The sequence below is a fragment of the Sylvia atricapilla genome, chromosome 3 (genome assembly GCF_009819655.1).
Source record: "Sylvia atricapilla isolate bSylAtr1 chromosome 3, bSylAtr1.pri, whole genome shotgun sequence".
Lineage (NCBI taxonomy): Eukaryota > Metazoa > Chordata > Aves > Passeriformes > Sylviidae > Sylvia > Sylvia atricapilla.
Genome location: NC_089142.1, coordinates 82,757,548 through 82,879,443, shown reverse-complemented (window position 1 = coordinate 82,879,443; position 121,896 = coordinate 82,757,548). Strand labels below are relative to the sequence as shown.

The 121,896-nt window shown below is 50.8% G+C and overlaps 2 protein-coding genes across 4 annotated transcripts; one reads left to right on the top strand and one right to left on the bottom strand.

Annotated features, from left to right (window-relative positions):
* Positions 1 to 2,092: 2,092 nt before the first annotated feature.
* On the bottom strand, positions 2,093 to 50,455 carry TMEM63B (transmembrane protein 63B). Of its 3 annotated transcripts, XR_010743266.1 has the most exons (25): positions 50,309 to 50,455; positions 20,577 to 20,784; positions 19,876 to 19,955; positions 18,393 to 18,431; positions 14,816 to 14,906; positions 14,000 to 14,037; positions 13,090 to 13,232; positions 12,768 to 12,819; positions 12,389 to 12,497; positions 11,803 to 11,873; positions 10,934 to 11,014; positions 10,686 to 10,809; positions 10,469 to 10,602; positions 10,186 to 10,323; positions 9,753 to 9,906; positions 9,377 to 9,483; positions 8,530 to 8,616; positions 7,073 to 7,138; positions 6,770 to 6,932; positions 6,495 to 6,600; positions 6,214 to 6,381; positions 5,958 to 6,073; positions 5,664 to 5,744; positions 5,379 to 5,548; positions 4,551 to 4,636 (listed from the first exon to the last, which is right to left on the bottom strand). XR_010743266.1 is itself a non-coding variant. In XM_066315995.1 (24 exons), exons 2-24 carry the CDS (start codon positions 20,760 to 20,762, stop codon positions 4,472 to 4,474), a joined length of 2,499 nt encoding a protein of 832 aa, XP_066172092.1. In that variant the 5' UTR covers positions 20,763 to 20,784; positions 50,309 to 50,455; the 3' UTR covers positions 2,093 to 4,471. The 3 variants fall into 3 exon arrangements, 2 of the variants coding, with proteins under 2 accessions (XP_066172092.1, XP_066172094.1); XM_066315995.1 differs by lacking the exon at positions 5,379 to 5,548 and having other exon boundaries at positions 2,093 to 4,636; XM_066315997.1 differs by lacking the exons at positions 5,379 to 5,548; positions 18,393 to 18,431 and having other exon boundaries at positions 2,093 to 4,636.
* A 67-nt stretch (positions 50,456 to 50,522) lies between these two features.
* MRPL14 (mitochondrial ribosomal protein L14) lies at positions 50,523 to 60,998 on the top strand. Its single transcript, XM_066316007.1, has 3 exons — positions 50,523 to 50,583; positions 57,850 to 57,936; positions 60,340 to 60,998. Exons 2-3 carry the CDS (start codon positions 57,863 to 57,865, stop codon positions 60,704 to 60,706), a joined length of 441 nt encoding a protein of 146 aa, XP_066172104.1. The 5' UTR covers positions 50,523 to 50,583; positions 57,850 to 57,862; the 3' UTR covers positions 60,707 to 60,998.
* The last annotated feature ends 60,898 nt before the right edge of the window (positions 60,999 to 121,896 follow it).

Sequence of the window (121,896 nt, the reverse complement as noted above, 5' to 3'; positions counted from 1 at the left end):
CGCCTCAATCGTTAAAGCCCAGGTGGTCACGGTCAACGCCACCACCATCTCGTTGCATGCCCCGGCTGGCAGCCCCCACCCCACCACCACCAGCTGCCCCTCGCTGCTGGGTGCCAGCAGCGCCCTCTCCGGGCAGGTCCCACTGCCCTGGGGTTTTCCAGAGTCACATCGGGGCTGCCCCTGCGTGCCCTCTGTGACTCACGGTGCAGCTATGCTGGGTGGTGCTGTTACCAGCGGGCATGGCAACACAGGGCTTGGCACCCTACCGTGGAGCCAACATGGCTTTGCCTGGCATAGCATGGCTCAGCATGGATTGGCACAGCTTGGCCTGGTGTGGCTTGGCCTGTCTGATGGCCTGGCCTGGCATGAGCAGCCTCAGCCTCAGCTCAGCCCAGCTCCGTCCCAGGAAAAAAGCTCTGCATTGCCATTCTTTTGGTGCCAGGGCTGAACAGGGTGATCCTAACGGGGGTCACCAACCCTGGAGCTCCCTCTCCTTCCCTGGTGCCCGCTTGCAGCTGGGGAGGCTGTGCCCTACCGACATTGCAGCAGCTGGCACTGAGCCTGCGGAAGCCCAGGGCTCACAGGGCACCTGCGTTCTGCCCCACCCCACCTTGCCCCAGGGGGTAAATCCTTTCTAAGCAGGGAGCAGGTTGCACATGGGGCCAGGAGCCATGTCCCTTGCCTGAGGGAAGGGCAACCTAAACATTTAAAACCAGCTGCAGCGTGGTTGTGCTGCTGCACACACAAGGGACCAGTCTGGTCCTGGCCAGCACTCACTAGAGCTGCCCTATCCCTATACAGGGGACTCTGTTACAGGCAGCTTGTTCTGCCCGCCCTAGTGCAGAGGTGGCCCTGGGGTGCCGTGCTCTGGGTTGTTGCAAGAGCTGCTCCATCTTTTTCCCAGCCAGGCTTACCACAGGCTGGAAACATAAGTGGGTCCCTGCTGGGGACATTATTTAGCTCCGCACAAAACTGCAGGCAGCACTGTGCTTTCAAAGAGCAAGAGGCCTGTAGTGCCAGGGCTTGTTCCTGCTTTGGGTTTGTGCCCATCCTTGTGACCCTGTTGTCCTGTTCAGCTCCTGCCTTATTACCCTTCAGTAGCCTCCAAAGCTGCTTTCACAGATTCCTCTCCTGGGGCAGGAGACAGCTCCTCAATAATCCTGTCAAAGGCTGTTCCATGTCCTTTCCCCTATGCTTGGAAGTCGTTTCCCTAAAACACCTGCAAAATCCCTGTGCAATTTCCTTGTTTCCTTCCCTCAAGCTTTCCTTTGCAGTGATGGCTGCAGAGACTTGGCAGCAGACACTGTTCTTTCTGTCTTCAGTTCTTTGTTCTCTGGCTTTGCCTCTTCCCTTGTCCTTTGGCTGTGGGCAGGAGGGTTTTGTCCCCTGCTGGTGCTGCACTGCTGGCACACAAAGCCACGGGGACTGATCACAGTGAGGTGGGGTCATTTGTCCATCTCTCCAGCAGCCCGCGCCTCTCCATTGTGGCATCCTCCAAGCAACGGCCACTGTGCACACCACAAGGAGCACAGCACGCAGCAGGCTCCTGGGAAGCATGCCAGAGTCAGCCTGCGCTGAGAGCAGCACGGAGCGTCCCGGGCGCTGGCTGCTTGCTGTCGGCCCCAGCACTCAGGGGATGGCTCACACATGAGCAGCATCATGTTTCAGGAAAGTACTCCTCTGTGCTCCAGGGGTCTAGCACTCCTCATGCTTTCCCAAAGGCTTTAGCTGGCCATCCAAGCCAGGTGTCCAGGTTTTGAAGGGATATTGCAGGAGTGGCTATGGAACTTGCTATTGGAACAGTACGGGTGGGTTGACATGTGGTGTGAGGCTACCAGTGAAACTCCCTTACCATGTCATTCCTGAACCATCTTCTTCCAACCCAGCCTCAGTGCACACAGCTCCCTTTCTACCTGTTTTCAGCAGCAAAGTCTCTGATGCCTCTGCAAGTCAGAGGGAAAGCCATTCATGCTGCAAGAGTCTGTGAGCCATGGCTGAGTTCCTGGCAGCAGGGCAGGGCTCGTGCCCACACTACTCCCCACTCCTCCTTTTGCAACATGCATTCTCCTGCAGCAGCTGGGGCCCTCCTCCCAGGTTCCAGCCCTCAACCCCCTCCACAAAGAAAAGACTGCACAAACAATAGCTCCTTTTTTTCCTTTTTTTCTTTTGTACACAAATATATACAGGGTATTATACACATCTCTACACAGACAGTGCCACTCAGAACACACAGCTCTCTGTGGGCAGGGCCCCGACAGCCACAGAGGCAGCCCCAGAGCATGGCTGTACCTACAGAGACCATAGCATCCCAGCCCACCTGCTGGACCAGGAGCAAGGGCAGTAGGTGGGTGCAAGAATAGGGAAGCAGGATCAACAACCCCCCTGCCCCAGCCTGCGAGTGGACCGGGAACTCTCAGTTCTCATGCTCGTTTCATTCCTGGCCACTACCTGGAGGGGATGGGCCACTCTCACCATGCCCCTTCACACCCATGTGTGCTCCAGCCCCAGCTGAGCCCTGGAAGCTGGCGTGGCCTGCCCTTTCCATGCACTGAAGACCCACATCTCTTCTGTTCCATCCACCCTTTTCTCCAGGCCTGGAATTCCTATAGAGGTCTTGTACAGGAAAGGCAGCTATGTCCTCCCTGGAGCAGCCCCGCACCTGCTCTCTGTGGGTCTGGCTCCCTTCCTGTAGTTGGAGGCACAGGGGAGAAAAGCCGTGAGATGTGACCATCCTTCCTGGCAGCGGAGGTGGGCAGGGCTGGCACTTCACTTGTTCTGGTTGATTAAAGTGCTTGGAGCTCCAGGGCCAGCACAGGTGATTGAAAAGGTAAATGACTGTCCCCTTTCACCCGGCCCCTCAGGTCCTGGAGGGCACAGCCCCAGGGAGCTGGTGCAGCACCCACAGATGACAGGCAAAGGGAGGGTGATAGTGTCTGCAATGAGCACCAAACAGGATGGCGGCAGGGTTTGAGGGAAATAAATATAGCTAAATAGCAGAGGGATTTATTATTTTCCTTTACATTTTACACAGGGGGAAGGAATTGAGGGCAACTGATAGTGACCAGAAACCTCCTCACAAAGTGTCTTTAAACAGGGTCAGTCCTTCTTCCATGTGCCAGGGGCTCCAGTCTACCTCTCCCACCCATCCTGTTCCCTGCCTGCCTCTGGGACAGCTATCAACAGGGAGGGGGCAAGGGCAAGAGGTAGGAGAGGAACAACCCCCCTTTCAGGCTGGGTGGTGGCAGGGGAGCCTACACCAGTCAGGGCAGGTGAAGAAAGTCAGCATAGCCCCACGAGGCTTTTGTGCTCCTGAAGATGGTGGTCTTGGTTGGAGATGGCTCCTAGGGGCTGCTCTCCCAGGGGTCCCACCCTCTCTGACCACCTCAGTTGGGGGAAGACCCTGCAGCAGCTCAGGGAAGGAAGCCCATGGGGCCTCATTGTAACCAGGCAGTGCTGATCTTGCAGGGTGTTGAGGGCCTGTAGCCTGAGACCCTTTCTCCCCTCTCCCTAGCACCCAGGAGACCCCCACACAGCCCCCCACCCCCAAGCCCAACCCTGCTGTGCAGACACAGGGCAGAAAAGGGGGGGCTGCAGTACCACATGGGGGTCAGGTTGATTTTTTGAAAGGGGAGTAAAATGTGCAAAGAAAAATGCCACTTTAAATGATGCTGCAGACCCCTGCCTGTGCCCCTGGGGGAGGAGGGAACAGGACCTAGGGGAGAGGCTGCCTGCGCCTCCTCCTGCTCATGAGAAATGCCCTCAGCACCCCTGCAAGGGCCTGTCTAGCTCATGCCAACCCAGTACCCCTTCCCCGGCGTGATGCCACCCTTGACCATGAACCAGGCTGTCACCATCACCATCTCTGTGGTGAGGGGGAAGCCTGTCACCACCCCTGGGCCTGGGATGCTGCACACAACTGGATGCTGGAAGCAGTTGAGAAAGGGCACATGCAGGCCCAGGGAGAAGGTGCAACTAAAGCTAACCCCACCCTCGGTGGGGTTTCCAACAGACTGAAGTTTTTCGTTTATCACCTTCCTGTAAATCTAATAAATTATTAGTGTTTCTCATCAGCAAGACAGGGGATACACTTGCCTGCTCAGAAGATCCCAAATATTCCCCTTATGCCCCTTCCCACAAGGCACCCAGCTTTCCTCCTCCCTGCAGGTCCAGGGCAGCACCACGGGGTTATGGTCCCCCTCCTCCCCAGCCTCTGGGAGTCTGGGGTCCAGGGATGCATTGAAGAAGGTAGCTAGTAAAGAGCATGCCTGCCGAGCAGCCGGGCTGGCGCAGGGGTGGAGGGGCAGGGAGATGGAGAGCTTGCAGCAGGGCCTCTGCCCTCACAGAAGGCAGCGGCCCTGGGGGTGGGAGGGCGAGGGCAATAGCCAGCACCCTCAGGTGCCTCTTCCCAGGTCTCTGTGCACACAGCCTGCCCTGCTCCTGGGCCTGCTTCCCCTCCCGCCCTTTGAGGTCCCTACTGGTGGATCTCATTCTCTATCAGACTGTCCTCACACGACTGGAAATCTGTGTCATTCATGCCATCTGCGTTGATGAGCTCCTCATCCTGCGATCCCTGCTCCTCCGACTCTGTTGCTTCGCCCTCCGGCGAGGAGTCCTGCAGCACTTGGGCGATGTACTTCTGTCAGGGCCAGCCATGGGGCAGGGAGAGAGCAGAAACACATGTGAGTCTAGGGAACTCCTCCAGGAAGCAGAGCACAGCACACTAAGCACCATGCATGAGGCTGAGCACGGGAATATGCTGGGAGTGCAAAGAAGCATCCAGACTCCATGAAATATACCAGGAAAGGTGTAAGAGTGGGGCTTGGCCCTGGAACACTGGATGTGTTTCCAACGCCAGCATTCTGGGACAGGGCACCTGGGCTGGGAAAGAATGTGACTTCTCAGGCTCTTTGGAGCCCATGTGAACTGGAAGACACTCCCTTTTTTGCCAGTAGATGTGTCCTTGAAGCTCTGCCTGCCTCTTACAGGGATTCTCCTTTTGGCAAAATGTTGCTGCTCTTAGGTGTCTGGAGACTAGAAAGAAGCCTGGATTACATGTGCACACCCCAGCCCTGCTCTCCCGAGGAAGCAGGAGGCTCTGCTTTACCCCATCTCTGCAGCCCTGCGTAGATCCCTACTACAACAACCTTGTGGAAGGAAGCAGTTGGAGTGAGCTGGTAGAGCAAGGTGAAGTTCTGAAAACCGACTCTGGGAGTCTCAGAATGTTGGACAGGGGAGAGGAGTCCCCAAAGCACTTCCATAGCCTTCAAGGCAATGTCCACAGAGACCCCCTTTGTGTTGGCACTAGGACAAGCCCGGTGGGTGACAGCCTCTGCTGGCGTGCAAGCGTGCAAAGATGCAGAATGAGAAGGGAGACTGACCCGGCTGGATTCACTGTCCCAGCCGAAAGAGAGACGGAAAGTAAATGCACAGCATCTGAGGAGCAGCGGGAAAGAGGTGCGTGTGTGGGGGTTACACTTCATCACCCAGAGCAGGTGGGGGGCGCAGTGCCCAACAGTTGCCTCCCACCCTCACTGGGAGGATCCAGGTGCTGACTCAGAAAAATGAGAAGTGAGGAGTGAGGTACTCATACAGGGAGTTACCTCCCCCTTTTAAAACTCAGATAAGGAGTGTGCCAGGGCACAGAGGTGGGGATAGTGACTCACAGCTGATTTGGGAGCCGGCAGATTTGTGACAGGTCTCCCATTCTGCCTGTTGTCCATGGCATCGACTTCTGTGTGGTCAATCTAGAGAGAAAAGGAGTAATTGAGACTGCCAGGGCAACATACTTGCTGTCCCACTTCAGGCAGCAGAGACAGCCTCAGGACTATCCCCTCTGTGAAATCAGAGTTGACAAGCTCTGCTGAAGAACAGGTTGGGACCTTCCAGAGCCCCTGCTGTCTTGTGGTTGAGCTGTGCTACAAAGGAGAAGAGTCCTGCACCCAGCCATTCTGCCTCACCTTGTAGTTGTGAGCGCTGAGGTATTTGAAGTGCCCAAAGCAGACGTGACACAGGCAGATCACAATGGTGATCACGAGGACCACAAAGGTGAACATGGATGTAGGGGCCAGGAACCCTGGGGCAAAGGAAAACCAAAGTGACAGTGTCAAAAGGACCGTGACCATGCTCTGTGGCTGGAGGCTGCCAGGATCAGAGCCTGGCCAGGGAAGCGGCTCAGCAGGAGCCTAAGGACTGGTGTGCCAGCCCAGCACTCACCTGTGCGCACTGTGGAGAAGAAGAGAAGCCAGAAGAGGCAGAGGATGGGGGCTGCCACCACCTGATTCACAGCTCCTGAATGGATCTTCTTGTCCAGCTTGGCAGGCAGGTAAGCATAATACAGGTTGTATCGGTCCACCAGGTGCTTAAGCAGCATGTACATGAGCCCTGGGAGAAGGGGAAGAAAGCCAGACAAGTAGGGGCATCAGCCTCTTTGCTAGACTGAGAGGGAATATCTCCCCTCCATCTCTGGCACAAGGTGGCAGTGGGATATTGCCTACCAAAAGGGACGATGATGGGGCAGGTGATGCTGTATGTCATGACTACAGTGAAGACGCACATCATCCAGGCATAAGCAGCCCCAAACTGGAACTCGTAGGCCTGGTGCTGCAGGAGGGAATGGAGACCCATCAGCAGGAGTACCGTGAGAGCCGAGTGGGTATGTGCAACACACCCAGCTCTACACACAGCACTGGGCGAGCCCCGCGGGGGGCCCACTGCAGCACTGCCCTCCTTGGGCGCAGGCCACACCCCGTCCCTCAGCCCCGCTACATACTCGTTTGACGTTCCTCCGCTCGGCCGCCGAGCGGGCCAGGCAGAGGCGTATCATGTACATGAGCAAACCAGGGATGCGCAGCAGGTCCATGGCATTCCCGATGAAGGCAGAGGCAATAACATAGTTGACAAAGAAAGCCCCATTGTCTGGCAGGAACACACACCTGGGGAGATGCAGCAAGAGCGAGGCTGCAAAGGGTGCTCCTTCCTTGCAGGGCAGCAGCTGGGAGCCCCCATAACCTTTGGATGCTGACAAGAACCACCCCCCATTGTAAACAAAGCCTTTCTGCTCAACTCCACTTACTCAAATCGCACGGCAGCTTCGGCAAGGAATTTTTTGTCAAACAACCAGCGGAAAAATACATCCAAGCTGTGGGGGAAGAAGGCAAGAAGGAAAGATGAACCATCAGAAGCAGAGACAGACAGAAATGCACATGGCAAATATATAGAAGCTGCTCTAGAAGGATCGAAAGCTCTGACCATAGACTGCTTTACTCCCATAGGCTGATGGAGTGTGTCACCAGAAATTATGTAAACTGGACACTGGAAAAAATAAAACAACAAAATAATGCAACACTCAAAAAGGGATGGAAAGCTTCCCATTCATGTGTGTTCTTATCCCTTTACCCTGAGCCTATCAATATTTTTCCTCTCTCCTCTGTTTGGGAGCAATATCCATGTAAGGAACTGACTGACTCTACAGAAGAAATTGGTTAGGTACAAGGTACCTTCCAACAAGAGATTTAAAAAATCCATTAGAAGAAAAAAATCCCATCTTCCTCAGTTTTGATCTTTTCATCTAAAACCATCCAATCCTCTGGCACTGGTGGAGTACAGAACTCAACACGCAACAGCAGGGGGATCGACTCCTCAGAAGGAAGCACAGCTGGTTTTGTGGTCAAAATGCGAATCTTCTGAGAGCATTCACCTATCCAAGATGCAAGTTTACATGCAACAAGGCTTTTTTTAATCTGTGTTACAGTCCTGTAGTCACCCAGTGGGATGAAGGACTATTCTTCTGCCACTATCAGAGGGTTTGTTTATTCTCAGGAGCTGCCTGACATCACCACTGTGGGGCTGTATCTCAAATATGGAATTTAGTGCGATCTTTAAGATTCCTGACCCCACAATATGTAAAGAATGAACTAGCACAGTTAGAGTTCCCTGTCCCCCACCCACTCCCCAGCTTTTTCTTCCTCACACTATTCCCCTGCTTGGCCCCTGTTCAGCGCTGGAGCCCACACCAATGGCTGGCAGGTGATGTGTCAGGGTTTCCCACAGGGCAATTCTATAAATGCTGCAGAAAGATTTGAGGCATAAACCCAAAGAGATGAACACTTCTGTACCCACACTATCCCACCCAGCCAAGCAGCGCAATCTATTCAGGTTCTGGCTTAAAGGGTGAATTTACTAGTTGTGTGCAAAATGGACTGCACACTGAGCACAGAGGTGGAGAATGCCTTCTTCACCAACAGATGTTGAGCAGACTTTTCACACGTACTCATCTACCATGCCAACTTTTGCTGCATTATTTGTAACAATGTGTCTGCAGATTGAGTCAATAAAGTCCTAAAGACCCAGTCATGTTTGGTCTGGCCTGTTCTCCCTCAACTAAAATTAAACACCAGTCTCTCAAGGGGATGGTGGCCAGGGCACCAGTGCAGTGAGGAAAGGATGTAAAAAGAAGAGAACAATCAGGGTGCACCTCAACTCTTTGTGCTCCACATCTCTGTACTTGCCTTCCTTGCCCACAATCCCTACCTGCTCAGGCCCAGCGATGGCAGCAGCAAGACCATGAAGATGAGGAAGGTGTAACACTTGTGCATGGTTGTCCTATTCTCTCCAGACCTGAGGACAGAGAGGCTGTTAATCTTTCACCCCACCAGCCACACAAGCTGTGCTCCCAATGGCTTTCCATCAGTAAGCACTTCCCAATATCTAATCTAAATCCCACCTTGTCTGTTCCTAGTACATTAATACATCTCCTTTCCCTCCAACATATTTGAAATCCATTATGGAGTCTCCATTCCTTTCCCCTTATCTCATGGGCTCTGCAATCATCTTTCTTGACCTGCAATCCAAGAGCTGGTGACCCCCTCCCCACTAGTCTCTGCAACACAGATCAGAAAACAAAGTTTACATTGCGTGTCCTGTGAGGAATGTGCCTCACAAGCAGCATGCTTCTAGTGCTCTGCACTTCAAGTTCCTTCCCTGTGACCAGAAGCCAGAGCAGCTAAAATAATTTTCCCTTGGAATTGCTGCATCTTACACATGGTACAGGCACACCACCCTTTCCTGCTCACCTGAGCCAAGACTTCCCTCACTACTACCATTTCTCATAGTGACCAGCCCCAACTCCTTCCAGCTTTCTTCTTGTAGGCCTGTCAAGCTCTGCTCAGACAACCATGCTGAACAACAGCTGAAGACTGGCAGAACAGCTGTCCACACTAGTCCGCAGGTGCCCAAGTGGTGCAGCGTAACACCATGCTTGGAGTAGAAGACATAAATTCAAGCAGAAAGATCTAACCCATAGGTTTATGTCAGTGAGAAGTGTCTAGCAGCCAATTAGCTCACTGAGAAGGTAAGAACAGGTGCTGGCTGCCCTTACCTGGTCCAGTGTGCTTCGAAGAAGGCAGAGTAATATACAATGGTGGGCAGAAGAGCAGAGAAGCACCACAGCAGCAGGGTGGGGAAGAACTGGGTGATGATTGGGTTCTGCAACAAGGCAGAGAAGAAATCACATGTTACATGATGCACCAGCTCTTGTACCAGTCACAGGTACAGCTGCTTTTGCTGATAGCAAGGCCCCAGTACTGTGACAGCCACAGCACCCTGCCCAGGCTCAGCACCTCCCTCACAGTCAGGCTGACAGGACCCAGGGAACAATGACAATCTCTCTCCCCATCCCCAGCCTTGCAGGGGGATGTTGTGCCTTGCGGTGGTTCCTATGTTACCCACCCTGCACCTGCCTCCAAAGTCCTTACATTGAGGTACTCCACAGGCTTGGTGACATTGAACTTGTCCATAGTGGTGATGATGATAGCAGGAGTGGTGAGAAAGAAGAGAAGGATGAAGAGGACCACATTAATCACAAAGCAGCGGATCCACCATATAAAGCCCCGGATGGAGAGGTGCTCCCTGGGAGGGAGAAAGAGTGCATCAGGATGGCTGCACAGGCTAGAATACCAGATGTGGGGCTTTGCATGCACACCACAACCCAGCCTGGTGAACAGCACTTGGGGTGCCAGCCCATGGCTTTCCCTCTCCCAGTCAGATCAGACCTCTAGCTCAGTCAGGCTGGGCTTCTTTGGCAAGATCAACTCACTCAAGTTACCAGAGGAGCAGATGAAGAGGGAGAAAGGGGGGGTGCACCCCTTTCCCACTGGCAGGGCCACTGAACCCTACAGAGCTGCTCACCAGTAGATGTTCTGCGGGTCAGGAGCATAACTGACAGTCCAGTTGGAGACATGGAGGGACTCGCTGCAGGAGGAGGCTCTGGGCTCCCCACGGCATGCACAGCCCTGGCACTTACAAGCGTTGAAATCTTTGAGGATTCTGGACAAGAGAAAGAGGGACATGCTGACACAAAAGGCTGGCAGGCACAAGCCGAGGGGATGCCTTAGTGCTGCTGTTCTTCTGATTTAAGGCAAAGGCTGGGACAAGTCACCTTCTTGGGGAGGGCAGGACCGTCTGTACTCACATGGCTGTGATGGTCTCGTTGTGGAAGGTGACAAAGGCCATCCCCAGAGGCTTTTCATTCACCTTCTCCTTCTCCCGCTTGTAGTCATCTTTGAGCTTCTCCTCCAGCTTGGTATAATACTCAATGGCCTCCACCTGAGCAGAAGGACAGAGGTCAGAGGAGAGAACATCTGGGGACCCAAGCTTCGGGACCTCCAACACCTCCAGCTCTCCCCTACCTCCTCACAGCCCCTGATGGCACAGCAGCACAGGTGCCCACAGGGCTTGGGGTTGATCATGGATGGGGTGTTGTCCTTGCTCTGCAGGTTGGTGAAGTAGATTCGTCCACGCTCAGCTTTCTTCCTGAAACATGAGAGTGGAAGAGAAGGAAGAAAGAGGGTGACTCATAAAAGCTCTGTGGCACCAGACTTCAGGGGGTATCAGCAACATCAACCCACCCTGCCTTTTCTCCCAAAATAGAGGTTACCTCTCTGCATCGAGGAACATCAGCCGGGCAACATCATAGCAGGGACGGGCCTCCAGGACAGTGCAATTGGCATAGGCCTCCCTGTGGATGAGAAGCATCAGTTCATCACAACTGGCACCAAAGATACCCCTCACGCAAACTCCAAGTGTTCAGGACTTCTCTCTGGCCCTGAGAAGAGTGTCCTGGGCTGTGATGCAAACCAAGAGTTTGCAGGGGAGCCTGCAGGCTCTGTCCCTTGCAGTGGACACAAAATACAGGGCAAATACTACGTCCTTTAGGCTTTGGCACAAGGACCCTTTCTGGACTTATGCCCTATAGCAGCTAGGAGCCTTTCTGACTCCACACCCCCCTCTGCCTTCATAGACTTGTAATCAGAAAGAGGCAGAAGGATGCCCAAAGGGTATAAAGCATTTATTTTCTACCCATGGTGCTTCTAAACATGGTACTGACAGTGAGGTTCTGACAGAAGAGGAATTTAATTTTCTTGGTAAACAAATATACTTTCTACAAGGACTGTAATCAGGGCAGCAGCACAACATCCCACAGTCACTGCTTGAGCACCTCCTGCCTGTATGTCATCTGTGAACTCAACTACAACTCAAGACATGCCCTGCCCATTGTTTACCACACTGACCCCCTATGGCTTTGCAAGAGATAGGTGGGCATATCCCAAGGCACAAAACAAAGGATACTTCAAATTCAGACAAATAGCAGAAAAATAAGAGTGAGAAGCCCAAAATAAAGGTATTCACCAATTTTGCCTAGCTCTCTGCTGTCAGTGTATTATTGCCATTCCAGATAACACTAGTACTACCCTAATAAAAACATTCCTGTTACGGAGCAGTCTTTAGGGACACAGTGAGACTTACTCAAAATGTTTCTTGATCTTCTCTGGCTCAGCATATTTTGAGATCCCATTGATGAATAGAGTTCGCTTAACCTGGAAAGAAGAGAGAAAGGAGAGGACAGTTAGGTGTGGATGGTGTAAAAGACCTGCTGCAGCAAGACCCCCTCCCAAGACCTGTGAAAATGATGAAAAATGATGGCCCCATCAATTCTAGCTACCATGGCTCTCCTCCTGTGTTTCTGCTACGTGTTGTCATCCTGCACCCAGATGCGCTGCAGACTGATAGGCTAGGGACTTACACCACAGGTGCTTGAACAGAAACACGGCTACCCTTCAGAAATGAAGAAGGCAAAGGCAGCTGGAACAACCCCTAAGGAAGAACGGGGTCCTTCCATATGTTTACCCAGTGCAGGCCTCTCCTGTTTCCCTACAGGCAATCATGGCAGTTGCTCTGGAGGTGATCTGCCTTTGGCCTGGCAGAATAAAAACAGCCAAATCATGACAGCGCTAAATTGCTGTGGAAATTGGGGTGCTCGCCTCCAAGGCTACCTGACTTGACCACAGGGCATGGGAAAATGTGCCTGGGAGAGTGGCCAGATCCTGCTCACCAAGTCATCCTCTTTGTAGCGCATCTTGGAAGTGTGCCGGCGCATGCTGTACACTGTCAGCAGCAGGTACAGGAAAGCAAAGGTGGTGTGCAGCCACAGCAGGTTATTCCTGTCACAAAGGAGGCCACAAAGGTCAGTGCAAGGTTGCTACTACAAGTCTGTGTATGGCTGGTCAGGCCCTGAAGGCACTGGGGCATTAGCATAGCACCCAGATGCCGTACAACTAAATTCCAGGAGCTCAGCCTGGAAATTGGAGCAGGGACAGTAGCCTCACAGCAAGGGCAGAAATACAGCCTAAAGGAGATGAGGCTCTGCAGCAAGTGAACATTTACAAAACACCCCTTGAGGGCCTCAATTACCCACCCCTGCCTACACATACCCAGACTTCAGGTTAGCGATAGTTGTCCTCCCAAAGCTGTAGGCATTGTTTTCTAGAGAGAAAGAGGCAGACACAAACACGTTCAGTTATACTGAGTGGGACAGAGCACCACTAGAGTGAGCTACAGCAAGAGTATCACCTGCTGAATACCTAAAAACCCAAGCTACACAGGATGACCCTGTGGATGCACTACACTCAAAGTGAGACAGCAGTTAGGGTTTGTCTGTGTTCATGCTGTCCTGCCCTCCACTGCTACCCAGTGGTCTGGAACATGGTGTTGAAAGCAGATGCCCCAGCCCAGCCAAAGGCTCCTCGTTCTCACCTAGCAGGTCCCCTGAGAAGTTGACAGGTAACACGATGCCCACGGAAAGCACACCCACAACCACGAGCAGCCCAATGATGTGCCTCTGGAAGGACAGGTAGTGCACTGCATCAACCCCGCACTTGTCCCGGATCTCATCATCCCTGCCAGGGAGAGAAAAGCTGTCAGGCAATTTTCTGCACTTCCTCAAGCGCAGGAGAAAAGTACAGAGCTGCAGCTGCCCTCCTGATCTGAACATACATAGCACCCCTTGTTCTGCCCCACAGAGCTGTAGCCAGACTCTGGATTTGGAAGCCCAGCATTCAGTCCTGAAGCAGCCTGGGCAGAAACCTGCCTGTGCAATGATTACCTGCCTGTGCCCTGCTCTCTGTCCCCCAGGAGAGGCAACTGGACATCTTATACCCTTCAGGTGGGCCTTGCCTTCCCTGCTAAGATACAGATAGTGATGCTTTCCCACAGCATTCTCAACAGAAGTGCTTGGGAGACTGCTCCTGTGCATCATCAAGCTGAGGGTGTCTCCCTGCATCCGCCAGTGCCCTCCTCATAGCCATCCCTGGGACAGCAGAACCCCTAGCAAGAGTGCCAGGGAGATTAGTATCTTTGCAGAGCAGTGGACAGTGTTTCTGAGATGGGACTGTGTGGGGCAGCCAGGGGCCTGGGTTCTCTCTGTCACAGACTCATTTTGTGAGTCACTTATTTTGTCACTTGCTTATTTTGGCTTTAGGACTCCTCATGTAGTCCTGTCTTTGCTTGTTCTCTCCACAGGGCAAATTTCACTTGTGCTTTTCAGAGAGGGGGCTGCAGCAAAGGCAATGACTTCATGAAGCTGTATTGCACTGGGTGTCCCAACAACCCTGTACTGCCCTTCCTTCCCCACGTGGGTCCTCCATGCAGGTCTTGGGGCACTTACTTTATCCTGAAGATGGCTGTCAGCCAGGAGCAGAAACCCTATGCAAAAAGAAAACAGGACAGTTTCACAACACTCTGTGTTCCTTTATCCCAGCTCCCTCTCTCAAAGGTTTCAGGGATTAGGCTGGTATCCTTGCACATCCACATATGTGGCTCAGGGGAGACAGACACAAGCACCAGATGTGCAGAGCCACAAATGGGCCAAGGTGAAGGGGGTGACAATGCTACTCCATGGAGCACAACACAGGTTGGATTCTGCTGTGTGGCTCTCCCCTACCTACTGGCAGCTCAACCTTCCAGGCAACCCATAGGCTCCTGGCTCATATGGAAGCTCTCCAAAGCATGGCAGACCCAGAAAACTCAGCATACAGGTACTTTAGCCATCATGCTGGACAAGAGAATCTCTGTAAGGACCTGAATGTAGGCTGGGCCAAGGCACTGCTCCTCAAAGGACACCTGGGTGAGCTTGACCTCTCCATCCATCACACCCATTATCCTCCCCTTGAGCGAGGAAAAACCCAGTAGAGGTAGACTGCAATGTGAGGAAGAGCTGGCAAGTAAGCATTGTTTGTAACGCTGAGATTATAGGCTGGACAGATGTCTGTTAAGCCACAGTGATGTAGAGCCTATTTATTTAGGCACATGTCTAAGAGCTGCATAGTTCCTTGAGCTCTACACTGCACTCACATGCTACAAGATGTGGGATTTAAGGCCCAGGAATAGGCAAAAGTGTTTCTTCTGCAGAGCCCTTGGTTCAGCCAAGCTGTGGGTTCCTGGCCCCGCAAAGCCAAAGCATTTGACTCCTGTGGCTACTCACATTGTCCCTCTGGTCGAAGTCCACGGAGCTGGAGACGGAGGTGAGGCGCTCGTAGCGGTCATGGTTGTCAGAATGCAGGGCGGAGGCTACGCTAAAATGACAAGTGGGAGGTGAGGGAGAAGGTTAGAAGATGCCAAGAGGCAGCCTGGCCAGGAACCAAGAGCACCCAGGAGACAAGATGTTAATTCAGGTCAGTTTGCATCCGGTGAGGTGAAGAGAGGTAAGATCAGAGGTAGCAGTATAGAGAGAACCCTCTTCCGATGGCATGCTGAGCCTGGCAAAGCCCATGGGCTTAGCCCATGGATGCTACTTGTTTGGCACCTTCTGAAAGGCACCCAATACTATGTGACAGACCCTGCAAGGAGAGGCTGGCAGAGGCTGCCACAGAGGAGAGGTGAGGTCTGTTTAGCACAGGGTTTAGATAGCAGAAAGGAAGAGAGAACTGGAGGCTGCCACAGCCCCTCTGGCTCTGGCATAGTTGGAGAGGCACTGGGAGCGGCTTCTGTCCTCGGGAGGAGGACCTTGCTCGTCTTCAGGAAGAGGAAGGAAGGAGTCTGGTGGGATGCATCCTGCTACACCAGTCCTCCCCACCCTTAATTCTTCAGTGCAGGAGGAAGAATGCCAGGCTCAGTGCAACCTGCTTCTCAGCCTCAGCTGAGCCTCCAGCCTGGAAATCCCTTGAGCAGGAACAGGACAGACAGCTACAAGTGAATGTCTCCATGGTAAAGGACAGGAAAGCAAAAGCGGTGAATATCATGAAACCACTTTACTCCAGTCAGAGGCAGGGACCTAGATGAAGAACCTGCAGCAGAAGCATCCAAGGCTGACAATAGCCCCCACTATAAATAGAGGCAGAGAGCAGCTGGAAAAGGAAGTAAGAAAATGGTCCAGAGACCTAAATTAAATAGCACTTGCAAGATGACAACAGCAGGCTGGGATCTTGTAGGTGCAAAAAGAGATGTGACTGATCTGAAGGCTAGAAACAAAGGGAATAAAACGAATGAAAATATGGTCTGCCTGTAGTCAGTACAGGCTCAAGGAGGGTAAGACAGGCAAGAACACAGAGAAACCACTGCTGAGAGACAAATGCTAGAGAGGAGGTGGATGACACTACGGGAAGGAGAACAAGCAGAGATCCTCATGGGCATTCTGAAGGTAAGTGGATGAGACACATGGCCTCTCTCAGAGCAGAGCAGCACCTGCTGAGTCCTCAGTTCCTAGCTGGAAGTAACAGAGACAGTGGAAAGGAGATTAGCTGAAGGTCAGGGGACTGCAGCAGCGCAGATTAGACAGTGGTGTGCAGCCTTGCCTCTGTGCAGCCCAAAACTCTGGTCTGCTGGAGGGACAGAGACAGCTGTGACCCAGCTCTCAGACCTTCAGCTCTTTATAATCACAGAGGCCTTGCAGCTGGGCACAGGAAGCGAGGGTGAATTTCTGCTGAAGACAAATTTCTGCCCTGAGAAAAGCCCAGCATGATGACACCATGAGCTTTTGGATAACCAGGACAACTCAGCTCTGTGCAGGGGGATGCAGTGATGATAATCAGGATGACCTGAAGTGTTTAGAAGACAGAGGACACAAAACCTTGCCTCAGATGGAAAGCTGAACAGGGAGCTCCATCAGCTCTGGACCTGCACCTGGATGGAGACTTTTAAAAGCAAAGCACTGATACCGCAAGTGGGTGAAAGCAAGATTGCCCCAAATCACAAGATTAAGGTGGGAGCCTGCATGATGCAAGTTTGGTGCAGACCTTGCCAGGGAAGGAAAAGGACAGAGTCTGGGTCACAGCTAGCATCAGGCCGAAGGAATCACAGGCTCCAAGAGGGCAGGCCAGGCATGCCATGGAAAGGGCTTGCTGGGGTGTGAAGCTGGAGGTGACTGCACAGGTGGCAAGCCCCACAGGGCTCTGTGATCACTTCCCTCCTACGCAGAGATGGAAGAGGGTTGCTATGACCTCCCAGTGCAGACTGAGTTGCTAACTGAGACTGCTGATGGCTCCTGCAAGCTCTGACAAGCGGCAGGACAAGGGCACAAGGTTCTCAGGGAAAGGGAACACATCAGAGGAGGATGTCCTCTCCCACAAAGAACAATGTTGTACATTCAGGGGCTGGGAGCACCAGGTAACATATACATGTTCCTAAACCACCACCTGTCATGACACTCCTCGGCAGAGAACGGCTGGGGACGGGAATGTGCCATTAGCCTTGAAGGAGAACATACAGAATGAGACTTCCTCACTGAGTTTGGGAGGGTTTTGGAGGCTTCTGGCTGCTAATACTGTCCCAGCTCATGCAGTAGTTTTAGGGGTGGTATGTGTGGTGTTTGGAACAGATAGCTCCAGCAAGCTCAAATGAAAAACAGGAGCAGGAAGAAGTCTCTGGAGAGAGACAAGCACTTGTGAAAATAGATGAAGTGGCCTCCTAAAAAATCCTCATAGCATGATGGCTCTACTACCTCTGCCTTACTCCCCCCACAAGATGTTAGCAGTGAAAAGTTGCCAGACACACCTGAAGCAGGGCCAACCACTAGTGAAGCAGTCAAGCATGAGTGAGAGGTCCCCTCTGTGCCATGTACCACAGCGACCACCAGTTCTGTTTGAACAACTTCAACTGCTCTGCTCCTGAGGGCAAGGATCAGCTGCAAAACCAGGCACATTCTTGTATCCTCTTTAAGGCAGTAGCAGGCCCCTGCTATGCAAGTGGGAAAAAGAGGCTGCAGCTTGCTGCCTTGGCCTCAGACACAAATCAGTGCAGCTGAAGTGACCATGGCAGGCTGTGCACTGCCAGCTCATCATCCCCTCTGCAGCACATACCACCCAGTCAGCAAGGCTGTTTTTTTCTCAGGCACAAAAGCAGCAAGAAAGAGGTAAGAACAGGGAGGACAGTCCATGGTAGGGCTTAATGGGCACCACAAGTCCAAGGTGATGAGGGATGCTTCCAGCAGCCCTGAGGCAAAAGGTTTCTGCCACAGGAGAAGAGAGAAAAAAATCAAGGGTGTTGCCTTGCTGGGTGTGGGTTTAGGTAGCAAGGGACAAGGGCGAAAGGTTGCCCTGGTCCCAGCAGCCTCATGGGAGAAAAAAGAAAGACAGTACTCTTACCAGATCCTCTGTGCATCTGCCTACCCTTGCAGATGGCAAGACAACAGCTCTTGTGGCAACCTGGCACAAGAAGGACCAGGCAAAGTAGCCTCCCTTGCACCTGAGTGACCTGAGTGTACTGTGGGCTCAGGCAAGCAGGTTTGTTTATTCCATCAGAGGGCAGGATTGCTGGACACAAGCAGATAGAGCAGACCATGTGATACAGCACCCTCTGTCTTGGTCAGGACTGAGAGCTCCCTGGCACTGCTGCTCCCAAGGAACATTTAAGGGCTACTAGGGGAAAATCAGGGTGTGTTCAGCTGTGGTAGTGGATGACACAAAGGGGAGGGAAAGAGCACAAATCCACTGAGAGACAAAAATTCATGCCCAAACTCCCAGCCATTTATATTAGTTCATTAGCAAGATAGCTGCAAGAAAAAAGGAGAGACAGGTTGTGAGCAAGGAAGAGAGAAGAAATGAGACCCTGAAAAAACAACATACTATTCCCGCTCCTCTCTTTCCGTCTCCCAGCGTCGGCGCCTGGGGACACAGAAACAGAAAGGGAGAGGTTACAACCACAGGAGTAGGTGCTGAGTTCTCCTCTTCTGCAGGGAACTATGCATCCAACATGGCTCCCCATCATCCTGAAGAAGAGAAACCTGCCAATGGTCAGGCTGGAGAAGAACCTCCTTCCAAGCCCAGCAACGCCTCAAGTCACAGCAATCTGGCATACCCACTGGTCCAGGGGCAGAATGCTTTGCTGCCAGCTGAAGGCTTCACTGGGAAGGTGACCTGGCTCCACATCATGGATGTTGCAGGGAGCTCCTGAGTGACAGGGTCAGGTAGGAGAGACTGCAGGGACTGCCTCGCTGCCATCTGAGCTCCCCTTCCATGTATCTCCTCCCCACACAGGCAACAAACACACATGCACACCCCTCCTGAAAATCTCATCCTATCCCACAGATAAGCCAAGTAGCATGGACTCCTCCCTGTGACCACATTCCTGTTGATCCACAGCTTGATTCACAGCCACCCTGTCCCTCTCCCTGTGCTTATCAGCTCTCCCTCTCCAAACAGCTGGCACCCATCTATCTTTCTGTCTACAGCCACTGCTTGCACTCCCTTGCACCCAAGGTGCTCAAGCACCTCAGAGAAAATCCAGCCCTCTCTCCTCACAGGAGGCCAGAGCAGTGCAGCCCCCTGTAGCTTCCTGCCAGCACCTGGATCCAGACTGCTTAACCCTGCTGCCCTCTCCCCATTGAGGTCTCCTGTGATTATTCCTTTCTCCTTGTTTCCTTTCCACTACCTCTGTACAGCTGATTTCCCCAGTCAGACCAGGAAAATTCCTGGTTCAATGCTGGATCAAAACAACTCTTTCTACTGTTGTGCAGGGAATGCTCCCTCTGCTGTGGAGCTTCCATCCCCAATGGGCCTCGGCTTTTGCTGACAGACAGAGTAGCCCACAAATGCATTGGGCAGGAAGGATCCACACCCAGACCAACTCACCAACACTTGGGATGAGAGCTAAGCTTGCACCAGCACAGCAGTAGCACACCTGGAGTAGTAGCATACTACTGTCAAGTGCTCTTAACAAGAACTGCATCCAGCAGAGTCACAAAGACACCTTCAGAGGCTTAATAAAGTCTTTACTGTGGCAGCCTTCACCCTTCCTGTGACCTCTTATTCCTCTCCTCCCTCCATCTGCTGTTCCTCTGTAAGGACCTGCACATCTCTGTCACTGGAGGGACCATGAAGTGATATGGAGCCAACAGGGACCAAGCCATGTTTTGGGAGAAGGATGCTGTAACAAAAAAGCCAGTAAGTGGGGATTTCTTCCTATTCCTGGAGCTCAGGGGATGCAATCGGCACATTTGCCTCTTCTCTTCAGCTGCTAAAGCACACAAAATGGGATTTATCCCTTCCGCCTCAAAGCAAAGAAGGGCACTTCTCATATCTTATTCCCTTGCCACTCTCCCGTGCTTACCTGTCAGCATCAGTCACCAGGGCCAGGCGTCCATAGTCCCAAGCAACTTTACGCAAAATTGAAAAGACAAACAACAGTGCCTGAAAGAGACCAAAAGGGAAGCTGTGAGAAAAGACATTGTCCAACTCTGTCCTTGTCCTCTGCATGCAGAGCCACAGGAACAACGAGGGTAGGAGGGGACAGGGTCCTCAGTTAAGAGCACACAGACCACAGGAGAGCACAAGTTCCCCAGGACTGTTAAATCAGACTATCCACGGGAGGCAGAGGTCCAGGATTGCAACACACAGTAGCTAAGGTAATCCCACAGGACCGAATAGCCCTGAGGTTCCTGGAAGTCAAAATTACAACTATATCATTTGTGGTCTCACAGCTTCTAAGGAGGAATGTGCAAAGCCATTGAGTGGATAAAGCTGCAGTGACTTTGCAACGTAAATGGGAGTTTTGGGATGCAGGACTGACGCAACATCACTTCATCCTTATGGCTGCAACACCTTTCCATGGGGCTCAGTGTGGTGGTATTGGAGCTAAGTCAATAGTGGCTAAGCCCACAGCATCTAGGAGACATGATCAGGGCCAGAATGTCAGCCAGCAGCAAAGTCAGGGATAGCACTTGTGGCCCTCAACCCTAATCATCTGATCACAGTCCTCGTTTCATGGTTAATTAGGGGAGCAGGTGTCAAAGCAATAGCCGGTAGACTTACGAGAAAGCACATAAAGTCGAGGGCTAGAACGGTGGGCACCCCACCGAAGGGCAGCCCCTGCAGCACAGTGCTGCGGATGCGGGCACTGTAGCAGTAGTCCTTGGTAGTGCTGTTGTTGTTGTTGCATGTGGGAGTTTTGCAGGGGGACCCTACTGAGCCCAGCGTGGCGATGACGTAGGGAAGCATCTCTACAGCTTCATCGTCTTCCCTGGGGAAAGGAGAGAAAGAGCTGGTTAGACACATGTAGTTTGATGACAACATAGCCCTGTTGGAGCTGGGGGCCAACCTTGCCTGCCAGCTCAGGCTTCTCTGTGCTACAGGGTTCTTCTGGGACCAGTGTCCAGAGAGAAGGTCATCTGAGAAACCTGCTGAATTCAGTGGTGCCAGAGGAACCCATATGCTTCAAGCAGCTATGGTCCCACCATGGAATCCCAGAACTCCCTTCCTTGTCTGTCTGTCTCACAGACTACTTTTCTGCCTGAGAACACGGTTTCTCAGCTCCCCCTCCTCAGCAGGAAAAAGTGAAAGGGTGGAGTGGATGGGGCATGAAGTCACGTCTGGATGACAGAAACAAACTGCTGTAGGACAGTTGCTGCATCATGATCCCACAATTTCCTCTGCCTGGCTGCATAAAGCCATTAGCTTTATTAGGCTGAATCATCACCCTCTCTTCACTGCAGGCCTCAGCCTCCAGCTCCCTGGGCACCCATCAAGGGCTGGTCACACCCCCTGCTTGTTTTCTCCCCTTCCTCTGACTTGGAGGCCATTTAGATACAAGCACACAGGGTAGAAAGGAGGTGTAGGCTCTACTATTTAGCTGGTCAAATATTTTACTTATTTCAGTGCCTTCCCCAAACTGTTCCAAGATCCACAGTGGCATGCAGGTCAGCATCACTCCTTGGATATGGGGAGGTCCTCCTGTGCAGAGCAGCTCCATAAGAAACAGAGATGATTATGGCAGCAATGGATAAATGTGAACTGAATAACTCAGAGAAAGACACGCTGACAGCAGAAACACAGCCACTTTTCAGAACAGGGCTGAGAAAATCCCATCAGTTGTAGAAGGAACAGTGATAACAGGAAGATAACAGGCTTTTGATCCCAAAACCATTCCTCTTAATCCAGCATCCACAAACCACCCCAATCCCTCACTACTACCATGAACCACACAGAAAGGCTGGATAGCACAGTACTACTTCTGGGCAATTCCTGGGTTTATTTTTTCCCCAGAAATGCCATCGCCTGCCCAGAGAATGAGAAAGCTGCCACCACCACTGTCCTTCAAGCTCTGCATTGTTTGGTGACATTAGCAGAGGGGATGCAGGGCTCTGACTTCCTGCCCACGTGTATAATCCTGGCCATCTCCTGCCTGGCTGCAGAGATTTATCAGCATCACAGCACACCAGCTGGATAATGACCACAAAACGATTTGCTGCGGTGACCTAGAGAGCTCTGCTTCAAAGTGATTGCGCTCTGCTCAGCTCCAACGGGTGCATAGCTACAAACCAGATGAAGCACCGATGACAAAGGGCAGCCCGAGAAGCAAAAGCCCAGCTGGGGACAGGCAGTGAGAGGGGGTCAGCCAAATTGGAAAAGCCACAAAGCAGCTTGTTAAGACATAAGTCACAGGTATTAGAGGTGGAGGAGGGCTGCCTAGAGCAGAACAAGGGAGCAAAAAAGCAGGATAAAAACAAGCCAAGACGTGAAATCACAGTTGGGAATAAATTGGGAAGACAAGATAACTCATCCTGGCTATATTAACTAGAGACTCGGAAGCTCTAAGGGAGTGATGGGAAAAAATGATGGGATGAGAGACTCAAAGGAATGGAATATCACACACTTTGGAGCATGAATTGTTACACCCCTCTGTAAGCACAATCTAGATGAATTGAATGAAAAAAGAAGTCTCTCTCAATCCTCTTTTTGGGAACCTTGGAAACTTTTAGCAATGAGTTTCAGATTTTGAAGAAAGACTACTGTAAGACCACAGCCTTGAGCTCTCCTTGTATAGTGAAAAAAAGGAAAAGAAGAAAAGCATTTGCTTTTTCTAGACCTATTCTTAGTTCACTACTAAATGCTGTTCCCTTCCCTGGACACAAGATGTCTTCTAGCTCTACCCACTCACCCACACATCCCCTAACACATTCTCTCTTCTGACCCTATAGAAAGGTGACCACAACCACATACAACATCTGGGTAGGGAAATGACCTTGACTGCCAGAACAGCACCCTGATGCTCTCAGCATCTCTCCTCACAGTACTTCTCACGTGGCTGAGCACAATTTACTTCTCTGACAGCATCTTTGCATGTTGAGGAAAAGCATCTCTCTCATCAGCCTGCAATCCCCCTGCCCTGGGGAGCCAAGGTAAATTAGAAGCCGGCCATGTTCCAGAGCAAATCACTCCTTCCAATACACCTGCTTGCTGCATGCTTCTCATCTCCTAACACCACTTCACTGTACACGGTATCTCACTTTGGAGTCATTTCCTCTTAACAAATCTGAATGACTCCAGGGTATTGGCAGATTTTAGACACACATTACCTTTTCTGGTAATAGCAAAGGATCTCATCCCTCTGCTATTGTCACATTAAAATTGCTAGTTCACTCCTTGACTTTGTGAAACCTCAGCCAATTTTTGAGCCAAAACTCTACATCTCCTCCAGTAAGAAGTTTTCTTAACAGTTTTCTGTCAGAAATTTCAGAGGTTTTCTGAGCATCCAAGCAAGTTACACAAGTTTGCCAGATGCTGTTATTTTACCACAGTATTGAAAGACTTGCAACAGATCAGAAAACTATGACTTTCCTTTGCAGACACCAAACTATTTATCTCATTCTTGCATGTTTTATAGCCCCATTTTTCCAGTTGTCTTTCTTAAAAGAAATGAGGCTCATATGCTCACATTGCCCACAACCCTCTCTAAACATTATACAAACCATTACATGCTGAAGACAAATTCTGCAGGCCTGAACGTAATTTAAGAGAGACAGGTCCCAGAGACACTTTTTCCCTGAAGCCTAGAGGATAGACTGGATATAAACCCTCCTTGCCTCTTCACTAACCCAGCCAGAACACCCAGCAATGGAAAAGATGTGGCATATGCCCAAGGTTTACACTGCCTTTTCATGAGCTGAGTCGGGAAGCACAGAAGCAGTCCACACCATCCTTAGTTATGCAACCTCCCACCCAGCTGGTAAGCACAAAGAGCTCCCCATGGAGACAGAGGTGCTTCAGGTGTGTGGGAAGCTGGGAAAAGCTCACAGGAATGTTCAGAGCACTTGTGCCCTTCTAGTTCTCCCAGCTGCAAGAGTATCTGGCAGCAGGCTAGAGGTGACCTGCCATTGTATCACTTCAGGTCAGACCCACCAGGGTTCTTCTGGGGTTACAAAAACAATTAGGCAACGAATAAATGCTTTGGCAACCAACTCTGAAGTCTCCATCAACAGTGCCTACCTAGTATCCTTCAGCAAAGGCCTTTCCCAGGAGTCTTTCAGTTGAGCAGGAGACTGGCTGGTTTTCCCAGGCACAGTGCAACCCAAGGGCCTGGCAATAGCTCTTTCCTTGCATTTGGTTTGCACCTTGATCTCAGATGCTCACTCCAGGAGACTCTGCCCCCACCCTCAGCTAGACAGGGCACACTCCAGTGTGTCCTGTGCTGCAAGGTGCAGGGCTGCCCCTGGAGGGAGCTGATATTGGGCACAGCGTTTCAGTCAAAGCACAGGCAGGGAGGAAAGGTGGTGCTTGCAGCACACACAGTCTTATGGTACAGAAGCACAGTTCTCAATTATGAAAGGAAATCCCTTCCAGCAGCGTGGGAGGGAGAAGGGGATTTTTCCAGCAACACCTGCTCTCCCCGACTCAAATACACACTGAAGGCAGAGGTGGCTTTGCAAAGCTTTCTGTTATGATCCCAGTGTCTCCCTCTAGGGAAAGACCCTGCATGTTTCCTTACACCTTATGCTGCCACCACCGGTTAAAGGAGCATCCCTGACCACACAAACTGTGCTGCACCGGAACATGGTTAAAGATGCCTTTCCTGGTCCCTCCTTCCCCTTAAAGGCAGTAGGTCAGGGCAAGCTTGGTTCAGCCTGGGCTGAGATGCTAACATCAGCATGCGCTCCTGAGCATCAAGAGACAACGTGCAGGGAGCTGGTGGGAAGTTACTGTAAGGCTGGAGTGGTGGGAAGCAGCTCAAGGTATCCAAGCCCTTTCCTGAGCACATGCATGGCTTGTCACCACAGAATATAGTGGGGCCAAAGACGCAGTAAGAGCAGGACATCAAACCAGGTTCTATACAAGCCCCAGAGGGTTCCCCTCCTGCTCTCTGCATAATTAATGCTGACTTCCTCAAAACAGCAAGGACAGACTTGCCAAAAGGCATTTTTCACTCTTATTCAGCAATACCGGACTCCATCCCCTTCTCTACTAACAGTAGAAAGAGGAAGAGAGGAAGCTTCTCCCATCCACAGCGAAGCCTGTTCCCTGCCCCACAGTATTCCCTACATTCCCCAGCAGGACCAGCATGTCCATAGTGTCCCATGTTTTCACCAACACATGTCAAAGGCAAAGGCATACAGCTTCCTACCGGAAGTCTCTAAAGCACATTTCACCTGGTGCTGCAGCCCCAGGTTCTGCCTGTTAAGCCCTGTGCAAACACAGCCCTGAGAACTGCTGTTCTTGAGAGCTTGGTGGCTTCAGCAGGGCAGGGCAAGACTTCTTCCTCCTTGTCTTTCTCCCTGGCCTGCAGGTGGGCACCCAAATGAGGACCCAAACAGCAGCCAAGGAAGCCTCCACACTCCCATCCATCCATTGCAAAGAGAAAAAAAACAGGCAGAATGAGGCTGGGAAGGCAAAGATTACATGCCTTGGTCCCTCACTGCTATGACTCTGGCTGCAAAGCGTGCATAAGGATACCTAAGGAGTCATCCCACAGTCTAGCAGGGGCTGACATGCAGCAGAGGTTGGAGGGGCTCTTGCAGGCAGGGGATTGGGAGGTGCCTGCTGAGGAGGCAGCCTGTCCTGCACTGAACTCTGCTGCAGCACTGTAAGGCTAGGGCAGACAACAGAAACAGCACTGCAGGTCTTCCCAAACAGAGCATTTCCCATTCTCACCAGCTCACCCTGAAGTCTCTGCCCCTCATACTCAGCACTCACGTCCTCTGCCAAATCCCCAGCACCAAGGGGGGGAAAGAAAAAAGAGGAAGCACTGTGCTGGGACTCAGGCAGGAGTGACGCAGGAGCTGCACAGCCTTGGCTAACCAGGAGACAGATGCACTGACACAGGCAAGTGTCTGTGTTCTTCCAGCCACACCACTGATGTCAGCCAGACATGAGGAGGTGACCTGAGAAACGCTTGCAGAAAAACAGAAATCAATAAAGTGGATGCTTGAGCTCACAGACAGAACGACGTAAGCACACAAGTACATTCACTTGTTTTCTCACCAGTAAATGTTAATAACTCCATCTGTAATTAGAACAGTGAGATTGTGCTCTAGTACAGACACATTTGTTTATGGCAATGTGACAGTCTCACAGCAGGCTGGAGGTGCAGAGACAGGCAACCGGAAACCTGCAGGTCTGGGGCTAGAATACCAAATTTCCAGATTTAAAATAAAGCAACCTTGTTAAATCTCTGGGGAATGGCATTCAAGGAGGTGAGGTGTGCTTTGGTTCTCAGACAGGGAGGGTGCTGTGGACATGGCCCGTACCTTTTAGACCTGCTCCTCTGGGGTCCTCTTGGTGTCCCAGGTACCACAGGTAGCCCACACTGTGACCCCAGGTACCTGAGCCCAGAGGATGTACCACCCTGAGCATCTGCCTGCCGGGGCACTACAGACCTGCCTGCATGGGGCATTTGGAGACTCTCAAGCAGCAGCTGACATCCAAGGTTGAGGGAGCCTTCTCAGCCCCTCAAACTGCCACCTAGGTTACCTGTACCTAAATGGTGAAATACAGCAGAGCTCTGAGCAAACTGCTTGCAGGCGCCATTAGACCACAGGAAGAACAGTCTGACTCTGGTAAGCAAGTACGGAATGACCTTAGGACAGATGGGGAGAAATGGGCTTACAAGTTAGCTCAAAGCCTTTCCCAGAGTACAGCAGTTAAACAGGGAAAATACCACTCTTGGTGCAGACACAGCAGTGGGAAAGGTGTCCTGCACCATGCCTCAGACCTGGCACAGAGCATTCAGGCTGCTGAGGGTTGGAGAAGTGCTGATGTGCTGGGTGCAGTGAGGAGGAACGTGATCTGCAGGCCAAGGGAAAAAAATATCAAGAAACAAATGTGCTACCGGTGCATTTCCAACAAGCCTGGGCAAAGCACTGACAAGCATACAACAGGGACCAGTCCTGTATCAGCAGAAAGGAGGAGAGCCTGCCAAAGTCCTACATCTCTTTGTCTCCTTTCCATCTCCTCCAGTCAATATAAAGCTCCCTGCACACTTCACCTCTATGAACTAGCCAACTAGACAGCAGGCCTACAAAGCTTTGGTCTGGCAGGCTTGTCATCTTCAAAGCAAAAAAAACTAAGTTCACCTTTGCCCTGGGTCCGAAGTCCTCCCAATGGGCTTTGCACCAGCCCTCAAATATGTACCACTAAAGGGCATCGCACCTTCCTTTAGTGCACATCAGCTCCCAGTCCTGCTGTTGGCAGGTACTGCCACTGCAACAGCCAGCCCCAACCCCACACTGCTCGGAGCACCATTTTGTGGTGCCTTGCACACTGCTGACTGTCTACATCCCAATGCTCAGGAATCCTTGGTACCGCTCCCAGCACAATTGTAGGCACTGCGAACCACACAAGTAACCCTGAGCTGGGACAGTGCCTGGCACAGATGGTAGTAGACTGTAACAGTGGGGAGCATCTGGATCCTTGTAAAACCCAAGTTTGAGTTTCATGAAGGTCAGGAACCTGTTCACTTCACAACTATCTTTCAAAATCGCCCAGGAAAATCACAAAAGCCTTGCCTTTGAACATCAGCAAAATACTTCATGCTGCCTTCACCCACTGGAAACTCTCTATCTCGCCAAGTGATACGGAGTTAGCTCCAAACAGCTAGGTCTTTTATATGCCTCCTTTTTACAGGAACCCCCTCCAATCTGATGGTAGTGCTTTTGAGTCATATGGTGCCCTGAACATAATGTACTATGCCAAGAGGGGCTGTACCAGAGCTTGAAACCCAGTATGCTGTGGTTCATGCTCTTCACATCAGAGCTGGCTAATTTGTCCTCAGCATAAGGGCTCTTTGGTCTCTCTGGCTCTGCATTTTGCTCCCATGCTGCACAATCCACACTGCTTGTCTTCCTGTGTCAATTTTTGCATCCCTTTGACTGGGTGCTCCTGGGGAAGGGGTGTCTGTTCCTGCCTGGCCATCAGAAAAGGGCTAATGAGGACCCCTTCCCCTCCAAAGAAGTTTGCTGCAACAGTGACACCCACACAACACCATGATGCAGTTCTGCTGCAAAGGCAGCTCGACTACACCTGGCTATAAAGGAAAACACAGCCATGGTACCTGGCATTTCTGCACCATGAAGGAGAGGTCCACAGTCCCATCTTGTTTGCTTACTGACAAACATGGAGTCTCAATGCTACATGGCCACCCTCAGTGGCGACTCATAGGGACCTATTCATGTGTCCCAGTCCATGGCAAGGGACTCATCCTCTGCCATCAAGAGAAAGCCCAATCTATCAAACAGTTCCCCATATCAATCAGCTCTCTGCATGGCAGAATCACTGACACCCTGATTTACAGTAAATTTTGAGTGTTTCATTAGTTACCAAATCAAACACCTAAGTTACAAATATATCCATCTGTCACTTTCCCTTCAAGTGCCTGGGCTGTAAATCTCAGAAAGACATCAAGTTTATCTGCCAGCTTGTACTTTCTAAAGGAATACTGCCTACTATTTGGCTTTCCTTGTTTCCTGTAGGCATACACAAAGTGATCCAGTAAACACAATAAACTATTAGAGTGGCAAGACTGATGAGGTGCTGGACCTCCTGCGGTATATTCTCAGAGCAGTGGCCATATGGCAACCAAGTCATATGGTTGGGAACAAGTCCCAAATAACAGGGCTTCCTCACCTATCAACACCCCAGCAGTAGCAACTTCACCAATTCCCAGTAGGCTTTTAGCATAGACAAGGATGGAGACTTCACAATCTCACAACCCCAGTAGTTTTCAGCTTCTAGTTTATGGATTCCAGTGGCACAATGGCTGTTCTTCATGGGTTGCCTTCTTGATTATCTCCTGCATGTCTATTATCATCACTTACACTACCTGCATATGGCCTGCACTTCCCTTACAATCTATCCTGTGGGCCTGCCCCAGGCTAGCTCTCCTGTACTTCATTTTTTGTGTGAGAATGACTATTCATACAGGATCTTTACTGCACAAATATCACTTTGGTTTTCAAGCACTGTTAAGGAGAGCTGTTCAGGTGCATGACATCTGGCTTGACATAAACACAAACCAATCTCCCTGGTGATTTCATATTTACTCTGAATTTTTCCATGACTCCCCCATTTCTCAAGTGACTAAATACCATCTTGTCCCTTTTGCACAAGGGCGCATTTTTAGCAGGAGCTCTGCACTCTTGCAGCTCTCATTCCTTTTCCCTTTGTTTATCAGTAATCTCACCTCATCCTAAAGCTTCTGATCTTAATCCCCTCATGTATAGGGAAGTGCCACATATTTAACTTTCCTCAGCCCTCATATCTGTCTCCTGCCAGTGGCAGACTGGGTATTTTCATCTACACCCAGCTTTTCTTCTTGAGTGAAACGTATGTCTCTCATAAAATCAGGTTTTTATCTAGTCTCTCAAGCTCATATTGACTGTTTCCTCCTCCTCACTTCTGCATGACTGAAATCTTTACCTCCTTGGAGCAGAGTATTTAAAGACAGAAGAATTTTGTTCACTGGGCACAATTACAATCACTTGCTTATGAAGTAGGATCAGCACTTCCCACCAAGGAAAGTCCTTGGTGATGCAAGTCACCAAGTAATGGAAAGGAGCATTTCTCTGAGGAGTCCAAGCCAGTCCAAGAGCTTCACAGCTGGTTCCTCACCAGAAGCTGGCAGGACACCCTACTCCATCAGTCCTGAGAGCGTCCCTATCCCTTACTCTGCAGCATGACAGCTGCTTGAGCAGCCAGAGGTTACTAGGGGTAAGCTTCTCTCTTGCCTGGTGCTCCTGCCCTAAGCACTGACACCACCAAACTCGGCATGCACAGGATTGAGGCATTATCTCTCCTGGATGTTACTTCAGGAAAGCTCCTTGCCCCTTTCTACTGGGTGTAGAAGGCCAAGCTTTGGTAGGAAGGGGGGTGGCAGGGCAGTGAACGATTGCTATAGGAGTGGCCTCTGTGAGAAGCTGCCAGAAGCTACCTCCATATCCGGCAGAGTAAAGCTCTGGCATATCCAAAGCTGGTCAAGGCTGGGCCAATTGGAAATGGTGGTAACTCCTCTGTGATAACATTTGGGGGGAAAGGGGGGGGGAAAAGGGGGGGGAAAAGGGGGGGGAAAGGGGGGGGAAATGGGGGGGGATGGGGGGAAATGGAGGGGAAAAGGGGGGGGAAATGGGGGGGAAAGGGGGGGGAAATTGGGGGGAAAAGGGGGGGAAAAAGGGGGGGAAACGGGGGGGAAATGGAGGGGAAAAAGGGGGGGAAATGGGGGGAAAAAGGGGGGGAAAAGGGGGGGAAAAGGGGGGGAAAAGGGGGGGAAAAGGGGGGGAAAAGGGGGTTACATTGCAGTTGTAGTTGCAGCCAGAGAAAAGTGGGGTAAGAATACATGAGAGGAAAAAGTACGCAGACACCAAGGCCAGTGGAAAAGGAGAGAGAGGAGATGCTCCAGGCACCAGGGCTAGGCTTCCTCTGTAGCCTGTGGTGAAGACCATGCTGAAGCAACTGTGACTCTGCAGTCCATGGAGGACCATGGGGATGCAGAGATCCCCTTCCAGTCCATAGAGGTGACCCATGCTGGAGCAGGTGAATGCCTGAGAGGAGGCTATGAACCTGCAGGAGGTCTGTGGAGAAAGGAACCATGCTGGAGCAGCCTATCATTGAAGGATTGTACACCTGTGGAAGAGTGACCCATGCTGCAGCAGCTTGAGGGGGGCTGCTGCCCATAGGATAGACTCACATTGCAGCAGTTGGTGAAGAGCTGATGCTCATGAGATGGATTCATGCTGGAGAAGTTCACAGAGAACTGTCTCCTGTGGGAGGGACCTGACAGTGGATAAACGGAATGGCTCCTCCCTAAGCAGCAGGAGAAATAATAGGTGATGAACTGACCATAAACCCCCATTCCCAGTCTCCCTGCATTACTGGGATAGGAAATAGAGCTGGAGGGAAGGTGTTTTTAAGGTTTTATTTTACTTCTCATTATCCTGCTCCAATTTTGTTAGCAAGAAAATCAAGTAATGTCTCTAACTTGAGAATCTGTTTTGTCTGTGACGGTATTTGATGAGTGCTCTCTCCCACTCCTCAACTCGGGAACCCTTTGTTATAATCTCTCTCCCCTGCTCAGCTGTGGAGGGGAGTGAGAGAGGGGCTTTGGTGGGTTCCTGGCATTCAGCCAGTGTCAACTCACTACACCCTTCTTGAGCAATTGCTCCACAGGGACGTGTGCAAATTGAAACCACACATCAGCTCAAGAACAGTGGCAAAATGGGTCCATGTGCTTAGAGCTGCATCCCTGGAGATGGTGCTTAGTGGCAGACAGAAAAACTCTCCTTCACATACTGGTGAAGAAGCTTGGCACTAGGAGGGAAAGGCCCACCAGCCCGGCTCTCTCATCCAGCAGCAAACACCCCGAATGCAAACCAGGAAGCCTACAGGAAACCCCCTTCCCTCCTGGGCACTGAGGGACAAGCTGCCAGGGTACTTCATGAGCTTCCACAGGAGCAGCCTCAGTGTTACTCCCGAAACAGGAACATCTACTTCAAATCCTGGCACTGGCACCCTTCCTGTAACAGATAAAGGTTGATTCTTTTCCAAGGTCCTTAAGCAGACTGCAGCTTCAAGTGTTTACAATTTGCAGGCTGGGGATGTTCTCACCTTTTCCCACCTTCCTTGAAGCATTCCTAAGATAGTGCTTGCCTTGCAGAGTCAGTCTACAAAGGACCCACAGCACAGCCGAACACCAAAGGTCAAGGTAATCACAGCCCTGCAGCAAGCAAAATTGAGCTCCCTTTACGACTTCATGCTGAGTTGTAAAGAGATTTGGCAGCAACAGCAGGAGGAGGAAAAGTCTTCAACTGCTCCTCAACAACAGCAGATATCAGCACAGAGCTCTCACAGCAAGAGGTCCGGATGTGGCCAGCAAGCCAGGACAGTTATAGGAGACCATCTAGGAATTCACTTTCTGCATCTGCTGGGGAAATCTCGACAGAGTCAGAGTTCCAGCAACAGCAACACAGTCCAACCCATGGTAGCAGCACATTACACACAGATTTGGCATGGCACCCAGTACAACCAAGTGCAGTAGGGCAACCTTGACCACAAACATGTCCAAACTAGGATAACTGTGCCACTGGAAAAACCTTGAGGCCCTACAGCACACGGCTCCCCTTGTGCACTCTGTCCCAGCAGCTACTAAACTCCGGTAAGAGAGATAGATGCTATGAGAGACCAATTTTGAGCTCCTGCTGGGCTCTGAATAAATAACAAAGGTCACAGCAGAGGTATACGGACTTTAAACAGAGCATTGAGACTGTCCTTGCTCCAAAGCCCGAGAGATCTGTTGGCCCATCAGGACCCAGAGATGTCCCAATTCCTCTTCTACATGATATTTGCTCTGATGCTGCCAGAGAGATCTTAATCTGGAGACAGGTGCCCAATAACATTTACCTGATGGGAAAAATGAAGTTTGAACATCTATCTCTTCTTGAGTTTTCAGGGCAGCTCCGCCTGCTTTTGACTGCTGGGGCTGGGGTCTGCAGGCAAGAGCCACTGGCATGCACCAGGCTGGGCTCTCAGCCAGGCACTAGCACTTGAGAGATGCTGATTGGGCTCTTTTTTTCAATGGTTTTGCTCCACCCCATTGGGCTTGGCAACAGGAGCTGGGCCTGGCTTGGGAACACAGGGAACAAAGCGCCAATTAGGCGCTGGGCATTGAGATCCAGCAGAGACCAAGGAACACTGAAGTGGTACTTCAAGGTAAGCAGCCTGGCTCCCAGACCCGCTGATAAAAGTGTGAGAGATAAAAGCTGTTGTTTGGGCTTGGAGGAGGGCACTGAATTTTTGGTAAGACGTGCAGTGTGAGCCTCATGTCACCCAGGCTCTATCTCAATGTTAGGGCAAACAAAGAAACAGTACTTCAACTGGATGAAGCTGCTCTGAGTCACTGTTTATCCTCGGAGCACAGCTCCCCACAAGCAAATATCAAGCCTTTCAGAGTCCACTAAAAACTGCAGTCAAGTAACCTGGGTTCCTCTTGCCTGCAGCCCCAGCTCAAGCCAGGGTGCTCACATCTACTAAGACCATCAAAATCCTAACTTGGTGTGAAGGAAATGGCTTGGAGGTCACCTCAAAAAACAATGTGGAGCACTCCAAACACTGGACTAAGGCATTCCTGCCTTACTTCTCTGCTGGAGGTGAAGGCAGGAATGGTCCTCCAGCCCAGACAGACCAGTATTATACAGAAGGACTAAGACCAGACACCTGACAGCTCCCTCAGGCATACCAGCCAGGTGGTCACAGACTTTCCTGGGCTCTGCTGCTCCAGGCTGTGGTGCAAAAGGAAAACAGACATGGGTGCATTTCATGGGCTTCATTTTGGAGAACACCCAGGAGCAGCTAAGCATCATAGCCTGGAGCTGCTGTAAGGCAGCTTGCACACCTGGAGGCCACTTTCCAAAGAAAGCACTGCCCTAAAAAGAGTGCAAATCAGCGATGAACAGCCTGATGGAAGCTGTAGCAGTTAGCTCTGAAAGAGATGTGCTCAGAAGAGCTGCGCTATTCCCATCCCACCACATCTGCTGCCCTGCTAAGCCCATCCACCTCAATTCTTATTCTGGCCATATTTCCTGAGACCACCTTTCCCTCCTAAAGCCTTTCAATCTCTGTGCTTCCACAGATGACTTCTAATATCAAAACAAAACAGTGTGGTGGGTCCAGGCCCCAAACCTGAGGTGACACGTATCTCTGACCTCGTGTCTCCATCCTTGTGTGAAGTCTTGAAGTTTGATGGTCACCCCATACAACCCTAACCCTCTGCTGGACACAGTTACCAGCACACAGCACAGCAGTGCCAGGCTGCACTAAAACATGTCATGGGCTTCTACCAAGAAATCACATTCCTCCTGACTGTTCACCTTCTATGGAAGAGACATCTGGCTAGCTGGACTGATGTGAAGTGCAGCATCACAGAAGGGGGCAGGAGGATTCAGTGGGTATCTAGAGACAAAAATGGTGTTCTTTGCTGGTTCACAGGGGTGAACACGCTGCTCCATACCTCATTTCTGAATGGGAACAACACACCACATGCATTGCATGAAAAGAAACCATCCAAAGAAGTGGCTGAGGCATTTTCTTTATAGGCATGAAGTTTGCTTGGCCTTCCTAAACACATCATGAGAGCAGGAGGAAAACAACACAAATTAATTAGTAGGGTATGGCATTCTGAGCTAAATTACTAATTAATAACCCAGATGAGATTACCGCTTTGTATTTCTCCTAATGCAAATCTTTGGCAACTGGACAGGATAATGCTCATTAAGGTACTTCTTCAATGATCTTCATGCAAAAGAAATGACCCCTGCTCAGGAAAGCTCCCAAGTACATACTTATCTTGAAACACTTTTACTGAAGTCATCCTAAGTACATGGCTAAATTCAAGTGTTTACCCAAAAAGGGACGGGCTTGAGTGTGCGCTCTGCTTCAAGCACCAGATGTTTTCCAAGATCTTTCTCTGGACTCTGGCTGTGTGCAGCAGTTACCAACCTAGCCCACTTGGGTGCCTCAGGGTAGGGGCAGCAAAGACCAAGAAGCTTAAGTAGAATTTTTCTTTAATGATAACAGGTTCCTGCAGTACACTTCATAGCAACCCGTTAAATAAATGACCCTAGACCAGAAAGCTTTCTTCTCTTCCTGGGGAAATGGTTTTGGCAGGCTTGAAAGGCATGCCATTTCTCCCGATTCTGCTTCCAAATTTCGTTACTTCTGCTTCTCACTGCTTCTTCAAAAATACTGCTCTTCCTTCTCTGCAAAGGGATTGAAGATCCCTTGCTGACAGAAGACATCTCTTACCTGCCTCCACTTTCTCAAGCTAAAGTCTGTACACCTGTCATTTTTCCAAGCACACCTTTTCAATGTGACAGTTTCCACAGCTGATGTCTCTCTGGGTGGTCAGCATCTTTCTAAATGTATTGTGCCAAAACACCCCAGGCACAGATATGGCTAAAGCCAGAGGGAGAGTGGTACCGCAGCCTCCTTGCTCTGCAGCACAACTCCTTTGCACTCTTAGCCTGAGAGGCCAAAGGGTTCTCTTTCAGTCACGCTGTGGCCAAATATGCACATATCCCAGTACTCTGTCATCCTACCTTGTCCTCTCACTTCCCATTTCCTTCCGGCACAGCTGCGTCCCACGGGGCCCAAACTGTCCACATTCAGATGGGAGAGTATGGTTTGTTTTGTTTGTTTTAATATTTTAATTTTTAAAAAAGAAATTTAATAAACACAGTATTTTGATAAGCGTCAACTGTTACAAGGAGAACTTTAGTTTTCCCATTTATATCAACTAACATTAAAACATCCTAATTGTGCCATTTTTACATAGTAGGAAACACCCAAACCTCCTTACCAGACCTGCTGTGGATCATCAGCATCAGGGCTTGCCAGTGGGCTCTTGGCAAACGCAAACACACTATCAACACATCCTTTGTTACCTCGGCTGATGTTACAGGGTATCTGGAAAAGGTCTCCTGCACTGAAGCACTCAAACTCCCCCAGAGTAATCCCAAGCAGCTGTATGATCTAGAATTTCCTGCACCCTTACTGGGGCAGGCAACCTACAGATACCAACGGCAGAGACAAACTCCATTAATGCATAATGGTGCAGAGGCATCCTGACATTTGTTTTTTAGATTATGGCATGGAAAGACATGTGCTACACACTACAGATGAGGCAGGAGCCTCTCACAGCACATTTTGCTTTTTATCCCTGGATAAAGTGTAGCCACATCGCTGCATTTCACATGCCAATCACGCTGTTCTGGGATGCCTCTTTCAACACAGCCCTGTCAACTTTGAGGAGCAAGCCCAGTAAAGCCCTAGGCAGCATTAGGTTTACATGGCTTAAAACACAACCTGGACCAGACAACACTGCTTACCTGAGCAGCAGACCAAGCAAAGCCTCCTCCCCCAAACTGGAGAACTTACAGATTCAGTTTGCACCTTGCAATCCACCACCCTCCCTAGAGCTCCCAGGAAGCCTGCTGCTCCTTCCCCCAGTCACCCTGACATTTAGTATGGGGGAAGGCTGCAAAGTCAGCTGTCCCCTGCCTATGACCATCCAGGCGTGCCAACTTACAGCTCCTTGAATCACGGCCTCCTGAGGAGGGTACATCACATCTCCTCCCTACACTGCTGCTGCTTGGAACATACACCCCATGCCAGCCTCAAGAGGAGACAGTGCCCAGCCGCTCCCAGAACAAACCTGACAGCCACACTTAGTCCTCCAGAGCCTGAAAAAAGAAAGCAAAGGAGAGCAGGAGAGCAGCAACTCCTCCAGCCTCCTGTCCTGGGTGGCTAGCCTTGCTGCTGCTGTCGTTGTCCTGCCCACCTGTTTATACACAAGACTTGCCACAGTAATCCTGCCACAGCTCCATGAGTGAGGAGGCTGGAATTTCACAACTGGCACCCTTGCCCTCTGCTTATGCCACTTGACTGGCATCCCCAGCCAAAGTCTTCAAGGCTCCCCACATACAGAAATCAGGTCTCTCCCGAGGCTGTGGTGCCAGCCACAGCTGCTGGGGGCTGACACCCAGGTCTGGGTGGCACGGACATGTCCTGTCACAGCCAGTGCTGGGAGCTCTGGAATCAGCTCTGCCACGTGCATCTCTGCTGGGCTCCACCTCACGCACTCACACTGGGCGTGTGCATGTGACTCATTTACTGCAGCTCCTCAGAGATCCACAGCCCCAGCAGTGTTTTAGGGTCAACACTTGCTCTCCAAGTGGCACAGGGATGTGTGTGGGTGACTCCTCAGCAAAGAGAGATCCCTTGCTTGTTGCCTTCTACCTGGCAACCCAATGGGCACTGCAACGCATCCCAGGGCAGTTACCTGCTTATCTTAGAGGGTCACCCAAATGCTGGCTATCACCTTCTCCTCAGTCAGAGACCATCTCAACAGAAGGAAGCTGACAGCTACCAAGCTCTAAGTTTTACTCCACTGCTGCCAGCCAGCAATATAATGTAGACCCTACACGAAACATAAGTGTAGCCCAACATAGCCACTTGCATCTCACTCCTTCCTGAATACTATCTGCTTTCAAGTCTCCTATCTAATACCAATCAACACATCACAAATTCACAGAATCATTAATGTTAGGACAGACCTCTAAGATCATCAAGTCCAACTGCTAACCCAGCACTGCTGCGTCCACCACTAAATCATCTACCCAGCTGGCACATCCACATGTTTTTTGAATACTTCCATGGATGGAGATTCCACCATATCTCTGGACATCTCATTTCAATGCCTGAGCACGCTTTCAGTGAAGAAATTCTTCCTAATATCTGACTTAAACTTCCTCTGGTGCAATTTAAAGGCATGGCCCTAAGTCCTATCCCTTGTTAGGAGGGAGAAGACACTGTCCCCCATGTAGCTACAACCTCCTTTCAGACAGTTATATGCATCTCCCCTTTTCTCTAGGTTAAACATCCCCAGCTCCCTCAGCCACTCTTCGTTAGATTTCTGCTCAGGATCCTTCACCAGTTCCACTGCTCTTCTCTGGACATGCTCCAGCAGCTCAGCATCCTTGTAGTGAGAAGCCCAGCAGGGCTGGTAGAGATGGGAGGCTCTGGATAGTTTCTAGGGCCAGGTAAACAAAGCAGGAGCTCAAAAAGTATCCTCTCAGCCACACTCACAGCTGCCCCATGATGAGGGGTCCCCAATGCCCCTGCATGCCTGAGCTGCACTCACAGCTTCCAGGCCCAGGTCCCACTAAGCCTGCGCTCACCACAGAAAACTCCTCCCAATATAGCATCAGTAGCCTATTTATAACAGGATGTTTACTAACACCAAACACACTCTTGTTGGAAGTGGAGGACGAGATGAGTCAAGGGAGCATGAGCAAGGGAACTTTCTTGTCGTGGGAAGACAAGGGGATTGTGGGAGGGTTACTTAGGGATGGGTGCTGCAGCACTGGCTGATCACCTGCAGTTCCCTCACAATGCAAGGAGACTCAAGGGCACACTTATTTTTTCACATCAGACCCTTAAGCTCTGGGAACGTTTTCCTGTGAAAGTGTGAGATCAGATCCAGCACAAAGGAGTGTGCCAGCATCCCCTTGTAGCCTGCTCCAGGCTTGAGAAGCACCAAGTGCCAGCAGGTGTTGAAGCACCAATTTAAAATGAAGGCTCAGAAAACCTCCTGACAGTTCCTGGGATGCTCTTGCAGCAGCTCAATAAAGCACTGCTGGTTGCTACAGTGCTTTGACAGCGCTTCTTAAGGCAGTGCCCATCTCCAGGGGAACCACAACTCCTTCAGCCAGTGGGTGGGGAAGCAGCCCCCACTGCTCACCCTTGCCCAACTTGCTCTGGATGGTAATTGTTATTCCATTTGCTCAGTGCCCCTGGGAAGATTTACAGGGACATCTGACTGCTGAGGCACTAGTGATACCAGCCCTCAGCTATGGGCAGAGATGAGCATGACAAGGTTTGCTGTGGGTCTCAAAGAGGGGTAGCTGAAGGAAAGGGATTGCAACCCCAGCTCCTCAAGGCACCATCTCACACCTGGAACACTGTCCAAGAATACGCTCCTGAGCAAGAGAAGGCATGAAATGAGTGCCTTCTAGGGCTCCTTGAATATTGCAGACTTTCTCCCATGCCAAGCTATATCTTATCTTGGGTGGCTGGAAACAGACCCCATGTGATGTTATTGAACTGCACACCCATATGGTGGCAGATCAGACTCTTGAAGCCCCTCCAGGCAGAACAATCGGTGCCAGTCTCTGACTCTTTCTAGACCCACCACTGCATTTTCCATTTTTCCCTCCCAGCTGCGTCCAGCCACCTCCTGATGTCAGGCTCATTTTCAGAGCCTCACATTTTCCTCTCCATCTTTGAGAAAGTTATTGCTTTCCTGCCCTCAAATAGCCAACACCTCTTATACCCCACCAAACTCATAATGGACCTCCTGGCTCCCTTCCCCAGATTTGCCTTCTGTGCCACTGCACTTACCAGCCCCAAATGGGCTGACTAGAAAGCAGATTTACATTAAAAGGCTGGATCGATTTCTGAGTTTTTAACCCTTCCTAACAGGCAAGGGAGGGTTGGTGTCTGGGGCTCCACCAGAAAGCTTCAGCTGACTTTTGGTCCATGTTCAGCCAAGGCTTGGAGCCCAGAGGCACAACTGGAGTATGGGCCAACTGTCATACATAGAGCTCAGGAACTGCTGAACAACTGCATAACAGGTTTTGGCTGCAAGCCATCCACTCAGCTTACCCTTGTGTAGCATCTCCAGCATGGCTCAAAAGGGGTGCAGACTTCTGCACTCCATGCACTGCCAGAGGTGAAGGCACCAGCAACTTCGTCTATGCTTAAGATGATCCTCTGTCCCTTCATCCTCCTGGTTCACCCCCATATCCACTGCTGGGTCCCCACTCTATGCCAGCTTCCCACATGTAGCAGCTCCCGGCCATCCCCACCCCTGCCCATCTGCTCCACCCAGTACCCGCCCCCAGCACTAACTCACTCCCTGCTGCTCTCAACCACGCATCCAGCCTGCCCCTGGCATCCCCACCACACTGAGACACAGGGTGAGGTGCCAACACTCTGCTTTGGAGAGTATTAGCGAAGCAGCATGGACTCACAGCACAGGAGAACCTGGCTGTGCTCTGCACCCTGAACAGCTGCATAACTACAGGCCTGCTGCTGATGTGCCCCATGCCTCTGTTCAACAGAATCACATACAAGTCCTCCCAGGGAGATAACACAGATAATTTCCAGTCACTGGAAAGACAATCCACTTTCCAGATGATACATACTAGCAGCACACAAATACTTGTTACTGCCTGCACTCTCACCTACAGTCAGCTGAAATTCCTGTTGAGTCACCAGGAGTGAAGTTACAGATCTTGCAGTGATGGACCTCTGCTCTCATTGTTAAGGTCCAGGAGCAGTCACTGCCCTGCTGTCCCTTCTTCTGCTGTGGCTTGTGAATTTACCCCTCTCCTGGATGAGCAACTGTCTTGGAACTAGCCACAGGATTAAAACCAAAGATGTTTTTGGATGGTTTCCCAGCTGCTTGACAAAGTAACTGCAAGAACAAAAGCTTCACACTGCCCCTGCCAGCTTGGTCAGCTCCAAGCAGACAGAGAGATGCCCAGGTGGGCAGCAGTGCACCTTATGAAGATTTGTCACTGCTGGTTTAACTTTCCATCCAAGTTCAGTGCTTTGGCTGTCCAGGACCAGGCGTGCTCCCTGCCTCCCAAGGAGGATGAGGTGGCACCAAGCTGCCAGTTCAACATGAAAAAATGAAAAAGAAGAGAAAACATTTCCCATCCATCTCTAGGCTGAGTCATGGGACCCCATACCAGCCCCTGCACAGCCTCTCCTGTCTGCAGGCAGCATCCACTTTTATGTGGAGTGAGGCTGCTCTGTTCAGTGTCCCATTTGCCACTTCCCATCCACGGGATCTTCATTCTACACATCATGCAGCTATTAAGTGTCTCCTCCTGCTATCTGCCACCTGTCTCCAGTGTCACATTTTCTCCTTTAGTTCTCTCCTATCTGGAGAGGTAGGGTTCAAGTTTATGTTAGAGCAAGGCCAGTCCCCAGGCCTGTGGAAGATGTCAACAGAGATAGCACAAATGCCTGACCATTTTTCTTTTCCCCTGGCATTTACAGTCACCAGATTAGGAGAGAGGAAACCACATCTTGACTATTCTCTCTGGTATTTGCTTTGGTACCACAGTACAGGAAGGAACAAGAGGTTCCTCCCCCAGCACTGCAGACAGCAGCATGTAACCAGCAGGTTTTCCTCCTGGACCTTCTTTTGCCTACTCACTTACCAAGCAATGGGACAGCTGTCCATGTCCCGCCATCTCCAACACACATACTTTAAGAAGAACAGGCAGATAAAAAAACTCAACAAAACAATCCAAGAAACAAAATTCCCAACACCAAACCACCACTCTCCAGCCATATTTGAGTCCCAACCCCTCCTTGATCCTGAAATCCACCTGCCACAACACTCCTGCAGAGAAAGAGGGCATGAAAATGTACACCTATCTAAGTGGGAAGGCAGAGCAGGAATAACAAGGCAGCCAAGCCCTGGCACTGGGATAGGAGAGGGTGTTGGCCCAGAGCTCTGGAGTCTCCAGATCCAGCTCAGAAAGGAGTTGGTAGAAAGGGCAGGTTTCACAATCAGAAATGTTCCTTGCAAATCAAAAGATACTCAGAAATGCTGGAGTGGGCTTCTAGACAATTAGAGGATGATCAGGATGACTTTCAGGATGGAAACAACCAGAGGGAAGAGAGGGGAACAAAGGGAAGACCAGGTGGGCATCTTTGCCCCAGGCCAGACAGGTTCACCACCCTGCAGTAGTTTTTCAGGACTAGGCTGGGAGTTTCCAGCCCACACACCTATTCAGCCACAACACACAGCCCTACCTGTACCACTGCTTGGGAGAGTTAGAGTTTACTTTCACTGAACTTGTTTAAAGATTCCTTTTCTTGCTCCAAGAAATGCAGTGCAAATGACACGAGACAGAATATGTGTGCTGCTGTTCAAATAGCAGAGCCATCTCAGCCTACACCGTCCAAAACCTGCTTCGTTCTCCATTTACCAAAGAGACACTTCCACTCACTCCCATATATTCTGAAAAGAGGCTCAACTGCCCATCTCCTCTACTTAGATTGCCCCATGTCGTCTCTTTGCCAGATTTGCAATCTCCATCTAAAGATTCTATTTGATCTTTCACATCCAGCCACCCCCAGAGACATCTGCAAGCATAGCTGTGTCAGACACAGAGGCAGAGACCCAAGCAATCAACATGTCTCCACAGGCATAAGTCTGCTGATGGAGGTGCAGTTATACTGGCAAAACTGCTTCTCAGTGTTTTAAGGTGGTGGAATCAAAGCACACTTTAGAAGCAGGAACATTTTTTGCTAAAAAAATGTATCAGCACAGCAATCAAAACAGGCAGCCTTACACACTAAGCAGGACAGAAGCTGCAGGTGTTTTGGAGGAGACACCTAACACACCCCAGAGACACATCCCAGACCATGCTCAAATACTGCAACCACACCATGGTTTTAAACCTTTGCAAAGGTGCATCACTCACTCCATATCCACCAGAGGAAAGCTAAGCTATGGCTCCTACTCCACAAGACTCTCCTGGAGCAACTTCAGCTGTTCTGTAGCCCCGTGCCCCAGATGAAAACACAAAGGCTTGCTGGCTTATTCCCTACAAACCAGAGCTCTGCTCTCATCAACTAGAACAAAGCCTTAAAGAAAACAAAATAAAGAAGTGAAATGTAGGGGGTTTTCCCTCCTTTTCGCTTAAATCGCATCAAAGCATTTGCCTTCCTGACTTGAAACCATAGTCAGGAGCTATCTACTAGCTTTGAAATTCCCCTCCTACCCCAGGTGGTAATAAAATATGAAGACAGAGAGCAAGAGATTCCAGGAGCACTATGCAGCAGGGATTTACAAGGGATACATCCTGTCAGGCACACTGGATCATTTTTATTTTTAACAGCATTACAGCGTTAGTGGGTGAAAGGGAAATTGTGGATGTAGCAAGATTTGAGTGAGCCATCTGCTGCGGTATCTCACCTTTCTCCCTTTCGAGGTTTGTTCACTGGACTAAGGAAGAAACATCATCTCACAGACTGAAAACAGGCATAATGACCCTAAATAAAATGGTAGCTCAAAGTGACAAAGTACTGGATTACAGACTGGCAGGAACTAGAGGCAAGGGTGATCTTTGGTTTCATTAATCATTTTCACTGGCTAGGGTGCTGAATTTGGAGAGGTGGTGGGTGCTGGCTGCTCTCAAGTACCTGTTTGGCAAAGCAGCTGAGCACCACAGGAGAATAGATGCTGTAAATCAGTCAGCAGCAGATGACAGGATGGGACGAGGAGAGGCAGGGAACAATTCCAGAGGCGCACGCACAGAGAACGGGTGTAGGTTTGTAAGGACATCACCCTACATAAGCTGGGGCCAGGCGAGTGCTCTGTTTTACTGGAGCTGTCTCCTCATAAGGTAGAGAAGTCTCAACAAAAGGCTTTAAATACTAAGGAGCAACAAGAAAACCCAGAGAACAGAGGTCCACTGAAAAAGTAAGAGGCAGAGACCTCCACTTGTACAAGAGGGGAAGGCAGAGCTGGCTACATGCCTCTGAAGGTGACTGCAGTCCTAGCACCTCACCACAGGTTTTTTGCCACTCTTCATAGCCTGGCATTTCTACTCTGCCAAGCTAACGATGCACAGTTGTAAGATATGTTATGCTTATTCAGGATAATCAAGCCTCACCTTCATCTTTTCCTTGATTAGATAAGCAGATTTATCTCCTTATGTTTCTCACCATAAATCCATCTCTTCAGACCTCAGACTAATACTGTAACTTTTCTGCATTCTCTTCAATTTTTCAGCAGCCTTTTCTGAGCACCAACACTGGATTTAGACTACTATAGTATTTTACTATCAATCTCCTCAGCATCATCCACAGCAGTAGAGTCTCATTCTTAGGGCTCCTCATTGCTGCCTTTCCAGATGTAAAATGTTTCATACAACTGCAAGGCTTGAAGGGGCCTTAACAGTCGTTCTATCAAGATTCTTTACTTGAGGCACAGTCAGTTGCAAGTCACCCAAATCTACAGACTTTTAGCTAATTTCTTCCAAAACTAGCATATACACTCCAACTCTCCAAAAAGCTCTTCAAGATAGCCTCCATTTCTGCTTCACTATCCCAACTGATATTACAGGGAACCATGAAGTCTGAACTCCCTAAATACAGGTAAAGGGACTTCCTGCCCCATCTTCACCACAACTATAGTCCTCTAAAAACATACATTGCTGTACATTCTTAAAGACCATGAAGTTCCCTCCTCCATCTTTTTTTACTCAGGCTACACAGCCCTCCTCACAGTTCTTCTCATCCTTCCACCCACATGATATTTCTAAAGACCTTAATTTCTATTTCTCTGCTGGATAGTCTCTTGTTTGTGCACATTCTTCTCCAAGAGTTGCATCTATATCTGAGCCTGGCCCTTCAGCAACACCTCATTTCTGCTCAGGAGAGCACTAAATTGCTTTCTGCACTTCAGAGATGTCACTCACACAGCCTGGCACAAGGCTTTCCTTGTGTTTTTCTGCTCTCACAGAAGAGCACTAATCCTCAACCCCCAAATTCTGGCAATACCAATATCCTCCCCTGCCTGCCTAGCTAGGGTCTCTTTATCAAATAGAAACGCTTTTGAACACAGCTTTGCCATTAGCTGAGGGTCCACATGGGGCATGCTGCCTGTCTCCTACCCCTTCCTCATTTGTTTACATGGCTTACTCTTGGGTCACCGACACAGGCTGACTTAAGATCTATTATGACAGTTGCCCCCGTTCAGCTAAGAGGCAGGGTGTTGACCAACTTGATGCACCACGTTCCAGACAAATGGATGCCGGTGATTTTTAACTGGTATATGCTCCCACCCCCTAACAGAATAAACACTAGCTGTTTATTCTAGCTTATTAAGATAGGCTAGATGTAGTCCCACTCTTTCCCCCTGTATTTCACTGGACTGTTCCTTCACCAGATGTTTTCTCTGATGGTTGCTCCCTATGCAAAAGTTGCCTTAGTCTGCAAGTACTTTCAGGGAAGTTTTCTAAGGCTTTGCCTGTATGGCCACATCTAATTTACCAAAATAGTCTTGTCACCTGTTCTGATTTGTGCTTGGATTTCCTTTTTAAAATTAACTCATCACCCTGATCTTCTTTGTAAGGTGAAGACAAAGCTCTTACTGTCACATTTTATTTGTTCCTCTTTTCCACGCCTGCAGGAGCGAAGTCCTTCTATCCAAGAGCTGCATCAGCTCCTTCTGCCCTAGCTGGGAGTTCACATCAAGCTCCACATCCACCGCAAACCCAGTCCCTTCCACCCAGATTTATAACTTTATGACTAATGCCAACTCAAGCTGCCTGTTCTGTGTTGTGAGTAATAGCGAGTCCTTGGGCAGCAACCGCAGCTCAGCGGACACACAACAATCATTCATTTCCACGTCTATGCCTCAAGCATGGAGTTAGAGCCCAGGAAAACCAAACCACCCACTTGAGTATGCAGACATCCTCAAGGTATCAGCTTCACCAGCATTACCTGAGAGCCTCCAAAACTCAACGGCTTCACACAAATTGAGTAGGCCATAAGCACAGGGAGATGAAGAATGAATCCCTTTTAAGATCTTCCTCGGGACCCAAAGGCACTAAGTTTTTGCCTGAAGATCACAAGTATCCTGAGGCAATCTTCAGAGACCCTTCCCAGTCCATGTCATTGCCAGGTGCTCTCTGCCCTCCAGCACAAAATATCAGATGTGATAATTACTTCAAGTAGAAGACAAGGCCTGCTGCCCCATGTGAGTTTCGTCTAAGTACAAGATCATGCCAAGATTGTCTCTGACTTTCAAAGTCTACTAAAGGCCACTGTTTATCTGGCAAAAGCAGGGCCAGGCTAGCACACAACTCTCCCACCAAATGTGTTCTTGTGCGAAATTGCACTTGTAAGAACAACACTCTCCCCCTGACCCATGCCAGCAACACATCAGGAGGCAGGTGGATGATTTAAGGGTGCCCATCAGAACAGTTCTTCCATGCAGGTCAACAGGAGAAAGCACACCACCACCCCACAGGCAACACCACATGCGGACAGAGCCAGAGGTCACATCACTGGTGGCAGCTAGCTGTCTGCAGAGTGATACTCTGCACTAAGCAGGGAATAGAAACCTGCACAGAAACCTGAGAGAGCATTGCTTGGGAAGGGGCGTCAAAGCAAGCAACTTATCTGCACAAGAAACTACAGGGGTGTAGAGGCCATAAGCACACCCAGGGAAGGGATATGGGTAGCTCTGGAGACATACAGTCCTTCCAGGGAGTGAGGAACAGGACACACAGGAAAGGTCTGCAGCAGCCACTCTTCCAGACAGAGAAAGGCAAGGAGGTTTTTCAGCTTGCTGCTCAGAGGTAGCATGGCTGTGGTGCTTCAGAAAAGCAGTAGCAGAACACACTGAAAACAGGCAGCATAAATTCCGCCCCTGACTGCAGTCTCCCGTTCTGATACAATGTGTCACCTTTCTAATACACAGTTCTTTATGAGATCCAGCCCTTTCTTTGATGCAACAGCACAAACAGCCAACAGAAAGGAGCATCTTCAAAATCTTGCTTTAAGCCACACCTGTACTACCAACAGCTGATTTTTCTAGGGAAATACAGTGTGCATAAAAGAAGAGCTCTCTCTCTTCCCAGCACAACAACCATGTGGGCAGAGGCTGCTGGCATCAACAGTTAGACCAAAGCACATTAAGAACAGGAGACCTTGCTCAGATGTAGTGGGCCATGCCAGCAGGATGCCTATCTTGCCCGTATAAACTGTGTGGCCACTCCAAGAGTTTGGCCTGACAAGAGCATTGGAATACCAGGAAACTGTTTCCATTCCCCAACCTGTCTTTAAGAAGGAGTAAAGGAAGGGAGGTGAAAGCAGAAGAGGGAGAATGACAGGCAGGCAATTTCAACATGCAAGAGCCAGGGAGAGAACAGAAGCCTTTCCAGAAATGCTTAGCAAGGAATAGGTAGCATGCAACCATAACCTGTAAAAAGGGCAGTGAGCACTGTGCAGAGAAACACGGAGGAAAGGGTTCTGCATCTCTCATAGCAAGCCAGCCTCAGGCTTCCTGCAGCTAATCTGTATTTGGAGCAGAGGGCAGACACCCAGCTCCATGCTGGAAGGACATGAAGTAAGAAGGCAGTGCCAACCACAGGCCTCCAGGCTCAGAGAAAAGCCATTTTATACCACAAGCCTTTGCTCTACAAGCTTGGCAGCGACTTCATGAATCTCACCCTCTCCTGTTGCAGAATGTGTGCATACATATGCAATTCTTTCTCATTCCTTGACTTTAATTTTTCTCCTTTTAACCAACTTTCTAGGCAATGGATCAAGGCCTGTCCCCCAGCTCACTACCCTGGATAAGCTGGAATGCTTCTGACAGATGAAGGCTGCAGGCAGAGAGATGCCTCCTGAAAAGGCCATGCCCAAGGCAGGCCCTGCACACACCAGCTTGCCCTGAGGATAGGAAGGTGAGGAGTCCTTCCCAGCAGGGGTCTGAACTGTACAGGGCACAGGAAAGAGGATGACTGCAGTTCCAGGCAGCAGGCACTCCCACACTGAATACAGAGCTACCTTCAGACAGGGACCTGTCCTACAGTGCAGTCCTTTGGAGCTAGAGCATCAGGACCTGCAAGATCAAAGCGGCAGAGGGACACAGGGACCCCCACCTCTATCTATTCCTGGAAACCTGCATTTCAGTTTCCAGCTCAGCCTGCAAGCAGGGTTGAGGCTCCCCAGGCTCATTTCCAGAAGCCAGGATGAAGAACAGACAGCTGTATTGAGATCAGACATAGCCAAACCTTCCTCTGACTCATTTGGTATCTCAGAGGCCATAGCCCATTCAAGCCTCTGTCACTCCCTGTCCCCCCTCCCCAAAACCTCCTGAGCCATCAGGAAAGACCTGAGACCCTGCAGAGCCAGTTCAGGCAGTAGGAAATCTGCCCCTTTGCTTTGAGGCTCCAAGCAGGGCCTCTGCCTCCTTGTATGAGAGGCAGTGTGGAGAAGAGGCAGCAGGCTGGCACACCGGCCATTTGCTGCAGGAGCTGCCCGATGATGGGGGTGGGGGTGTGCATCTGCAGGGCTTCACACTGTGGGTACCCAGCAAGCTCTCAGCGGCAGGAGAGGAGCAGCCTAAGGGACTGTCACCAAGAATTGCTTGATTCCCACCCTCTGGAAAGCAGCTAGATTAAAAAAAGCCTTTATGGTCCTGTCATTCAAGGACATGGAGGCAAATTCCATTTTCCAAACATTCCCATCATCTTGTCTCATCTGTGCATCACAAAAAGCCCCGGGGAAGATCCAGTCCCAGCCTTCAGCAAGCCTTATCATCCTTGCCCATCCCTACCCACGGCAGAGCTCTCAGATGCTTTGATATGCAAATCAGCCACAGGATCCATAACCAGCGCTGTCTGCAATTAACAGCGCACACGGAGTGTCCTACAGCCAGGGCCTCCTCCCTCCCCAGGCACCACACGGCTGCGCAGGCTTCACGTCAGATGACAAAGGTCCCGACTGTCTTCGGTGGGGGCAGGAGGTGCTGCCTGCAGTCCTTGGATTTTCAGCACACAGTCTTGCCCTGGCCAGCAGGATGGAGACGGGGCACTCAGAGAAGGGATGCAGGCTGGGGCTGCACCGCGGTGTGGATGGGCGGCTGCCGGCAAGATGCTGTGGGGCTCCCAGCAAACTGAGGCTCACTCTAAGTGTCATTAGCAACAGACAAAGAACTGGGCCTGGGCATTGCTCAGGCTTTTATTGCAAACCTCAACCTACCTGGGATTTCCTGAAGTTGTAGTTCCCAGAATGAAGAGATTTTATGAAGATTTTTTTTCCCATGTAAACAATATAAAAGCCCCTCCAAGCAAGTTCCTAGCTCATTTTATTATTGCAGAAAGCCGAAAAATATAACCAAGGATATTTTAAAGCCCAGAAAGAAAAAAAAACAAACAACCAAACAACAAACCCCACACAAACTAGGAGCACAGCACACAAGACTTTTCTTTTCTTGGCTCAACTCATGGCTTCAGAAAAATTCAGGGTAGTTGCACTGCACTCTGGTCAAAGAACAAGAAAATGGAGCATTGCAAAGCCTCGTGGCGATGCCTTCTTGACATGAAAGATGACACTCTCAAAAAATACACTAGCTTCAGTTCCTTCCAAGGTTACCCAAAGCAGGAACAGACAAAAATAGAGTAAACTTAGTGTAACAAAACATACTTATGAATCAAACCAGAGCCTCTTCCCAACCCCCTCAAAGGCATCTTCTTTGATGTTTATTTTGCTCTTATGGTATCCAGGTGAAGATTGCAGAATGGACTTCTCTCCCCATAAAGATAGCGTATTCCTGCTACTAAAATGCTCAAGATGAGAAAGGTCTTCCTGGGTAGATACCAGCTAATTGCAGCCATCATTAGAAGTAATGCTTTGCTATTTCTGGTTGAATGGAGTCCTCCTGGAGTCAGTTACGAGCTGAGTGGTTAGCTCTGCGCTCCCTCAGATGCATTAAGAGTAATAAAAGCTATTAGTGACTGTAGAGTGCGATTGTTTGGAAGGGAGGTGCACTGGTCCCTGCCATGCACTTGCAAAGGCTCTGTCCCACACTCAGGTGCGGCACCGGCAGCACCACCCAAAAGGCACCCGAGCCATGCAACCCTTCAGTAGCTTTGTGACCCCTGCTAATGGGATGCTCCTGCCCCACAGCCCATGGCCTTGCATGTATACTTCCTCCAGGGAATGACACCACAGAGCAGGATGCTTTCACAGTAACAGACAAATCCAGTAGAGAGGGAATGTACTAGGACTAGCTTCTAATATCAAGAGGAGCAAAGGAGGGAGGTGCCCAGAACCTCAAATTCCCAGAACACCTGCTCTCCATCCAGCTGAGATCTACCAAACCTGCTGAGAACACCGGGCTGACTGCAGCCACATTGCAGATTTTTGGCGTGATGCCCCCTCCAGCAGGTAGCTACATGAAGGGTGCACTCTACGGCAGGAGGAAAAAACATGGTTTGCTGATGTGGAGGAGCTGGCGACTGAGACAAGAGCAAAAAGCTTGGCTATCCAGCCACGACATGAGCCATATCCGATAGCCCTTTGTCAAGTATTTCTCAGGGGAGGAGAAACGGTAATATCGGAAACCTGCCCGCTACTCCCACCACCCTTAGAACATCCCTCCTGCCTCCCTGCTGCTCTCCCGCACAGCGCTGCCTGCAGGAGCGGTGGGGGGCGGGCAGGCAGCTCTCCGCGCCCGAACACGCACAAAAGCGTCGACCGCAGAGGAGAGGGGCGCGCCGCGGGCAGGGGCCCCCCGAGATGTACGAGTCCCGTTACCCGGCAGCAGCCGAGGCGAGAGACGACAGAGGACAGCCGCTCTGGGGGACAGAAGGAAACCCCGGGCGGCCTTGAGGCGGCCCGGGCCTCTCCTCGGGCGCCGCTCCGGGCGCGCCCCCCGCCCCGCTCCGCCCCAAGATGGCAGCGGCGCCCCCGGCCCCGGCCGCCCCCACCGCGGGCTCGGCGCAACGGCCGCGCCCGGCCCGACTCGGCCCGGCCCGGCCTGTCCTCAGCGCGGCCTGAGGCACCACCGCGGACCCCCCCGCCCCCATCCCCGCCTGCAAAACCCCTCTGAGTCTAGAGCAGCAGCGGCGGCCGCCGAGCCCCGCCGTGCCCCAGCTCCCGCCCGCTTACCGCCGGCTCCTTACCCCGTGTCAAGCGCGGACGGGCTCCCCCCGGGCCGGGCCGGGCCGGGCCGGGCGCTGCGGTACCGCGCTGCTCTCCGCCGCCCTCGGCAGCGAGCGGCGACCGCTGGGCTCGGCTGAGTTCGGCTCGGTTCGGCTGCGCTCGGCGGGGGGCGGGGCCCGGCTGTGGGCGGGGCGCGCAGCCGCCGGCTCTGCACAGTGGCGGGGGCGGGGCCGCGGCGCCGCGCGTGCGCACGGGGGCTGCGCCGGGCGGTAGGGCGCGCACGCTCCACGCGGAGGTGCGCGGTGGGGCCTGGGGGGCGACGGGACGGGACGGGACGGGACGGGACGGGACGGGACGGGACGGGACGGGACGGGACGGGGGTGGGAGTGCGAGTGCGAGTGCAGCGCAGCGCAGCGCAGCGCAGCGCAGCGCAGTGCAGTGTAGTGTAGCGTAGCGTAGCGCAGCGCAGCTCGGTACCGCAGCGCCCAGCAGGCCCGGTAGAGGGCCTTGCCCCGCCGCCCAGCCAGCCTGCTGCCGGTGTGCTGGCTTTTTCACGGGGCTGGCTGGCTCCAGGCCCTCACACGGCGCTGTGGCCAAGCGGTTCGGGGCGCAGACGGCCCCTCTCAGCCCCCGGGCGTTGGAGTTGTGCGGCTGCCGTGCTCGCCTGTGGCCCCCGGTCCTGGCCGAGCCCTCCTTGCCCCGGGTCCCGGCCCGGCCGCCCGTGCCGTGGAGGGAGCCGCTTGCAGGTGCCCCTGGTGCCCTGTGCGCAGGGCTTGGAACGCGTCAGCCCTGAGCATGGGCTGCTGCTCTGGAGGGACGGAGAAACGCTGTCCCCGAAGATGCGCTCAGGAGTTGGAGTGGCGCTGGAGTGGCACGCAGCGCGGCAGTGGGTGGTGACATCGCACGAAAGCGGCTGGGGCTGGAGCCTGTGTGTGGCTTGCACGCTGTGCTCCCACTGAACTGCAGTCCGTGCCTCCGCAGTGGGGCCTGGGGAAGAGCAAAAACACTCTCCAGAAATTTCTGCATGTTCAGAGAGTTTCTTTGCTTAGAATTCGTGTGGGGCTGCGATGCTGGGGTTAGGCTTTTGTGGGTATGAGTAGTCATGAAGCAAAGTTAGACCGAAATTCCTGTGTCCTGACAAGTGTGGCATTTATTCATGTGTGTCATGGGGACTCGGGAAGTGTGGGCACTAGTCTGTGCTCTCCTGGTAATTCTTCAAAAATCTCTTTTGGAGGTCCAGTGAGTAAGGGCGGGGGGGGGGGGGGCAGTTGGGGGAAAAGACAGTATGACATATTTCTTAAAGGCATGAATAACTTCATCTTTGTAGTAAAAACAGGTGGGCAGGCCAGCCTTTTTAACAGCAGGACACAGATGCTCATCTGAGCTCTGTTGGCTTCTCTGGTTCTAGAGCTCTCCAGGCTTGCCTGAGAGCATTTTGTTTGGAAGGAGAGAGACTGAGTTAAGGGAAGTTTCTGAGCAAGAAATGAGGCTAATACCACCAAAGCTGCAGGTAGCTCTGTGCTGCCCTGTGATGTGAGCATACCTTTGTCTCCAGGTCATGTTTCTCTTAAGCCCAAATTCTGACAGCATTAGGCATCCTTTTCTGGTACAGCTTTATCAAGAAGACCTAGAATGACTATCGTATTTTGTTCTGTGAATAGCTAGCCTAGGTCAGTTGTTCCTGACTTTTTTTCATGCTCGAGACATAGCTATACACCTTCTCTTCCTTCTTGTTTGTACTCTCCTTGCCACAGCTCCCCCGTGGTTACTACTGTCAGGGTTATGATTGCACCTTACTGGTTTGGGGCCTGGCTACCCAGGTCGGGGCTGGGAACCAAATCTGGTCTTGTGGCTTTCCACCATTGTTCTGCTTCAGACCTCAATACTTCTAAAACCAGGAAAGAGACGTTTAAGAGGTGATAGCAGTGTAAAATTTCAGAGAATTGCCCGCATTATTGTATTCACATGTAGTTCCCAAAAGGCAGAGACAGGGGAGGGACCTTTCTTGGCTTCGCCTCAAATGCCACAGGCCCACCAGAGAGAACTTCTGGGGCTAATCCAGTACCTGCTTTACTGCTCATTTCCTTTTACTTCACATAGATAGTTGTCCTCTCTGTAGCTTAATTTCCTGCTGGTACACTGGGAATAACCCCTCCCTATTTTAGTACAGTATTGTGAGTATGAATATATAGAATGATTTTAGATGTTTGGATATTAGAACAATAAGTATTATAAGTACTTTAGAGTTCTGACTTCTGGATACTTAAAATGTCAAAAGTAAGTTTTATTTTAAAGGTATGCAGCTCTTTTGTTATCTGCCATTCCTGATGGTGGTCTGGAAAATGAAGTTAGTGTGTTTTCCTTGAAAATTCTTAACAGATATACCTGTAATGAGTCTCTGTTGGTAACTTGGATCAGTAAATATCCTGATTAATAGCTAATCCTATTCATAAACAGATTTAAAAAAAGACTTAATTCCTCTTTGTGGATGCTGGCCTTTTTGTCTGTCATTAATGTAAAACCAATTATGCCTTGGTAATGAATATCTTGTGTATTTTTAACACATGCAACCCATAATCACATTGTTTCCTTTATGAGGAGGCCTGTGAATGGATTGAGTCCCGTAGTTCACAGCTGGCTCCTGCAGCTCACTGTGGCAGACCTATAAATAGACCTGCAGTGGCAGAGTAGGGATTTAGGCATTTGCGTTGTGTACTGTCTTGGGTTTATTTCCTGTGTTTTAATGACTGATGACAGATGCAGTTCCAATCTTTATGGTGCCTGGAGCATGTCTGGTTTGATCTTTTAAAAGAATAAAGGTGATGTTGGTCCCCACTGTTTGACTGTGCAGATCAGGTCACTGCTATAAAAGTGAAGAGTATTTTTACCTGGTGTTTTTTGCCTTTGACAGCAGGTTTTGGGTAGTTGGCCTCACCATTTGCTTTGCAAGATCCATTGGTTTTCCGTGGGGGCTGTCTGTGTGAATGAGTTAGGAAAGAAGGAAAGGAATAGCTGAATGATTATGGAATTACAGATCTTGGGAATACAGGGAGGAGGGGTTAGTTCCAAAACTTGTGATTGAAAGGAAAGTAGTACTGGATTGCCAGTTAACAGCATTCTTTAAAATTACATTTACTCTAGGATGCACGCAAGGTGCCTTGACTGTTTTTTAGGGTGTACACCACTGGTAAGAACTTGGTCAGAGCTGTTGCACCGGCTTCTGGAGTGTTCAGATGCAGACCTTTTCAGCTTTACAGCTCCCATGGCTGTATTAGTAGAGCAGATTCATGCAGACCATTCTTGGGAAGCACACCAGTGTTTTTGCTGAAATGACAAGAGATTCTTTTCTTGTCAAAATCTCCTGTTGTTTCTTTGAGATACTGTCACCACATAAGTCTGGGTTAGCAGGGGAAGAAGTCCCAGTCTTGTGTTGTGCCACATTCCATTGCAGCAGTGTTCATGCGCCTTCAGGTTGAGCTGGATCAAGAAGCTGAAAACTGTGAGTGATTTACATAAGTGCTAAAGCCAGCATAAGGGAAGTGATGGAAGTGTGTGTTGGGGAGACACAGGGCTTCCTTTCTTGTGCTGTGTGCTCTGATATTCATTCAAAGTGAGTATGTAATCCTGTCTTCCTTGTCTGGCACATGTCTGGCTCTGTATCAGTTCCCTAAGGTAGTCTGCTCATGTTTGCATGCATTTGATGAAAATACTGTACATGTATCTTTTGTGTTTTCCAATTTTATTAGCTGGGATGAAACTCTCCAGAACTTCTCCATTCAAAAGCCACTCAAGATTGCAGTAAATATAAGTTGGTTCTTTAATATCAAGGAAAACCACTGAAGGTGATAGCTAGAGCACTTGAAAATGCTGCAGTGGGTAAATAATTTCCAGACCTTTATAACTGGTGAAGAGTTTCTTTGTTGAGCAGTGTTGGAATTTTATGTCGGTCTTTTGCATTGGATGGAGTAAGGCTGAAGGGCCCTTGAGAAGAGTATTTGCAGTAGCAGGATATTGCATGCTCAAAAGTAATTCAGTGAAGTAGAAATAGGGTCATTTTAGTGAATATTGGATTAAAAATTTCCTCACCCTTTCCTGAATGTTACTTTGAGTTCTTGTCTGAGGTCTGTGATAACTTTTAACAGGTATGTGGAGAGAGGCAAAGTTGTCACTGTGACTGTGATTTTCATGAAATGGAGCCACTATTAAAAATTAGGGACAGCAGGGTAGAAACAGCAAGAGTTTCCTCTGCATGGTTCTTTATTGCTGCTGTGTCAATATTATATCAACAGTTGTCTTTGTGCTAGGTGTCTCATTTTAGGATAGTGTCTGTTTAAATACTGCTCTTGCCTAGCATGAAAAACTTGGAAATTAATCCTGCTTAAGCAGGAGATTGGACTAGATGACCTCCAAAGGTCCCTTCAAAGGTAAATACTTGGTCAGGAGTGTATTAGTGACGAAGTACTAAGCGAGTGGTTGTCTTTCGCTTGTCCAGGGTATTTTGGAGTGCACTCCTGCCTGTATCAGTTGGACAGTACCGATGGCAGACTTCTGGGAATTCCTACAAATTTTCCTGTGCTTGAAGGTTATGGGGTTACTCTTCCCATAAACTTGTGAGCACTGAAACCTGGTGACCTGGAGAGAGCCAGAAGCAAACTTGGATCATATGCATTCCTGTGCCTAAGTGCGGCTTCCACTGAGTCTTTTTAAGTTGGTGTGAGGCAAGTGTGCTGGGAAGGAGAAAAGTGCTGGGGGCACTGGGCTGAGGGCTGTCATCGATTTATAGCAGCTCTTCAATTTTGGCACCAGCTCGGAGTGTTTGTGTGGCAGCACCAAGTGTGGGCAGAGTGAATGGTTTCTGTGCCCTTCAAAGTTTACTTGTTTGGTGATTAGCAACTCCACAGGGGGAAACTGAGGTCAGGAGAAATGAAGTTCACAGCCATAGAGGGATCAAACTGGGGCTGGGGCTGGTTGAGGAGCACCTGGAGACAGACCCAGACTGGAAAGGAAAGGAAACTGGCATGTTACAATAGCTGAAGTTGTGATTCACTCTGAACACACTTGCACCCTTGAATGCTGTTCTTCATGCCATAGATGCATTCTTCCATTCTCCCCACTCTGAACCCTCCTGCTAATGGGAAGCATCCCCCGTTTACTCAGTTGCTAACAGGATGCTTCATACCAAATAATCAATCATGCCAAAATTTCTTAGCTTGTGACACCTCTTAATGTGCTGAGGAATAATTCTTAGCTAAGAAGGGGGTACTGAGTCATCTGGAAAAATAAACAGTCCTTGGACACTTAATGCTGTTGATGCTTCCGCTAGTAGTTTTGTAACTTCAAACCTTCGCTGCTGCCACGGGGTAGAAACAAACAGTGACTTCTCCAAGGAGGGAGGAGTGAGTTCAGAGTTGAGGCAGCACTTTAGCACAGTTTAAATGTGCTTTAAGCACATCTGGCTATGCTGGTCCTGATGCTGCTGTCCCTTTGACAGCAGGCAGGGCCTGCACCTGTGCCTGCCTTGTCATGAGCCTACAGACCTGTTGGTCTTACGTTGTGGTGAGGATGAGCAGACACACCTTCTCCAGCCACCAAGGCTACCATGCCTGCTAGGAAATAGAGGTAGGGGTGACAATGAGGTCCATGAAAGACAACAGTGAGGCCAACTTGCTGCTGCTTGTTTGAGTTTTGTAGAGGGATCCAAAGGCTCCTTGTAATTCTGGAGGAAGTAGGAGCATTATTACCCACCGAGTCTGAATTTCACATGGGGAGACAGCACACTCATGTGCAGAACAGGACACAGGCAGATGATGGGCTTAAAGCAAGTCAGCATAGTTGAACTTGCTTAGAAACCTGAGCAGCAGCAAGGCCAGGTATTGGACCTTGACTGCCAGCAGCACTGTAAATGCAACAGGGCCCTGCTGTCATTAGGATCACAAGCTAGGTAAGGAGGTGGCATAAACACAGCCTTTTTGGAGTCTCATTTCAGAGAGAAGACAGTGTTGGCACACCCTTGACTCACTTGATGATTGTCTACCCCAGAGAAAAGTTTGGTTTTTTTAGTTTGGTTGGTTTTTTATAAACAAATATAGGCTTTGGCTATTGCTGTTCTCTTCCAAACTTGCCCATATGACAGAGTTGTTTTTCCACCTGTGCTTTGCTCAGGTAACACCACTCAAAATTGTTGTATTGCACGTGTCCTGTTGCTCATTGTGCTCTCAGTTAATGCTGTGTAGAACAACTGCAAACCCGAAAACTTACATATGTCCCCAAGTAAGCAAGCACATTGGAGAAAAAAAGTAATAAAAGAGAGAGTGAAGTTTTAGGCTGGACTTGGTTATAATAAGAGCTGTGGCATTGTCTGTTGGAAGGCTCTGTGGGTATTTTTTTCTCCCTAGAGAAGTTAACTCAGCTTTGTTTTAAAAATAAAAGTTTAAAAAATGGCTTTACAATATATTACTATAGTTTGGCCCAAAACTCATCAGAACTGTCAGAGAGATGATGTCAATGGATTTTTAGTGTTTGCTTTAGAAAGGAGAGAAGCAGAGCATGTGTTGGTTACACTGCCAAGGTCACAGCAAGCAGTGTCACATGGTAGTAGCTGCAGTCAGGTGGAAAGTCTTAGCTGTACCTGAGCTGTCCCAAAAGAGGACTGGCTCTAGGTCCATGTTGTTTCCTCCCTTGTCTTGGATCTGCTGGCATAACCACCTGGGTCATCGCTCCCTTAATGATGTTTGGAAAAGTGATCAGCATTCAGATAAGCCTTTGTGACTGCACAGGCAAGCTGGTCCCCATCAGTGTGACAGAATGAGGTTAGGGAGCTGCCATAGATGTAGGCAGGGAAGAGGGTGTGGCTCTCAGTCAGAGGTTACCCTTGTAACCCAGGCTGCTGCAGTCAGGGTGGTGTACAGTGTACAGCAGCATTGAGCCAGCACTGTAAAGTTACAGGGAACTCCTTTCTTTCTCTGGGCAGACTGAACAGGGCAAGACTGGCAGCAGTGTAACTGTGGTCTATAAACAGGCTTCTTAACACACCTTTGTATGCTAAGAGAGTGTGTGCTCTCACCAATGGAGCTCTGGCTTGTTTCTTGTCTGGAAAATTGTTTCCTGAAGCTGTGATACAGCTGCCAGTCTGTAGATTTTTTGGCCTTTTACTTGGTTTTGTAGGTAACCTTGGTAGCTTTTACAAGTGGCCATGATGGCTTTTACTGTGCACCACAGCCTCTAAATCAGTTCACATCTGAAATTCTCAAACCTGCTTCTTGTTACATCATTCACAATGCACGCAGAAGGGCCCTTACCTCTGTGTATGGGAAACTGCAATGCAGTGATACTGAATCCAGCTTTGTAGTATATGTGTCTGAATTACATTGCCTCCTGAGTTCAAGCAGGGGTTATAGATCTGCTTGTAGTGTGCTGCAGATGCTGCTACCACTCTGTGTCCTGTGGATTGCAGCATCTGAATAGTTGCTGAGGCCCTAGTGTGTGACTCACGTAAAGGAAAGAAAGCAAACCAAATCCTGTCCATTTTCCAGAGTTAATAATTCTTTTGTTTCTTATGCAGACTTGGTTACCAAATGGCTCTCTTGAATAGACGACTTGGTTTACCTTTAACCCATCTAACCAGTGCCGTGATCCAACGACAGTTCAGGTAACTTTCAAATTCTGCTTTTGCTTTCTTCAGAATGTTTCATGATTGAATGAGATGCTGTTAAACAGATCAAAAATAAGATACAGCATTTGCAATTCAAAAGGGTAATTAAAGAAGAAATTAAAAAGGAAAAAAGAAAAAAAAAAGGAAAAAAAATTAAAAAAAGAAAAGTTAAAAATGAAACCTCACAGTTGTCCTTTTATAGGTTGAAAAGTGATCCCAGACACTCCATTTACAGGTTCCTGGCAGTCTGAACTCTGCATTTTCATGTGTGTGTAAGGAGGCTTTTAGGCCTTTGAAAGCAATACACGAGTCTGCAAGTAGAAGTTAAAAGTGTCTGTGTTTCTCATGCAAGTGCAAAAAAGCCAACAGTGAGCCCCTGCTGATGCAGAACCAATTACAATGCTTAAAGTTATTCAAGAGTTTAAGTTACTTAGAATAAAAATAATCTGAAAAAATACTTTCTCATATTTTACAGTGTCTATTTAGTTATTTTTCTTTTGTTTCAGGCTCTAGCCATTTCAAGTTTTAGATTTGTGGACTTCACATTTTACAGTGCCTTGCACTGACTTTAGCACTTAATCCCACAGTACACTCTGCCAATTTGGGGAATCTCTATAACTCTTTGAAGAGTCCGGGCTTCAGTTTGAAGGATGAGAATAGTTCATTCTCAGGACTGTCGTCTAAGAGGGGATTAAAACAATGCTCAGGGCTAGGTTTTGTGATAGCCCTGGGAGCTATCCAGAAGAGGCATCCAGGTCTTCCTGCCTTTATCTGTATGTGGGCTGCATGAGAGCTTTGGCCAATATACATTTAAAGCATATGTAATTGACAATGAGAGGGAGGTGAAGTCTAGTCCATAAAGATGAGCAGGACTTCAAAAATCATAATGGGGAGACCTTTTCTTTGTGGGGTGTTGCAAGATTGTGGCAGAAATGAAGGAAAAAAAGGGAAAGAAAAAGTTCTCCCAGTGCAGTTATTCTTGTCTAGTGATTTCTGGACAGTCAAATTTATATCTGTTTGCTACTGCTGTGTTGTACACTTGGTCCCACAGAGTTTCTCCCTGCTTCTTTAAGTGACAACACTTACCTTTTTCAGCCTCCTCCCTTCTGCCTTTCCTGTTGTGTGGCTACAGATGGTGGGCAGAGGAGAGAGTGTGGTGTACTGCAGTTCCTGCCAGAGGATGGGATGGGATGGGAGAGGGTGGCTGCTTGCAGAGATTAGTGGCTTCTAAGAGAAAAAGGAAAACTAAAGTGGGCCTCTACTGTGGGAAACAGATCTTGAAAGGCAGTGCTTGACCTCTGGACCAGTTGGACTAATGCATACTGACTCCACTGGCCTTCCTTCACCATGTATAAAAATATCTGCTTCAGCTGATGTCCATCCATACCACATTTGGTGTGCATGCTCAGTTTTTAGGCAGCTTTGCAAATACGGGCCCTTCCTCTTCTAAAAGGGCTGATGGTCCCTATTTACACACTTCTGAAAAACAAGATGAATGGTTAGATTACTTCCATATGCTGTCACTGAGTAGTTCAGCTGGCAGCAGGCTGGCATTCCAGCTGCTCTGGCCAGAATGTTTCTAGTATCTCACTGCAAGGCAGCTGTATAGGAGCAGAAAGGATCTTCCTGCTTTTCCAGTGGTCTGTGTTTGTGTGTCCTTTGAAGACAAGCAACAAATCACTTGAGCTTAAGCTCACTGAGTAAAAGAATAATGGTTTCTGTAAGGAAGTATGTTCCTGCTGTTCCCAAGTATATTCAGAGTCAGACCTAACAACTTAGTATTGTGCAGTTCATTTATGTTGTTTCTTACTCCTGCAAAGCAAGCATACAGAAGAGATTGTGTCTCTCTGGATTCCTTCCACATGGGGAAGGTGGTGATCTCTTAGATTCTAGTTGGGAATAGCTTAGCACAGTCACAGCAGGACCTCAGAGGTCTTACTGAGAGCAAAAAAACTGTGAGACATAAACTGTGGTCATAAAAATCCTTGGTGCTGGGGACTGTGTACAAGATCGAAACAGTTTGACTTGAGTCTTAGCTTCTGCAGGCTGTTTTAAACAGAAGTGACCACTTTTTTTTTGCTTGTAGATTGAAGCTGGGTCATCTGCAGTTGCTAAAAAGCCCATGATATGCAAGCCACTCTTCAAGCCATCTTTCAGTTGTGTTTTGGAGCCGAAAGGTCATTTTATATTTGACATTTAGTAAAGAGTGTGCAAAGCCCAAAGCAGCATCTGGCTGTCAAAGAGCACATTGAATGCAGTCAATGTGTCACCCATACAGTATATATTTGTTGCTGGCACCTTCTGAGCGGCTTGTGTAACGACAAGATTCTGTGCTGGGTTTGCCTCTGCTCCGCAGGGATTACTGAGATCTGTCTCTCATTCTCTCCTGTCTTTTGGTAGCATCACCGGAGCGTGCCGAGCAATACAGAAACTGACCCGCGTGCGAGTGGTGGACAACAGCACCTTGGGGAACACGCCGTACCACCGGCCACCAAAATGCATCCACGTGTATAACAAGACTGGAGTGGGCAAAGTCGGAGATAAGATCCTTCTGGCTATCAAGGGAGAAAAGAAGAAGGCTTTAATTGTAGGGCACAAGATGCCTGGCCCCAACATGACGCCTAGATTTGATTCCAACAATGTCGTACTCATAGAAGATAATGGAAATCCAGTAGGGACTAGAATAAAAACACCAATACCCTATACACTGCGAAGAAGAGAAGGCGAGTTCTCCAAAGTATTGGCCATTGCCCGCAACTTTGTATGAGTGCTGAGAGAGGTCTTCAGCGATCCTTTTATATCATTTCATACAGTAGCTGTTCCTTGAGCCTATTCCAGAAACTGGTGAAACATGAATAAGCTGATGTTCATCAAGAATCTCTCCTGCCTTTTAAGGATTTCAGGCAATTAATTTAAATATTGAAATAGTTTCTTTTTCTCCAAAAGAAGGCTGGTTTATTTCACGAAACACCTGCAGTATGTTTGGGAAACGGTCCTTCACCCTTACTCCTCCTGTGGTGTTAATCTGGTTTGTCATCATTAAAAAGAGAACATGAAAATCCTTGTCCTGTGTTGCTTATGCTCTCTTTTCCCTATTTCTGCCTTTCCCAGTTCCCCAGGAGCAAGACTCAATCCCTGGCCCAGTGATACTGGGAGTCTACAAAGTGGATTCACAAGTAATAGAGTAGGAGAGATTCATAATGAACTATGGGTGCTTCGGGCTCATTCAATAAAAAGACTACTTTCTGTCTTTGCCTAAGAGCAGTATTTAGGAACAGCTAGAACAAGGAGGACATGGTGCCTGCAGCATCAGTAGTGTGTGTCTGAACAGGGCGTACCAGAGACAGGGAAGCAGAAGTAGGAAAGGGAGCTGAAGGCAGAGTCAAAGGGTGAGCTGAGGTGCAGCCTGTGCTCTCCACCTGACCAACCACTGAAAACTTGTTCTCAGATTAGTGAAAGGGCTGGGTTCAGGTTGAAAGGTCCACAAAAAGAAGCTCCCTTTTGGTCTGCTTTTTGGGGACCATTGTCAGACATCATTTTTGGTAGGCTATTGGTGAGATTGGCTGTTCCCCAGTTTCCTAAGTTTAGGCACAGCAGTGGGCAGATGCTACTCTGTTGCTTCCAGGACTGGTTGAGATCCAGGAGCCAAAGAGCTGCTTATCTATGGAGCTGAGCAGAGAGACATGGTGCTTTATGGCTGGTGAAGGGACATCAGTGCAGAGCATTCCTAGACATAGCAGTGTTGGGGAAGAGGGTGTAGGGGATGCAGTCAGGAGGAGTTAGGCCAGTTTGTCACAGGTCTTGTGACAGTCTGGCCTAACTGATGGCTGGCTGCTCCTTGCCCTTCTGCCTCCTCTTCCTGTTATGCTGGGAAAGCTTCTTACTTTGGCTCTGCATTGCCTCAGTCGAAGATCTAAAGAATGCAGTGCTGAGCTATTGCACACTCCAGTTACTCCTTGCAGATGTATCTGCTCCATTGTCCCTACTGTGAAATCCACATTGTCCCTGGAAAAAGGAAGCCCTGGATCCCCTCAAACTCCATTACTCCAGGTAACACACAAAAGATTATACTATAGGTTTAATTTCAATATTAACCTTTAAGTAATGGCACTGTCCCACTAAGTAAAACTTCCTGTAAACTCAGGTTCTGTGGGAAAGTAGGATCATCTGCTGCTGCCAGCGTGTTCCTTGTTTGCTGTTGTCCATGGGCTGGGGAATGTTGGGTGTGCTGCTCCAAGTCCTCTGCGCCCCATGGGCATTTCCTTTATGCTCTGGGCTTGCCGCCTCCGTAGGTGTCTGCCCAATGGCACAGCAGCAGAGTAGATGCTCGCCTGGTTGCAGTCAGTGTTTCCAGTCAATCTGCAGTCAACTTCCAGGAGGAACTCTGTGTGCTAGGACATGTTTATGCTGTTTTCCTAAGTGGGACAGTGAGCCAAGTCTGCATGGCAGTCACAGTGATAGGTGTGACTGGCCTCCCTCCCTCGGCTGGGGTTTGCCTGAGGTGCCACAAGGGCATGGCTCAGCCTGACATCTCAGACATTGCCAATCGCCCTTTTTTTCATGGTTAGATTTGTTTCTGGATCATATTTGGGGTAAAAAAAAATGCTTTTATGCATTTTTAGGGAAAGAGTTTATGTCATCAGTTGCTCTGTGATCTTGCTTTAGAAAACTTTCTGCAACTTTTGAAACTTCTCCAACCATGATAAACATATAAACAAATACTTTCATAATTTTTAATAGCTCATAAGTGAGTTGAAAGGTCTGTCCCAGCCTTCCTGCAAGACAGAAGGAGCTCAGCCTTCCTTAATGTAAATGCTTTTGAGAACAGAAGAGGATGATGCCTTCCACTGACACAGTGCTGGAGAACAGAATTTGAAATAGCACTTGTATGGGGTATTTTGTTTCTGTGCACAGTCTGTGGGTAGAGCTAAAGTGGGGTTCACCCCAGCTGAATACCTCATTCCTGCCTAGCCTGGTTTATAATTTGTCTGAAGGGACACTTTACTGTGAGATTTTTGCTTGGCAACAACTCCGGCCTCAAAGCGTCAACCAGCAGGACCTGGGCGCCTGCAAACAATCATTGTTTTTCTTGTCCTGACCATAGGGGCTATGAATCTCTCATGGGATGCCAGACCCTGCTGTTTGGATATTAAACATTTCACATAATATTTGCTAATAACTTTCCGGCATTTTGCTGAGGAAGAGGTCATGGGGAGAGGGCACGAGAGGAAGCTGGCAAGACAATGCAGCATACTTGAGATTAAAATGTGAAGTGATGCTTTAGTTCTAAGTAAACTGATACATGTGGAACTAAATCCTTAATCTCAGAGCTTAATAAGCAGACATACAGACAGCTAAGCTAAGCATATCCCATAGTGTGTCTCCTGCAGTTTTTACCTGTCTTCCCTGATGAGGAACATAGTCTCAGCAGAAATCCCTTGCCTTTGTTGACAGCTCTGTGCTTGGCAAATTCCAGGTGCTGCCTGTAGCATTATCTCTCCGAGGGGAAAGGGTCAGGCTTGTGGATGGGCCCATAGCCTCCTGCTGCCTCCCATCCCACTGATGTGGGCCCTGCCATGGCTGCAGGATGGTCAGCCCCTGCTGCTCTGGCTGCAGAGCCTGTGCAGGCAGGGGCAGATGGATGGGGCCTTGCTCAGGCTGATGTGGGTTCTCCAGGCTCTCCATCTTTTCCTTTGAGCAGACCCTACTCAAGGATCCTCATTTGCAGGTTCTCTCTTTTGTTTCTGCACAGGGAATAATACCTCCTTGCTCTCAACTTTCAGGCTGCACTCTGCTCTTTTCCATAGCCTTCTGAGCAGTGAGTCAGTGCTGTCCTGGAGCAGCTACTGGGTTTCCTGGGATCTGGCTTGGGGCATCCTTCTTTGGAGTTCACTGAGGCTTAAGTCTATCAAATGGGAGGTTTTTCCTTTTGCATCCATTCTACTAGGAAAGCAGATGTGATTTCATCTCTGTGTAGCAGTTCTTCCTGCAGGTCATTTTCTTGAAGGATGGCTACAGGCAGGTAGAATGATTCCCTCAGAGGAGGAAAGAAAAACCAAAATGCTTCCTATCTTGGCTGCTGCCAGGTCATTCTCTCCTCTGGTCCCTGTTTATTATTCTGCTATTAACATGATCCTCTATCATAAATGAAAAAAATTCCCAGCATGACACATGCTTAGGAAGAGTTCTCCCATCTCCTGTGCAGCTTCTGGAGGAGCTGTCACCTACTGCAAAGGGAAGGGGAAGCCAAAGGCAGAGTCCTGGGGTCTTCTTCCCTCATTGCAAATGTGCCTCCCCCATTCAGTTCCAGCTGGGTCCTTGGGTTCGTGTACATTCCTGTGCATTTGGATATAGGATTTGCATCAGCTGAAGCTCCCAAGAGAGTGCCCATTTGCTGGTGATGGTGGGGACTTCGTGCCCAGACATTCTTCCAAGGGAGTTGGGGAAGAGGTATCTTTTTTTAGGGCGTTCTTCACGGGTACAGAGGGATGGCCTTTGGGAAGATGCTTGCCCATGAAAGACATGTGATGAGGCTGGGGTCTGGAAAAAGACAGGCAAGCACTGGGGATTTACTGGCCGTGAGAAGAGGTGTCCCTGAAAGGAAACGGGCGAGACAGATTATCGTGGAAGGATGCAGCAGGGAGCTGATGTCTTCCATCTGCTTGGAGACTGAGGCTGGGAGGCAGGCGGCCCCGTCTCGTGGCCCTGTGCCAGCAGGGTGGATGGACCCAGAGCCGGGGGAGGCAGCTGGTGACTTTGGGGGCTGAGAGGAGGGGGAGAGAGCTGAAACCTCGGCCGAACTGAGGGTGATGCAGCCGGAGACGGGACGCCTGGCTCGGCTGGCAGGGCGGTGAGCTGCACATCCCCGAGCGGGAGGCTAGATGGCAATGTGGGCGCGACGGAGTGCCCGGCAGCCTGCCCCTAAGCCTGACCCACCACACAGAATGTCCCTCGGCCAGCACGTCCCCGGCCGCCGGCCCGCAGCAGCGCAGCGCAGCCCCGGCCGGCCGCGGGAAGCTCTGCGGGGACCAGCCTGGGCTGCTCCCTCGGGAAAAGCCCCGGGGAGAGCCAGGGAACTCTGACTGCGTCGGAACCCCGTCTCCACGGAAGGTTGCTGGGCAACCAGGGGCGTCAGGGTCTAGGAGGATCACTGCGAAGATCGGTCTGCAAAGCAGCGTTGTCACTCCCCTGGGGCTGGTAGCTGGTGAAGAAGAGGAGGGACAGCAGCGGGATGCTGCTCGTGGATTGCAGAGGGCTGCAAAACAGGAGTCACGGGTGGGCAGCAGGGAGGCACAGCCTGGCTCTCTTGTGAAGCCCTGAGCTGGGCCACTCTCCTGATGCAAAACAGCCCCTCAGAATGCATTGCCACTCCTTGCCAGGGTCTTTCATCTAAAGGCAGATGCCAAATCCTCTACCCTGAGGGAAAGGCATGCCGAGCCTCAGGTTTGCAGGCTGAGCAGCATTTTCCACCCAGCCGCACACAGAAGCAGTGGCAGGACCCTGCTGAGCCCTTCTGATGAGGCAAGAGAGGGCTGTCATTTTTTTTTAAGTGTCTGCATCTCATCTGAAGGTGGCTGTGCTGTTTAGGATTGACATGACCCAGGAAGAGCAACGAGGACAGGGAAACAGCTGGACGCTGGTTTATGTCCTGCAGCTACTGTTCCAGATAGGCAAGGCCAGGGGAAGCGTGTCCATGAAGGAAACTCAATGGGCTGGACACTTGTACTGGGAAATGCAGAGGAGCTAGAGGGTGCAAAGAGTTGGGAGGGAGGGAAAGGGATGGGGTTGGCACCACTGCCAGGGCAGAGGCCCAAGGTTGAAGCTTGCGTGGTTGCTGCCCAAAGGGCTCTTCCCTGAGCACGTTAGCACTAACTACAGCCTTGCCAACTTATTTTCTGAGTAGCTTCTGCTGTTTAACTGCGTAAGAAGTAGGGTGGTGAATGACACTGAATCTAGTCTGAATGCTGTTGCAGTGGTGGAGCTTCAAGTGAGTACGCCAGGCCGGTCAGCTTATCTCAGAACCTGTCAGGGGTAGGGGATGGAAATTTTCCTAGGCCTGTCACAGATGCACCACTAACAAGAAAATAGAATTGGAAAGCACAGGAGTGTCTAGCCTGGAAAGAAGAAAGATTAATGAGGGCTCGTGACAGAAGGATAAAAAAGAAGGATGTGGAGAAAACACATCAGGCACATCCATTCACCCTCTCTGAGAGTGCAGTAGAGGCTGTATTCAATCAAACAGGCTGTCGGAGGAAATAAAAATATCTTTTCTTCATTTTTCCTTTTACCCAAAACACAAGATACCTCATGAAATTCATTGCTCCAGGGCTTCACTGCTTAACAGAGCTCAAAATGAACCTGGGTTCTCACCCCCATGCTGGCTACAGTGAATGTACTCAGTGTGAATAGTACATACACCCTCCCCAGAAGACTGGGAAGTGATGTGCCCAGTTATTGTGGCATGGACGCCAAAGACAGGCTGTCCCTTGGTCCTTGGAAATACGACCTCGCTTTGCATGTGTCTGAAGGCTGTAAATCCCACGAACCAAAAGCAGTTTCTTAAAAATAAACATGCAAGCCCCAAGGTACAACATGGCCTAAGGCAGAGCCTGTGAAGGACACCCAGGGTCTTTTGGTACAAGGCTGTATCCCACATCCTGCTCACTCTCTAGCTCAAATGAGCTGCTCTTCATAGCTATGGCTACAGGTGTGGAGTGTGAGAGGTACTGGTGAGTATTCCTCAGGGCCAAGGCCAAGACATAGACAAAAGTGTCTTCCTCTGATGATGCTCAGTTGCGATTATGGCACCCCAATGTTGTTTCCCATATTAGATGCATCTCTTGGGATTAAAGGATTTGTTGCTCTAGCTTGTAAGACTGGATGCTGACTCTGGATGAGGTAAATCTTCCTCACATTTCTGGGGCAATATGATGCAGTGATTGGAAGGCATAATGGCCCATTCTTGGCTCCAAAATGAGTAATGTTTTGTGGATTGGGAGAGCAGCAGTCAAGCATGCGGGGTGGCATGTACTGCTGGGGGGCATGTTTCACCCACTGCATTCAGGGGATGGGAAGAGCTCAGGTTTTCCCTGGTGTCCTGGTCCTGCCAAGCCTGGTCCTGCTCACTCCAACAGGCACCACATGTTGGGATGGGGCAGAGAGAGGTACAGTGGGGTGAGCGATGCCCAGTCCACTCTGATGGCCCAGTTGCAGTTCCCTGGCGATACTGACAACAGCAGACTACTCTAGGTTCACCAGGGATGGCAAAACCTGAACAGGCCAGAATGTGCTTTTTACTCTTGTGCTTCAGGCCATCCTGAAGAGAGCCCTGCTGAGCGCCCTCAGGTGCTGTTTTGTCCTGACTTTTCACACTTTGCCCTGAGCATCTACCTGGGATGCACGGGAGGCTTGGGAAGGTGGTACCCATCTCCAGTGCAGGAGGGCCTACTACTTCCGCAGGACAAGCTTTTGGGGTTTTATATTTGTGCTTGACTGGAGCAAAGACAGTGGTTGTGTGCTGCCCAGTCACCTGAGCTTTACTTTTAATCACATTTACTTTCCTCTTCAGAACAAGGCTCAAGATTCCCTGTGTGTGTCTGGAGAAGGGTAGGAAAGGCTCCAGTCCACTGGTGGCAGAAAACTCTTTGCTTGGAGAAGTAGAAAGTGAGGAGAGGAGGTGGTAGGATGGTAGATGTTATCTTTGCCCTTGTTACCTGAGCCTGATGCTTGGCTCTTGGATATTCTTCCAGAGGCTCTAGACATCTCCAGGAAGCCTCCAATTCGTGTTTCACAATGCTCACATCTGTAAAGAGCTGGTTTAACTGGCTTCACAAGTCTGACACTTTGCCTTGGCTCTGCGTTGTGGAGGACAGGAATAGGTTCCCAGCAGTGGGGTGGGCTGAGGACATGGGGACCTCCAGGGCATCAAATGCAGCCCTGCAGAGGCAGTTGCCTCATGAAGGCTTGACAGCTTAGGCAGTGAAACCTGGGGAAGAGGGAAGCTGGAGTGTCCTCCTGCCTGCAGGGGAGGATCTCCAAACACCCATCAGGCTCTGTGGGGCGGGATCCACCCTTCCCCTACTCCCTGTACTCCCTTTGCTGCTGGTGTCTCCACTTTGCCTGCCTGCCTTGCTTGCAGGAAAACTCAAGGGCAAAACACTGCCAATGCAGAGTGATGGCTGGCAGGCAGTACCTCGTGTTTCTATAGGAAGCTGAACAAACCCTAAGACTTTTAAGAATGGAGGAATGCAACATTAATGGGCTGCCCTGTGCAAATTTTGGGCCACCTGAGGCTGAGCTCAACTACTTTCTACAACCTCCAGCTACTCCTTTGTGGGTGGCTGAAGGGTGGGGAAGATCCCTGAGAAATCCTTGGCAGATGGCACCACAGGGCAGAGAGAGGAACTGTAGGGAGAGGGGTTCAAGTTCAGAGCAAAGGGCTGCATAACCTGGGAGGCATATGATGAGGTTTTAGAGCAAGTATTCTATGTTGCTCTGATGCTGTGCAAAGGCTGAATGCTTTTGAGACACAAAGGGACTACCACCCCAAGGGACTCCAGAGTTGGTGCGCCAGCTCTGTGTTTCCTGCACTTCAGCAGCCAGGCTTTTACTTACTGTGGAGACAAAAGCTCCCACATGAATTCTGCTTTTTCCTACATGGACTAAGGGGGGTAGACAGGGGCTGTTTATCATGTCTAGGGATTATAGTTACCTTGTTTATGGTAGGGATGTTATTGTAACCCTTTAAACGACGCTATGCAGAACTAGACCAACAATTTGTGTGGACCTTGGAGTATGTCTGAAGTACAGGAATGCTAAGAGAGGTGCAGACTAAACCCAGGCTGCATTCATGGCTCCAAAATTTGCCATTTTGTTATGGGGTGGTCAGTGGATTTCAGCATGCAAGGGAGACTGGTGTTTGCCTTTCTTTCCCCATCCCACTCCTTACCCTAGTTGCTGTCTTGTGCCCATCCCATTCAAATCAGGCCCACACACTGGTGGTACAAGCCCATATGATTACCCAGTCCTTCCTGTACATGCCTCTTACCTCTGATTTCACCAGGTGGGCCTCAAGCCCACCCTATTCTTTCCCCCTCCAAATCACCTGTATTTAAGGGGCCATTCAGACAATAAGCCAAGTCTGATGGTTCCTACGCCCTCGTCTTGAGATGCACCAGATTTTGAGACAATCTGAGGAAGGGGTTACATCACAGAGCATATACTAATGCATATACTTTAGCCATGGGCTCTCTGGTCCCAGAGAAGGCAGCAGGAGTGCTGTGCTGCTGTTGTGTCCCCACCAGTGTTGCAGACCCACAGCAAGGCTCCCAGGTCGTAGCTGACTCAGTTTCATACACCTGGCACTGAATGTGAGGAGTGGATAACTTAGCTAGGGCGGACAATCTCCTCAGCCTGGAGGCTGTTTATTGACCTGTGAGATCAAGCGCTTACCTGGTGGTGTAATGCAGCAGCACCTCACTGGCAACACAGCCCCCTAGCCCTGCCCAAGTACTGCCCAAGTACAGGCACTGTTCACTGGTCTGTCTTTTTAATTAAGAGAATTCAGGAGTTTGAATGGGCTTTAGGCTGACTTTCTACCGAGTCTCAGCCTGGCTTGGGGCCTCATAGGTGCTGGGATCTGCTGGGGCTGTGGCAGCCTGTGGCTCAGCTGCGTTGAGACATCAAACCTGAGCCGAAAGCCCCTGGTGCCATGCAGAAGGGTTAACAGTCTGCTTGCTCCCTCTGTGCTTCAGAGAGCTTTGTTCATTGGAGTATTAAATTCCACAGCTGTAAATAATCTGCAGCAGGAGAGATTATCAAGGCCTTGGGAAGAAGCAGCTTTTATTAATAAGATCAGTTCTCCCTGCGAAGCATCACGTAGCCGCTCTCCACCCTTTCCTCGCTGTCTCACCAGGCATTGCCAAGGTACAGTGGCATAATTTCCCCACCTCCATCCTATGCCACCCATCCTCCTGCCATGCTCCCTCTGTCTTGCTGTTGTTGATCAGTAAATATGGCTCTTCACAGCAACCAGCAGGGCAGGCTAGAAATGCTCCCCACGTTACTTGAGATGTAATTGTGGTTTGACATGGCCAGGCTGCTGCTAGCTGAGGTGGGAAGGTGGTGGGACACATCCTTGCTGGGACAAGAGTGTGCTGCTTCTCGCCATCATGGCACCTGCCTCTGTGACAAACTGGAAGCTGCTCCACATCTGACTCCTCCAGGGTTATGGCTGTGGGCAGGTGCAGCATGCAGGGCCTGGATGTGATTTTCCATGGCTGTCCCAGGAGCAGAAAACAGACCTAGTGGGTGTTTGAATGGAAAAACATTCCTGGTAATTTAGAATCGTGTGGTTTACTGTCTGGGAGCTTTTCCCAGAGCATCCTTTGTGAAGGCAGGAATATGCCCAGGGTGGACTAGGCTCTAGCTAGAAAGCCAACATAAGAGAGGCATTTCAGGATGGACACCAGGGCTTGGTCCTCTTTCAAGCCTCCCAGTCCCAGGGGATTCCTCACTTCTCTGTGAGAAAGAATCCCCTTGCTTGATTCTTCCTCAAACCCTACTCCCCCTCACAAGTAGTTTCTAGTCTTAACACTCACAGCAGTGATGGATCCTCTCTGCCACCAGAGCTGAGAACACAGCAGCTGAGTTTCCAGCAGGACATCAGGCCTTGTGGTAATTCCCACCTACATGAGGAGTCTTTGGCTGTGGTGGCTCCCCACTACGCTGCACTAATACTCCTGGTGCAGGACCCTGCAGAGCTTTTCGATTTCTAGCACAGCTAGAGAGTGAACATGAGGTCCCTGTACACCTATACATCTGTAAGCAGTGCACAGACATCCTCCTTTTCTGCTGGGAAAGGGATTGGTATTCGGGGAGCAGCAAATGCTTTGCGTTTGGGGGAGGGCATACCCCAGTTTGCACCAGGCCTTCAGGACACTGTTAAGCATTGCCAAGAGCACCAGCCCCATAGTAAGGCGTCTGAGAACTGAGCTCACTCTGCCACTTCCCACTTTCCTGGCGAGGCTGCTGAGTTCAGAGCTAACCCTGACAAGGCACATCTTCCTCCCCACCCCCATCACTCACCCAGCTCACTTCTCCTCCCTATATTCCCAAAGAAGTCCGTATCCCGCTAACCAAAGCATCACTTTTAATTAAAATGGTTCCCCTGCGATGCACCATCTGAATGTCTCCAGTTATTCCTGCTGGGGTCCAGCCAGAGGGATGTGCGGGGGCAGAGGATCAGGTCAAAATCTCTCCAAACTGCAGCCAGAGAAAGTCAGAGCAGAGAAAGCAGCCGATGGCTTCACTGCCCCACTGCCAATGAGCTCTCAGCAAGGGGGAACTCTGCCCGAGAAGGCTTGGGAATGCCTTTCTCCCTGCAGGGGCCTGCGGAACTGTGGATGCCCTGGAGAGGCCAGGAATGGATGCCGTGAGCAGGGATCACCAGCTCCCTGGGCATGGCTGATGTTCCTGCAGGAGAATCAAGCGGGCAGCCATGGGCCATGCTTGGTGGGGTTTGGAGGACTCCCTCCAAGGCCCTGAGAGGAGTAAGGGTGGGACCTCCACTGGGGTTTGTGAAATGGAGAAGGGAGACAGGTCAGTAAGAGTGTACAAAGGATTCCCTCCTAAATGGAGACCAGCTTTTCTATCAAGGTTGCAGAGCTTCATTTGGGTTACCTAGGAGATCATCTGGAGCAAGGGCATCCTGCTCCAAGGTGGCTCAGCTCTCAAAACACCTTTACCTCCCCCTGCCCCCAGTGTACTGGCACCTTTTCCAAGGATGAGAAAAGAGGAGGCAGCTAAGGATCAGTAACTCCCCTGGAGCACCACTTGGAGCCATTCCGCTTCCCTCAGAAGGGTGAGCGTGAGCTCCACCCACAGCTGTTTGTAGGAGTTTCCCTGGGCTGGGGTCCTGCAGTGGCATAGCTGCTGCTGGTGCCTCAGATATGCTGCAGGCTTAGCTCTGAGCAACGGGAATTGCCAGGGTGTGGCACTCTTGCACGAGTGTGTCCCCATCCCGACCTGGGTGGGACACGTGCCACACACGGCCACTGTGACCCTCACACCTCAGATGTGGATACAACAAGCGGGCACCTTTTGGGGTTGGTGGCATGCAAGTAACTATGTTTTACTCCAGCCCCTGCAGAGACCCCAACCCTTGTGCTTTGGAAAGTAGAAATTAATCCTTCTGGCAGGAGGTGAGTAAAGCCAGGGAGGAGCAGGGAAAAGGCCTTGCTGTGCAGTAGGGAGGACTCTCTGAGGGGCTTGAAACCCATATGGATGTTCTTACGAACCTCCCATCTGTTGGGGCGTTATTATAGCAGCCCCTGCGGTCACATGCTGCCACAGAGCAAGAGGTCTTGTGCACTCATATGAACCTGTGGCATCAGCTAGCAGTAAATTGAAATTCTTTTCCTCCTGGGCATGCTGGGCTGAATCCATGGGCACTTACGGGAACTGCTGGTACACGTGTGCGCTGCTTTATTAAAGTATGTAGCATTTCATCCCTGCTTGGCGGGTGGCAGGAGTCAGGCATGTGCCCGGTCTGTGGTTTCTCCCTGCTCCTGTCAGCTTTGCTCTGCTAAGAGACCCAGTGTTCCCCCATCCATACTGCATCTCCATCCCCGTCCCCTCCACGCCGCTCCGCGTCCCTGCAAGGCGGGCGGCGGCCACAGGGTGTCAGGCGGGCGCCGGGCTGCCGCCCCACGGAACCGGGCTGCGGGACCGCTGCCGGCCGCCCGTGGGACCCGCGATCCCGGCGGGCCCGGGGAGCACGCCTCGGAAAACCGCAAACGAGGGGCAGCGTTTGTGTCACCGACACCCCTGAGCGCGCCTCTCTCCAGGGAGAGGATGGCTTCTCCTCCTTTTCCCACGTAGGGAGGGAGATAGGTTTTCCAGGTGCGGTGTGAGTTTTGCCTGGTCTTTCAGAGGAGGGAGAGGAAAGCCGGTGGTCTCCCGTCAGGAGCACCCCAGGTGAGATGAGCTGTGTTGGGCCTCAGCGTCTGGCTGTGGAATGCAAAGGAAGGCTGCCCGATGAAGGAACAAAGGGCCTTGGATAGCAGCACTAGCGAGCAGGGAGTGTTGGCAAACACGGCTGCCATTGCTTAGGGAAGAAAGCGGCTGAGCCAGGGGTGTGGGGAGACACTAAGCTCAAGGGGCCGTGGGTTCCCAGCAGAAAAAGGGGATCAGGAGGTTCGTGGTGCTGAATCTCCTTTGGCAGGCACCTGCTGGACCTTGAATCGAGCTCAGTTGTGCTTCTCCCAGCTCTCTGCTTTGTGGCTGCACTGAGCGTGGTGGGGGGGAACCCATTTTTCACACTGCATTTCGTGGTGGAGGCGGGGGAGCTGGTGCGGAGAGAGAACAGGCTGGGGAGGATGCATCAGTGAGTGACGTGTGATGCTGGAGCGAGCAGTGGCCCAGCCTCGCTCAGGTGCAGTTCTCCGTGCTGCGCCTCACGTACAGAGTCGCTGTCTATCCTCCAGCTATTTACCACCAGCTCATTTTGCAAACTCTGCACTCACAAGATTTTTTTTCCCTCTCTCCCTCCCTACTTCCCTCCCTCTCTCTCTCTGTTCCCTGTAGAGATGCTCAGTGTTCCTCATTCAGCTTCAAGTGCAAGGTCTTCCACCTGCACAGGCATTCCACATGCTGACCTGCATGCAGGTTCTGTTGGGTCTGTCCAAATTCACCCTCTTCCCTTTCTCCCACTCCATCGAGGCTTTAGGCCTGGTGGGGGAACTCTGGTCAAGAAAGCGGGAGGCTGGTGTGAGCTGAAATGCTGCCAGGAGGGACACCTGGCCAGAGAGCCTGCTGCTCCTGTTCACACATCCATGAGCCTGGAGGTCCGGCCCCTGCTGCCGGAAAGGAAAGGAAAGGAAAGGAAAGGAAAGGAAAGGAAAGGAAAGGAAAGGAAAGGAAAGGAAAGGAAAGGAAAGGAAAGGAAAGGAAAGGAAAGGAAAGGAAAGGAAAGGAAAGGAAAGGAAAGGAAAGGAAAGGAAAGGAAAGGAAAGGAAAGGAAAGGAAAGGAAAGGAAAGGAAAGGAAAGGAAAGGAAAGGAAAGGAAAGGAAAGGAAAGGAAAGGAAAGGAAAGGAAAGGAAAGGAAGGAAAGGAAAGGAAAGGAAAGGAAAGGAAAGGAAAGGAAAGGAAAGGAAAGGAAAGGAAAGGAAAGGAAAGGAAAAACCCCTGATGGGGCAAGGCACAGGAGATTATTCCTGTGGGCGCTGGTAAGGGATGTGGAATAAGACCCAACCTGGGATTGCCTCATTGTGTGCTGAGGAGGGAGAATGCTACAAGGAGAGGGCGGTGGGAGTCTCAGCCCTCCCCAGTGGGAATTGGAAAGGGATTGCCGAGGAAAAGGGGCTGCCCCTCAGTGTCTCTTCCTAGAGGGGGTTGCTTGGCCCTGGGAGGGTTTCTTCCCGAGCAGGGACTATGGCTGACAATTTAACTCACCCTTCTCCTGGCGAGTATGTGCTAGTTTAATCTCTTTTTTTGAAACCTAAGGCCCATGACTTGTCTCAGGCTTTTATCTCCTCTATCTCGCCCGTGCTGAGAGAGCGCTTTGTGGTTTTAAGGAGGTGCTTGAAATCACGAGCTGGGGGTTTCCCTAAGGGTGGGAAACCAGACAGCATAGGTAGGAGACTGCTGTCTCCTGATCTCCAGTAGGTTGGCGGCAGTGGGGCTGACCGCTCAGCGCTTGGCGGTGCTCACCCCGACGGTGGCGAGGAGACCACCCCAAACACAGCTGGGGCACACCTGAGGCTGGGCCGAGGGGCTGGACGGAGACACCCCAACTTGGTGTTAAGGGCAAGGAGAGGATTGCCGTTCTGCCCCGTGGGAAGCGTCGTGTTGGCTTTGGGGACGCTGCTGGGGCGGGGGCTGGCGGTGGGGCCGGGACCGGCGGTCGGGGGGGCGGCTGGGAGCCGGGGGGCAGCGGGGCTGGGCCGGGGGCTGCCCGCCGGCAGAGCGGAGCGGCGGGCCGGCCGCCGCACGCTACGGTAGGTGGCAGTGCCGCCCGATTTTATGAATGGAGGAGGAGGAGGGGAGGCAGATGGATGCGGGGAGGTGGTGATGGAGAAGCGGGGAGGGCGGAGAGGAGGGGGAATTTTCTGGCTGCGCTCCGGCCTCCACCTCCGTCCCCCTCGCCCCTGCGCCAGGCACCCTCCCCCCGCTATTAGCATAGGCCTGCCCGGTTTACATGTCGGGCTGCACGTTGCCGCGGCCGGATCCAGCAGCCAGCAGCGCTGGCAGCCGCCCCGAGTCAGCTGCTTCCCCGCGAGGAGCGGCGGGAGCCGAGCGGGGCGGGCGGCGGGAGGCGCCCGCGGGCACCGCCGTTAAGGTGTCCTCAAGGAGATGGGCCCGGCACCGCCGGCCCCCGGTACCGCTGGCCCTCGGTACCGCCACCTCCCGATACCGCCACCTCCCGGTACCGCCGGACCCCGGCACCGCCGCCCCCGCCCCGGCTCCCCGCGCCCCGGCGGCCCCGAGCTGAGCCCGCCTCGGGGCGAGCGGGGCCTCACAGGTTTTACGCCGGACTGCCACCGTGACTGCCAGCGTGGGCCATCGCTGCTCTCCACGAGCCCCCCGGTGCCCTTTTGGCAGTCCCAGGGTGGGGGGGCTGGGAGCAGGCCGGGCTTTGGTGGGCACAGCCTCCTCAACACCTCCTTGCTCCCTGCTGCCCCTTTTCACGCCCGGCCTTACAGGGCAGTGCCGGGGCATCCTCTTCTGCAGCTTCTTTGTGCCCTGGGGCATGTTCACAGCCGTACATCCTGCACTCCAATGACCCCGCTACTTGCATCAGAGATCCCCTTTGGTGGGGAAAGCCGAGAGAAGAAGCTGAGTAAACTCCCTGATATTTGCTGGCAGAGGCAGGAAGTGAGGTCTGCTTGGTGCTTTGATATAAAGAAAGGAAAAGCCCCTTTTTTTGTTTGTTTGTTTCCGGGGCCTCCGAGGCTCACCTGGGACTATATGTGTTGGTCGTTTCCAGCTGGATCTGGGATTTCCCACTATAGGGACTAGGCAATAGCTTCACTGGCACAGCTGTGGGACGGGTGACTGAGCAGAAGAATTGACTGTGCACAGCCCCACAGCTTCCCTCTACCCCCGGGGCGGGTGTGGATGATGCCTGCCATGCGCCACGAACCAGCCCTTGCTTTTCCCAGGAGGTAGTGAGCTGGGGCAATCCCTTTTTCCCTATCCACCCTGCCTGTTCTGCCACATGGGAAATAAATTTTCAGAGGCAGCTTTGTCTGCCTGTGTCGGTGAGGTTTCCTTCTGGGGAGCATTGGAGCTGCAGAACTACTCAGGGGGAGCTCTGGATGAGATCCTGAGAGAGGTGCTTCTCCAGGAGAGAAGGTCTAACATGGCTTTTCCAAACAGCACACTGACCCAGTTCCTGCTGGGGGCACCTACCCATGTGCCACCCCCATGCCATGATGCAGGAGCAGGACTGTCCTGCAGTCTGGGCCAGGGACCCTGCACAGAAAGTGCCAGCACAGTGCTTGCAGCGGCTGGGCCTCATTTTTCAGCAGCACCCACATTACTTAGGGGATGGACAAGGATGCTGCTGCGGCACTGACCCCTTCAACATGGCCAGCTGTGCTCCAGGAGTGGTGTCATGCAGATCTGGTGGTGCCTTTGGAACTGTTTGGGCACCAGTTCAGGCACATTGTTCCTGCTCTAGCCTGGATAATCCTACCTGTCTGACCTAAATCCCAGAGTGGTTTCAGCAGGACATAGGGCTTTTCATCACCCCCTGCCTGAACCAGTTAGGTAGGATTGCTGTGTGCTGGGAGGTGTTTACTCTAAAGAAGTCTGTGCTTCAGTGGCATCCTGGATCCTGTGTGATCCTTCATCCAGAGGGCAGACAAAAGGAGAACTCTCCATCCAGTGGAGTGAAGTGCCCCTGGGGCTGCAAGGGGATGCAGGAGGAGGACAGGAGAGCCTGTAGTGACACAGAGGCTTTCATATTGTGGTGGGCAGGAAGTCCCTGCCTGGTTTTGCACTTTGCATCACCTCCAAGCCACTGGCACCACAGGCCTTGATGGGGCTCAAGCCCAGGGAGGATAAAGGCACACCTTGCCACCCCATGTTGGCCTGGCTCGAGGAAAGAACAGCATCTAAACTCTAGGTGAAGCATGGAACAGAGCCCAGCTGCTCAGCTGGGCCTGCAGTTTCTCACCTCCACCCTGTGACCAGCCTTAGTTCTCACTGCTTGGCTGCCAGGAACTCAAACGGTGCCTTGCTTGGACAAGCTGTCAATCCAGGGATTTTTGTTTTCATATTAAACCAGCTAAGTATTCAGAATCAGTTCCAGCTACCACCACGGGGAAAGCTACTCCAAGATACATAAATCGCTGCCAAACCTGCCTGTGCTACCTCTGAGGCAGCAGTGCCGCTGCTCTGTGGTGTTGCTGGGAGTGGGCGTGTGGCAGGGCTCCGACCCACAGTCCAGCACTCACAGTGTCCTGCTGAGCTCATGGGGAGAGGATCTCTCTGCAGACCTGCCAGCCAGCACACAGGGAGCTTGCCCTGATACCATTTTGCTCAGGGGCATCTAAATGCGTGCCCAGACCTCTGTCCTCAGAGGCGGCTGGAAAGGAGGGGATAATGCCTGCCTGCAGGCTCAGGTGGAGGACAGCAGGATAGGGGAGCTGGTGTGCCACCCACCGTCCTGTGCTCAGGTCCCTGTGGATGTGGCAGAGACCCACTCCGCATCCATGCATGGGGCAGGATGAGACCTTACCCTGCAGGACAGCCACACTCAGGCCATTCCCTATGTGCCTGGCACTTTGTCTCTCTGGGTTTTCCCCATGTGGTTTGCGGGACCTGGAGCTTGTTGGCCTGCTGGGCACACCACACAGCATGTCCCTTTTCCAGGGTGAGCTCGTCTGGCTCTCCCAGTCCTGTTTTGGGAAGCAGGGATCAGGGGAGTACGTCCTGCCGGGCACGTAGGCCATCCTTGGGTAATGACTCTGAGTGTTTTGCCGTCTGATGTAATGAACTAATTAGGAATTTGCTGTCACCACAGCTGGACTCACCTGGCTTGTATGCTACAGCCGGGTGATTCTCACTCCGTGTGACAGTCCTCCAGCCTCTCGGGGCACCAGGAATAGCAGTGAGGGGATCACATGGCCACTCTGGCTGTCCTCCCCTGCACTGTGACAGCCTTCTGGCAGCCACGCGTGCGAGCGTCATGAGGTGGCTTCAGTGGCTGTGGAGGAACGTGCTCCTCCTCACCAGCCCCTGTGGGACAGGCAGGTGACGTGTCTCCTGATGTGCCAGCAGCACTCGTGGCTGGGATGCAGCCCTGGCAGCAGTGGTCATGGCACCCCTCCTCTCGGGGATTCAACAAAGGTAGCCAAGGGCTGTGAGGTGACCAAATGCCTTTGGAAATTTCTCCTTGGTGCTTTGCAAGGATCCTCGTGCCAGGCAAAGAGCTGAGCAGGGCAGACCTGTGCTCCTTGCAGCAGGGAAGCATCCTGCTGCCTGTCCTGGCATGGCACTTTGCTTGTACTGCCCCTGTGGTGCCTGCAGCTGTGAGGTGGGGTAAACAACATACAAGAGCTCCACTTCCCAGGCAACACACAATACAGAGAACCCTTCAATGGTGATGAATGATTTTCATACCTGTCCAGGTGCACAGGTTGCATACTGGGCCTGATGCTAGCTCAGGGCACACCAGCATCACTGGGTTTCCCCCCAGGGAAACGCTGGAGAGAACCCACTCCCAGCATGTTCCAAGGGCCAGTGTTTGTGAGTGGACATGCTGAGAACCACCGTGGTGACCGTGAAGGTGGGGGGTCCTGGGGAAGGCATGCTGGGCATAAGCAGAAATCAGCCACAGCTGCTGGAAGAGCCTCGGAGAGGAAAAGCATTCAGCCCACGGAAAATGAATTAGTGTTGATGTTCACTGAACATTTGTTTAGATTAAGCAATATGGCTCCAAGTTTCTCAGCTGTGGGGAGCCAGTCACCACAGCACTTACTGGATGTTTTTTGGTGTTGCTGTTCATGGCACTGGCCAAGGGACTGAGTGGTGGTGGGGAGAGCAGGCCCCACCCCCGGAAGCCTCCTCCTCTGCACCACACCTTCTCTCCCTGGTTTCTCCTCAGCCAGAGAGCTGAGACAATGGTGGTTTTCTTTTCCAGAAGTGGATGCTCTGGGTGATGCCCTGTCCCAAAAGGCCAATGCGGCACTTGCAAGGAGGCTGTGAGGGGGCTTCTGATGCAAGGACCTCCTGAACTTTCCCGTGGGTGCTGGAGACATGGAGGTGACAGGCAGCCTTGCCCCAGCTTGGTTCCAGCCCTGCTGGGATGGGGACACTGGGGTCCCTGCAGTCATCAGGGCATTGACTGTTCTGCGAACCTCCAAGTGCAGAGTTTAGGAAAGGCTGTGTCTGGGGACTGTGAACTGCTCTCCACTGGCACCAACACCTCATAGCAGTTGTATGTGTGGCTCTGCCAGCTGGGGATGCAAAAATACCTCACAGGCATGGAATAAAATGTATTTATTTCTTAGAAATCTGTATGAATTGGAACCATCTCCCAACAAGAAGTGCTGAGTTTGGTTTCCCGATGTAAAGTGGCAGCTACAATGAAGAAAAAGACAAAAAAAGGCTGGACCACCCACTGTCAGGGGAGAGAGTGCCCTGGGCCCCCGGGGTGTTTGGAGGGGGAGCCATCTGGGCTCTAGGGTCTCTGCAGGTGGGACGCTTGCTGCCTGCAAATGTGGGGAAGCCTTCCTGCAGTCCTCCACAAACCCAAGAGAGCCACCTTAAGAGCTCTCCCTCCATAGGACCAAACGGGATCCGCCAGGCGTTTCATATACCATATTCTATAGCCAAGGAAGCCTTAACAAAGAGCCGTACGCTCTCACGTTTCGCTTCAGGCTTCTCCCTGCTGCAGCTGGAGCTGAGTTTTTAAAAATCTTTGTGTCATTATTTCGTTCCTCTTTTGATTCAGCCATCGAGGGACAAGGAGATGCCAAACGAAAAGAATGGGCATTTAAACAGAACTAGATTGAAGAGGCAGTGTGTGCGCTGAACAACAAGTCTTTTTACATTTCATATGATCTTATACATGGGCTCCATTCAGTATATTTCCCCTCTGTTTCATTTGAATGTACAGAATTAGCCATTCACATCCTCTGGAATTACGGCTCTTTTAACATTTCCATTCTGAGCTGCCTCCATATTTTGGGGGTTGGGAGTGTTATTAGCTCAGCTGAGGAAGCACAAGCTGAGGTCAGAGTTAGTCTTGAGGGCTGGAAATGAGCTTTTTCTTTTTTTGGAATCTGCAAGATTTGGTGCATGATGACTCTGGTGAGAAAAATATATGACTATACACAATAATGTGCATGTGCTAGGACATGCATGGGTCTGGTTTCAGTGGAAGGCGGTCTTTTTCACATTAATCCCAGTGAAGTTACTTCTTTAGACAGAAAAGTGGGCCACAGTTTTCAGATGTGGGGTGAGCTCCTGAGGTCGCACGCGTGGCCGTGTCCTTGTGCGTGGCTGCCGCCTCATTGTCTTTTTGAAAGACAAATATCAAACCCAAATATTTACTGTGCTATTTACTAAAGCTCCCTGGATACTGATACAAATTTAGAAGAGCTGGCCCAGAAAACTCATTCAAACTGAGTTGGAGTCACAAGAGGAAAAGCATGAGGGATGTGTACGTGCAGCTAATACTGCTGGAAAGCTCTGGACCTGGCACTGCTTCCCCAAGTAAGATTGGCACTGTACAGTGGCATTGGTGCATCCTGCAGCCTACGCTGCCTTTCCTGAGAGTCCTGCAGCATTCCTGTGGTGTTACTTACACACATCATCAGAAGGAAGAAGGCCAGCTTGGGAATGTTTCTTTTGTGAATCTACCTATTTTCTAGCTTTACTTGTCTTCTGGCACATCTAAGCCAGTGTCCTCTTTGTGGGCTTTCCCCCTTTCCCCAGCATTTACATACATAGGGTTTATTGCTGGGATGTCAAAGTGAGAACAATCTGCAGAGAAAAGAGAGAGGAACCCACCATCTCTCTGCCGGCTGCTTTGCAATGCCTGCATGTTGCAGAGAGATACTTCTCTTGGGGGACCCATAGGCTGTGGACTGAGTGGTCTGTAAGAACCACATCCTAGAAGGAAGTCTCTGCCTCCTCTGCCACTTTTTCTTTGCTGTATATTTACCTTTATCTATCTGCATCATCTTTTCCTCAGGCCACTTCATCTGGTTGTTGTGGAAATGAGGACAAGGTGGCAAACAACAAACATGGGCCCCCAACAGGGCAAATAAACCCACCAGGGTCGAGTGTGGCTCAGAAGGCAGCCGGGCTCCCATTTTCCCCGTCACCTGGCTTTCTGTAAGAGAAGGTTTAGCTGCTTCTCAAGGGGAGGAGCACAGACTTGGGGGCTGGAACATCATGAGCTGCACGGGGTTGTTGCCAGCTGACTTCACTTTAATACACAGCATCTGCTAGAGAGGGTTCACCTGAGCTAGGCACAAATCCCAAGTCCCCAGTCGACCACCCCTGAACCAGTCAGACACAACCAGGTTGCAGGCTTTCCCGGAGATCCCTTCAATCACAGCCCTCTGCCTTAATTTAACCTGGTTATTTATACCTTTTCCTGTGTGTGTTTAATTATAGCAAAACCTGGCAATACCGCTGTGCTTAACGGTCTGCTGGCATTTCCATTATGAACCCAGACTGGAAGGGATTATATAGCCTGAGTGTTTGAACTGAGCCTCAGACAGAGACTTGGCATAGACTTGCAACCCAAATACAGAGATTTTCAATTGGCTAATGGCAGTTTTAAAAAGAGAACATTTTTCACATGCTTAGGCCCTTCCATTTACTTAAGCTGCCTTCCTCTGTTTTAAACTCAGCAAGCAAGGAGTCTTAATTCAGCCTGTTACAGCAGTGACTCATGTTCATTGCACAGTGATGCCATAACCAGCCAAGGCAAGGCCTTCTGCCTTAAGAGGAATTACACACAGAGAGAGATGACTGGGGAAAGTCAGTTCTTTCACTCACCGGAGTCACACCATCTGTGCATCCTGACTGCAGTTGCCATGGCCAGCATGAGTTGTCTGACCACATCCCAGGCTCTGCACTGGAGATACCTAATGTCACCAAGATGTTCTGGACTCGATGAGCAGCCAGTAGCACTTACAAGGCACCAGTTGTTTAATCCTTAAGTAGACGAATCAAACAGGATAGCTTGATCAAGTCCTAAAAATGCTTTTTCTTCCTATCGGCTCTATGGGGAATCAGGGGTAATAGCCTCAGACGCCAGTGTCAACAGCGGGGGTAGTCTGGTGGGACAAGAGTCACACTTGCTGGGAATCTAGAGGAGCTCCCAGGGTGGGATATGATCCATCCATCTATCTCCTCAAGATTTTTCTCTAACAGCATGGAAGGTAGAGCAAGAGCAGACAAAGAAGCATGTCTTCTTTTAATGCATGGGAGTCATTGACACTGAAGGACCAAATGATTTACCCATAGTCTCCCAGTAGGTCAAAGAGCTTTCCCTGGGAGCAAACCTAGATCCGCACTGCACACTGATGCCTCTGCAGGGCCTCTCCTCCTTCTGTATGCATTAAGTAAGCAAGTTGATATAATGAGCAAGAGAATATCATGTTTTGTGAAGAGTTATAAGTCAAGTTGGCCAGACACCAGCAAAGAAAACTGGCTAGTGAATGAAGAGAAGCTTCTAGCAAAGACCATGCATTACAAACAGCCTTTCTCTCCAGAAAGTTTGCTTTTGACCTTTGTGGAAGGTATTGTGTGCCTGTGTCCAGTGGAGAGATGGTCAGTCCATTGCTGTTTCCAATCTCTTGCCTGTTGGAGCCTGAGTTGAAGGATGTGATTACCAAACCCCGTACTCATCTGGAGGAGAAGCATCAAGGCTACTGCATTTGCCGCTTGTACCTAGAAGGATGCTATGCAAGGTCCCCTGGCTGCTCCTTCCCTGGAGCTGGGGCTGCACTTCGTTCCCCATCTCAGGAGTACTGGTGTTGGGTGAGTTCACCCAGGCTGTGCTAGGCAGCAGCAGCCCCTGACCTGGGAAGGGCTGGTGGAGGCTGGACAGAGGAGACAGCTCTGTTCCCACCAGGGCTGTCACCATGGGAACTTTAGGGACAGAGGCCATTTACGGCTGGTTGTAAACCCTGACTCTGACAGCAAAGCCTTTCTTTGCCTTTTCCTCTGGACTTGGCCCTGACTGTCTCAGAGAAAGTAGGCTCAAATTCTACCTCCGGCTGGCTCTGCACACACATCCCCTGGCAATGAGTGCTGGCCCGCTGCGTGGGAGCTGCTCGAGCTCAGCGAAGTGTCCTGGCTGTCTCTCCCAGAGAAAGTGGAGCAGACGCCTGAGGTTGCTGAGCATCACAGGTCTGACAGGCCTGCAGACACCTGTGGATATGCAGGGGGAGAGAAATGGTGGGTTAGCAGTGCCAGTGTCCCTTGGAGGAGCTCTCAGATCAATTTGTGAGGCAAACGATTTCTGCTAAAGTTTAGCTCCCCTCGGCAGATTCCCAGCTTTGGGGCTGGAAAGGCTAATCTTTTGGCTTGCCCAAAACTGAAAGTGTTGTGGTGAAAAGATGGAGAAACAGCTGGCAGGAGCCAGCCTGTGGAGGAGAAGCTGAAGGCAGAAAGACTTCAGCAGCCAAATCTCATCTGGTTCTTCTTCTGATGCCAAATGAAAGCCACTTGGGTTGTGCAGTTCCTGAGGGCTACCCCAGTTTGGATGACTGCCCAGCCACCTTCTACAGAGACAGGGGTTAAAATACAGACCTGGTATTGATGCTGCTCTTCTCCTGGGAGCTACGGTCCAGGTAGCTCATGATCTCTTGTCCAGGCTCAGCACCCTAGCTGGACCACTGATCCCATTGTGTGCCACAATGCCCTGCTAACAAAATGTGGTGGCATGACCATGGTGCTGGATGGGAGTCTCCATGGCAGGGTAGTGTCTGGCAGGGCAGGACTTGGGGACCAGGAGGCAGCCCTTGTCCTTCCTGGTGAAGGCCTGGGGGAAGGAGGGCACTTTGCCAGGCTGCTTAGCTTTCAGGAGTTCAGTTTTGTGTTAAAAAGTAAAAAATCCCTGCAGAATACAGAACCCACTGTTACAGCAGAATAAAAAACTCAATACTCAATACTTAATTATAATTTGGACTCAATGATCCTTTTGGGTCCCTTCTTACTCAGGATATTCTAATACAAAGAGAAACCCCCAAGAGATACTTTCCAGCCACTCTGTACAGAAAGCCTTTCAGGGGAGAGCTGCCCACAGATGCTCCTGTTCCCAATGGCCCTCGCATGCACAAATACTCTCCACCTCAGGTTTCCCCACAGCCTGAGGTCCAGCTCTGCCCATCGGGCCTGCCAGGACCTGTGACCCCATCTGCATAGGAAGACATCTCCTGGCAAAATGATGCACTTGGAATATCATGGACCACTGCTTTCTCCATTCTTCTGCTTCATGCGCCCTGATTTCCATGGCCAATGAGTCACTGGCTGGCACCCTGGCTGGAAGATGGATGAGCCACCCCCAGGCTGACACAGCCTGAGCACAGATTTTCTGCTCTTATCTAGGTATGAGACCAGGAAGAGGAGATGTGCTTCCTAAGAAAAAGTGACTGGATTTGTTCTGGGCTTCCTGTGGGATTCTGGGGGGGGAAATGAAAAGACTGCTGCTTTATGAGGGTAAGTGCTGCCTTTATTTTTTTTTTTTTAAGTGTGTGGTGCTTCTGCTTTTTTTTTTTTTTTTTTTTTTTTTTTTAAGGAAGTGGTTGGAAATTTTTCCTCCTTAAGGGAAAAACAAAGCAAAAGCAGAGACTGGTAGTGTTGACTGCTCATCCATGGAGAACAGTGGTTCCATGAAAAACTGAAGTCTGTTTGCACTGGTTCCTAGAGCTAATGAAGTATGACTGTGAAGGGGGCTCCTAATGCTAATGCAAAGCAAGGCTCAGAAGCTTCAAATGTTTTCTTGGATGGTCTCCAAACCTTCTGCCCTCCTTTGGGCTACAGCTGAGGTTGGAGACCTCAGAGCTGTGAAGACATCAGTGCAGCTGCTCCCAAGCAAAACCAGAGTGATCACAATGAAAATAAATAAATAGTTCTATTCTGAGTCTTAGACACATTGCAGTGTTTCATTTGCACCACAGCATGCAGGATGTGTCCCTCCCTGTTTGGGGACAGTGTTCTGATTTACAGTCTATTACTTTCTGATGAATTCCCTCCTCTGTCTTCTGAGAGGGGAGCCTGCACACCTCTAGTATACTCTCATGCTTAAAGGTTGGTTTCCACTAGCTGGGCATGATGGTGCAGGACTGATTCACCCCTTACCAGCATGAGCATTCACACTGTATTTCCATGACTTTCAGCTACCTCTTCCATCTCTCGTGTTAAAGAAACCTTTTTGCAGGTGCAGTCTTGTCCTGACATTCCTAAAGTGAGCTCTTATGTTCCCTGCACACCTTTTGGCTGTCACCTCTGCCTGCAATGCTGTCCAAGACCTCTTGGTTTAACTGACTGCTTGCCTCATTTATTGCTGGTAATACTCAGCAGCTGGCTGTCCCCTCCTCCTGCCCTTCTCCTTGTTTTTTCTGGTTCTTGGGATACCCCAGCTTTCTCCAGGGCTTGCAGGATCCTCTGCATAATTGTGCTGTGCTCTCAGCTGGTTGCATTTCTTCATTCTGAGTCCTCACGGAGGTTCACCTTCCTTTTCCCTCTTAGATTCAGTCCAGTTTCCCTTCAGTCAAATTCCCATCCCAAATCCTCCCAGCAGTTCCTGGGTTTGTCTCTTGGTCCAGTTGCCCACCTGCCTGTGCATGCATTGCTCATTCTGCCCAAGCAGGATGGGGTGTGTGAGGTGGCAGGAGCTGCCTAGTCTCAGGGATAGACTGGACTTGTGATTTGGAGTGCAGTGATCCATAGCTTTGCTTATCTAGAAATCCTGCTCAGCCCCTGGCTGGAACGCATCCTGAAAGGGGAAAAGTTTCAGGGAATTCGGCCGGTAAGCTCTATAAGACTGCCTTAAGGGAGCACATGTGAAACGGAATATTTCAAAGACTTGGCTAAGTTTGGCTGCAGCAAAGGGTGCATCTGGACTAAACCAAAGGCCTTCCCTGCTTCTCCTTTTGCCAAACTTCAAGTCTGCATGCCAAAAACATGCAGCTTGAAGAGCTCTTCAAAGAAAAGGTCATCAGATTTCTCTGTAACAAAAGCAAGAGAAACCAAAGCATTTCCCCTTACAATGTTCTTGGAAGTAGATGAATCATTTTGGCTGAAATTATATATTTTATAACTATATTTGCTTAGATAGTTCAGCATTAGGCAGCTAACCAGCAAGACGAAGTTCAACCCAAACATTTTAGCATGTCCTAGTTTAAACCAGCTGAATAACAGTGCTTGGCATGGGAAGAGTGGCTGCAGGTCCACAGTGCTGGGAAGAAAGAGGCTTACCTGCAATGCCTGTCCCTTGTGTCACTGCTTTCACAGATCTGTTGGAATGGTGATAATGTTTGGTCGGGGTGAAGGAAACTAAAACTTTCATCCTTTCTTGCCTTCACTTTCTTTCTCCTCCAAACCAGAATGGCACTGCCCCATCTTCAACTTGTGAGTGGTATGCCCTGGTTTGGAGATGGCACTTGGAGACAGTATGATTTCTTAGGCACAGTAGAGTTAGTCAACTTATACCAGTGCTTTCCAGCTACTTCAAACTTACACCTCATGGCAGCTCTGAATGGTGATGTATCCTGCAACACATCCTGCATCAGCAGGAGGCTGTATGATCCTTAGCCCAGGGCAAGGAGGGGAGGGAAGGATGGAGCCAGGCATCACAGACCAACACGTGCTGGGAAGTGCAGATGTGCAAGAGGAAGTGGCTGAAGATGGGAGCTCCGGGCGCAGGCAGGGCTGGGCAAGGCTGTACCACTGCTCAGGGCTGTACAGTATCCTCTCCCATTTTTCTGCAGCATGATGAAATGGTGCTTTACCAACTTCTCTTCTGGTGGTCTGTGGTGTGCCTGTGTTCTGTCAAGCCGGGGAGTCAGCATCCCAAACAGAAGTGACGCTGCCAAGAACTGAGAGGAACTTGTACTGCAAGGAAACCAGCACTAGGATATACAGCTGGATGTGCCATAGAAAATGGCAGAGGGCTGCACTGCAGCAATGGAGGTGTTGCTGAGGATGGTAGAAGGCTTAAGTCTTTGTTTAGCTGCTGAAACACTGTGCACTGACAGGTGGGCGCACATGCTGCATCAGCTCAGGGCCCTTTTCCCTCCTCTCTCCTGCACCACTGCTGTGCCCTGGCTCAGGCCACTGCTGTCACAGAAGACAAGGAAGGCAAGAAGCTGAGCCTGTTGTGGCAGTGCAGGCAGGGCTGGTATGCCCTTTGCAAAGGTGCTGTGTGTCCTCAGAGGTGCTGGTTTTGCTCTGCTGACAGTTTCCCATGAGCATTCTTTTTCCTCTCTGGGAGACTAAATAGCCTCTGAGCAAGGAGAATCTGGCAGTCATCCCAGCCCTGCTGTGTCACTGGGGTGTTTGGGGAGGGGAGAGAATAGCCCAAGAAGTGGAGAGCAGGAACTAACTCATGGTGCAGCTGCAATTTTCACAACACCCTCCTTAGTCTCACCTCTGCCATGGGAAGGGCTCTCCACGTCTCTTGGGTGCTCACTGAGGAGCAAATAGCACTTTCCTTTCTGCCCATCTGCTGAGTCTGTGGCATCTCTCTCCCATTTAAGTATTTCTTGCCACTGGTGATATGGATGCTTTTGACCAATGAATAAGAAAGAAGGGACATGTCAGGGCCTGGAAAAGGAAATAAATATTTAGACTCAGATCCACAGAAGATAACATGGTGCTTTGCATCTGGCTGCCACCAAGATGTGATGAGCAGCTTCTGAGATCAGGAGAGTTTGCCCATTCTTTGCTTGGGTGGCTTGTGGGTGCTCAGCACTGTGGTATCTCCTGCCAGCCTTGGTCATCTACTGGAGTTTCTCAGTTCGAAGCTGATGGAGGGCAGGGATGTGAGTCATCGGCCTCTGCTGGCCTTCTTCCACGCTCTCCATTTGGTGCTGCTTTGTGTGTGTGAGAGCGTGCTCCCCTCTCCCAGCTGTGCGTGCCTGCCTGCCAGCACGCCACTGATCCAATCTGCAGCTGTGCTGGTTTTCTCCTCTCTTCTAGCTCTGAGAGTCTTGTTCAAGGATTATGGGGAAAGAAGGAGGAGGAAGAAGGGGAGGGAGAGAAAATGAAAAATAAATTAATAAACCAACACCGGGAGAGATGCCTAGTAGCAGTTGGTGTTCTGCCCAAGGGCAGCATGGTGTGGCATCATCCCCACTGTGCCTTCACCACCAGCAAGCAGAAGATGTTGCCTCCCTACACCTTCCTGGAAGATGAGCTGCGGTCCCTGTTGGAAGTCTTTGTGCATTGCTGGGGGCCTGCTAGCTCCTGTGGGCACCATGTTGATTTCCAAGAAAAAAACCAAGCCACTGTCTCATGGCTTTGCACCCAGTTATGCTGGGGCTGCTTCCAAGCTCTGCATGTGGTGAGGGGGGTCACCCATGCTGCAGGGAGACAGACTGGACCTTCCTCAATAAGGCACCATCAGCTCTTGATCATGGTGTACATTCGATAAAGCACAGTGGTGAACTCAGAGTTGGACAGCCCCTCCAGCGGGAGCTGGCTGGCAGCTGCAGAGCTAGGACACACTGCCTCACGACCTGACAGCCTTCTTCACTGCAGAAGGTGCCCAGGAAGTCTTCAGCTGTGACAGTTTGCAGGGGAACCATAAGACATCACAATGGGGAGAGTCCCACATGTCAGGAGGTGTTTGGAGGTAAGTTCTGCTCTTTGCAAAAGGTTGGGGAGAGCTTTGAGGTGGACTGCCCAGGATCCTGATTGCTGTGGTATCCTCTAGACACCATAATTGTCAGTAGGTCTTGGGAGGCAGGAGGTGAACTGAGTGATGTTTTTGAGGACTCCAGTGGCATCCTCCTCTCTCCAGTGGGGTGCTGGAGACTTGTGTGTGTCAATCTGAAGCTTTCCTCCACATATCACAGAAGGCTTGAAGGCTTTGCTAAATGATCTGTACCCCAGTGCATCCCACAAAAATCTGCAATGGGTCTTGGCACTGGTCACATGGGGTCTTCTGAGGATGAGCAGGACTGTGGGAAAAGTGATGGACCAGCCAAAATGGTATGGGTTGTGCTACACACTGTCTTGCTTCCCCGTGTTTTATGGTTGATGAATTTGAAAGACTCCACAGCCATCAAAATATTGTCCTCCCCTCCAGAACCTTCATTGTAGCAGCTTTTTTAAATGGGCCATTTGGATTTCCCAATACTTGTCCATGTTAATCCTGTCTTTTCCCAGGAAACAGCAATGGCCTAAAGGTTGATTCTGCTTTATCTGGCATGGATGCAGATCTGTGGATTATAAGGGTTCCCCACCTGTGCAAATGAGATTAGGCAAGGCCCCTGTGACATGGGTCAAATTGGGACAGAGTAGTGGCTTCCCAGAGAGGGGCTGGGAGGGCTGTAAGTTCCTTAGCAGCTGTGATCCTGCAGATATGAGGGGGGAAGGCACTCAGTGGGGTCTGGGCTGGTGTTCAGGCAGCCTGGAGCAGAACCAGGCTGACTTTACAGATCACATCTGAGGTGTTCACTGCAGGCAGCAGAAGGTATTTTCCCAGCCTTTCTGGCGGTCTCTTTTCACAGCTGGAGAAATGATTTGGACGTGAGTCTCCCAATGTCACGCCCATGTGCTCAGCAGCTTGGACATGAGAGCAGTGAGGCCACAGCAAACACCTCTCTGCTATTCACTGAGGTGCCCAGGGCAGAGTGGGAAGGGCTTCTTGTGCCCTGGTCCCCAAGTAAGGCCCTGCCTTCAACCTGACCTTGTTCATCTTGCACACCATGGACTTTCCCTGGCTTGCAAAGCCCAGGAGTGATTGTGGCAGACCTCTGATCAGGGTCTTTGCCTCCTGATCCAAGTGCATGAGGAAATGTGGTGCCACCCCTCAGCTCAAGGCTCTCCTTGCCCCAGTGAGGCTAGAACAAGGAGTGTGCCCCACTCTGGTGGTGCGGGCAGGCAAGGAGGGGTGGCTTTTGCAGCATGTCTAGCTGTGCTGTGGGACAGGGTGAGGAGCATGGACCTTGTGGCAGCAACCCAGAAACAAGTGTGTGGATGAAGAAGGGGTAGCTGCTGTGTTGGTGGCGATGGTGAAAGTGAGGGAGGAATGGCTGGAGAGAAGGGACCCCCCATCTTCTGAGGTGCTCAGCACCTCACAGCATAAGCCTCAGAATTCCAGGGGGACTTCAGCTGCTTTCAGATGCTGCATCCTCTGCCATCATCCCGCAAGCAGCAATCTGGGTGTGACTCAGATAGGGACCTTGGGCATGAGCATCCTTCCCGCTCTCCTGCCCCAGCAGAAATGGCTGCCAGCTGGGATGAAGCATGGGGACAGCAGCTCCCAGAGGAGGCTGGGCAGGGCAGGAGGCCCAGGGAGGGGACAGAGCACAGCAACAGGCAGCTGCTGTGGCAGGCTGGCAGCGCCCTGGTGGGTGCAGAGGCCAGAGGGACGGTCACGAGAAGTGAGTGGGGGGGACATGGTAGCCTTACTCCCATCCACCACACTGTTCAGAGGGACGCAGGGGGCTTGGGAAATTTGTCCTCACCTCCCCTGGCCCCTGTTTTGAGCGGTGGGAAAATGCACACTGTACCATACGGGGAGAGGGGGTCAGAGCTGGCAGCCCAGCTCAAGCAGCCGGACTGGATGCTGGAAAAGGAGCCGGTGTCCCGCAGCCCCGGCGCTGGGAGTGGGAGCGGGACCTCCGGGCGGCCTTCCCGAGCGGAGCAGCGCTGGAGCGGGGCGGCCGCACCCCGCCTGGGGCAGCGGGGTCCCCGGGAGCCCCGGGCCCTGCCAAGGTGTCCCTGCAGCACGGCCACGGCCGGCATGGCCCCGCCACCCGCGTCCCGCGTGGGTGTGGGAGGCACCTTCCTCCCGGCTGCAGCTCGGCCGGCAGCCCCTCCTCCCCACCTGGGAAACAGGCTCCCTTCTCTTCCCGGCCGCTGTGCAGACACACGGCTCTGCACGTAGCAAATGGAGGCGATTTCCTCCTTAGCGGCACCACATGGAAAGTATTGAGCTGTCTGTGGTTTAGTTTCTTTTTTTCTTCTTTTCTTTCTTTCTTTCTTTTTTTTTTTTTTTTTTTTTTTCTTTTCCCCTTCTCTCTCTTTTTTTTTTTTTTTCTTTTTCTTTTTTTTTTTTTTTTTTTTTTTTTTTTCTTTTTTTTTCCCTTCCCTTGCCTGACATGGTCTCTGTGTGCTGTCGGCTGAGGTATTAGATCTCCCACTCTCCTCTGATTGCTCATATACATCTGCTCCTGGTCACCCTGCACAGTGCTGAATGTCAGGAAATTACTGAATCCCACAGTGAGCACAGCTGTGGGCTGGCCTGGCAGAGGCGGCGAGTAAGGGAGCTGGGAGAAGGGGAGCTGGGGCAGTGGTAGGGATGTTGAGAAGCAGGCGGGGAAGAAGGCTTTTGGGAGCCATGGCATGGCTCAGATCTCTTGTGCCGCTTCTCTCCCAGGGGTAGACCTGCGGGGGTCCCCTGGTGCCTTGCACTCTAGTCTGGTTGGGGTCGGTTTGTTCACAAAGGGGATGCAGGGGTACTTATTCTTTCTCTTTCCCACTGGTTTATTATTTCCCAGCTACCAAGGAGGGTGAAAACACCAGAGAGACCCTGGAGAAGAGCCCTTTGCCCATCCTGCTTGGGACTTGGGGCTGGCAACAAATATGCTGTGTTTTGGTTGTGTGAGATGCCCATCAGCCAGCAGGACTGGGATGGCCAAGGAAACCTTGTACTGACTGGAAATAAGTCTCTTTAAATAACCAAAGCTTGTCATAGACTGCCCTGGCAGTGAAAACAAAATGCTGGGGACGTAGACAGGAGACGTGTTGTAGGTCTGAAACTAAGAGCAGCAACCAGCATCAGTGCTTGTACATACTGCATTATGAGGATTTCTGCTGTCATCATTGCTCCCACAGACTGCCATCCTGTGAATTCTGTGACTGGCTGCAGCACCAGGGAAGGGAGAACTGAGGCAACCACAGCACCAACCATGCTGCCCATCAGTCAAGGCAGGGGGAGGCAGCACAGGGCAGGAATTGTGCAGGACAGCATTGGTGGAAGAGCCCAGGGGCTCTTTTTTGGGCAAGGGATGACTTTTCTCTAGGAAAGGACAGCAGCTAGGCAGGTATAGAATATATATAGACACCTCTGAGCTAGTGATGCCAATAGTTAGTCACCACAAGGACATGGTCCAGGCTCCATGCTGGGGGTAAATGACTCATATTGAAGTCTGTGGGACCAGAGCTTTGTTGCTTTTGGCACTCAAGCCAGCTGGATTTAATGCTAGATTGGGTTCATCCTTCAGGACTGATAGAAAGTCCTTTGCAGCATGCTACACCATTTGCAAGGACAGCACATATGGTCTCTGGGACAAACATTCTATGAGCCCAAGAGCCATCCTCCTCATCAGTACCCTGCTGTGTGTTTGAGGGAGATGCCAGAGGAGTCAAGAAATTTGCAGTAAATTCTTACCGGGAATTTTTGCACCGGGCAGCTCACCAGCTTGCTGCAGTCCCTGTGCTTGTCTCTGTGCCTTGTATTGCAAACCATCAGGGCTGCCTGCTGTGGCTCTGCTGAGTACACAGACAGATGTCACTGGAGGCCCAGGGATGTGTGGTGAGCAGGGTGTTTTAAAACACATTCTCAAGTTGAGTACCTGGGCTGCTGCTGTATTTTATTGGCCAGCGTGTCAAGCAGCTCCCCCATTTCTGTTCATCTGAGCTGGGCAGTTGGAGATAATCCCTTCCCCTGGGAGATTGCTGCTGGTTTCTCTTGCAGAAGCCCCTGGTACGTGAGGGCCAGAGCAGTGTTTCAGGAGAGGAGATGGTGGCCCTTTTCTCCACTTACCTGGCTGGGGTTTATCCTCTACACCATTTCCTTCCTCTTACTTAAGAGGCCACCTGACTCATGTTTGAACCCTTTTCCTGCTGCTGCTTCCAGAGCTCAGGAATTGCTGTGTCTGTGCAGACCTTGTAGCGTGACATACCTTGGAGCACACTCCCTGTCCTACCACAAGCTTCCTTCTCTGGAAGCTGGTTACAAACTTTCTCTCTTCCTTGGATTATTTTACATCCAAACTTGGTCTTTTGTCTCCCCAAATTTTAACACTGTCCAAATTCTCTTTAAAATCAGAGCCCTCCTCTTCTGCAAGCTGCAGTCCCGGTGTGGCCAGTGCTTGCAGAAGTTTGTAGGGCATGCAGAGCAGGAGGGCTTTCAGAAAGCTGTGGGGCTCTTTAGACATTGGGGACACATTACATTCTCCTTGTTTTGGTACCCCTTATTGGAGTGCTAGGAGGGAGAACACAGGGTGCTATCTGCTGAACAAGCTTACAAGCTTGTCTGCATCTTCCTTGCAAGCCAAAGGGATTTTGCTCTTGATGCATATGGGGAATATTTGGGCAGTGGTACAGGGTTTTCTTTGTTGCCAGCTCTTCAGTAACATCCCTGGCTGGATCAGCCTTAGACTGGCTGATGCAAACAACACCAATAGAGTCAGCTCTTGGTGGCCAATGGTGGAGGAGGAGACTGTGGGGTGACAGGAGATGCAGCCCATCAGGAGCCAAGGGAGGGCCCAGGAGATGGGGCTGGAGGAACCCTGCAGTGCAGTAGGACGGGGTTGTCTCACCCCGCACCACTTCCATTTTTGGAGGAGTATAGTTCTGTTAGCTCGGGCAGCCAGTTCTGCTGTGAGCTCAGGGATGTACTGAAGTGGGACTAAAGACTTTGGAAGGAGAAATCTTCCCTCAGTGTGGCCCTGGCAGTCAGGGCAGAGCAAACACATACCTGTTTCCATGCATCCCTGTACCTCAGGGTGCAACTGCAGGCCTTGCCCAATGCCTGACACGTACTGACACATCTTGGTGTTTGGTGTCTCTCCTTGCTTTATTCTTCTTCTGAGAAGAGCTGATCTGGGTCCTCTCTCCCCTGCATCGGCTGCCAAGAGCCCGCTGTCACCCAGGCTCTCCAAAAATACCATCCCTCTTCTGGAAGCTATGCAGCACTGCTCCAGCACCACATTATCCCCCAGTTCTGCTTGTCCCGTTAGTCAGTGACTTGCATCCCAGACGGTCACCTGCAAGGAGCTGGCACCAGGGTGCAGGTGAAAGGCACAAGTGGACTGCTGCCAGCCTCCGGCCTGGCTTGCCCCACAGCTCTGCCCTGGCTGCCAGGCTCAGGAGGGAGCAGCCAGGGTGTGGAGATGGAGCATGCTGCCTGGGATTCTTAGGCAAGCTTTAGCCAGAGCCCTGCTCCTGTATGTGCAGCCTGGCACTGCGACAGCAAGTGAGCCTCCCTGAGAGGCAGGGATAAATGAGAGGTGGTGATAAATGAGCCTGGGTAATTAATTCACACTCCTGATACATGTTTGCTCTCTGAAATGTGTGTGTTGGCATGATCCCGGGCAGGGCTTGGCCTGGCATCCAGTAGACATCCCCCTCTATCTTAGTACATGAAACCTGTTAATTGTATCTATCTCAAGTCCTGAACTCAGGATGGAGATTTCACATCAAACAGCAGCACTCATAAAGTGGATCTGAGCAGGGCACTGAGCTCGGCTCTGAGGTTGTGAGGAGGAATAAGAGACCGCCCAGACTCTGATTGCATCCCAGGCTCTTTGGAAACACCCTCCTCGCCCAGCTGGGGCAAGCAGGGTCTGCAGAAGGTTGTCAAACTCAGCGTTTAGCAGGCTGTGCAGGGAAGGTTTCCCACTCTGATGATCTCAGCTAAAGGATGTCCCACCCCTGCCTGCAGCAGTTGGGAAAAAGTGGCCACCTGAAGCTTGGAAACATGTTACATCTGCAGTGGTTTGAAACTGGGAGCAAGTAATCTCTGTAAAATCCTTATCTGGAAATCAAGCGGGAGGCTCATCCTGAAATATGTATGCTGCTCTGTGTGTAGCATGGACACGAGGGTGTTACATAGGATGTTGCTCCTGTGGGAGCCGGCTGCCCCGCACCAAGAGTGTCCCAAGGCTTCCTGCCTGTCCTGCACATGCGCTGCAGACAACTCGTTAATTTCTATTCCACAGCCCAATCGCTTCTTTTTCTGAAACAATTACTTAAAAGTTTCTTTGCAGCCCTCCAGGCATCCCACCCTCTTGCTGGCTTCCATTTCCAAAGCTCTCTCCAGCTTGCATCCACAGAACTTTGCCACTAGCCTCCCTTCAGGGAAGCCTCATAGCTGGGGCCCAGAGTGGGGATATATGGAAAGACCAGGGTTTTTTTCTTACGTTATACATCAGACCTATACCTTGAGAGAAAAATGAGAGAAGTCCCTAAAAGAAGCATGGGAGAAAATTTGGGCAGTGCCTTGTTCCCAGGGGAAAACAGGACTGTTGTTAGAAAGAGCCACATCCTAGAGACCCTCTTGGGGCTGCTTTTGGATGAGGGGCTTCAAAGCAACAAGCCAGGTCAGCAAGTACATCCTTTCTTCTCTGCTGGAGCAATCCTCTCTTGGTGACATAGGTAATAATAAAAGGCCTTTTTTGCCTTTGGTATCTTGGGGGCCACACCTTGTGTTTGGAGTGTAGCAGCTGAATTTTGACCAAATACTCCTTGTGCAAGCAGAGCTCCTGGGGTGCTGCTGGGTCCTGCTGAGACACAAAACTATAAAAGATGGCTCCTTCCAAGGATGTACTTCTCCCAGAGCAGGCAGCCAAGCAACAACCCTGGCACCAGCCACCAGGGATATGGGGAAGACCAGGAAATTGTGCGAGGCAGGTTCACAGCTGGGAAAAAGCAAGTGGCTGATCCCTGTCTATGATCCCCAGCACCACACTGGAAAAAGAGACCTGGAGAAAATGGAGAAAATGTGTGGGAAGCTTGTCCTGGACACAAGCAGGTGTGAAGTGAAGAAGCACACAGGCGCTTGTTGGGAAAGCAGGCCAGCAGGCAGAACTCATCTCCTGGCAGGGCTGGCAGAGTGGAGGCAGGACCTACTCCCTCCCAAGACTTTAAGAAATTGTGGAGGGACCATGCAGTTGTTGGAAGTGGTGGTGCTATGTGTGGTGTGTGGGAAGGGAGACTGGTGTCCAGCAAAACTATAACTAGTCGCTATCATGGGATGTCCCACAGGACATCCATCTCTGTCTTATAAACTCATAAATCACCTCTCAGCCTGAATCACTGCAGCAGCACAGCAATATTCCGCACAGCTTTGTCTCTTCCTTACCTCAACGTGGGCCGCTCCCTTCCCCCAGCCGCCCTTCCCACACTCACCGAAGGCAAACCCAGGCCTTTAATTCCAGTCACAAATTCTGGAAATGATTAGTGGGCTGTCATCACTCAGGCCCACCGGATATTTGGCACAGGGTATTTCCGTCGCCGGTAATTGATGGTGTGCAGGGCTGCCGGGCTCTGCGGCGGGCAGGGGAGAGCACAGTGGCAGCCGGGTGTAGTGTTTCCCCCCGCCTGCCTCGCTCACGGCTCGGCTGGGAAAACTGCTGGACCAAGAACAGGGCAGTGAATAAATTCATTCATGGCTAAAGGTAAGGGGACAGGGCAGAAAGGTTCCCCAAAGACTTGGGCCTATCCTGTCTAGGAAAAGAAATGAAAAGCAGAGTGGCTGGGACACGGGGGCGACGCTGGGGCAGCCCCGTCACTGATGCGCAGAACTGCACTCTGTGAAACTGCTGTTGCATCCCTCAAGGGGCCTGGGAACTCAGTGGCCCACTCATACAGGGTGCCCAGAGGCAGCTGCCAGCTCCAGCCTGATGGAGAGGATGCTGATCATCATCACACCCGCAGCCACTCGGCAGCCTTTGTTCCCTGCTCTGCCTGCCCCTTTCCCAGGGCGCTCTCTGGCTCCCGGGAGCTGCCCGTTTGCCAGCTGCCTAGCGAGAGCTGCTATCTGCCCCGTGTGAATGTCTTGCATCCCTCCAGCAGACTCCCAGCCTTCCGCTGAAACGTCTCATTGTGCAGCTGGCCGGGCTACGTGAGCCTAGCTACGTGGAGCTTTGAAGTTAACTCTTCCTTTTGAGTCAACGCTGCTGTGTGGTGTAATTGTAAAATTTCCCTTCACTGGCTAACCTCCTGATGTTAACAAAAGCTCCCTGCTATGTGAACAGGCCAGATGCTGCAGGATGCTGTCTGCAGGCTCACGTACACTCCTTGTGCCACAGGAGGTGCTGGACTTGCACCTGCGGGCTCCCTTAACCAGGGAGAGGGGTTGGAGCCACGTGGCCCACAGATGGGGCAGAGTCACTGGTTCCCTCATCCTTTTGTCAGTGACCCCAGTGTGTCTCCCTTCCTTTCAGATTACTTGGCCCTGCAGAAATCCTGGCTGAAATGGTTTTAAATCTGGTAGTAATTATCTTAAGAAGAAGGGGTGGGGTTCCAGATGATTTGGGAATAAAGGCAGAAGGATAGTACCTGTTTTTAAAGGAGTGAAGGAAATGGAATCACAGGACTTCAGAACTTTCAGGCTGCCTTCAGCAACAGCAAAGGCCCCTGAGCCCTCTATTTGTAAGGCTGACCAAGAGAGCAAGGTGAGAAGTAAGAGTGAACATGGGTTTGGCAACAGCCTAATTTCCTTCTACAGCAGGGTTGGAGGACATGAGCAAGATGTGTCCTGGCTCTAATGCTGAGGATTACTTGCATGATCAACCTGGTTGTTTATTTCAAAGATGTATATTTCATTCCACAGAATCACGGAATATTAAGGGGTTGAAATGGCCTAAAGATCATCTAATCCCAACACACCCTGCCATGGGCAGGGGCACCTCTTGCTAGACCAGGTTGCTCAAGGCCTTACCCAACCTGGCTTTGAGCACTGCCAGGCTTGGGGCATCCACGGCCTCCCTGGGCAATCTGTTCCAGTGTCTCGCCACCCTCACAGTAAAGAATTTCTTCATAATATCTAACCTAAATTCCCTCTCTTTCAGTTTGTAGCCATTACTTGTCCTGTACTACAGTTCCTGATGAAGAGTCCCTGTTCAGTTTTCCTGTAGGCCCCCTTCAGATACTCCCATAAGTAAGTTCCCATAAGGTCTCCATGCAACCTTCTCTTCACCAAGCTGAACAGCCCCAAGTTCCTCCTCCTGTCTTTGTTGGGAAGGCGCTCTGGTCCTCTTATCAACTTTATGGCCCACATCTAGACTGGCTCCAGCAGGTCCGTGTCCTTCCTGGGTTTTGGGGACCCCAGAGCTGATGTAGCACTGCAGGTGGGCTCTCACCAGAGCAGACCAGTGGAGCAGAATTTCCCTCCCTTGCTCTGCTGGCCACTCTGCTTTTGATGCAGCCCAGGATTCCATTAGCCTTCTGGGCTGTGAGCACACTGTGCTGGCTCCTGTTGAGTTTTTTGCTGACATTGATTTGCCATGTGGTGTTTGCAGGCCCTTTGGAACTAAGGATGGGAGTTCAGGCAGGTTGTGACACTGGTGAAATGGATATAAACAGGATGCAATTCATAAGGGCAAATGCAAGCCACACACAGCAGGATAATTTGCTGTATGCATATACAAGGGGGCAACAAGGACTTCAGAAAAGGACATGGATGTCATTGAGGTGATGGGTGTCATTACTGAGTGACTTGATGACACACAGATGTGAAGAAAAACAAAGGTTGCTGCTAGGCTATATAAACAAAAGTGCCACAAACATCAGGCATGCTGCAATCATTCCACTTTCTGAAGTATTAGGAAAGCTTCATACTTTCTGGATGCATTCAGTTTAGGCAATATAGTTCAAGAAAAGCTTACACCTATCAGAGTCCATGAAAGATGATCAGCAGCCTAGTAACCATGACCTATGAATGAAGTTTCAAAGAACTTAATTTGTTTAGTCTGCTTATGAGAGGAGGAAAGGGAAAACGTGACAACCTTCAGGTTCATAAAAGATGTCCAAAAAAGAAACCAAACAAGTTGTTTTTCATCTTCAAGAGGTTAGACAAGGTTAGACGGAAAAAAAATTCAGTTCCTTAAGGGCTCTTGTTCTCTTAAGACAGAGTGCTTTGCGGAGGCCGCACAATCACAGAATGGGTCAGGTTGGAAAAGACCACAGTGGATCACCTGGCCCAACCTCGCTGCTCACGCAGGGTCATCCTAGAGCACATGGCACAGGATTGTGTCCAGACAGTTCTTCAATATCTCCAGTGAGGGAGGCTCCACAACCTCTCTGTTGTAATCTGTTTCAGTGCTAGGTCACCCACACAGTGAAGAAGCTTTTCCCCATAATCAGGTGGAACTTCCTGTGCATCAGTCCTATTGCTTGGCAGCACTGAGCAGATCCTGGAAATATCCTCTTGGAATCCTCCCTTCAAATACTTACAGACATTAATGAGGTTCCCTCTCAGTTGTCTTTTCTTGAGACTGAGCAGGCCCAGCTCCCCGAGCCTTTCCTTGTAAGAGAGATGCTCCAATCCCTTAATCATCTTTTTTTACCCTCCGCTGAATCCACTCCAGGAGCTCCATGTCTCTCCTGTCCTGAGGAGCCCAGAACTGGACACAGCACTCCAAGTGCACCTCACCAGGGCTGAGCAGAGGGGCAGGATCACCTTCCCTGACCTGCTGGCAATGCTTTTCCTAATGCACACCAGGATTCCATTTGCCTTCTTATCCACAAGGACACACTGCTGGCTCATGGACACACCTTTGTTGTGCACCAGGACCCCCAGGTCCTTGTCACAGAGCTGCTCCTCAGCAGGTCAGCCCCCAGCCTGTGCTGGTATCTGGGGTTGTTCTTCCCCAGGTGCAGGACCCTGTCTTTGGCCCAGTTGAATTTCAGACAGTTCCATCTGCCCATCTCTCCAAGCTGTCAAGGTCCTTTTGAAGGGCTGCACAGCCCTCTGGGGTATCAGCCACTCCTCCCAGTTCTGTGTCATCAGTGAACTCACTGAGGAGGCACCTGCTGCTTCATTCAAGACAAGTTAAACAATCCTGGGCCCAGTACTGAACCTTGGGGGACACCACTGGTGACAGGCCTCCAAACAGATGCTCCAACTCCCAATGGCACAATCTCCTTCTTGAGAAATTCCCCAAACCAAGATGCTACAAATATTTGTCAGGCCTGTTTGGATAGTGGTATCTGTCCTTGGAAGAGATACAGCTTGATGGTGTCTCAGGTGTCCTGTTTTAGATCATGCACCATTACATGGTAAGGCACTCCTGGTCTTTGCAGGCTGACAAGGGCATAACAGTGATTCTCTCCACTGCCATATTTTCTAGACACCACACTATATTCTCTGTTTCAAAAAGTGGATAGCCTTGCAGGATACATGGCACAACACCAGGAAGCCTAAATGAAGCTTAACCTGCTGTTCAGACAGACCTGTCCTTGAGCTGACAGAGGATGGCAGGCTGCTATCTCTTCCTCATGGGAAATGCAATGGTTTAGTTGCACTGTGGAGGCTTCTAAATTTGCAGTCAACCAGAAAGGCTTATTACATCATTCCTGTGTACAAGAATCAGATGGGAAGACTTCTTGAATATGTCCCTCATTTGGTGCTGGGTAGATAACAAGAGAAGATCTAGAGAGGAGGTGGAGGAAGCCTACTCTTTGTGTTGGCTTGAACTTTAGTTAAACCACTGATGGAAGGTAAGTTGCAAATATGGAGTAAACAACAGTCTTTGAATGAGGTTTCATGACAGCAAGAGAAGGGGGCTCAGTCTCCACTAGAGTTCACAGCAGCCCTTTGGGATGAGAGCACAATGAAGCGCTCAGTCCTCCAGGGATTCAGTGTGAAGGGGAACCCACAAGGAGTCCTTCAGAGCCATGCCAGACTTCTGCAAAAGGCTGTCCACAGCAGACCTGAGCTACCTTCCTTTTCACACAGACTTGTTGCCATTATTTGCATGGGGAATCCTCTTCTGTCTGTGCTGGTTCAGCCTGGTGCTGAAGTGTGCAAACTGCTCCTTCGCAGTTCAATTGTGCAAACTGCTCCATCCTGCCACACCTCAAACTGAAATGCTCTGTAAGTAAAAGCTGGCTCAAGCAGTGGGTGCCTCTGCTAGAGGGTGAGCATGTTCACAGAGGCTGATGGAGTCTGCATAGAAAAACTAGACCCTAAAACTCACTGACACAGAAAAGCCAACCCACCATACATTAGTGTAATGGAGGCATATTTGCTATGATCAAGCTGACCATTCTCTGGATTACAGCTCTGAGATGAGAGAGGCCACTGTGGTATAAACATCTGTCAAGAGCAGATGAGATCTGCAGCAGCGACATTCCCCACAGGTTTATATGATTTTCAAGGACCTGAGGTCAATGATCTGTTTTCTGCTTCTCAGTGATTTCACAGAAAAGCGACGTCAGTGGTCTCATGACCCGTTAATAAATAATTCCTCCAAACTCCTTGGCTGAATCACCCTTGTGTAATGTGCAGGATGAAATCAAGGGGAATAGTTTCCTCCAAGATGTTATATTGCAGTTCAAGAGGATTTGATAAGGCCATCCTGCAGAGATTACAAAATCCCGTGTGCTTGGAAGGGAGGAGAAGGGAGTCACAGTGCATAGTACAAATTAGATCTTGGAAAGCACCTTCTCTGGATGTCCTGCTTAGCCAACATGAAAATTCCCCAGTACTTGCTTCAATTCTGCTGGATGAAGAGATACACATCCATTCAACCTTCAGAAGTTACGACTGGCCCTCCAGACATTCCCAGATTTTGTTGGAAACCAAGTAGACTGTGTCTACACTGTTGATTTCAACCAGCCATCACAGCATTGCTACTTGAGGGCATGAAGCAGGGAAACAGTCACATTAGCCAAACATCTCATAACACCTCATTTTTGTATCTGGCAAATTCATTCTAGGGGGCTGAGCTTGGAGGAGTACCACAACATCCTCCCCTCCCTGTCTGACTGTGGTGATCAGGAGACTGAGTCATCCATTTTTCATGTAAGCTCCCCGTCGTTCCAAGGGAAAGGCTTTGCTTCCGGCATCCCTTGGCATGTGGGTTTCCATTCATCTGTGGATGTCCAGGCAACATGCCATCCCCACGACAAAATGGCTGCTGCTTCGTTCCTCTACTATTAGTTAATCCCTTAGGATTTTGCTAAATTTCTCCAAGTCTTTTGGACAGTCTGAGTAGAGAGGACTCAGCGTCTGGCGGTTTTGCACTGTGTTCAAGGCAGAAAAGCTGCCTGTCCTTTTCCCTTGATTCCTGCAAGTCCTGCCCAGGGCAGGACTGAATCAGATGATTTGCTGCTCCATATTTTCAGGCAGCAAAGGTGTATCTGTTGCCATGACTTGTCAATGGGCTCTGTTAGCAGGAGTAAAAGGTTAGGTAACACAATATCCCCTTTTGCCTCCTGATTGGGGGAATATTAGATGAATAAATATCCCAAGGCACGCCAGCCAAATCAGGGCCTTCTGATATGGAGAAGTCAACCAAAGCAGAGTGGGTGGTCATCAAGTGTTCCCCTTGCTCTGGGGAGCACATAACACATCACTTTATGGTGAGATCTGCTGATGTTCTCCTTGGTGTGGACAAAACTCCCCTGTTTCGCAGAAGGTGGTAAACAAGGCCTGGACCTCATCCCTTGGCTCCAGGGCATACAGTTGTAAAGCTCCTCTGATCAGTGTGGGAGGAAGGCCTCCACCCTCCTTATTGCTGCCCAGTAATGATCCCCAGCTGTAAGCCTCTCCCTTCCATGCCTGGAAACCCAGGCTGGCCTTAAGGGTGGAGCACAGGCTGTTTAACCCATTCCCTGGACAAATGGACGGATGGCTGGCTGGCTGGCTGGGTGCTCCCCAGCTGCTGCTGATGCACTGGGAACCCCTCTTTGCTGGACTGAGTGACTGGCTGGGTTGCCAGAAGGGCGCTGAAAGGCTGGGGGTACAGAGGTGTATGGGTTCATGGGCCAGGGTGAATAATGATGGTTTTGCTTGCTCCCTGCTTGAATATGTCCCAGGGACCAACATCTTCCCTGGACTGATGACTCCTCAGGCACAGTATGGCCTCTGCAGTATGGCTGGGAGGTGTGCTGCTTGGCAGGAGGATGGGTTCTCCCCAACACCTTCTTCACAGGGCTGTTCCCAGCAGCTCCTGCCAGCACCATGGGGCTGGGGGTGTCTGTCTGACAGACGTGCTGGTCTGTGGATTACTACAGGGTGCTCTCTTCTTCCACAGCCTGGCATTCCAGCAGCACCTGGGACTTTGACTCCATTTCTTAAGCAGCTTTTGTCCCTTGGAGAAGGTCGGCAGCAAGGAGCCATCTCTGACTGGCTCTTCTGTGCAGACTCAGGCGAGTGGCCAGCCACTGGTGTGATGCCTACGTAGCACCGGACCACGGAGATGGGGCGCAGGATTCCGGAGGTGACAGGGCTGAAGCGCGAGAGCGGAGCGGCGCTGGATGGTGAGAGGCTTTCTCTGCTCATACAGCTAATAGACTAATTAGCAAGGAGCTCGAAACTTGGCTGTGTTTGTTGTCAAATGCAGGCCCCTTTCCAAGTGGTGTTAACAGCCTTCCCTTTTCACTCTGCGCACATTGTACAGCCAGGGCTTTTCTGCTGCTTTACAGAGAATTCTTCTTTTAGTAATGGATATAGGCTGAATGGCTGTTGCAGCTATAGGTGACACCAGGGTCAGGAGCGAGGGGTGGCAGGGAGGGGGCAGGAAGAGGGCAGGGTCCTGGGGCTGGGAGAGCAGTGGGAGGCTGGGAGAGGGGATGGAGTGAGCACTGGCCCAGCCGTGCGTGTCGTAACATGCAGCTGGGCTGGAGACAGCATGGAGCTGAGGGGACACTGCAGGCTGCCAGGATGGGTCGAGATACCTAGCCAGCTGAGCTTCCCCGGGACCTGTGATGGAAGGGAGGGATGTCTATAGGTGAGAGAGGAGCGCATGGGCAAAGGTGTGCTTCCAAGGTAAAGGTATTACTCCTTGTATAGCCCCTTGTGCCATATGTCCACTTCTAATTAAGATGCATTTAAATTGTTTAAACGATTCCTTTGATAAACACTCCTCTTTCACACAAGAGACAAAAAGTTCACAGAGGCGAGAGGCTGCCGGCACTGGCAGGACGCTGGCAGCATGCGGCCGAGGGGCGGGCAAGCTTCCCCTCCACCCTGCTGCCAATGCAAATCTCCCAGCGCAGCTGAGCCGAGACCGGGGGAAACCGGGAGGGTTTCCGCCAGGTTCCCACAAGCACGGGAGCCGAGGCTGTGCCTGCAATCACGTCTGCCCGCAGGCAGCGGTCTTTGTAGGCGCCCCGGCTAATGGTTATTCACTGCCGGCCGGAGCAGGGACGCCCGCCTGTTCCATCCGGACACCTGGCATTTCAGTTCACTCCAGTGTCCCGAATGATGTGCGTCTGACTCTCCAAATTCAGCTCCTCCTTAGGAGTGTTGTCCCTTGGTTCTACCTGGTGGGCCTGAGACCGAGGTGGCTGGGGGCTCCTGGGGCTGCTCTGTGCCCCCAGACCATTGCTTTTGCAGGGAAGGCAAGAGAGGGAGATCAGGGCTTTGCAGGATTTTGCCTGTAACCCCAGCTGGAGGCTGGGTAGATGCCTGCACCCCTGGCTATCCCTCAGTGCTCTGCAGTGCCTGAAACAGGCTGTAATTCATACCTTCACCACACACTCAAATAGTGCCCCAGCGAAAGCGAGGTGAGCACCTGCCAGCCTCATACAAATATTATCTGGGTGTCACGGCAAATATTAGGCACAGGGCCTGGAGTGTGCCCAGCCTTCCCCTGAGCTCCAAGAAGACTGCTTGCCTGCGGCAGGCCTGGCTTTCCCACAGACATTTGCACTGACATGGCACTGCTGCTGCTGTTTTCTTTGGATTGAGGCCAGCTGCTTATGGCAAAGCGGCTGAAGCAGCATGGACAGCAGGTAGCACAGAGCTGGGCTGGAGGGAGTGCCCTGCCAATGCTATGGCTTACTTCCCTGGCATAGCATGACATAAGTTGCCCAAAACCTCAAATGTAGGATGGTGGTTTAGACAGAGTCACTACTTTGTGACAGAAGTCATGACTGAAAGAGTTTGACATATCCACACTCATTCATGGGATGCTTGGAGCCAGAAAAGGCTTCTAAAAGCTTGTCTCCTTCTGCTGCCAGAGATCCAGGAGAAATTAACCCCCTTTAACAGGAGCTAGGGGTCCTAATACCAAACCAAGTATTTGAGCTCTCTTACATCCTTGCCACTTACTGCCAGACGTTTGCCTCTGTAAAATCTCTTTGAAGATCATGCAATCAATACTCCATGCCAACCCAAATTTAGCCAGCATATGGCTGCCTGGGAGCTGGTGACTGTGTGGAGTGTGCCACCACATCATGCTGGCTGCGCTCATCTTCCCCAGCTGAGCCACTGACCCAGCTGCAACGTGGCCAGAGACACTTCTGAGATGGCTGTGCAGACTGCTGGGGTGCTGAGCACTGGCACGGACAAGCTCAGGATCTCTGTTTGGGCCTCAGGGCCAAAATTTTCCATGAGCATCAGCTTCTAGCCTGGAAAATAAGTTTGGCAACACAGTCAGGTTTCCAGCTGAGAAGAATGAATGATCTCACCACCAACTAGACTATTTCCAGAGTGACATTTCCCTAATGGAGTGCTCCAGTGCTAAGCTCCTCTGAAGCAGCACTGGTGGCACATGGTGGGGCCAGGCGGTTTCCCCATGTGCCAGCTCATCATTTCCTTTGGTTATCCCCCATGTGTTAGGGATTTCAGTGCAGACACCTGGCTGTATTTGCATTTCCAGCTTCTTTCTATATTTCCCTTTCTGGGTCTGGATGTCTCTAGTAGTTTTCTGAATTGGTATTTCCCACCCTTTCATCTCCCTTCTAAGATATGTTTTAAATTGGCACATCTGTTAATTTGTTGCTTGTTTGGGATCCAGGCCTATCGGTTGGGCAGCCGTGGAGACAGTCTCTGTTTCAGATAGTTCTCAGTTTAAACAACCCCTGTAATTCCCTTTGAACAACCTCTTCCCTTCTGGTCCTTTCAGTTTATCCCTTAACTTGACTTCTCCTCTCTGCCCCTTTCCTTATCTGACCACACCACTTTCTACACTTTTCATACCTGCTTTCTACTCATCCCACCTTCCCACCTGCTATTTCTTGACCCCTCTTCTTCCTCTTCCCCAGTGACCTGCTTGCTTCCCTCATGGCAGAGAGGTTGCCTCATCACCCCAGCACTGTGCCTGGTGGTCTGAAATAAAGTCCAACATGCTTATGTTGGACCCTGCCAGGCCTTGGCCAAGAGGCCAAGATGCCTTTCCATGAGAAGAGCAGAACTGAACAACCACTCATTTGGAGAGCTCTCTAGAGCTGGTTTGGACTTGGGAGCTTGGACCTTGTTTGCACATCTATCCATCTTAGCTGCTGTGCTTGGGCTACCTGGATCAAAGGCTCACTCCTCCTCACTGAGCACTGCAAAGGCAGTTTACAGGATGCAGTGAATTAAGGATGTGCTTAGATCTGCCTCATTTGCCTCTGTTGAAGGGAATGTGGTGGCAGCCCATCGCCATTTTAGCTTTTTCCAGTTTTATATACACATAGCTACTCATCTGCTTCAAGAAACCTGGGTTATTATTTTGCACCCCCTATTTTGCCATGACTAGAAGTATTAATTATAAATCTGTTGTGTACATGATGTGTTAGGTGGCAGTCAGGCATGCGTCAGGGCAGGGGTGAGGGGCAGGGGCAGAGCCAGGGCCTCGGGGCTGGGCTAAAGGGCCTTAGTGAGACATGAAGTTGAAAAGTGCTGCCTTCGTGCAGCAGTTGTTACATGTCAGGCCTGCTTACACACTTAATGGTCTTAAATGCTTTTGCTCCCTGATAGCCAGAGGCTGGATAGTAGCCTTCTACAGTGAGTAACTGAGAAATGAATAAAATGTTTACAAGTACGATTGATGTGAGCTCAAAAGCTGGTGTTCCTGCCTACCCATCACATTTGCCTCTCCTGGCCCACAGTCTTTTTGTGTTTCCCTTGCAAAGAGCCAGGGCTCTGAGACAATGCCCACTGGGCTGGTCTGCAAGTGACACCCAGCAAGGGAGGTAACTTGCTGCCCAGGAGCATCTCAGTACCCTGAAAAGGCACCAGCTGCCTCCAAGCCCATATGCTACTGCCTCTCCTTGGGTGTGCTGCAGGATGAATATCTTTCTCAGAGGATCTCAGCTGCTGAAACCCATCCCCTCAGAGGAGCAGTTGTTTGGGTTGGATGTCCCAAAAGTGTGCAGGTGGAGATGTGAATGGCAGAGAAACACAGCTGACAGACGCCGGCCGCAGAGTCCTTACCCACCGGAACTGCTGAAGGCTCGATCCTTGCATAGCTACACTGTTGCCACCTCCCTGGACAGCAGAAGTGCTACGTGCTCTCCAGGACGTAGGGACTTCTTGGTTGTGGTGTTGGTATATTCTTAGTCCTGCCGAGAGTGAGTTTGAGTAATCAAGTCACTACGTGTCTGTTGTCCGGTGTGTGATGTTCCAGGGACTTTCCTACTCCAGCGGTGTCACCCACATGTGTGGAACTGTTACTGACAGCTGCTGACTCATGAGTGCAGCACACCAACAGTCTCCAAAATATCTGGAAACCTCATTCATTTTCAGGAGATGAGGAAAAGAAGGAGACTAACACTTAACTCCCAGTTGGCCTGTGACATAATGCACAGAGGTGCACATGAAGAAACCATGTCTTCTGAATTGCTCCACTGTGTCAGCCCCCTTCCCTTCCCTTCCCTTCCCTTCCCTTCCCTTCCCTTCCCTTCCCTTCCCTTCCCTTCCCTTCCCTTCCCTTCCCTTCCCTTCCCTTCCCTTCCCTTCCCTTCCCTTCCCTTCCCTTCCCTTCCCTTCCCTTCCCTTCCCTTCCCTTCCCTTCCCTTCCCTTCCCTTCCCTTCCCTTCCCTTCCCTTCCCTTCCCTTCCCTTCCCTTCCCTTCCCTTCCCTTCCCTTCCCTTCCCTTCCCTTCCCTTCCCTTCCCTTCCCTTCCCTTCCCTTCCCTTCCCTTCCCTTCCCTTCCCTTCCCTTCCCTTCCCTTCCCTTCCCTTCCCTTCCCTTCCCTTCCCTTCCCTTCCCTTCCCTTCCCTTCCCTTCCCTTCCCTTCCCTTCCCTTCCCTTCCCTTCCCTTCCCTTCCCTTCCCTTCCCTTGGAAATTGTGTGTGTGTGGGACATGAGTGTTGGGTGATTTGGGGAGGCATTTTTGTGGGGGGGGTACAAGTGAGACTGCCTTTTGCTCCTGAATTGGTGGTGAGAAGTGGGATCAGGGCAGGATGCTCCCAAAGAGGGGTGCAGGAGGTGGCCAGGACGCACGGGGTTGAGCGGAGAGAGGGAGCTTTGGTGCTCGGTGGGAGCTGTGCCAGGCTGGGAACTGCTCTGAAACTGCTGACACAAGCAGAAGGAGCAGCAGCAGCAGCAGCGTGATCCCCGGCACGGCACCGCGCACGGGCCAGCGGGAGGAGGCATGTGGCCTTGGGGCAGCGGAGGTCACAGTTTCTCCCTCTTAGGTCAAAACTGGCAAGCCGGCTGGTGAGATAGAAGCACACACCTGCCCGCTTGGAACCTTGTGAGCAGCGGGATGGCAGCGGCCGGGGATGTGTGCGGCGGCAGGCGCTGTCCTTGGGGCTGGCCGGGGACGAGCAGCCTGTCTCCCATCAGCTGCCCTGCTGCCCGGCAGTGCTGGGGCTGGTGCAGGGAGCCCTGGCTGGGGGCTGGGGACTGAGGGCTGGGAGCTGAGGTCTGGGGGCTGGGGGCTGAGGTCTGAGGTCTGAGGGCTGAGGGCTGGGGGCTGAGGTCTGGGGGCTGGGGGCTGAGGTCTGAGGTCTGAGGGCTGAGGGCTGGGGGCTGAGGGCAGGGCGGCTGCCAGCGCAGCCCGGGCGCTGGGCAGAGCCGAGCGTGTGCCCGGCCCCGCTCGCAGCAGCGCGCACGTTGCTGACCGCACGTACATGCCCGAGCCCAGAAGGGCCTGGCAGAGGCCGCGTGTCCCGGGCTGCCAGCCGCCCCTGCCGCGCTCCTTGTCTGCCTGCCAGCCAGTGCCCCATCGGCTTCCTCCCTCCCTCGCTCCGGCTTTCTTTTTGCTTTTTTTCCCACTCGCCCTGTTGCATAAGGAGAGGCGGAGGGCGCAGAAAGAGGCGATGCCAGCAGTGAATGGGAGGCAACAGGGGATGGGAGAAGGGCCGGGGCATCACTGCTTGGTCTGTTTGGAAAGAGATGGGTGCTCATCCCACCACCACAATCGCTTCCAGAGAAGTCACTTCCTTCCCTCCTTCTGCTCTTTGTTTCACGCCACAAAGGAGGAGCGGACGGTCCCTGTGCCAGGCAGGGAGCATGTCCCCCATGGGGGGCAGCGTGTTCCAGGCAGCTGCTGTGCCTACGACTGTGTCTTTGTCCCGGTTCCCGCTGCCCAAAGCAGAAGGGTTCTGCTGCCAGGTGGGGCTGAGACCCCTGGGCCTCTGCCAGCATGGACTAAGTCATTGCTTCCCCTCCTTCCCTGTGTCACATCAGGGTCTTGCTGTGACACATAGGGCTGGGTGGCCTGGCCCAGATTTTGGGACAGGTGCTGACCCATGGGGACACTGTACAAAACACAGTGGTGGCTGCTGCTGAGGAACTCTGTGACAGAAACACGATCAGATGAAGGGGCCTATATGCCGGGCCTATGTGTTGTTGACTCAAATTATGGGTGGAGGATTAAAAGGGCCCTTCTGGACATTAGTAGTGTGCAGAGGTTGCTTGCATTCGTGTTTGTTAATGTTTCCTCTGATGTCCAGGATGATGTCCTTCTCCCCAGTGTTCCTTCAAGTCCTTGTCTCTTTTACACCTTGCACCAAGTCCTTTTCTTCTAGCTTTTCCAACCTGAGTTCTTTGCACTGATATCTACCCCTGTACTGTGGTGACCCCAGAAAGGCAAAGTCACTACAGCAGGTTCTTGGCCAAAGTACTGTTCAAAACCCTCTGATGCATTTTTCTCCACCTCTCTTTTGTAGATGACACAGGGAAGAAGGCAACCAAGTGGACTCTGACTCAAGGTTTGAGGAGGATCTATGAGTTTTGCTTTCATTAACTTGCGAATCCTGCTTACAGCAACAGCACATTGACACTCTTTCTTTCTGCCTGCCTGCCTGCCTTCCATTTTTGCCTTCCATTTGTTTTCTTTCCAGAAACTCTGTCCTCTTGAGTTCTCTGGCTGGGAACAGTGAACTCATCCGTCATCCAGGCAGGCTCAGGTTCTCATGGTCCCTGCCCTAGACTTCCCAATCACCCTACTGTTCATAGTGAGTCTCCCCCTGTTACTAAGAGAAAAGGTCAAGGGTATGATGTTTTTCTTTGCACCCTCTCATGGTGAACGTGTCTTTCTGACTGTACCCCATGGCATCACCTTCACTCACCACAGGAATGTCTGCTCACATCCAACATGCCCACAGATGTCAGGGGGCAACTTGCCTCAGTGAGACCTCATGCCAGCAATACATGTTGTGCCAGCAGCCTCAGTGCACCAGTGGGACTCACTCCATAAGCATGTGCTCCCTGTGAAGCTTGCCCTGGCCACGCTTACAGTGCTGGCCCCCACAGCCAGCTACATGCTGCTGTCACCTCCCCTGGTGTGTGTCTGAAGGAGCTGCTTAGTGATCTTGCCCATTTTATTCCTGACTTGCTTAGAAATCAGAATCCCTGTTTTCCTAGACATACTGCCTTGTGCTGGCACAGCAGTCTTAGACACACTCCAGCACTTGTGGGTGCTGTTGGATATAGTTCTGTGTCCTCAGTGTGGAGGTGCATCTCCCTTCCCTCACCCATGTTTCTCCCTTGGACTTTGTCCCTTGATTCTTTACCCTGAGGATGTTTCCCCTGAGCTCTTTCCTGTTGGTCTGGCAGCAATTCCAGTCCCCTCTGACTACCTTGCCCATGGAGATGGTGACCAGTGAGGCCACAGGGCTCACTGGGTGGTGGATGCCACAGATCACAATGGGATCCACCTCATTTTCTCCTCAGCCTGGGCCAGTCTCTCATTTCAGAGAAGTCTGTCCCATTAATTGTCAGGCATGGAGAGTACAATTACATGTGCTTGTATAGCTTGAAGCTTTCTAACCAGCCCAAGTAAGTGGTTTTCACCTTTTCATCCAGTCACTTCCTGTAAGAAAAGACATCTGTTCTCTTTGAGTACAGATCTCACAAATGAGTACAAACCTCGCACATGCCAGCACTGGCTTTCTTCTGTCCTCATTCCTGGAGGAGAATCTCCTGGCCTGCATGTACCTTTGGCTCTCCAAAATCATATTTGAATGAAGAAAATCTTCCTTCAGCAGAAGGTTTGTGCTTTGCTAACAAAAGGAAACTCCTGAATTTGTTGATGTTCTTGGGAAACTTCTCCAAATCCTTTTCTCTGGTACTGCAGGAGCAGTGTGGACAGTGCTGATTTCTTTATGTGAGCCCAGCGTGTCTCAAGCCATGCTTGAGGCTGTGGGTCGGTAATGAGGCCAGTCATTTGTTTGGGCTCCTGTGGATAATTCTGTCAGGGCCAAGCACTCTGCCAGCGAGCTTCTTTTAAGGACTGATTTTTTACACAGTCAAGACTCAGACAGCCTATTATTAACCTCAGAGCCTGATGGCTTGCTTTGCATTCCCATTCCAGTCTGTGCTTTCCCTGATTCCAGCACCCAGCTACTGCACTTGCACGCACCCCTGTTGCCTCTCTGCACTTGCTTTGAGCCCTGTCTCACCAGACCACCTTCGCCAATGCTGCACCTCAGTGAAGCTTGTCATGTCCTTCACCCATCCATAGAGAAGAGGCCCTGTGAGGACAGTGTTGAGTTTTCAGTCATCCTGTCCCAATTACTTGTCCCATCAGTCCTGGGGAGTAGGGAAACATGGCCTTGCTCTTCTAGATGGGTGAAGAGACTCGGCCGCAGCAAGTGGAAAGCCAATAGCAGAGAAAAAAAACTTGAATAAAAAGCTCCAGCTCCTAACCTACCGACAGGCTTAGGTCAGGACAAATTCCACCAATCCTGAAGGAGAACAGTAGGCACAAGTGCGCATTTTGCCCATACCCAAGTAGTGGTTTCACCACTGACAGCAGGAAAGGATGAGGGGCTTTGCTAACAAGGACTCATAATGAGGCTGTGCCTGAGCTCAGACCTCCTGCTTGAAAAGTCCCTGGATGTGTGAGGAAGCAAACAGCAGTGACCATAGCGGGGCAAACCTCAGAGACCATGGGAGGTCCGAGGGTGCCAGGCAAAAGAAGGGCAAGACTTTGCCAGCATATCTCCGTGGAGAGGTGAAGCAGGCATCCAAATATAGCCCACCCTGCTGCCAAGAGCTGTGAGCCTTTGATAAACAGTTTAAAAATAACCTCAGTGGGAAAGACATTGCAGCTCCCTCCATCAGAACTGAATTTGTGTCCTGTTTGCATTTCCATGGCCCTGCCAGCTTGCCACGGAGCATGTGGCTCATGTGATGCCTACTGCCTGCAGATACTGACCCTGGCTGGGATGTGGGCAACCATGAGGGACTGGGAACATGCTTGGCTATATTTTGCTGCTGCAGCAAGGGTTTGTCCTGGCTGGAAGCAGGAGCAGGGAGGCAGTCTGGTGGGGATGTGCCTGGTCAAAGCTACAGGGTGCTTTTTGTGTTGCTGCTTCTCATCCTCCTGTTGACACGAGGGGATGGCAGAGAGGGGAAAGTGCAGGGTGGTCTGCCATAGGAAACTGGAGCCAGATGAGCCAAAGGCCAGCATGTCCTGGAGAACCCTTCCTAGGGAAGGGGGGTTTCAAGGACCCTCTGCTTTGTGTGCCCTCACCCAGCACTGGGATGTGGAGTAGGGACACATCCACATCTCCCAAGATAACAGTGCAGGCTGTAGCCAGATCACATTGGGATGCAGCCCCATTCCCACCTGGCTGCCCTGGGATAGCAGCACCTCTCTCTAGGGAAATTGAGATTTTGGGGGCTGAATCCCCTGGTGTGCTGCTTCTGAAGCGAGGGACCTCAAAGTTCTGGTCACCTGCACAGGAGCCCTGGCACACAGCAGAGCAGTAGGGCTCACTGCACTGAAATGTGCTCTTGGACACCAGGGTCGCAGTGCTGTATGAGAGGACAATATCCCCCTTACCCAAGGCCACCACACACCCTCCGCTGGGTTTGGGACACAGACCCTGCCCTGACTCCCCGCCCCAGCTCCCTGGCAAGGGCCCCTCCAGAGCACGGCCTGGAAGGAAAAAGATATGTACCGACAGAAAAATCTCCTACTTGGAAAGGTTATTGTATTGCTCTGGTGGGTGGAGGAGAGTGTGGTGCAGGTGGGGCAAGGCAGGGGCCGACAATCCTTGTGCAAACGTTGTCACTCCTGCGCAGTGATCCTTGGAGAGCCCTTGCCGTTCTGCTGCCAGCAGGCAGGAGGCAATTAAGGGCAATTAGGGTGGAAGCGGAGAAGGCGCCCCTTTAGCTGCCGCCAGAGCGGCCACTGGGAGCGCTGGCACGGCTCCACACTGTAAGGTTATTAGAGTTCTCCCCCATATTGTCCTTGGAAGAGATGCTTCGGAGCCGTCTGCTTGGAGCAGTGAGATGAAAGGGAGACACCCTTTGATGTGTTTGCCCGTTCACACAGTGCTTCTGTGGGGAATCAACCCGAGCACTTCTGCAGCACCTTCCAGCAGTGTAAATCACCCAGGAGGGTTACCCTGGTATCTGAGGTCTCCCAGGCAGAGCATGATCCCCCAGGGCACACATGTGGCCTCTGTCCCACACAGTGAATCCTTTTCCACTACACAAAATGCAGTAGGCAAAAGCAGAGAGCAGCAATGAGGACTGAGGATCTGGGGCAGGGAGCTAGCCCGTCTCCAGGAGGAGAGGAAGAGAGACACAGCTGACAGTAAGTGGCCCGACTGCTGCCATACATGGCTTGGTCCCAAGGCTGTTCCTGGATGCCCGAATGCTCCACCAGCTGGATACTGGTAATCTCAAAGCCCCCCTCTTATCTGCATGTACTGCCATAGCACATCAAACCATATGGAATGACCGTGGCTGAGCTTCTAATAGCCTTGTTGCCTATTTTGTCCCAACATTTGAAAAATGCCCTTCCTTGGCCATCCCTTCCTCCCCCCACAGCTCAGGCAGCTGAGGAACAGCAGAGACAGAAGATGGGGCAGCTCTGTGATGTGTCCTGAAGACGTCTACTAGGCTTGCAGGAGAGATCTTCCTTCCAGTCGCTGCTCTGCATGCCTGAGTACTCAGTGCCTCTGAGTCCTGCCAGCACAGAGATCCCACCACAGCACACAGTTTTCTAATATGTTGCCCACAGCACCTTTATTCCTTTCCCCATCTCCATTCTGCTTCTTGGACAGTCCCTCTTCCTCCTTAGTGGCCACACCTCCCCATCCTTATTTTCTCATACTTTACTGCTCCCAGTGTCACTGGGCCTGTCCTGTGTTACTCCCTGCATTATTTTCACTGCCAGAGGACTGCAGCAGGGGTGAAGGCGGAAGAAGAAATAGGTGCAGGTTTTACCACTGGGCATGGGGCTGTGGTGGGATGGGAGGAAGGTCCATGGCAACTCGCCATTTTCACAGAATCTCCATTTTTCCTGCATCCAGGAGCTACTGCTGGAGGAAAGCAGGAATTGTCTTGATGTGGAGGAAAGCAGGAATGCTGACAATGCCAGGTATCACTCTTTCTGTTGCAGACTCCAGGCATTATTGGTTTGGGCCCAGTTTTCCAAAGTTCTTTGCCAACTAAGTGCTGACCCTTTGGGCAGGTGCCTTGCTCTGCCACCGTCCCTCTTTGGCTCCTTGCATCTCCCAGCCAGCCAAGCCTGCTGTGCAAATTTGGCTGCTGTCGCCAATGCTGTGCACAGAGCACCGTGTGAACAGCAGGCTCTGAGCATGCTGCCTCACAGCCTCCAGAGCAAAGGTGGCCCCAGGGCACTTCCCATGGATTTTCCTGCCACCACCTCTCTGGAAGGAAGCAGTCAGGCTTGCTTTGAGCAGCTGCCTTGCAAATGCATCCTCTCTAGCACGCAGCTGCTCGACCCAGGACAAAGCTACCTGTGGCCTCAAGAAGTGAAACACAACGTCAAAAACCAAAAGTGCTGCACGCAGACAGAGCAAGTGAGGCTGTCCACCAGCTCCTGTGACAGCCACCTTTCTGCTTCTCAGTCTTTGTCAGGAACAGGAATGATCTCTACAGTTTCTTTTCCTGCCTGGTGCTGCCTTTGCATCTGCTGCAAAGCAGAAATTCAAGGAGATGGATGCAAACCTTGGTCTGCTTTGTGGAAATACTTCTAGAGTTTTCAGGTTAGGTAAAGGTCTTTCATTAACAAATTCTACCTGCTGACCCCAAAGCATGTGAGATCCTCTCAGATTTTTTTTTGCCAGCATTCCTCATACTTTTGTGTTGCTTCAAACAGGAAACAATGCTCTTGGAAAAGCTTCTAGCAGCTCCAGACCGGGTCCCTGGAAACTTGGTGAGCTGGTTGCAATGCAGAGCTCAGAAGTGCTCTTTCCACATGTGCTACCTCTTGGAAGCCAAGGAGGGATTCCCAGGGCCAGGAAGAGAGAGTGTATGCCACCATGTGGCAGCAGATCCCCAAGTGTGGAGCTTAGGAGAGCTTCAGGCAGGCCCAGCTCATTGCTGAGGCTGGAGGACAGCCAGGCCCTCACAGGCAGAACTTCAGTGAGGAGTTATGACCTTCTGTGCATGGACAGGGAGGTGCTGTACAGGAACCTTGTCCCATCCTCAAAGGCACTAGCCACCCCCTCCACGAAGGTAAGATTTATTCTGCAATTGAGCAGCCCTGGAATTTACCGTGGAAGACAATATTCATCTGAGAATTGTGTTCCAGCTCCAAAGACCCATAATTCACAGTGACAGCTTGCAGAGCTGAAAATAAACAAAGAACAAAGTCAAATCAAGTAGCTTTGGACAGAAACCACCCTGCCTCAAGGCAGAAGACAACTTCTAAGCAAGAGAGACAACTTCTGAGGAAGAAACTCGTTTGGAAGCACATTATCCCACTGTTGCAAAGTTTCTTGCCTTTCTGTCAGAAGCAACCAAAAACTGGCCTGCCAGAAATTTTTGGGTGTGATGGAGGCTTAATTAATCCAGGCTGTTCTTATCTTCTACATTTTCACTGGGAAAAAAAAAAAAAAAAAAAGTTCCTCGTCTTTCTGGCAATGAAGAGAGCCCTAAATATCTGAAGTTAATATAAAAAGGCACTGCATTGTTTGTTGTCTGAATTATGCCCCAATGAGGACTCTGAGCTGTCACTCATATCAACAGGCTCTTAACTTTAAACTCAGCAATGGCCACTCAAGCCTTAGCTTCCCTCACTATTGCATGCTGCCTGAGGATGTGTTTATCCCCTAGACTCTTAACTGCCCCCCTTGACAGCAAAATGCCTATTTCTGCCTCCTCAGCAGCTCTTCCAGGGTGTTCCACAGTAACTGCTATCCTGAATTCTATAAATACAGCACTGTCAGCCTAAAACACATTTGAGTATAGAAGGAGTAGCATGGGGACAGCTGCCTAGTTGGGTTATTTGGGTATTTCATTCTCTTAAGTGCTACATTGCAGTTTGAAGTTGGGAATGAAGCTACTGACAAGTCTAAGGTCTTTTCCCCTAGAGATCCAGGTAGTCCAAAGGACCCTGTTCCCAAAAAACTTGGAGTGAACTTATCCTGAGCATCTGGATTCATGCAAGCTACTGGTATATCAAGGTTTAGCTGACTTTGGTTGCTGGGCCCTGATCACCCCAGATGTTTTCCAAATTCTCGTATTCTTTTTCTTTTCAGAGAAAATGTGTCTAAGAGGCTAGACCATGCTGGCAGACCTCCAAGGCCATGTGCTGATTTGCTCTAGTGGAGACTCCAACCTGTTGTTGCTCTCTGGGAAAGCCAGATCTGTGTGTCCTTGAGAAGAGCACATAGAAGATCAGAGTGTGGACTGGGGAAAAATGGACCAGATCTACCCCTTCTGCTTTCCTTTGTGCTTGTGCAGGGTAGAGCAAAGCATCGACTCAGGAGGCAGGGTGAGCCTGTGGAAACCAGATGCAGCACAGAGGAGGAGGAGGAAAAGAAGGAGAAGGAAGGAAGGATATGGAGTCTTCAGTACCAGGATGGAAATGTGAGACACCAGCTTTCAAAGATCATCCAGTTGGGCTCACACTCCAGCTCACACTGACTGGAGAAATAGGTCTTCATATACAGCAACTAACAGTCAGAACAAATCAAAAAGCATTTAAAAATATTGTCCTGCCTGGCTGCTCCAGATGAATTTTGTAGTGAATCTGGAGGTGCATTTTTCCTGGAGTGCTGTGCTGCCATTGTGCTGCCCATGAGCTGCATGGGGTCAGGGCTTGGCACTATGGGTCACCAGAGACAGCCACCTTAATCAGCTTAAACCACAGCTTGACTCAGGCCTCAAACTGTGCCACCCATCCCAAGGGAAGGTCTCTGAAACAGAGAGTGACCGCCCTGAAAATTCCTCCTGTGGTCACTTTTGTAAAGTCCTGCTCAGCTCAGAGAGGGATAGGGAAAGAAGTTAGTGGCATTCTGTCTCTAAAAACCAGAATATTTCAGCTGTGATTCATTTTGTCTGGGGATTTGGCCTGTTTTGGTAATTTGTGGGAAGCCAATTCAGCAGAATTAGTAACCACCTTTGGGATGGAAGGTTGCTGTCTTCCAGCAGGGAGACATGGGGGATTTATTACCAACACAGACTGGGGCACAGCATCATTTCCTTCATAATGTCCTTGCAGATGTGCAGAGATGGGCCTCTTGTGTCTGTGAGGCTAGTCTGGTCGATATTTTCTTTTTGAAAGAGCAATAAACACCTTTGGACTGCCCCATGGAGGACTGAGTTGTAGCAGATTGTCCTCAATTTGCCTTCTGCTCCCACTGCCTGTTGTCTTTGCTCCTTTGTGATGCGTGTGAGGATGGATATGTCTGTCCCAAGAAATTGTCTGCAGTCATTTTACAGTCCCTTTGACATCTGACAGACCACTTGTGGCCCACAGACCACAGGCTGAGAAACACTGTATGGGCTGATGTCTACTGAGTTGCCTCCCAGAACTCAGGTTCTTTGAAACACATCAAAAGAAGCAATTTCTGTCCTGGAAAAGAGGTTGCCTTGGGCAGAGAAGCACGGGGGAGGCAAGAAGAGGGACACCCCAACCACCCAGCTGGACTGTCCTCCAGCCCAGGACCTGATACTCCCAGAGTTACTGTCTGAGGAGCCCAGGTGAAGATTTAGGGGGTCCCACTTGCAGCTGTGCTGTGAGATGAGAGGGGGATGCTGGCAAAGGGCAGGCAGGTTACGAGGCGCAGTGTGGGCCTGTGGTGGGAGGGAGCAGAGCGGGAGGAGGGAGCTCTTGCCAGCCCCACCACACTCCAGCAATCAAAGCCCAGCCTCTGTAATTAATACTATTTAGCTCAGGTTAGTAGCAGAGGAAAATGTCTCTTGTCAGCCTGGCTTTGCCTACTGGCCCTGATTTAGCAACATGAAAGCATTTTTTCTGATTAACTGTTCACTGAAGGAGATAAAAGAGATGACCATGAAATGTTTTCTTTAATGTGATGAATGTAAAGGGACTGGTAGAGCTGGAAAGGGTGAGAGTAGAGAAGAGAAAATGCTCCGACAGCAGATGGGGCTGGGTGGGAAAAGCATGTAGGGCAGAGCTGGGGGGCTGGGATGGAGGGGCTGTGAGGCAGGGGCAGAACTGGGGGTGTCCAGGACAAGGCTGGCAGGGGCCCTGGGATGGGAAGGAGTGGATAACCAGAATGGAGGCAGTAGTAACTGAAACATTTCTGCAAAGAGAACTATGGTAGCAACTGTGATTGTTATAGATGTATATATAGATAGATATGTATATATGCATGAGGTTTTTTAAGGCTTTTATGAAGTTGCACTCTGAATGCCAAATTTCACTGCTCATCTCTACTACTAAGCTAAAAAAAATGTTGGTAGCTAGGAAACAAAGTGAAGTAGTAAAGCTCGATTTCTAACATGATGTGATTAGGATATTTTGGGGAACAGTGATGTTGCTCCTACTTTGTAAAACCATAGCAGGGGGTTGAAAAGCTATATTTAAAAGCTAAACACAGTTTCCTACCATTCCTTAAAAGAGGTTTCACTGTCATGTAGTCCAAACTGGCTTTTGATGGCTTTCAGTGTGCTTTTTAACTGTGCATTGTTGACAGCTTACATTTTAAGCTTTTCTCAAGATGGACAATGAAGTTAGTCTGACCCACTTAAGATTAGTTTCTGATTTCTGTGTGTTGGATGGGAATGGGTGGGTACTTGCCAGAACATAAAAAATACGAATTTGGAAGAGAGAGGGAGAAAATCCAAAGAGTATCCCCAGTCAAGTTAGCGTTTGCAGTTGTTTGCAGAAAAATATTTTGCCCTTATATTTTTATGTATTTCAGGATAGAAAGGGAGAGTGTGTAAAATAAGATGATTTCAATTGAGAGGTTCTTATTGAAAGGTAATTGTGCACAAGGTAGAGGATGAAAGTCCTTATAGATAAGTCACAAAAACTTACGTCTTGTACAAGCTGATTGTGCTAAAGATGTAACCTTACAGGCAAGTCAGCAATCATTATCTTCCCAGGATGTGCAGTGAGAAGCTCAGACATGCACAAAGGCATCATCCCTGTTCGACATTAGCTTGGCTGGTCCGTAAGCAGATCAGATGTCCTCACACCAAGCTCCTCTTTTGAGTCAGCCCAACTCCTCTTCCAGAGGTCAGAGGAGACACAGGAAAGGTCTCTGAGCAGGCAATGGAAACACTGAAAGGGACATGAGGCTTGAATGCAGATAAGAGGAGTGAAAACTAATTGATCTGAAAAAGCACTGTCATTATGGGGTATAAAATAATGACTGGGAAGTCCCTTTTATTTACTGAGAGGCAATAATAGCAGAGGGCGGCTGATAACACTGTGAGGGTGACATTTTAGGGCTCTTTAATCTAGGAGAGAGAGGCATAACAAGCAACAGGGGTTGCAGTTTCAAGCCTGGCAGATGTAAATAAGAAATGAGGCACGTTGCACAGGGGGTGCTGGCACACATTGAAACAGAGTATGTGTGGAGGTTGTGTGGGGCTCACCATCTCTTAATGGCTTGGTGTCCACACAGGCTGATTTTCTGGGAGATAAAAACAGGTTACTGAGCTCAACTGCAGTGATGGCTGAAATTCAGTGGCAAAGCATAATCAGGCTGAGAATTCCTGCCTTTTCTTCATTCAGGCAGAGACTTGAGTAAAAAATATCCCTAAACCAGGACAAATACCATACTCAACCAAGCACCTAATCCACAGAGACTGTCCCAAGGTGGTGGTGAGTACAGTCAGCTTCTTAAGGGGCTGTGATGTTTGCATGGCCCAGAAGAGTGTGCATCCCTTTATTGCCTGGGGGAAAGCAGGATTAGTCAGTGTGGAAGCAGCTGCAGGCAATGGTCCCTGAGTGGAGGCCTGAGGCCAGGAGGAGTCATTGTGGTGTCTGCAGGAATGTGTCACTGCCACACACATCGACCTGGGACAGCCACTCTGAGAGCCCTACTGGACGACCCCTCCTGTCCCTGACAACCTGCCTTCATGAGAAGACAAAATGCTTGAGCCTCTGCACCCCATATGTGCTTCCACCAGCTTGTGCCAGGTCTGCTCAGAGTCACCATCCCCACTCCTTGGGAAGCCTTTTCGGGAAGGCTCTATAGACATTTCAGGACAATCCTCTGCATCCTTTCTTTCCCCTGCTCAGAAATGTTTCCCAGGCTCATCCGTAGCATCAGTGCCAGTTCCCCTTGGACCTTTCAGGATCCCCTTGTGTTGTGTGCCCCTAGGACAGAGCGCTTCATGGGCTCCCCTGTCTAATCCTGCCTCCTGTTCCCAAAATCTCCATTTCTGTGAAATATCCTAAACCACCTGTGGGCTCAGCTAATGTGCTGTGACCCATCCTGCTAATCTGCAAGCAGCTGCCCAGGCTGCCAGCACATCCCAAGGTTTTGGGGTAAGGGAAGTCCATGCCAAAAGCCCTACCTTGCCTCTGGCATGCAGAGTGGGTCAAGTAATGCACAGGAGTAAAAAAAACCCCACCTGCCAGCGATGACTAAGTAATAATGTTTTCCCAGAAAGTGGCAAATCTCTCAGCCTGAAGTCCATCATTGTAAATAATTTTTGTTTTAAAAGCAAAAAAACAAATTGGTGGAAGTCTCCCAGCAGCAGTTGCTGGCTCCATGTGAAACCCAGCCTCACAGCCCATGGTTTGCTGTTGTCTGTTTATTCTATCTGCTATTTATAGCTGGTCAAACCTTTCCATCTTGCCTCATGTTTCCTACTTGCTCTGTCTTAATAATTAATGTATTTACTGTTGGTATTTTAATAAAACAAACAAAAAATTGAATGAAAAATATTGCCTGTGACCAGGGTGCTGCTGGCTTGAGGTGTTTGGGAGGACACAGGCCAGCTGGGGAAGCCTGTGCTGTAATGGATGTTGGAGAAATGCTGAGATGGGAAAAGAGGTGGTGTACATCTAAAGCGTGGGTCAGAGCTCAAGTATGGCAGGACTGGGTCTGCCTGGTGTGAACTGCAGTGTTTTCACTGGCTTTGTCTGGACCACCCCTCATTTTGTGCCAGCTGTGGCTGTTGTCCCTGGCCCCAGCTGTGGCAGCAGCCCCTGTTGCAGCTGTGGCAAGTGGGCCCCTGGCTAGAAGGCATGACAGACATGGGAAAACAATCATTGTGTCAGTCCAAGGGGAAGCTGTTTAACAGAGACTGGCTGGCTGTGGTCGTGGAGAGGTTTGGCTGGGACACGGGTGCTGCAGGTGATGGCAGGCCGGTGGCTGTGGCTGTTTGGTGAAGTAGAGGGTGACTCCACAGCTGAAACCACTCTGGAAACCTGTGACAGAGGAGCATCCGGAAATCTTTGGGATAGGTGACGCCAGCCAACATGGAATAAATGAATTGAACA

What these genes read in the sequence shown, in the direction of transcription:
- TMEM63B (XM_066315995.1), bottom strand. Translation starts at nt 20,762, where the DNA reads ATGCTTCCCTACGTCATCGCCACGCTGGGCTCAGTAGGGTCCCCCTGC. An exon ending in ATCGCTAACCTGAAGTCTGG is followed by an intron (nt 12,498 to 12,767) that starts GTATGTGTAGGC and finishes CCTTTGTGACAG; the next exon opens with GAATAACCTGCTGTGGCTGC. An exon ending in AGCCTGTGGAGTACCTCAAT is followed by an intron (nt 9,484 to 9,752) that starts GTAAGGACTTTG and finishes GCCTTGTTGCAG; the next exon opens with AACCCAATCATCACCCAGTT.
- MRPL14 (XM_066316007.1), top strand. Translation starts at nt 57,863, where the DNA reads ATGGCTCTCTTGAATAGACGACTTGGTTTACCTTTAACCCATCTAACC. An exon ending in GTGATCCAACGACAGTTCAG is followed by an intron (nt 57,937 to 60,339) that starts GTAACTTTCAAA and finishes GTCTTTTGGTAG; the next exon opens with CATCACCGGAGCGTGCCGAG.